The 144,179-nt window shown below is 41.9% G+C and overlaps 1 protein-coding gene across 1 annotated transcript; it reads left to right on the top strand.

Annotated features, from left to right (window-relative positions):
- The first annotated feature begins 29,448 nt into the window (after positions 1-29,448).
- On the top strand, positions 29,449-85,168 carry LOC147444991 (alpha/beta-Hydrolases superfamily protein). The gene is made up of 10 exons (XM_086527481.1): positions 29,449-29,748; positions 80,930-81,191; positions 81,297-81,379; positions 81,483-81,583; positions 83,307-83,402; positions 83,475-83,528; positions 84,021-84,169; positions 84,251-84,368; positions 84,452-84,521; positions 84,601-85,168. The coding sequence occupies exons 1-10, from the start codon at positions 29,640-29,642 to the stop codon at positions 84,747-84,749; spliced, it is 1,191 nt and encodes a 396-aa protein (XP_086383607.1). The 5' UTR covers positions 29,449-29,639; the 3' UTR covers positions 84,750-85,168.
- Positions 85,169-144,179: the final 59,011 nt, after the last annotated feature.

Below are 144,179 nucleotides of genomic sequence, written 5' to 3'. Positions count from 1 at the left end.
ACTTGAGTAAGCACATGTAAATGTATATAATGTACAAAGTTTTTATCTTATACGACTCTCTTTCTCCTATTGTGCACAAACTTTGTGGTATGCATGCTTACGATTATATTTGTGGTGACTACGTCTCCCAAGCACCAAGTAGAACTTGTCAATTTACTTTTGAGTATTGATATGGACTATAGAGTAGACATGCTTACGACATCTAAGTCTCTTAAGGACCAAATGGACTAGTCATACATTTTGGAAATATGTCACTGGGTAAAAAGGGATCCTCTACCCACTAGGAAACCATGGGCAAATGACTATGCTTTATCTTTCCTACCTCATAGTCGAGCACGACTATGATTTCAAGGGTGAGGTAATGTCATAAAATTAATATCTAGATTTCCTAAATTATTTTTCTCATATTTAACTCGCCATTTAGAATGGGAAGATAAAGAGAGCAAGAGTTAGAATATTAATATGTGCTACTGGACTTATCTCAGCAGGGGACAAAGAGGCCAGATAGTTTTATCTCAGTAGGGGACCAAGAGGACAGATTGTCTACCAAAGAGGAATGTGAACAATGAATCTCTAAATGACCTTAGGTTAAGTTTCATTAAGCCTCCAAAGGATAAGTGCTAAATTCCATTGAGCCTACGATTAATGGAAAGGATATGCCAACTCTAGGTATTTAAGACCATTCAATGTTTACACTAAGGTTACCAAGGACCCCAAGTGGGCCAAATTTCACCCCCTACTTACATTGGGCAAGCCCTAGATGTAGGGAGATGCGAGAGAACACGCACACACACACACACACACACACACACACACTAGGAAAGTCGCCTCTTTCATATATCGCATAAAGGACACGTGTCAGGCTCCTAGCTATGTTACCCACAACCAAGCCTAAATTTCATTGGATAGCCCACAAAGAGAACTAATAAGAATTGAGCCCCACATGAGTCAGCTTTGATCCCATTGGATAGCCTACTAGGGGAACCAATGAGAATTGAGAATCCCATGAGCTAGCTTAAATCTCATTGGATAGACTACCTCGAGAGCCAATAAGAATTGAGCTTCATTAAATTAAAGAATTTAGCTCTCTTTTCAAAGAGGGAATAAAGGACACTTGTCACAAGACTAAACCTCTTGCTTGATATGAAGAAAGCCATCCATTGGCTAACCCCTAGCATGGACCAATAGCCTTCAACCTAGTGTATTCTTGGGAACATGGATGAGAATACTCACTCTTGCACCACACACAAGCACATTCACAAGGTGAAAGTCCCCTTCTCAGGTGTGGGAAAAGTGCAGAATCTTACACCAACATCACTTGGCTATGAAATGAAAATTCAAGCAAGTGCAAAGCGTTCTCCATCTCCACTACTAATTTATACTATGCTCTATGAGTGAACTAATGTGGAAAGCATACTTCTTTGTATTAAGAATACTTCTTCTCCTCCTTTCCATCCTCACTCCCTACTAGCTCTCTCCACCGTTGAAGGTGTTTGAGGTCTTGGGATTGAGGCCAAACCAAATGTAGTTGTTGGTGCATGAATCTTTCCATCTTCATGGGTCCAAATGGGGCTTTGAAGAGCATAAAGATTTTATTGTAAACAAGTCTCTGTCAATGGGAGAAGCTATAATACAAAGTCCTTTTGGAGGGGGGACCCGCTCCAAGTAAATCCGATCCTCAACTATTGTCATTCTTAATTTCTCTCTCTTGGAAGTTATTGTTCATGCCAAGCTATCTAGTTATGTTGTTTCTTGTTGTAGACTCCAATCAAGCACACTCTCTTTCTCATAAGGAATCTCCTTAATGAAATACTCTCTCTCTTATCAATATAATTCTGCTACAATTGATGTTATTAGCTTAATTTTGTCAAAAATGGAAGAGATGCATACACATTTTCTAAATAAATTAAAGAAGCTACCAATTATGTCTCCAACTTTGAGGCCCCTTTGAGGAAAGTAAGCTATGAACGTGGAAGACATGTGGTTGTGACATTGGATACTAGCCCCAAAGGAATTGGATGGGTGATTGGGCAACATGATGAAGATCGTAAGCAATATGTGGTGAGATTTGGAGCAAAGGTACTAAGTGCTCGTCAATGCAATTATCCATAAGTAAAAACAAAATTATGGGGAGCGATCACAACACTAAAGTGTGATAAAGAGTGTTTCATAAGAGCAAATGTAATAGTGGATATTGATTTTTTGCCCCTTCTTGGAATGATTACAAGGTGTTCAACTCTTGACATTGCTATGTTGAGATAGATTTCCTACATAGCATCCTAGAATTTAAGCATATTGCGGGGAAAGATAATCAAGTTGTGAATGTGCTTTCTAGAGAAAGGTATGAAAATGAAGAAGAAATGGTTGTCAAGGGTGACAATGTAGGCATGAGATTTAATAGTATCTCTCATGTTAGGGGTGATCATGTTTGCCTATCAAATGCACATGAGTCATTTGTAGAGGACCTATATCAAGGTGATTCGTTGCTCATTGGACAATATTTGAGCACTTTGACACGGCAAGAAGGGTGATCTGATGAAGATTTCAAAAGAATACACAAAAATTACATGGATACATTTTGAAAAATGGGTACTTGTGGAAGCATCCAAAACAAAGAAACGGGATGCCCTTGAAAGTTGTGAGTGATACAGACACTCAAAAGGAGCATATCAAAATGCTTCATGAGCGTCTTTATGATTGACATAGAGGTGTATGGGCTACTAAAATCAAAGAGATATTGGCAAAAAGGTATGTATAATGTTGGGAGAAGAGGGGATCGACTGCTTAAGCTATTCAACACATGCTCCCAAACATCACCATCAACCTGTCCACCTCTTTTCCCAATTTTCAAGCGCACACGCATACACACACACACACACCTAGACACACACACACACACACACACACACACACACACACACACAGAGAGAGAACATAGAATTGACATAGACATGCTTGTAAAAGAGTGTAAGAGATGTGTAAGAGATGGAGACTAGATTAGAGAGTACACAAAAAATAGAACATAGCATAAGAGAGTAGAGAAGAGAATCTACAAGAGAAAGACATAAATCTAGCCCCAAACTCCACGGCACCTCTCTTGTGACGTTGGTACTTAATATAATATTTGTGAGTTTAAGGTGCCAAAAATTGAGGCTCCTCTTTTTACAACCGCTTCACTTTTGTAAATGAGTGAAGCTCATTAGTTCTTGCATGACCCATAAGCGGAGTTCCCACTACAATTATTTACAGAGCCATAGTGGCTTATTGAAATGAGATTCTAAAATACTCTGCAAATATAAAATGGCCAAGAGTAATTGCCGACGTCTCTTCATCAACTCCCCGCATTCCACTCTACAAAATCATCATCATCAACTCAATTAGAAAATAAATAGACAACACATAATTAACCATTATGCCAGCTATCCCAATTGTAGCTAACCACTACAACAAGAGGGTGCCTAGTCTTGTAACATCCCTCCCACCAAGGATAGAAACTGTCCTTAGTTGCTCAATAGAGAAATCAACTCGACCTTGAGTGAGGAAAGTTTGGAGAAGGTTAGGAAAGTTGCGAAAAACTTTTCAGGCATCCATTTGGCATCCTCTCTAGGGTGGCCCTTGAAAGTCAAAAGGTAACGGTTATAAACCATGTCAGTGCGTGTAGTGGCGGTCTCGTGATCAACTATTTTGTCAGGGATGAGTTGCTCTTCTTGGTCAATAAGTGAAGGTGGGTCTTCATAAATGTGGTGTGTAGGTAGGGGTCCTCTGAATGGGCGTAAAAGACTAATGTGAAAGGCATTGTGAATGTGCCAATGTGCAGGTAGGTCTAAACGGAAAGAAACATCATTAATGGCAGCTGAAATTTTAAAAGGTCCATAACAACGAGGAGCAAGCTTAACAAAGACATTGGTATCAACACTTTTGATCCTTCGTTTTCTAATGCGAAGTAAAACATGATCACCGTCTTTGAATTGGTGTGCCTTGCGGTGCTTGTTAGCATGCTTGGTGTAAAGTTCTTGTGAGTGTTTAATGGTAGAATGCATACTTGCATAAATATCATGAAAGTCAGTAGTGAAATCATCAGCGGCAGGCACAACATTAGAAAGACGTGAAGCAGGAGTAGGAAGAGAGTGACCATATACAACTTCAAATGGAGATTTACCTGTGGCAGTGTGAGTGGTGTTGTTGTATGCAAATTGGAGAATATGGAGGTAATCATCCCATTTCTTAGGTTGAGAAGAAACATAAGCCTTTAACAAGTCAATAATAGTGTGGTTGGTGACTTCGGTTTGACCATTAGATTCAGGATGAAATGCAGAAGTGAAGTCAAGTGTAGTGCCAAGATTTTCAAACACAGTAGTCCAAAAAGCACTACAAATTTTTAAATCTCGATCAGAAATAATCACTTTAGGCAAACCATGAAGTGGGAAAATAGTCTTAAGAAACAAAAGTGCAGCTTGATGTGCTGTGAGTGTTTTCTTACAAGGAATGAAATACGCTTGTTTAGAAAAACAGTCAATAATAGTCCAAATCATGTCATGTTTATGCACTGTGAGTGGGAAACCAGTAACAAAATCCATTGAAATGTGTTCCCAAGGTCTTTCAGGAATGGGGAGAGGATGTAAAAGTCCCAATTTCTTACCTGTAGCTGCTTTGATTTTTTGACAAATCAAACAAGTTGAAACATATTGTTTCACATCCATTCTCATAGTAGGCCAATAGAAATCACGACATAAATTTTGAAAAGTTGCAGCAAATCCTCTATGTCCAGCATAGGGTGGTTTGTGCAATTCTTCAATAATTAATGTACGAAAAGGTTTAGTCACACACAATTTTTGTTTGAAATAAAGGAAGTTTTTTTGAATAGTGTTTTCGAGATATGTGTGCACAAAATTATCAAGCATATGCAACCATGTTGTTCTGAAGTCATCATCATGTGCATAAGTGTCAGGCATAGTGTCAAATGAGGTTCCCGTAATGGTTGATAGATGATTAAGTGAGGGTCTTCTACTTAAAGCATCAGCTACAACGTTTTCTTTACCAGGTTGGTATTGAATGTTAAGCTGAAAACTTTGAATAAAAGCGGCCCACTTAATATGTCTATCATCTATTAAGGGATAAGAAAGTAAGTATTTGATACTTTGTTGATCACTTTTAATGATGATCAAGTCAGTACCCATTACATAGTGTTTCCAAATTTTCAATGCATGTACCACAGCAGTCAACTCTTTATCATAGTACTGAACTTTTTTTCAGAAGGTTTGAATTTACGGCTTTCAAAAGCAATTGGATGGTTATCTTGCATAAGGAGTGCACCGATACCTTTTCCACTAGCATCAGTGACTACCACAAAAAATGGTCTTTCAAAATCAGGCAATTTCAATACAGGTGCATTAGTCAAAGCATGTTTAAGTGCATTAAATGAGCTTTCTTGTAAATCAGTCCATTCATAAGGTGTGTTTTCTTCAACAGGAGAGTCAAATAATGTGACTTGTAAGAAAAAATTATGAACAAATTTCCTGTGATAGCTACAAAGACCAATAAAAGAACGTAGCTCATGAAAGTTTTTGGGTCTAAGCCATGACTGAATGGCTTCAATTTTCTTTGGATCGACATGTATTCCCTTACCCGATACAATGTGTCCCAAATATTCAATTTCAGATTGGAAAAATGAACTCTTTTCAGGATTCAAATACAAGTGATTTTGTGCAAACAGATCAAATACACGTGTTAAATGTTGTTTATGCTCTTCTTTGATTTACTAAATACCAGAATGTCATCAAAAAATACAATCACAAAATCTTGATGGTCAATGACAATTCTATTCATCATGTGTGTGAAGGTGGCTAGTGCATTTGTCAAACCCAAATGGCATGACAAGGAATTCATAGTGTCCAGTTTGTGTTCTAAAATCAGTTTTGTAGACATCATGTTCAGACATTTTGACTTGATGATATCCTGATTTAAGGTCAATTTTGCTAAAGATGTTTTTCCCTTTCAATTTGTCTTATAGATATACTCTAGGAATAGGAAACCTATTCTTAATGGTGATCTTGTTTAAAGCCCTGTAGTCGATACACATACGAAAGGTTCCATTTTTCTTCTTGACAAGAAGTACTGGAGCTCCGTATGGCAAACTACTAGGTCGGATTAGGCCTCGGTCAAGTAAATTAGTGATTTGAGTTTGTATTTCCCTCGGTGTGGTTGGATTGACATGATAAGGTGCTCTACAACGAGGTTCACTACCCGGTATAATGTCAATTTTGTGGTCTTCTGGGCGTGATGGTGGAATTCCAGGTGGGAGATCATGCATGAAACAATCTTTAAATTGTGAGAGAAATTCATCGTGTGTGGAGTTACGTGAAGTTTCATTTTCAGCAGACATTTGATTTACCAATAATAGATATGTTTTCCCCTGTTTTCGAATTGCTCTTTTGGCTTGAGTGTGAGAGAGGAGTGGAAATTTTTGATGTGCTAGTGTCGCTTGGATGGAGAAATTTTTATTATTATGAGTGAGAGACATTGTACATGTTTTATAATTAATCAACGAGTCAAATTCATGACGAAATGGCATTCCCAAAATCATATCAAGACCATGCAAGGGTGCTACCAAAAATGTTTGTGCTTGTGTAAATTCACCAATGCAAACTTCAACAATGACTTGGGTTTTACAATTAAAAGTTGATTATTAAAAACAGTTTTGACCTTGTGAGGTGATGAGATTTCAGAGAGAGATAGTTGTGGTGCCAAATGTGTGGAAATGAAATCATGACTACTACCATCATCTAACAGAATGGTGACACTTTCACCCTTAATAGTGCCTTGCACTTTAAACAAAGTGTGAGGAGATATAAGAGTACCTGAGGATGGGTTGTCATCGTTATCATAATCAGGATCATATCCATCACCGTAGTTAGCTTCCACTTCATTGTCTCAAGAGTAGCATCTTCGATGAGGTTGAGAGTAGCTCCATTCGGACAGTTGTTGTTGAAGGGTTTTTTACTTGAATTTCTGTTGACTCCATTTGAGTGGCCATTGGATTGACCATTGCACTTAGCAGGACCATTTGGGCACCTATCTGCATAGTCACCATACTGAAAGCATTTAAAACACTTCACCTTTTTGTTACCATTAGAATTTGGAGAAGGACGTTGGTTGAAAGAATTTTGGTTGCCTCATTGCTGCGTGTTGTTGTTGTTGCCTATATGAGGTTGAGCAATTATAGGAGAATTGTCAAATCTACGTCTCTTGAAAAAAGCACGGCTTTGGTGTTTGTTTCTATCAAAGTTAGTAGAGAAAGGAGGTTAGTGTTAGCAGGTTGATCAGAGTGAGAGGGTTGTCCACCTTTCTTCTTTTCTACATTAATAGACAAATTAATAGCCTTTGACAGAGAATCTGGTTCGAACATATCTACCTCAGCACCAATTTGTAGTGCCAAGCCTGATATGTACTTACCCTTCAATTTCCTGCGACTAACATGTTCAATAGCTTGCAATTGAATTAAACAATTCCAAAAATGATCAGTGTAACCCTGTACATCTTCATTTCGACCCTATCGAATTAAATCCCATTTACGTCGTGCTTTAGCTTTGTATTGTGTGGGCAAAAATTGGGGTAAAAATACTTTTTTAAATGCATGCCAGGTACGTGGTCTTTTCCATGTTGTTTGGTGGCGTTCCACCACAATGCAGCGCTGCTAGTGAGATAATTTGATGCACATTTTACCATTTCACGCTCGGGGAAGTCTTCATCATGAAAATAGTCATCAAGTTGACTAACCCATGCTAGAACCGTGCTAGCATTTTTAGTGCCATCAAAATCCTTGAAAGTGAGGGCTTTTCTGCTAATTTTGTTTTTCTTGGGTGCCAGTGCAGATTCGGTGCGTGCAGAATGCAATCATTTATCTTCAAGTTCTTGTCTTCACATGCGTTCATATGTGAGGGACTGTTGCAGATTTTGAAGTTGTTCCACAATCGTGGGTGCCTGAGGAAGGTGTGCCATGATTGTGTGCTTTTTATATTTTTCTCTCTTCTTTTTTTTTATTTTTTATTTTTTCGTTTTAATGATAATGCTTAAAAAGGATATTTTGTGATATTTACAGATACAATATGCGGAATAAAAGAGTAAAATAAATAACAAAAAGGTAATGTACTTAGCTGAGAAATTGTGGTGGCATCCAGTCCCGGAATGGCGATGCGCTAGTAAATTGCCAGAAAAGGGAGTGGTCCGACGGTGCGTCTACGAGTCGAGTCAAATTGTGTGGCATCTAATCTCCCTTATCCTCCCCAAAGAAGACAACAATATCAGTTGTAGAAGAGGAGTCTGTAGGTTATTCAAATGACTAATAAATTTTTTGATTAATTTGACGATGTTCGGATTCTCAGTAAATAAATTGGCAGCTCCATTGAGATAGTCGGTGTCAAGGAGGAAGTAAGTTGGAAGAGCTGACAATTTTCGTTGCAAAAGTATTTGGCAACTGTGGGAATCTCCCATGCCAATGCAGACCAGTGACTTGCAAGAAACAAAAAACCGAGCTTCTTGTAAAAACAATAGCTCCTTGTGGCCGAGGGGGGGGGGGGGGACGATCGAGTTGGGAGACTGGTCGAGTGGAGGCAGGGGGTGTAGCTCACTTGGTAGAGAACTTGATCATAAGGGGGTGAATCGAGGTTAAGCAAGGTTTTTTTTAAGTTGCAATTGGGCGGCCGGCCATTGTCTTTTTACTTGAGCCTCACCTTTTAACAAAAGGTGTGAAGGCATGCAATAACACTGCCGACCAGTGAACAGGCAGAGAGAGAACGACATAACGAGATGAAGATGGAGACGTAGCGCCTTGTGTGGGCAGTTTCGACCTCTGTAAAAGAAGAGTGTTATGCTCAGTAGCCCAGGGTGACCTCATACGGATGCAGTTGCGGCAGGTTTGGTGCAATACAAAGCATTCCTTTCTCTGCTCAGGAGGTCGTTCCCACTATGAGCTTTCTGAAAAACTCAATCTTGACTCCCTTGATTGGTTACAACCTTTTCTCCCAAGCTCCACTCCCAGAACTTATCAAGGTCTTCTTGGCCTCTTCAACCCCTACTCTCTTTTCTTCGACCTTCGAGTCTTCATGGCTACTCTTTTTTTCTTCGACCTTCGAGTCTTCGTGGCAAGATTTCAAAGCTTTGCCGGTTTTTGAATTTTGGTCGATATAGATTTCCTTGATCCTTGCTTGAATTCTACAATTCTTTAATGAGAATTTGCATCAAAATTTCTAAATGTACCTCGGCTTTTGCAACCATAGCTTCTTGATTGATGAGATCGAATCTTCTTGTTCGTATAATTACTCCGAGTGAACGCAACCTTCGCTCTAATACCACTATTGGGAGAAGAGGGGGGGATCGACTGCTTAAGCTATTCAACACATGCTCCCAAACATCACCATCAACCTGTCCACCTCTTTTCCCAATTTCCAAACACACACACACACACACACACCTAGACTATGACACACACACACACACACACCTAGACTATGACACACACACACACACACACACACACAGAGAACATAGAATTGACATAAACATGCTTGTAAGAGAGTGTAAGAGATGTGTAAGAGATGGAGACTAGATTAGAGAGTACACAACAAATAAAACATAGCATAAGAGAGTAGAGAAGAGAATCTGCAAGAGAAAGGCCTAAATCTAGCCCCAAACTCCACGGCACCTCTCTTGTGGAGTTGGTATTTAATATATTATTTGTGAGTTTAAGGTGCCAAAAATTGAGGCCCCTCTTTTTACAACCACTTCACTTTTGTAAATGAGTGAACCTCATTAGTTCCTGCATGACCCATAAGGGGAGTTCCCACTACAATTATTTATAGAGACATAGTAGCTTATTGAAATGAGATTCTGAAATACTGTGCAAATATAAAATGGCCAAGAGTAATTGCCGACGCCTCTTCATCAAGTCCCCGCATTCCACATTACAAAATCATTATCATCAACTCAAATAGAAAATAAATAGATAGCACATAATTAACCATTACACTAGCTATTCCAATTGCAGCTAACCACTACAAGAGGAGGGTGCCCAGTCTTGTAACATATAAAAATGTATCTCACCTTGTGGAGTCTTGTGAGACATCTCAAATTAATCAAATAAGCATCATTGTGATGGATTGCAGCCTACTTAGGGTAGTAGATCTGGTTACAATGTCATTGGGCTTATGGAAAATGAGATTCATAGTGCACCTTTCATGAGAAGGCTTAACTAACAAAGTTTAAGGTCATGTTCTAAGAACAAAAATCACGAACAGAATATGTAAGTTCCTCTTGAAAGATGTGATTAGCCATTATGGCTATGTTGGGAAAATATTAGCAAACAGGGGTGAGTTGGATGTCGATAAATCTAAGGAATTTTTCTCTAGATTGGGCATTAACTTGCTCTCACTACTACTTACAATCTTAAAGGGAATGGTAAATCAAACCATGGACATCCTCCTATCACTAAAGATTTGGCTAAGGCTTGCAAAGGTAAACTAGGAGAGTGGCCTAGGTTAATTTCGTTATGCTTTATGGGATGATCATATAGCTCATAGCTCAGCTACTGGTTATATGCCTTTTGAGTTTATGTATGGTTAAAAACCTATCATGCCAATTGAGGATGCAATGCCCACATTTAATGTATTACCTTGGAGGATGGAATGAGTAAGGAATACCTTCTTGGTTTACTCATACAACAACTAGAAAGAAGATCTCAAGTTATTGAGATTGCAATAGCACAATCAAAAGATGCAAGGTTAAAGAATAAGGACATATTTGATTGGAGGCACATGCTCAGACCTAAACCAATTGAGGAACGTGATTGGGTGTTGGCATATGATAGTAGTCTTGACAACCAACATTCAACAATAAGAAAGATTTCAAAGATGGTTTGGCCCTTATGTTGTTAAGCATTTGCATCGGAATGCAACTTACACTCACTACAAGAGGCTATTCATATTAGCGACGCTCACACAACGACGCTCAAAAAAAAAAAATCCCGGCGTTGCTATGAGCGTCGCAAATTTACAAGTAAATTTGCGACGCTCATAGCGACGTCGGCTAGGCAAAAAAAAATAACAGAGAGCGTCCAAAAACTCAGATCTCAGATCTGAGTTTTTCGGCGCCCTCAAGCAAGGAGCAGGTAACGCTCTCCCTCTCTCTCTCTCTCTCTCTCTCTCTCTCTCTCTCTCTCTCTTTCTTCTCCACACACACACACACACACGAGGAGAGGAAGGAGAGCCAGGTATGCTCCTTCCCTCTCCTCACTCTCATGTTCCCTTCCCCTCTTTCTCTCTCCCTCTCTCTCTCTCTCTCTCTCTCTCTCTCATACACACACACACACACACACATACATAGTGTTTTTGAGAGAGAGAGAGAAAGAGTACAAACATAAACAAAAACGCGCACACATACATAAACAAAGAATGCACACACACATTGAGAGAGGAAAAGAGAGAGAGAGCATGCATAAACAAAAATCGCACACATTGAGAGAGGAAAAGAGAGAGAGAACATGCATAAACAAAAAACGCACACATTGAGAGAGGAAAAGAGAGAGAAAACATGCATAAACAAAAAAACGCACACACATTGAGAGAGAAAGAGAGAGAAACTAATTTAACGTTGTAGGAAACTAATTAAAATTAAAAGACCTAAAGATCTAGCCGACGAGGAGTTGAACTCAAGACCTATTATTCAAGAGGGAAATGGCATAACCAATCTATCATACTTGGAATGGGTGATAGAAAGGTTATACCATTTATCTCTTTTTATTGGCACACACACGCGCACACACACAAGAAGAAGAGAGTTATAACGTCGTAGGAAACTATCCTAAAAGACGTTAAAGATTAGGTTAGATGTAGACTTACGTTAAATTAGATTTAGGTTTATTTAAGTTAAATTAGATTAGATTTAGGTTTATTTTTAGTTAGATTTACGTTTATTTATGCTAGATTTAGATTTACGTTATATTAGATTAGATTTAGGTCTCCATAGACCGCGATGCCTGCATGAAGCGGGTGAAGAAAGCCCTCAATGGAAAATAGGGTATTGCTGCCTTCACTCATGGTGGGCTCCGTCGATCCAAAAGTACTGGTGAAATGTCTTCAGAAGATTGGGAAGAAGGTGGATCTTCAGGGCGGCAAGAGTCACTACATCCCCGACAATGACCATCTAGACAACCTCTAGTCATTCAATAGCAACTTCAAAGTTAGTAACAAGAGCAAGAACGGTCCAAAGGGCCAATTGCTGTCGTCAGATGTGGATGGAGATGAGGCAGCGTCACCGCCGGAAGTTAACTCTCACATCTTTAGTGATGAGAATGCCAACTCTTGCCGAGTTATGTGAAAAATTATGTGTTAAATCAGTTTTAAGGTTCTTATAATCCCTGTTAGTTTAGTTCTTTGTTTTTAATATAACATAATTTACGTTAGATTTAGATTTATGTTATATTAGATTAGACTTAGATTTATTTAGGTTTACACACACACACACACACACACACACAAGAAGAAGAGAGTTTTAACGTCGTAGGAAACTATCCCAAAAGACGTTAAAGATTAGGTTAGATGTAGACTTACGTTAAATTAGATTTAGGTTTATTTTTAGTTAGATTTACGTTTATTTAGATTTACGCTTATTTACGTTAGATCGAGTCCACGCAAGAATTACTTACGGTTTAGGATTTAGAGTTAGACGAACAGTGAAAAGATCTACTGTGAAAAGATGTTAAGATGCTGTGAAGTGCTACAGCTAGAGAAGAGGCAAAGGGGTTTTGTCCACTACATGCAGTATCATGTAGATGTGGGTCTGTAGATTTCTTGTACCCACAAATATAGGTATTGACCAATAAAGACGAGATTATAACCCGGTGGTTCTGATCTCCGTGCACCTCTAGACCGAGGTGTACAGGGATTGGACATGACTAGAGAATGTGAGGTAGAGAGAGAGAGAGAGAGAGAGAGAGAGAGAGAGAGAGAGAGAGAGATAAGACGAAGAATGCCAATAGAATATTAAATTTGTTGTCCAGGTTATAAGATTTTTATCCTCATTATGAGTAGTGACGAGGATGTGGGACCGTCCAACCGAAACACCTATCTCTCAACGAGGGTCTTATGTCCTTGTAATCAATGCAAGCATGCTGTGCGACGGACAAGACGTGTTTCTTTGCAGCACGTTCGCGAATTTGGTGAGTTCGATCCATCTATTATAGATCGAGTTGTTGCCAATTATAACTCGTCGGACTCTGACGTTGGCCAACAAGCAGCAATCTTGCAACCCAATAGACGTGTTCGCAGGCGCTTTGGTCCAAGTGAAGTACCAAGTGATTTAAAAGACAGAGTCATCAGCATACTTCATGATGAGTTTCCCGTTCCAACACGGGATCAGCGCTTCAATGAAGACCTGATGAAGATTCGAATGCGCAAATACTGCAAACACAAGCGTTCCGAAGTGCAAAAAGCAATCAAGCATGGGTGGAACAGGCCAGATTGGCTGGCCAAAGAAGATTGGAAGAATGTGAAGAAAGCAGCGTGCGAGAATCCCGACAAGTGGAAGCAACAAAAGGATGCAGCCAGAGCGCGAGTAGAGGCAGAGAGCTCGCACCACTTGGGGAGCGGTGGATGGGCATCATTTGAGGTAGATTTTGTAAGTGTTTTCGCATTGCTCTTTATGTTCGATAGTTTAGGGTTTATGAGTTTTTTAATTCTAACATAATGAAATCTTTGTATGTTTTGACAGTGGTCGATGACAGGACGTGATCCCACACCGTACGAGCGCGAGTACGCAGGCAGGAAGGGCTTAAACACCCTGATGGACATTCTCAGTTCTCGCGGCAGCATGGTTAGTATTAGGGTTTACTCTTTTCTATTTTTTGTATTGTTTTATAAATGTCGTTATATGTTTATACTTACTGAAAGCTGTCTTATTGTCTTTTTTTGCAGAATCCGACAGATACGCCGCTTGGACGCGATGAGACGTCTGACTAGACGACGTCAGTTTAGCCGTAGCTAGATAGCATTAGTTTAGGGTTTCTCATAGCTTATGTATCATGAGACGGATTTTATACGTCTTTTTGAACCATGTATATTATTACATTTGTCACCGCAGTTCATTTTGCCAATCAATTCTTTATGCCTATGATGTTGTACAATTGTCATTATTACATTTTCCAATCAATTCATTTTGCCTATGATGTGTACAATTGTCAATTTTACGCTTGTCAATTTTGCAAACAATGCGTCTTGTGGGTGACTATTTTGGGTCTATTATCTACCCTTGCACTTTTTTTAAAAAGTGAATCAAGTACAATATGGTTGATGGGTGGCAGGGCATTCAATGCCCTGTCACCAAAAAAAAATTCTCTCGGGCGTCGCTATAACCGTCACTATTTATGGCTCTGTAGCGTCGCTATGAGCGTCGCTATAGACTTCTGTGTAAACGTCGCTATAACCGTGGCTATGACCGTTGCTATGAGCGTCTCTATATAGCGACGCTTATAGCGACGCTATTAGCGACGGTTTTAGCGACGCCGGGGGTTATAAAAACCCAGTGTATTTCCGTCGCTAACAGCGTCACAAGAGCACACAACCTCTTGTAGTGACTTTGCATGAGTAAAACTAGATAGAATGAAGATTCCCAATGCTGAAAAAAATGATCAGGTTATCCAAAAGAAGACGTGACGAGAGATCCATTTGACTCATAAGAAAGTCAAAATAAAGACCAAGATGAAAATGCTACAAATGAGGATGAAGGAATAGAGGATGGTGTGCTAGATTTTATTGAAGATGAAAATGAGATTGACATGTATGTCGATTTAAATGAAGATTGAAACTGCAAAGAGATATGTGTGGCACATGTTGGAGAATGTGCAGGTTTAGAGGGGTTGGATGTCATATTTTTGCACGTACATAATGTGAAAATAAACTATCTACCTCACTCTTAATGCTTTTTTATATGTGGGAGAAAGTGCTATAATGTAAATAGTGTGATATATGTGTAAACAGATGTTGCGGTTATTGTTATCGTGTACATATCTTACCATAGTGTTGCAACCCTAGATGTGGAATCATGGCATGATTTATCCTTTAAAAAATACTTAAATAGGGTTAGGAATGTACAAATGTTAAATGTTTCAAATTGGCACGATCGTCTTATCTAGAAAGCCCAATGTGGACAATCTCGTCCGGAAATAGTAGGTTTTATGCAGTCATAAAAGATGTATCCAAAGTGCTTTCCAGATGGAAAAATGCGGTTCATCATGAAAATTGATCTCAAGAAAATTTCTTCCACATTTCAAAGTTTTTTTCTAGCTCGTTTAGGCTTTTTACGACAAACACGGGTCATTTTTGGGCAAAAAATGGTTTAAAAATTACCCATTTTTGGCAAAATATGGCTCAAAAAGACACATCATACATGATGCAATGACTCTAAGAAAAGGAAGACCTTGTTTTATGTTGGGAACATCCAACATCAATAGCCATTTACCTCTTCTATATGAGCATATATTTCCATTTACCATGTATATGTTCACGGGTTCTCTACGAGTTTCAATTATCTATTATTTTACTTGATATGCCTTGGGCAGGCAGCCATTGTTTTTTAAACTCTAGGCATATGAGTGAATGGAAGTTCATATGAAAGGGGAGAGATCATTTTGTGAGAAGACCTGGTATGGGCAATAGGAGTATTTTCTTTGTTTGTGTGTGGCATATAGTGGACATCAATAACAAGTGCCCCACTTATAAGACACATGCAGTCTATGAGTTAAGCACTAATATATACTTGTCTCATAATGGATGCATGTATCATTTGTGGAGCTTTCTATCTTTTGCACAAAAATTCTCTTAGGGTACAGTGTTGTAATTGCCAACCTTAATGGAAGTATTTCTTGTTCTATGAGAAATTATCTCTTGTACTCTGTAATGATATGATGATGCATGCTCCCTCTATTGAAAGTTACCTACACACACTAATGGGATTGGTAGCTCATAAGTTGACCAAGATCCTTTGTCTTCAATGGTGAGCCTAAGATACTTTGACTTCTATGATGTAGGATATCATTGCTACTTGGCATGAAGATCTAATGCGGATGGGGTATTTTGATCGACTACCTGTTGTATCCTCCTTCATACAAGGCTTAGTGTTATGCATTAGGGACCCCCTCTTCCACAATACCATCATTGAGCATGACCTTGCATGTGTCAATGCAGGGGCATGATGTGATACTCTACTCCTAGCTATCATAGATATCCATGCTTGGCTATGTATTTATGCCCTGGCCTGAGAAAACCCCTCACAAGCCACTGAGAAGGTCCGGGGAATAATTTCCGTTTTTAATGAGGACTCTTGAGAAAGCAAGGAATGGTGGGAGAACTCTCCCTCGTCATGAGGAGATTCATAAAAATGCATGGCAAAAAGCTCCGGAATGACCCTCTCATCAGATAGAGGAAGAAAAGCATGCTACAAGGGGCCCCAATGTTTTCTTTTTCCCCACTATCAAACCCCACAACTAACCTCATACTAGATGAATTCGAGGATGATTAGCAAGAAGCACTCTAGAAGGAGTTTTTTGTTGTAGGTGCTCTCCTGGAAAAGATCTCTAAGCCTATGGAGGCTTACACTGACCCTTTACCCCGCATTAATGATCAAAACTTATGCTGCATGACACCCATTTTGGGGCTTTGGGAACTATGCTTTGTTAGACCCATTAATAAGAAGTTTCTTCTCACCTTGCTAAATGACAAGGATAAGGAAGTGGCCAAAATTGGTCTGTAGCAGATTCTCTTGACAAAATCTTCCAATATTATTGAACCCTATCTCATTGTGGGTGCCAGTTTACCATGGTGCATTTTGAGACACATAGGTGTTCTACCAACCTAGTCATATCCCTCATTGGGAGAGATCCTAGCTATGCTACACAACTATGGAATATTCATAGACCTTTTATAAAGTGTGACTGTGAGTTTAATGGTGAGGGTGATCAGTGTCATGATGACAATGTACTCTTGTTTGATCATGCCTTATGGCTTGTGATATTCAAGGTTACCTCCTTTTCCTAGCTGATTTTGAAGAAGAGCACTCTCAAGTTTCTGAAGTGGGTCTCAACCAAGGGTCAAGAAGGCATCAAAGCACTTCTCATTCAGTATATGAAAAGGGAGAAGCTTAAGGTATACATCAAGCAAGCTGCCTTATTTCAGCAATTACTCTTAGATGCTCAACCTAGTGAACGGGATTCATTCCTCCAAAAAGCTGTCTTACCCACCAAAGAATCTAGCTCAGACTCTAGACATGGAAAAAGAGGTCGAGTGGAAAAAGGATGATGCAATTGGTAGAAGATGAGTTGAGGTTTCGACGGATATTTTTCCAGATTTTGCTCAACTGACCACTATAAAAAGAAAGCTCGCTTCGCTGAAGTCAGTTTTTGGAGCGAGCTTTTCAGAGAGGGATTGAGGGATTAAAAATTAATAATCTCTCTCCAAAAAGCTCGCTCCAAAAACTGATTTTGGAGCGAAGCGAGCTTTTTTTTTTTGAATTGGTCAGTTGAACAAAAATCTAGAAAAAGCTCCCTCTATTCTCATCCCCGTAGAAGATTGCTTTCCCAAACTTAGCCACCCAAGAACCATGTTTTCTTTCATCTAACCTATCAAAATGCTTTCATGGCTTGAGGTCTATTCATGCCTTTTTTGGGGTATTTTTGGTGAGCACTAATGAGATATGGGACAACCTATGTTTTGCGTGGTCTTTCTTAGAAACCATCAAGATAATGATATGCAATGCTAAGGATGTTTTACCTACACTACAATACCTTTATGTCATTGTAATGAATCAATGCTCGGTTATCACCAACACTTTTAACATGTTTTGTTTTTTGATCTCATGCTCCTTGAGAATAATCTCATAAGAACCACACTTATGAAAGGACTCAATCATATCCCCACTCGACCCTTATGTAGACACATAGCCACCAATGTGCTATGGCTTTGTCTTCTAAAAATCATAAGGGAGGGCATTCTAGTTTTGCCAGCTCACGTGCATGAGAATCAAGTGAAAAGACTCTTTTGGAAGTATTGTGAAACTTCCCTCCCAACAAAAGTATAAAATGATAACCCCTATCGATCATCACATTGTCATTTTGAAAAGCAAGTATTTTATTACTTGTTTAGACAAAGCAGCTAACAACCCCGTATTCATTTGCCCATCCTTTATGATTCAAGAGGCATGGAAGCGGCCAAAGGGAACTGATTTCCTATCTAGAGAAAATTCTCCTTCCATCACTCTATAGGAGATTCACTCTTTCTTAATTAGATATCAAGCAAAAGTTGTTGTTTTACTAAAGCATCACTTTCTATTAGCATGCATACTTAAAACATGTATCCCTTGTCTAAAGCATAGAGCTCGTCTACTAAATCAAAAGCTCTCTTGTGTTTCAATATAAAGCTACAATCCTGGTGGGTGGTTGATTCTCTATACGAGGTTATCATCAACCTATTGGAACAAGTCCTCAGTCTCCTCAAATGATGTAAAGAAACACTATGAAAATATCATGCACCATAGAGACATAGGCCTAAGCACAATTATCAATTGTTTACTCAACTATGTCTCAAACAAGAAGGACCTTTCATATCCTTGAAAAACTTCCCTAGCAGATGTATTGTGGGACCTACTCTCATCAGTCATACAAGAACTCCCTCTCATTTAACAAATCTTAAGTGATGGAGCTTAACTCTTCGGTTGATAAATCACATGTGCATTCAATGCAATGGAAGGATATATTGGCAAGCCAATGGAATTCCTGTGGGACTGGCTTGTTCTCCAATTTGGTGTAATCCTTATCTACATGCATTGGAGTATAACTACATTAGCTCATGCCTCAATGATCTCCTACTCGGACTTCAGCTATAGAAACTCTCCATACAAAACTATTATCTTGACCTAGTGTGGGTTTGAAAGGAGGGTTACACACATCATTTTTTTTTCTTCACATACTTGAGAGTATGGAATGAAACCCTTACTTAGTTGTCTTTCGTTCACAAGATTTTTTGGTAGATCTATGTGTTTATTAAAGGATGTGGGGAACTCTCATAAAGGTGGGTGGCGGTATCAAGGTACCACCTTACACAAGTCCACTATCCCACTACCTTGGCTCAAGCCCTGCACGGCGGGTGCTATTAGGTTAACTTTTTGCAAAGCCACCTCCCACACTCCCTCACCACCCCCACTCTGAAAATTGACTGCCACAATCCCACCTACTCTCTCCCATGGAGCACCTTCAATTTTATATGAAGATGGTGGTCTTTGATCCAGAGGCCATTAACTTGCAAGACTTCCTTATTAGGCCATACTACACCAACCAACTCTACATGGACCTTCCCACTCAGGTTATGGGCAATAGGAGTATTTTTCTTTGTTTGTGTGTGTCATATAGTGGACATCGATAACAAGTGGCCCCCTTATAAGACACGTGCATTCTATGAGTTAAGTACTAACATGTCCTTGTCTCAATAGATGCAGGTATCATTTGTGGAGCTTTCTATATTCTGCACACAAATTCTCTTAGAGTATTGTGTTGTAATTGCCAACCTTAATGGAAGTATCTCTTCTTCTGTGACAAATCATCTCTTGTACTATGTAATGATATGATGATGCCTACTCCCTCTATTGAAAGTCACCCACACACACACACACACACACACACACACATTCACACATTTATTTTTCTCAATATTTGTGGCTGTCAAATGTCTTGTAAGCATCACCGCTTATTTGTTCACGAAGTGACATCAAAAATCTAGAGCAAAAGCTTTGTGTTATTTTCGATAGATTTGAAGGGAAGGATCTAGACGCAAAGGAAGTTTTGTGATGTTTTCACCATATGTGAAGGAATTCCAACTCAAAGGCCTCCTTTGCACTAGATGCAAAGGAGTTCTTGTGATGTTTTCATCCAATGCAAAGGAATTCCAACTCGAAGGCCTCCGGCCTTACCCAAGACATTGACATGGGTGAGAAAATTCACAAGGAGAGTGCCAGTCAGAGGCAAGGTGTGTTCAGAGGAGGGGAGGAAAGCATGGACTTTTTTTTTTTTTTTGGGGGGGGGGGGGGGGGGGTAGGTGATTGGGGAGGAAGGCAAGAAGAGGCAAAAGCAAGGGACGAAGACCGTAGGGAGGGGAGAGGGGAATCTGTTTAGTAATTGATTTCTAAAATAGGTATGCTAGTAGGGGTGTGCGCTTTGCCGCACGTGTTGGAGGTTGGGAACCAACCAAAACACCATGTGCAAGCCATGAATGACCGCAAGCAGACAACTAGACAGTCCTAGCAAGCTCAAAGTGGCAATGGTGTGTCACTCACCGTTCAATGCTTCCGTCGTGAAGGATCTTGTACTGCAAAGAAGAAGGAGCCACCGCCGCCGCCGCCGCTGCGCTCAACCGCCTCATTGCCGCTAATGCCGCCACAATGCTCAATATCTCTCTCTCTCTCTCTCTCTCTCTCTCTCTCTCTCTCTCTCTCTCTCTCTCTCTCTCTCTCTCTCTCTCTCTAGTATACGCACACACATACACACGTGAGCACACGAAGGAGGAGAAGACAGAGGTAGAGCAAGAGCACTTCTTAGCTTGCACCTCAAAGAATGAGGATTTTAGGTCAAAATAGACCTTTTATAAGAGTTTGACCCATTCACACATGAGCGTCCACAATTTGGCCGATCATTGCAAAAATACTATAAAATAAGATAAGTGGTGTGCCTTTCATCGACGATCACCTACACACCTATTGAACCGACGAGCCCGATCCGTGACTCAATCAAACAAATAATAAGACGTCCGTCGAAGGTAATAGGGTGTCCATGGGGGTTAACATGCCCCCTTTCCTTGATGTAGATTCCGTCCTCGGAAGTTATTGAGATGAAGCTCATTTGTAGAGGTGGAAGAGCATCTGAGGTTGAATGTCTTTAGCTTTCCTCAAACCCTACAAAATCAACCAAAATGGCATAGTAATTGCATTCTTATATACAATTAAAAAGCATATGCAATGAATAGGCACACAGATTGATTAGTAACAAAATACTAAATAATTTATTAGCAGTAAACATTAAATTGTAATATAATCAAACATATAAGCAATTGTAAAGGTCAAAAAATAAACAAATTTGGGGTCGCTAATTTAACGATCGAGAGGCACTAGAGGTCAACTGTTAATTCCATGGGCAAGCTTCTCAATTCTCTCTGGTCAATTAAGCTGTTTAATCGTGAGAGAAAAGTATTCCATGTCCGAGGGTTGACTAGAGGCTATACCTAAAAGACCTTGTAGTTCAGCTACGATAAAAGGAATTGCTTATGAAATCATTGCCTGAATTATTTCCTTTGGTTGACCCCCCAAAGTTTTTGACATTGATTCAATTTTTTATGTGTGCGCTTATTTTGTATGCCTTGGGCTTTTTGCTTTTCAAGGAAAAGCGCCCACAATGGGCTCTAGTATCATAAGCAATACATGTGAGTGAAGTACCATTCTAAGATTTTACATTGCTACACTTTTGTTTTTTGCTTATTTGTTTTTCATTGCCTTTTAATTTTGTAACTTTGAGGGGTCATATTGCACTGTTACCTTCCCCAGGCTCATCACCATAGTAAACTCCCTTTATAATAGTTAAACTAAAGGTCAATAGGGATTAAGCCCACTAGAAAGCATTAGTACATTGCACATAATGCTGCCTAAATTGGATTAAGAACGTAAAGTAACCTTTGGCAATTAGGAAGGCATTTCCCATGGTATTAAGAGAAGATCTCTAACGCCGCCTATCTTGGTCAAATTAGCTTAGTCAGACTGCTTGATTCTTAAACCTAGATAAGGGACTATGACAAAAAATTATATTGAATCTAATGTTTAATACTAAGCAAAGGTGCTGAATATTATGCTACCAATCACAGTTAAAGCAGACAAACATGGATGCTAAAAAAAACAAGAGGCAATGCTAATGGACAAGAAACACCTGTTCATGTTGATGATCGCGCTCGACTTGAAGAGTGAACGAGAGAAAGATTCCATGAGGTTCAAAATCCTAACAATGGCAACACATTCTTGTACACACTAGGAAACACAAGGAATACCTCTAGGAGGCACATTTATGGGAAGAGGCACCAACCTTTATTGAACACAAGCAAACAACATAAGGAACCCTAACCTAATTATTTGCACCTCCCTAGAGGGTCAAGGGAACAGGATATTGAATAGATGGGCAGATAGCCCTAGGTCTAAACCCCTATCCTTGTTATCATTGAGAAAAAAAATTCATCATCCGTGAGACCATATGTGTCATTTGTGTAATCATGTAACTCTTCCTCATCATTAGAGGCACAAATGTTCACTAAGAAGGTCATTGGACGTCTATAGTCATCTTGGTCAAAAGGGTAGGTTTGTGCAATCAGAGAGACGCTCTCTACTAAGTAGGGATCAGTCGTGGTCAAGAGACGTATCAACCATTCTAATTCCTCAAAATTATTCTCACACGCTAGCATATCTACCAAATCCCATTCACATGCAAGCACCGGGTAGACTATGTGAAACACTTGTGAAAAGTAAAGAGGGTACCTCTCATCCAAGGTAGGAGCGGATGACTCTAGCGTACTAGCCATATATGTACACACAGATAGATAATGGTTAGTGTGCCATTATTATAAGGTTCATATCAAAAGGTCATGTCCTTGTGCATAATGTGGTTTAATGATTTTGGGTCATGTACTAGAACTTATAGGTTTTCAGATTTTTGTTTGGTGGCTCTTGCTCTTTTACTTTTTTACTTTTGTTTTTGTGAGTATATATATATTCCCTAAGATAGAGAGATTGAGAGGTCAAGGAGGAAGGTTAACAGGTCAGCAAGTGAATGATGGATGTCAGCAAACACTCCCCCCTTCCTTGGGTAGATCATACCTTTTGGAATGATGTCGTCACCTTTTGAAAACAATTGTTCCAAGTTGTCGTGGGTGAAGAATTTGACCAATAGTTGTTGACCGTCCTAGGCATTTCATCTAGTTGCAAGGGTGGTAAGGTACTCTCCCATGATTTTACTTGCAACGTTGTTGTAGGTGGTGAACTTACAACGGGAGGTGCAATTTTTTTCTTCTTTGTATGGTTATTTACAATGGTAGGTGGAGGTTGTGTCGAAGCTTGTATTTCCGTATATGAACTACATGAAGAGCAAGAAGCTTCATTTGTTTTTTCTATAATTGAGCCGATTGAAACAAGTCGTTCTCGCTTGGGTACCCAAACTAGCTCCGGATGAGATGTGTAGTTTCTGTTATCTTTCCCTTTCCACGATCTTCAATCGGCTTTATCGTTACAGGATTTAAGTCACATGGATCTATAGATGATAGGTAAGAACACAATTTACGTTTAGACATCCATATTTGATCATTCCCTTCATAGTAGCCTTGGGCTTCCAATAGTTGTTTAGAAATCCACCGAGCGAGTGGGGCATCTCTTACAAGGCTCCTGTTTTTTGGCATCAGAAACGGTTGGTAAAGAAGCTTTAGGGATCCATTTGTATCTTTTCTTTATTATATTAAATTGAGTCTTGTGTGTCTCATGTTTTGGTTCAACAACAGAATTTGAAGCTCTAGAGGTTTGGGCTATAGTTACAGATGGTTCAACCTCTTGGACATGCACTATTTTGGGTTGTATTTTCTTGAGAGGTGATATCTCAGGGACTATCACTTGAGTGGTAAGGCTAAGAGGTGGTTTCTGTGTTGTGACACTCCCAGTCCCCCAATCAATAGTACATTTGGTCGCTATCATCCACGTGCATCCTAGGGTTTTATTACCTTCCGTAGTTCCAGCAGGCATGACCAAAAAGTCTTGAACCACAACCCCGTTGACATAACTGACAGAAGTGTGTCAGATTCCAAAAACCATAGTTTTTTTTTGTTGATACCCTTGACTTGGATAGTACTCTCAAATAGAGATGGCTTTCCTAACTAACACCACACTCCATATGATAGCAGATTATGATTAGCACCCATGTCTAATAAGGCGTTATATAGCACTTTCCCATAGGCGCTTCAATAGGGTATCGTTGAGGTGTGTCAGAGTCCAATCAATCATCCTCTTTTTCAACGTGAAATTCATGTGTAGCTCCAAGGTTGGCCTCTCGTTGGCGTCTTATACGTTGTTGTCGCTCTTTAGCCTTAGCTTGAGCTTGTATCTTCTTCAATTCTGCTTGTGCCTTGGCTGCCTTTTTTTATGGATTGCACGTAGCTCCTCTTGGCTTAAAGGATCATAGTATCTTTTAATTTACTCCCATTGAGAAATTCAATGGTTTCAACTCCATCAAGAGTTTCCACACAAATGGTACCTTGTGGGGTGATTTTGCATACTCTATATGGTCTTTTTCTCGCATATTTCAACTTTTTCTTCTTGTTTCGTACTCCATACATAAGGACTTTATCCCAACCTGGATATCTTTGTTCTTTAGATGACGATCAAACCATTTCTTTCTCCTATCTTTCTCCACAAGTGCATTTTGCACAGTCAATTGCCTTTCTTCATCTAACCTCTCAAGAATATATAAACTCTCAACTAAAGGGTTACCATCCCAACCTTCTTGTGAAGCTACCCATAGACTAGGAATTACTAACTCACATGGCATAACTACTTCTTGGCCATATACCATTTTGAATGGTGTATAATTAATAGCCACTTTGTAAGAAGTACGATAAGCCCATAGAGTTGATGTCATCTTCAAATCCCAATCTGTGCGATGAGCTTCCACTGTTTTGCTCAAGATAGAAATTAAGGTCTTGTTAGTGCTCTCAGCTTGGCCATTTGCTTGTGGATAATAAGGTGTAGACTTATGGTGGGCTATCATGAAGTTGGTAGTGAGTTCCTTTATCACTCCATTTATAAAATGAGTACCATTGTCACTCACAATTTCAAAGGGACAACCAAATATTGTAATAATGTTCTCAAAGAGAAACTTGGCGGTTGACTTTGCATCAGCCTTGCATGTCGCCCTGGCTTCGGCCCCCTTTGTCACATAGTTAGTGGCAATAATAATATATCGAGATTGAGTGTTACGAGCATTTGGACTAATTGGGCCTACAAAGTTTAAACCCCACTTTTCAAATGGTTAAGTCACTTTAATAGGATGTAAGGGAATCCTATCCTTTTGTTGTGTGATCTTGTAACGTTGGCATTCATCACACCCTTTTGCAAAAAGTGATGCATCCTTAAATAAGGTAGGCCACCAATAGCCTAATTGCAACACCTTTCTATTAATGAGTTCCCCTGAAAAATGTCCTCCGGCTATACCCATATGGGCTTCTTGCAGTATGTATAAATACTCATCCTCACAAGCACAACATCTAAGAATATCGTCCTTCCCTAGCTTGTAGAGAGTTCCTGCAATTAGAGAATAAGGTTCACATTCCTTTAATAGTTTTCGAGCTATATCTTTACGAAGCTCTTTGGGTGGAAAACCATTAACTAAATAGTTCACAATCTTCTCACTCCATTCAAGCATGGTCTCCACTAGGAATAGGGAAGTATCGGGCAATTCCTCATTGATTCCAGTAGGGGCTTCACCATTAGGTATGCGAGACAAGGTAGTAGCAAAATTTCTTCACTGCATGAATCATAGCTAAACCTTCCTGCTATGTAGTGGTGTAGTTTCTCTCAGCATCATTTAATTGACGACTTGCAAAGCTAATGGGGTAGTCCAATTTATGTTCTCATGGTTGAGCTAGAACACTCCCAATAGCAAAGTTCGATGCATCAATATGCACATGGAAAATTACATTCCAGTCGGGCACTTGTAGAATGGGAGCATTGGTTAAGGCTTTTTTAATAACTCATAAGCATGTTCACACTCCGCGGTCCAATGGAATTCAATAAGAAGTTTGTACAATGGACGAGCTATCTTGGCAAAGTTTAAAATAAACCACCGATAATAACCAACATGGCCCATGAATCTTTGAACTCCTTTGTAGTTTGTAGATGGTGGCAAATTGGAAATGGCTTTAATTTTGCTCTCATGGAAATCCCATTTTTGGGACACTATATGCCCTACAATGACTCCATGTTTAACCCAAAATTGACATTTGGAAGGGTTTAAGGAGATGCTATACGACCTGCACTTTTCAAACACTTTTTGTAAACATGATAGATGTTCTTTCCAAGAGCAATAAACACAAAGGTCATCTAAGAAAGCTTTGCAAAACTCCCTCAAATAGTCTCCAAAAGCAGTGTTTATTAACCTTTGGAAGGTAGCAGGTGCATTGGTTAAGCCAAAAGCCATAACACAAAATGCGAACACTCCAAATTTGGTTATATAAGACGTTTTAGCTTGGTCCTCTAATCACTGAGGTCCTAGTCTTTATATATATAGTAGTGTATATACTATATCATAAGACTGAGGAATGAGGCCTGGGCTGGGGCTCGGGCTTGCTGAGCTCATGCGCTCACATAGCTACCCCTGGTAGCTCTGTCTAACTTGCCTACAACTACAGAGCTAATTAACACTAATTATCTCTGCTAACACACTAACAGAACATTCAACCTTCACACTGTCTACACTAACTACTGCACACTGTGTACACTTCTTAACACAACAAACTTTACACCGTCTACTTCACATTGCCTACTACTGCACATTACAGATCTACACTAACTAACAAATCTGCTAACACCTACACATTACAAAACTTAGCAGATCTAACAAAAACCTGCACATTTCAACACTTAAAGATTCTAACAAATCCTGCTAAACCTGTACATTACAGCCACTAACAGATCTAACACAACTGAGACAAAAGCTGAAAACAAATGAAAAAATGGCTTCAAGAGGTAGCACGGAGTGCTCCTCAATTTTAGTGCAAGGTAGTCACTGGAAGTGGTGCCAAAAATGTGTGCTTTGCCACACATGTCGAAGACTGGAAACTTGCCAGAACACTGTGTGCGAGCCATAAATGGCCGCAAGCACACAACTAGACAGTCCTAGCAAGCTCAAAGGGGCAATCGTGTGTCACTCACTTCTCAATGCTTCTGTCTTGAAGGATCCTGTGCCACGAAGAAGAAGGAGCCGCCGCCACGCTCAACCGCCTCATCGCCATCGATGCCGTTGCAATGCTCGATCACTCTCTCTCTCTCAAGTATACACACAAATACATACACACGTGAGCACACGAAGGAGGAGAAGACAAAGGTATAGCAAGAGCATTTCTTAGCTTGCACCTCAAAGAATGAGGATTTTAGGTCAAAATAGACCTTTTATAAGAGTTTCACCCATTTACACATGGACGCCCACAGTGGCCGGTCATTATAAAAATGCTGTAAAATAAGATAAGTAGAGTGTCTCTCATCGGCGATCACCTACACAGTTATTGGACCGACAAGCGCGGTGCATGACTCAATCAAATAAATAATAAGGTGTTCGTCGAAGGTGATAGGGTGTCCGTGAGGGTTAACAAGGAGGTACCATTTTTTAATTAAGAGCCTATTATAGAGAATTTATGGAGATCCTTTCTTTAATCCTTCTTGGTAAGTTCTTGGGACTCCTGGCTGCCTTTTTGCATGCGCGCCTCACTCACTCACTCTCTCTCTCTCTCTCTCTCTCTCTCTCTCTCTCTTTCTCTCTCTCCCCTATAGACATCAGTTAGCGATCTGTCAGTTGCATCTTCTGGACGATGTTGGACAGGGCGCAAGAGAATGCACACACTTGCAACATGGTGAGCGGTGGGAATAGAGATCATTGTAACCAAGAAAAGAAGGCCTTCACTTCATGTTGCTGATAACATCACAAAGCCTCTAATTTGTGATGTTGCTGATAACATCACAAAGCCTCTAATTTGCAATCATCATATGTTGCAATCGATGCTTACAAACAAAAATTCAAGGGCTGCAGGGAAGCACAAGTAGGGCATCGCATTAAGAGTGTTTACTGTTGGGGGTCAAAAGATAGATGCAGAGGAGGCCACGATAGGTATAGCATATGTCTCTCTCTCTCTCTCTCTCTCTCTCTCTCTCTCTCTAGGGTATGTGCATGAGGTAAAGCCTGACAGAGGTAGATAGTGAGGGTAGCAGGTGAAGGAGGAGGAGTGAGGAGGGAGAACGAAATGTGGGCAATAGGCGAGCCGAGAGGTATCTGGGGCAAGGAAGGCCTTGGGGGAGGGGGGGACTGTTTATTTATTTGAGCGAGTAGGAGACCACGATTTGAGTGAGTAGTATCATGCATTCTCTGAATCTGACTTATCCTATACCTATCGCTGTACAATTAGTTGTTTCAATATTAGAATGTAGATTTTTATTTGGCCGTTCGAAGCTTCGCTTCGACTAGTTTTTACTGGATTGCACCCACTCACTCACACCCACATGTCTCAAGGGTTGAACCATAGTGGGTGCGCTTACAACCCCTCACCTTAACTCCCACTAGGGTAAAGGGGCCAACTTTAGGTCACCTAAGCGAGACAGCAAATTGCAAACGTCCTGCTGCACAGAAATGTGTGTTTAGGGGTGCATTTGGAAGCTCATGGAAGTGAGTATCTACATGAAAAGTTTAGACACGAACAGAGCTCGGCTCGCGATGCAGGATAGCGTTTCAATATTTTCAGTGTAACAAAAAAGGCCATGGAAAAGAAGCCTTTAAGGGGTGGAATTGAAACCATTATGCCACATCAACTCAAACTCACAATCTAACGGCCATGATGCAATTCTGGCTTGCGCTAACCAGCCCAACATTGGCTTCAGTGTGTCCCATTCCTGGAGATAATTTAGCTTATTAAAAGGGGTCGACAGTCTCAATGCAGGGCCTCGTCACTATATGGCACGACTTTGGCCAGCGGGGATCTAGGCCAAATCTGGGGACGCGAGGCGGCTTTGATCTCGACCGTCGGATCACGCGGTGAACTCGGGGTGAACTAGGGGGTGAACTCGGGGAAAAAATGGCGCCCTGAGTTCACTCCTACTTCACCCCCCTAGGTCACCCGCCTCGCGAGGTGTGGGTCAAACCTGAGACGTCTCGGTTGCCACATGAATGCCCTATCACCACGCTAGCACGTGTCACTGTCCATGTTAAAGCTACCTCGCACCGCCAAATTTGGGCCCTAGATCCCCTCTGACCTAGAGCCGTGCCATATAGTGACGAGGAGGCCTCGCGCCGCCAAATTTGGGCCCTAGATCCCCTCTGACCCAGAGCCGTGCCATATAGTGACGAGGAGGTTCGACCCACACCTCGCGAGGCGGGTGAATTAGGGGTGAACTAGGAGTGAACTCGGGGCGCCATTTTTTCCCTGAGTTCACTCCTAGTTCACCGCATGATCCGACGGCCGAGATCAAAGCCGCCTCGCGCCCGCAGACTGGCCAGAGCCGTGCCATATAGTGACGAGGCTTTTCCCTACCTAGAATGTAGATTATTTCTTAAGCATGGCGAATGGATCAATAAAAGAGAGAGAGAAAAGTTCGCTGGTTGGCTGGAAAGCGGGTCATGTAGTCCAATGCTCCAAGCTGCTTGCAACGCCCATCTCTCTCTCTCTCTCTCTCTCGCACGCGCACGCACGCACACAGACACATATCGAAAGGCTTAACTTGCCGCAAAGCACTTACTGCCTGGGGTACCGAAGACGGCCACAGGCGTTGCCATGCCTTATTGCCAAGTGCATCACTCGAAGGTAGGAGGCGATTCCCAGGATGTTCAAATCTACTACCAGACCTACGGCCGTGGAGACACTAAAGTGTTGCTCATAATGGGTATGCTCCCTTCTACCTTACCTTTCTATGCAGTTTGCCACTAGAAGATGACGTGCTGATGGCTTGCCAATGTGCACGCTCAGAATGGGAATTTTGGGTTGAAAAAAGCAACATTATGGGTTGGCATTATGCTGGGTCGTATTGCAGGCATCTTCCATTGTGCTGCCCATTGAGTTTTCAGTCATTTTGCTATGGACACCCCAGCAGCCTAGTATAAGTAGATTGAGCATGGTGGTGTTATTTTTTTGGTAGACTTGAGCCACATCAGAACTGGTTCAAGGCTCGATGAAAATCACAGTCAAGCGTGGCGTCAGCTCATAAGTAAGACTCTAAGGGGATACTAGATTAGCTGGAAAGTTTATAACTGTGCCAATAAATGTGAAGTGAGAAGGGGATTGACAACAGGGAATGACAAGAAGAATTAAGGTGAGGAGGGATGTCAGATGCATCGAATGACAAATATGATACAAGAAGGGGATTGACAACAGGGAATGACAAGAAGAATGAAGGTGAGGAGGGATGTCAGATGCATGATGACAAATATGATACAAGAATCAGTCGTTACACTATCATAAACACCACTTTTTGCTCGATTGCTCAGGTATTGGCGACTAGGTACCGTTATCACTAGAGTGTCTTGATTGAAAGTCAGAGAATGGACTTACCAATGGAGCGTCACTGAGAACACCTGCTAATTGTGTCTGAGGTTTCTGAGGAAAGACAGATGTTGCAACATTAAGGAACACCGCTTTGTTGTCGTGCTGCAAAGGTTTGTGAACATGCAAACAAGAGATTACATGTAAAGAAGACTGGTCAACTCCGCTGTGATGGATACTTATGAGCTGAGAGTGGTTCTTTGTGGTGATAATTGTGTTTGCAACTTAACATTGATGGGTTTAAATTTAAAGAACCTTGTAATGACACCAAAAGGAAATCAAGCTTGGACACAAGAAAATGTCTCCCAATTCAATGCCTCGAAGCTTCAAATGGACATTATGCTAAATGACATGGTAGACGATGTGTAATGATGATGAGGAAGGCTGATATGGCTTTGGTATGCTGAGATGCTGACTTTTAGACCCCATTCAGCTCTAGACTACTGAGCATATATCCTTCGTTGAAGTGTTCGATTTTAGATGCGATGATCCGGTGTCAGAAATTCGACACAAGACTTTTAAGAGAATTTGATTTTTAAAACTGACTCGATGTGGGCTGCTTTGTACAAACATTTCTAAGTTAAGATTGACTTTAGAAGCTTCTTTTTGTAGCAATCGTAAAAGAAAGAGGCTATCTTGGTAGTTGTACACACAAAACTTGGAGGCACCTTCGGGATAAGAGGGAGCCTCATTGATTGATTGACTACACTATGAAATACGGCTAGGGGTGCTTATTTAGGGGCCTGTCTGTCTCCAGGGAGAACTCTGTCCCTGTTGTCCATTTTGTGGATTTGTGCAACTGTTAGTGAGGTGATGCTGATTCAAGTTCTCTTTTTTACTTTGTTTGAAGAATGTTGTCAAGTTTCAGTGCCTCTTCTAGAATAACCAACCGATCATAGTGATATCAACGCACGGTTAATTGTCTTTTGTGGGCAAAAGCCGATTCAGATTGGACGGTAATTTCAAACACCATGGAAAATCCTGAAGACATCAACAATCACCAGGAAGAAGTTTAAAGCAGCCGAGGAAGAGGTCAACTTTGCGGTTTTTAGTGGTTATTTGGAAATCTAAGCTGTTCAATGAGAAGGAAGATGCTTCATATGAAGGTGATTGTACAAGTGCTAGTTTTGTTCTATAACTGTAGGAGGTGGTGCGATTAGACGATTGCACATACATAGAAGCAGATGAAGAAGACTGGGATTATGTATAATACATACAAGGTCAGAGAGATGATCTAAAAGACTCTTCACTACAAATTACAATCTGCCATTATAAGCAATCAACTACTCATCATCCAATCCTTATGAGGAGGCTGAAGATGAGGGAGTATAACATCTCCCTTGTCGTCATACTCTGGCTCTGCAATGGGTACAATAGCATGTGCCATTGTATCCAAATCGGCATCAATATCCTCTTGCACACGATCTCGTCCTTGTTTCCCTCTCGTGCATCGTCCACTTCTGTGGCTGCAGTTTGATAAATCATCACTTCTAGCAGGAGATGTGAGGGCAAGAGCACGAGATCACACTCTTGTAACCCTACGATCTTTGCTCTCAAGCTCTAGATGCAACATATGGTAAATCGGCTCGTGCTTATCTAGTAGGTGCGACCTGCATCCTCTTTTGAGGAATCCTTCTTTGTGCATTTCTCATAAAGGTTTCGATCATCCTGCATACAAGACAAGATTCAATGCTCGTATTGCACAATTTTGCTTCATCAACCACATAAAATCTCTCAATTACACTCACTTACTTAGGGACTCCCAGATTTTGTACATCTTGTAGAAGCCGTAAGTCTGGTCTACAAAAAACAAGGCGTTCTAGTTGTGCTATGCTTAGACGGTTCCTGATCTTTGTGTGAATCAGTGAATAGACACTACAGTTGTGCTCTCAAGCACCTGAAGATGCATCCTGTAGACTAGTTTCAATAAATTTCAATCTCAAGTTGTTGTATGTATAGCATCACACATGGATATACTTGTCATTAGTGTAATGTTCAAGATATACCTATGAAAGAACTCTTAGCTCTGTTGGGTTTATCATCACATGACCATATCCATAATACTGCCACCACTAAAGTGGAGAGGCTGTGCACTCCTTGATGCATCCTGTAGCCAAGTTTCAAAAAATTCAATCTCAACTTGTTGTCTGTATAACATCACACATGGATATACTTGTCATTAGTGTAATGTACAAGATATACCTATGAAAGAACTGTTAGCGCTATTGGATTTATCATCACATGACCATATCCATAGTACTGGCACCACTAAAGTGGAGAGGCGATGCACTCCTTTCGAGTGGCGGTGAGTCTCATATATGTTGGCCCCACACTAGACATGTATGCAATGAAAGGCCGCCTCTATCATGAGCCAAGCCATGTATTGATCATTTCTCAAAGGTTTCGAGTGGTAAACAAAGCAGGGCTATTGTGGAAAGTGTGTAAGAGGGCAGCCATCCCATGTATTGGCTGGCATGTGAATCTCCAAGGTCAATAATGTTGAGAATGTCCTCTCACTTGCAAAGCATAAGGTAATATCTTGTCACATGCACATTTAACCCAATGTGCATGTGGACAAGCTACTTCAGGTCTAGGGTTCAGGTCAGGTTAGGGACTGTTCTGGCAACTTTGTGAGCTTGTGCAAAGGCGGTGCATGTCTAGGCACTTAGAGTTGTTGCATATCCTCTGGCTGCACATAACATGATCATCAGCATGACATTTAGTACCCATCATGAGCATTTTACAGTGCACAAAACCCATTTTCCCAATTTATCCATTTTTCACTTATTATTTAAGTGACTTTTGTTGGAAAACTAGGTAGGGTGTAACAGACTTGGACACTTCAAGTCAAGAATCAACCGCGATAGCACCAAATAACCACTTCAAAACAAGTCACAAATCACAATAGATATACACTGGCCCGACGGAGTTCCGTGACTAGAGATATTGGCCCCAAAAACTGGCTCCCCTTTCGGTATTTCTTTTTATATTAATCAGATCAAAGTACAAGAGAGTGGCTAGGGTTTCACTCTCAGACTCTGCGTTCAGATGCTCTGAGAAGTGAGGCCCTCACCACTAATTTGAAGGTTACAAGGGATGCCCAAAAGCAGAGCCCCAAAAGCTTCAAATCAAAAGCAATTGCTCTCTCTCTCTCTCTCTCTCTCTCTCTCTCTCTCTCTCTCTCTCTCTCTCTCTCTCTCTCTCTCTCTCTCTCTCTCACAGAGAGTCAAAACTTGAAAGCAAAAGCATTCTCTCTCTCTCTTTCTCATATTGTAGAGAAAAAGCAAAATTTGCGTCGCTTATCATTTTCATTTTCTTTTTTTTAATATTTATTTATTTAATAGCCTCCGCGATTTCTGGAAATTAGGGTTTTTGGCAAAAATTAGGGTTTGCAAGAATTTTAGGGTTTTTGGCAAAAATTAGCGTTTCTGCTGTCCGTAGCCACGTCATCACTTTGTGACATACCCCCCTCTTGAAAGCATTGTAATCGACCGCGATTACGCCTACAAAACCGACAAAAGCCATAAACCGTCTTAGCAGACACTGACTGTTAGTACCTACGTACTAGGAACACACATTTAGCACATGTACAAAATCGACAGTCACATCACACGACATCACAGGACATCACCAGACATCACAGGACATCACATGACATTCAACATTCATTCGGATCTTAGACCATGATTTATCGGCAATGTAGCTAGCAATCACATCTAGGTCCAATCGGAACCTCATCGATGTCCGATTGACTAACCCCTATTGCAACCATGTCTATTCGAGATCAATCAGACCAAAATGCTGCAGTCATTTCGTCTATCAGTTCCTGCACTCAAAAGAAGTCAAGAACAAATCAGTATCATTATCAAGAATTCCATTTCATAAAGTCATCCAGCAGAATACTGTCAGCTCTCAGTATCCCTGAAGCTCAAAGAGACATCAGTGACTTTAGTATCAAAATCGAGGCATCTGTTGACAAGGGAGCGGAGTGACTCCCCTCTTGTGCATCCCACTGCACCAGATCTCCGGCCAAGCTGAATTCTGGGTTTTGTTTGGAGTAGACTATGCTAAACCAAACATCGAGGTAAAGTTTCACAATCCGAGGAGTATCTTCTAGGTCCTCCTCCTCCATCCACTTCGCATCAAATGCAGGAAAGTTCTTGAACTTAACCAAGAACCGCCTTCGGACTTTACCTTTCTTCGTATCGTTATGTGCCAAAATCTGTTCATGAACAAGGATCTCCTCGTTTTCTTCCACTTCGAGTTGCTCATCAGGCTCCCCATCATCAGGCACATCACCCTTAACAGGTTTCAAGAGACTCACATGCAATGCATTGTGAATCCTCCAAGTATCTGGCAGTTTCAATCAGAAGGAGACATCATTTATCTTGTCAGTGATCTGGAAAGGTGTGTAGTATCGCATACTAAGCTTTGGAAAAAGCCTCTCCTTTCCCTTTTTCTTTCGTAGGTGTGCCTTCTCAAAACGTAAGAGCACCCAATCATCCTCCTTCAATTTCAAGTCGCGACGATGGCGATCCGCTGCCTTTTTCTGTCGTTCTTGAGACTCCTGCAAAGTCTCGTGAACCTTGGCAAAAGCCGTATCCAAATCTTGCGAATATTCATCCGCTTCAAACATCTAATCTTCGTGCTCAGGAAGGATGGAACCTTCGCAGCACTTTCAACAATCTCACATGGCGTCTTCCCCGTCGAAGAGTGTATCGTGTTATTGTAGACAAATTCCACCAAAGGTAAGTTCTTTTTCCATTGAGTCTTTTGATCCGAGATACAAGACTTCAATAAATCTAAAATCACTGAATTGGCAATCTCAAATTGCCCGTCAGTCTGCAAGTGGAACGATGACGAGAACTGCAACTGCGTGCCAATGTTCTCCCAAATTGCCTTCCAAAACAAACTCATAAATCTGGGGTCTCTGTCGGAGACAATCGTCTCATACGCGCCATGTAATCGGAAAATCATCGTGATCATTCTGTGTTCTCGGGAGATCAAAAATGAAATCCATTTCAATACTTTTCCAGGGGCGGGTGGGTAAGGGTAAAGGCTTTAACAATCCCTGTGCCTTATGCCTGTCAAAATTGACCTTCTAGCATACTAAGCAATTGCGCACAAACTCTTCCACATCCTTTTTGAGTCTCGGCCCAAAGAAGTATCTCTCGACCCCCTTCATGGTGGTAGCAATGCCGGGGTGACTCGTAAAAGGTGGACAGTGGCATTCAGTCATAACCTTTTCCCTCAATGGTTGCGTAACGCACAACATAGTCTTTTTCATCAAGTAGCCTTCCCGAAGGGAGTATCCAGCTACTGTCTCCCCATCCCGTATTCGTGTGAAAATATCCGCAAAATCTGTATCTGTGGCATACTGATCGACCATATCCTCGAAGCTCCTATGATGTATCGCGGAAATAGCCAGATCCAACGGCTTCCGAGACAAAGCATTTGCCACCACATTCTTCTGTCCCTGCTCATGGACAATCTGGAAGTGAAACTGTGACAAGATGTTCGCCCACCACATCTGCTTTTTCGAAAGCTGCTTCTGTGACAAGAAGTAGCGCAAACTCTGATGGTCTGTAAAGATAGTAAAATCCGCTCCGAGTAGGTAGTGCTGCCACTGAGGAAGAGCATGGATCATTGCCAAAAGCTCTTTCTCATATATCTGTGCTGTCATCTCCGGCCTAGAGAACAATCGGCTCTCGTAAGCAATGACATGGCCTTCTTGCATCAAGACCGCACCCAGACTACGACCACAAGCATCACAAAATACTTCAAATGACTTCTGCAAGCCGGCAAAGTCAAATCTGGTCCTGTAGTCAATTTCTCTTTCAATGTCTGAAAGGCAGTCACCTCTGTGGGTCCCCACGAGAAATGTACTCCTTTTTGTGTCAAGATATGCAAAGGGGAAGCAACCTCTGCAAACTTTCGTATGAACCGCCTGTAGTACGAACACAATCCCAAGAAGCTTCTAACTTCATGGACATTCCTCAAATCAGGCCAATCACGGATAGTCTCTATCTTGGCCGGGTCCATTTGCACTCCTGTTGCTGACACACTGTGTCCCAAAAAGTGTATCTCTGGTAGGAAAAATTCACTTTTCTTTGCATTAATCACTAACTTGTGATCTCGTAATGCCTGAAAGACTTGAAGCAGATGATCTCTGTGTTCTGCCTCATTCTTGGAGAAAACAATGATGTCGTCAAAGAAAGTGCCAACAAATAGCCTGTACTCTCAAAAAATCCTGTCCATCATCCGGTTAAATGTCGTAGGAGCATTGGTTAAGCCAAAAGGCATCACCAAAAACTCAAATAACCCAAAAGTTGTCTGAAAAGCTGTCTTGTAGACATCTCCTGGCGCTATACTGATCTGATGCTATCCACTCTTCAAGTCAATCCTGCTAAAGCACGAGGATCCCTGTAACCTGTCGAGTATATCATCGATCCTAGGAGTCGGAAATCTGTTCTTGATGGTGATTTCGTTGAGAGTGCTATAATCGATGCACATTCTCCAAGATCCGTCTTTCTTCAAAACCAACAACACTGGAGAGCAATACGGTGAAGTACTAGGCTGGACAAGACCCTTTTCCAAGAGGTCTTTCACTGGGTTCATAATCTTTTCATTCTGTACTCGGCTCACACGGTAAGGTGGCCGATTCGGTGGCGTGCTTCCGAGTATCAGATCAATGGTTTGATCTTCAGGCCCTCTGAAAAGCAATCGGCCCGAGTGTGGAGAAAAATCTTGGCGTTCTTTTGATCAGGTCAAAACATATTCAACCTTTATCCATCGTTCAGTTCTCTCCCAAAAGAATGAGTAAAGAAACTGAAGTTCATCAAGTACAATCTCTGAGCCCTTCATTTGTCAAAGTCGCTTTCTTGGCTCGATAGTCAACCACGGCGTAGTTCTGGTGGTACCAAGGGATTCCAAGTTGAACGTCACTCGCGTGCCCTGAACACCCCTGTCATTGCAAGCGAAGTTTGCCAATGCTCGGTGTAATGGCAACATCCCATCCGGGTGCCAGTCGAACTACCTGCGCCTGTGGCGTCAGTCTGTCGGGCGTAATTCCAAATCGAGCCGCCAATTCCAAGTGAAAAGAAGTTGGCCTTGGCTCCTTCAAAAGAGCTTCCTGATCCTTCACTTTGCCCCAAAAAAGCGGCAAAGTTTGTACTTTCATTCATTTGATTCGGTGCAAGTCCCACGCCATGTGGTACCAGTTCTGCTTTTTTATCTGCTTTTTCTGGCCTGTCGTCGTTCTTATCATTCTGTTCTTTCTTTGCCTTTTTAGGGCACTTCGCGGAGATATGTCCATGTTCCCCGCATCCAAAGCACTTCCCCTCTCTAATGAAGCGAGCTTTCTCTTGAGGAGTAAGCTTGGGTCGTGCATCCTTCTTCTCTAGGTTGCTCTTTTTCCTTCTACTTTCATTCCCAGAAGTCTGTTCGGCTCGTTGTGTCATGGACTCATCCGTGGGGTAGGTCAGACTGCCAGAGTAAATGGCAAAGCCCCGCTTTGCATGACTCATCAACTCCTGAATAGAAGCTGACTTTTGTTCCAAGGAGTGATCTCGGATCTCTGTAGGTAGACCCAAGGTAAACGGCTCAATCTGTTCTCTGAACGAGATCTTCTTGAATGAAGAGGCGGCTAGAAAAGAGCTCTAGAATCTTTCACAGTAAGCATTGATTGTATCTTTCTTGGTCATCCGAAGATGGTTCCAAGCAACTCGTACATCTCGTTCATATTCTTGCGTCAACCAAGAAGAAATAAAAAGCTTTTTAAATTTCAGCCATTTAACTGGTGCAGTCTTGTTTAAAAGAAGAGTGGACCACCAAGTACGAGCATTCCCCTTAAAGTAAGAGGTGGCTCTCCGAATCTTGGAGTGCTCTGAATAGCGTCCTCCCGCGAAAGCGATGTCAAACTGCTGTATAAAAGACAAAGCCTTCGAAGCATCTGAGTATCTTGAGAAAGTATCAAACTTGATCGAGTGGCCACCTTCCTTAAACTCTCGGACTTTCTTGCTTTTATCTTTGAGAAAGTCATACTGGTTGGCTTTGTAAAAATTCTTCTTGTTCGCATAAAAGTTTCCGTCATCGAAATCTGAGTTGTCTGTAGACGAGTCCTCAGCAGAATTGTCAGTCTCTGGGCGAGGTTTAGCCTTCTTTGCCTTTCTCTTGCCCTTTCCGAAGCGTTGCTTCTTGCTTCGCTTTTTACCTTTTCTTGTTTCTTCGCTCGAATCCGAGGAGCTAGAAGAACTGTTAGAAGAAGAAGAAGAAGAAGAAGAAATGGGTACTCCTTCAAATCAAACACGCTTCTTCTGTTTCTTTGCCTTGTCAAAAGTCGACTGACGACCCAAATAACCTGGAAAGTCAGTGCTTTTCTTTTGCTTTTGGCCGTGCTTTTTGGCTTTCTTTTGTGCGTCAAAAAGCTGAGCAATCCGTGCATCAACCACGTTCTCCAGTTCCTTCTCCGTATATTTTCTTGGAGGCAGAAGGTTTCTTGAGAGCGGGTTTCGGGAGTGGTGTTGTGGTTCTCTGCCACTCCGTCTGTACCTCTTCCAAAGAGGTCTGGTTTATATATTTTGCCATCTTCGGGTCCTTGGCAAAATTGAGCATCATCTTTGTTGCATTGCCGATCAACTGGCAACGCTCCATCTCTCGCCGCTCCGCCTGAGTAGGCCAAGGCGGGCCATACTCTCTGCCGGAATCTTCGTTGTGATCCCTGCCCGCATCTCCAGATGCAGAGGGAGTCGACTGATCCTTGCGTGAAGCCATAGGTGCCGTAGAAAAAAAAATTGGGGATCGGATTTCCTGTAGAAGAGAAATCGGCCGTGCTCTGATATCACTGTAGCAGACTTGGACACTCCAAGTCAAGAATCAACCGCGACAACACCAAATAACCACTTCAAACAAGTCACAGATCACAATAGATGTACACTGGCCCGGCAGAGTTCCGTGCCTAGAGATATTGGCCCCAAAGACTAGCGTCCCTTTCGGTATTTCTTTTTATATTAATCAGATCAAAGTACAAGAGAGTGGCTAGGGTTTCACTCTCAGACTCTGCATCCAGATGCTCTGAGAAGTGAGGCCCTCACCACTAATTTAAAGGTTACAAGGGATGCCCAAAAGCAGAGCCCCAAAAGCTTCAAATCAAAAGCAATCTCTCTCTCTCTCTCACAGAGAGTCAAAACTTGAGAGCAAAAGCATTCTCTCTCTCTTTCTCATATTGTAGAGAAAAAGCAAAATTTGCGTCGCTCATCATTTTCAATTTATTTATTTATTTATTTTAATAGCCTCCGCGATTTTTGGAAATTAGGGTTTTTGGCAAAAATTAGGGTTTGCAGGAATTTTAGGGTTTTTGGCAGAAATTAGGGTTTCTGCTGTCCGTAGCCACGTCATCACTTTGTGACATAGGGCAAATTTGCTAAGCTACTATAAATGAAACCTAGGGCTAGCACTTTCTGGCAGAAGAGGCAAAAGAAGTTCCAGCAACTTGCAGTGCACCTTCTTAGCAAGACCGGCAGGAGGCCCTAGCGTTTCCAGCCAACAAATTCAGCATAGCATTTTCAAGTTGCAGATCAGCCTTGGCGTTTTTGCTATGGACCACCTGGCGTTTTTCAGTTGCAGACCTTGCCTAGCGTTTTGGGGTTTCCGGCGTCAGATCAGCCTCAGTGCATCAACGTTTTCAGTTTTCAGCACTTACACATAACAGAATAGCCCCTAGCCTCGCAGATCTCACCTACCGGCAACAAATCCTCGCCGTACCGTCGGATCAGCCAGTGTTTTCAGATTCAGCCCGCTGTCTGCAGATTGCAGCATCTGCGTTTTCAGCGCATCGTCGTCACGTCGTCACGTCGTCGCCGACACAGTGTCAGAATTCCGCAGAAGTCAGCGTTTTGCAGATTTTCAGCCCTAGCGTTTTCAGATTTCAGCATATCCTCGTCATTGTCATCATTGTCGTCGACATCGTCGGCAAGTCCATTGCATCTAGACCATTGTACCAGATTTGTGCAATCAATAGCATAGACCTCACTCGCCATAGAGAGGGGGGCCCTTGGAGGAGGGTTTGAGAACCGTCTGGTGTTGTATTCTTCTCTCTCTCTCTCTCTCTCTCTCTCTCAGTCTCAGCACCTTCATTCACAGTAGCATTCACTTTGTTTGTGATCATTGTACTCTCTCACTAAAGGAACGGAAGGCTCTCCCTTCCATAAGTAAAAGGAACTTTTGAGCAAGTTCGGAGCACTCATCTTGAGCAAAGTCAACATTCACTTCCGCTGCACCTTACATTGGTATCAGAGCTTTGGTAGTGTTCTGTATCACTCAAGGAAAGAACCACAAGAAATTTTTTTTCTTGTTGCGGTTGCACGTAACCCAAGTCACTTGGGCGTGTCGATTCCTAATCGTGTTTTTGAAGAGTGACAGGTAACCCAAGAAAGAAGGGCTTGTCCGGCCTCCCCTTGTTCCTCTTTTCACTCATTGAGAGCGGACCGTGCACTTAGCGGCCGGCCAATCGACGTGAGGTGGGAAAAAACAACCTTGGTGTGAGCGCAAGGTTGCCAAGGGGTGCGCCCGCAAGGAAGAGTCGAGCTTGGGTAAGAGAAAAGCCTTCTCAAACACGGATTGCAAGCTAAAGAACTCAAGAACCTTAAGAACTCAAGAACCTCAAGAACCCAAGAACCTCAAGAACCCAAGTTCCTCGTGAACTTAAGTACCCAAGATCTCAGTGTATGGTCATCACCCAAAGCGGAATGGATACTTTGCATGAAGGTGATGAGCATGGAGGTGGTGAAGAAGAATTTTCCCCACCAGGAGGTTTTTTCGACCCTCCTCCTTCCCCATCTACGCCACGGGTTGCACCGAATCCTACGAAGGCTTTGGTCAAGTCGTTGATGAAGATGATGCTACAGCGTTGTGCCACCTTGGATCGCGAGCGTGATTAAGCGCGCTTAGCGGCCGAAGAAAGAAAGGCAGTCTTGGTATAGTTACCCGGAACGGGAACGGGAAGGTCCGGAACGAGACGGGAATGGGGAGGAGGGGGGGTCGGAATGGGAACGGGGCCAGAACGGTCGACTAAAGTAAGGCTTGAATTACCTCCATTAAGCTTAGTCCCAAAGTCAACTCCTAAACAACCCCAAATTGGCCCAAATATGTCCCCCAAACAACCCCAAATCTGCCCCCAAATACCTACTTTGCCGTTCCACACTGTGTTCTACCTTGTTCCCGTTGTTTTGGAACACCTTCCGAAACGGCGTTCCGTTCCCGACTCTGTTTTTGGAATGGTCCGGAACGCCGTTTCGGAACGTTTGGGTTGTGTTCCGCCCGTTCCCTGTCACACTGAGTCTTGGATCGCGAGCGCGAAGAAAGAAAGGTAGACTTGGATGCGAGCGTGAAGAAAGAAGGGTAGCCTTGGAGCGTGAGTGTGAGCAAGCGTGCTTGGCGGCCGAAGCAAGAACGACAGCCTTGGAACGTGAGCGTGAGCAAGCACGCTTGGCGGCCGAAGAAAGAAGGGTAGCCTTGGAGCGCGAGTGTGAGCAAGGGCGCTTGGTGGCCGAAGAAAGACAAGCTGTCACGTGACACATCCAACCCTATGTGTCCGTGGACAAGCTACAACACGACCAGGGTTCAGTTCAGTCAAGTTAGTCTAGAATACGAAGTGATCTGGCACTTTTGTGAGTCTGTTCGCAGACCATGCATGTCTAGACACTTAGTGTAGATGCATATCCTTTGGTTGCACACAGCATGATCGTAAGCATTCCCATCAGAATCCTTCAGGGGAATTTTCCAGTGCATTTAGCTTATTTTCCCTATTTTTGACATTTTTCACTTACTATTTTTAAGTGACTTTTGTTGGAAAGTAGGTAGGGCAAATTGGGTAAGATAATATATAAGCAAACCAAGGTTAGCACTATTTGGCAGATGAGCAAGGAGAACATAGGCCTTCGGCGACAGGTTCCCCCTCTCTCTAGCAAGACTTCCTCACCTTGGACGATTCCCCTCAAGCAAGCCTAGCGTTTCGGTCCTCATCGCCTAGCCTTCCCCCACTTGGCGTTTCAGCAGATCTTCACTGCCAGGCCACCACAAGACATAGCGTTTTCAGCAGATCATCATCACCAAGCTTTCATCCAGCCTAGTGTTTTTCATCCAGGTAGCATCTGCTGCAGATTTCAGCAATTGGCGATTTTCAGCAGGTTGTTTTCAGCCGCTTACGATTTCAGCCCTAAAGACTAGCAAAAACAGCGTTTTTCGTAGCGTTTTCAGCCATAGCAGAATTCAGCCAGCAGCGTTTTTGGACAGCAGATAAATGGTAACTCTTCTAGTCAATCTTCCTCTAATCCTTTGAAAAAGAACTCTCAAAATGAATTAGGGTAGAGCTAAAACACTTGCTAAACCTAAGCTAGCCCCGGATGAAAAGCCGCACAAGGAATTATAGGAGGATACATAACGGCATAAGAACAAGTCATTTATGCTAAGGAAGGTCAATGTTATAAATGTCACGTCAAGGGTCACATTAAGAAGGCTTGTCGTAAGACAGCACCACCTAAAGAATCCAAAGCACCGACAACTACCACAAGCACTTCAATGAACCAGTGTGAGTCTCCACATGTTTCTGACACACATTGATGAGTGTCTCTTTAAATGCTATGGTTATGTGAAGGGTCAGCGTTTTGTCATACTGTTTGATTCAAGCAGATGTGATTGGCGACTCTCTTGTAGAGAGAGTCCGTCTAGAGGTTAGCCAAACAACTCCTCGAGGTGTCGGGCTTCGCTCCTGGTATGGACTCTCCCATTACGCAAGAGTGCCTTGATGTGTTTTTCACTGTTCAACAAGCTGCTTTCCGTAGAAGATTTGTCGTGTCTCCTCTCTCAGGATGTGATATGATTTTGGGCATTAGATGGTTTTGTAAGCATAACCCGCTCATTGATTTGGCGGACAATACTCTCACTCTAAATGCCAAAAGTGACTCTCCCATGATCATTCGGGTGAGGAGGGTTTGCATTTTTTACTTCTCATTTCACATGTGCAGGTGAAGCGTGAATTACGAAGAGGAGCACAAGCAACATTCATCTATGCCTCTCCAGGTACCCAAAGCATTCAGGCTCCAAACAAATATTCAACTTTGTCTACCAAGTATAAGCACCTTTGCAGGATGATCTTCCACCCCGTCTTCCTCTCAAGCGACCGGAGGACCATCGCATCGAACTCACGGAGGGGGCACAGCTAGTTAGTAAGGCTCCCTACCGTTTGAACAAGACTCATGAAGAAGAGTTAGAGCGGCAACTTACGGAGTTCGTGGCCAGAGGATTTACACGTCCTAGTGTAAGTCCTTTTGTTGCGCCTATTTATTTATCCGCAAGAAGGATAGTTTGTCTCTTTTGTGTTCTGGTTACAGGGCATTGAACAAGATGACAGTCAAGAACAAGTTTTCGATTCCTCGCATTGATTATATCCTCGATAGGCTCAATGGGGCAAAGATTTTTAGTAAGGTCGATCTCAAGAGTGGATACCATCAGGTAAGGGTTTTCAAAGACGACATCTACAAGACCACTTTTCGCACAGAGCGAGGGTAATGGGAGTATGTGGTCATACCTTTTGGATGCCTTTTGGATTGACAGGTGCCGTGGATACATTTAACCGTCTCATGGTAGGCCGTTTTGGCCATATGGTTGGCGTGTGTGTGTTCATCTTTCTTGATGATATTCTCATTTTTTCTGCATCGTGGGAACAACATCAAAAAGATGTAGATAGAAAGGGTTTTAACCCGTTTGGATAAGTGTTAGCTGTACATTGCAGCTAAGAAATCTGAGTTTTTTCTCACTGAAGCTACTTATCTGGGTTATATCATTTCTCCAGAAGACGTAAACCTAGATCCCGCGAAGGTGGAACAGGTACGTAATTGGGATTTGCCCAAAACTGCAGATGATGTGCGTTCTTTTCTTGGTTGATGTTAAGCATATAGTTCGCACATAGAGAATTCTGCACGCATTGCCGCACCCATGACAGATGTTTTGAAAGGGGTAAAGACTCGCAGACAGCGCGTGGATTTATCCGAAGCAGCCATTGAGGCTTTTGCAGCTCTCAAGGTTGCGTTGGCAGAAGCGCCGTGTCTTATCCTTGCCTCTTGGGATGACCCCTTTGAGGTATGGACGGATGCGAGCAATGTCGCCATAGACGCTGTGCTTCAAGAGTATGGCCGTCCAGTTGCATTCCTTAGTCCGAAGCTCAATAGTGCAGAAAAGAACTATTCAGTTTATGACAAAGAACTTCTGTCTGTCATTCACTCTCTTAAGCATTGGAAGCATTTTCTTTATGGTAGAGATTTCACTGTTCGCACAGATCACTAAGCCCTCAAGTGACTCCAATCTATGCCTAGTGCACATTGGAGTGATCGCCAAGCAAGATGGTCACAATTTTTTGAGCAATTTAGAGGTTTGATTGAGTATATGCCTGGTAAAGCTAACCCTGTTGCAGATGCGTTAGGTCGCAAAGGACAGATCTTGACTCTTGAGTCAAGATCCACAGTTTCTCTTCAGGGTGTGTCTTTCGACAGCATGAAGAACCAGTATGTAGATTCTGAGTTTGGTAAGCAATGGTTGCAGACTCTTACTTCCCAAAGGCATAGCAACTATCTCATTCGTGAAGGTTTGTTGTATTTTTGTCACCGTCTATGTATGTTGCCCTCTCTCAGGACAACCATATTGCACGATACTCATGACTCTCACACGGGTGGACACAAGGAAATGAGCACCACTCTGGAAAAAATAGAAAGATTCTTTTATTGGCCTAAAATGCAAAAGGATGTGTTTCGTTATGTCACACAGTGCACCACTTGTCAAAAGGTAAAAGCTCTTCGGGTTAAGCAACAAGGCCTCTTACTTCCGCTGCCTATTCCCGATGGATCTTTTTAGGATATTTCTATGGATTTTGTGACTAACCTTTCACCTAGTTTGCATTCAAGGAACACTGAATGTTTGACAAATGTTGACCGAATCTGGTTTGCCAAAGTCAATTGTTTCAGATAGGGATGTTAAGTTCACGTCCAATTTTTGGCGCGCACTCTTTGAAAATTTTGGCACTAAGTTGAATTTTTCATTGGCTTTTCATCCACAGTCAGATGGTCAAACAGAAATTTACAGTCAGTTGGCTTTTTGATGTTTTGAAGTCATATGTGCATGATCAGCAGTCTCATTGGGAGCTCTATCTCCCTTTGGTTCAAGCAATTTTGGATGACTCTTATTCCTCTGCCATTGGTAGAACTCCATATGAGACAGCTTTTGGACGTCCGTTCCAGTCACTTTTGACTCGCTCGGTCAGTCCAATGCTGAGAGTCAATCGTTGTATAAGATTTCTGAGTGTGAAGCTTCGGCTAAGCAAGGTTCAAAAGTCTTACTCACGACAGGCTAACAAGCATCGTCAAGATGTTTGTATCAAGGAAGGGGATTGAGTTTATTTAAGGATCATGAAGTAACGTCTTAAGCAAGTTGGAAAGAAGTGTCCTAAGTTGTCTTTCAGAATGTATGGTCCATTTTCTGTCATTAAAAAGATCAACGAGGTTTCCATGAAATTGTAGTTGCCTAACTTATGGTCAATGCACAATGTTTCCCATGTTTCTTGGTTGAAAGTGTTTCAGGAAACACCTCCAAATGACATTTCCGAAGAAGAAGAAATGGAGATCATCGATGAAGTTGAAGTCATGGAGCCGGAGCAAGTGTTGTTGCATCGGTTTCGTCATGGCTCAAAGAAGCAAGTCAGACAGTGTTTTTGAAGTTCAAGGATTGAGGAACCCACGAGGCAGTGTGTGGGTCGATGAAGAGTTTTTCAAAGATAACCCAGAGTTGTTGGCAGACTACAAGGAAGCCTTGCAGCTCGGTACCAGTACCTCACTTTGAAAAGGAGGGGATGTCACGTGCACATTTAACACTATGTGCATGTGGACAAGCTACTTCAGGTCTAGGGTTCTATTCAGCTTAGAAACTGTTCTGTCACCTTTGTGAGCCTGTGAGCAGGCCGTGCATGTTCAGGCACTTAGAGTAGTGCATATCCTCTGGTTGCACACAACATGATTATTAGCATGACATTCAATACCCATCAGAGCATTTTACAGTGCACAAAACCCATTTTTCCAATTTATCCATTTTTCACTTATTATTTAATAAGTGACTTTTGTTGGAAAACTGGGTAGGACAAATCTGCTAAGCTACTATAAATGAAACCTAGCGCTAGCACTTTCTGGCAAAAGAGGCAGAAGAAGTTCTAGCAACTTGCAGAGCACCTTCTCAGCAAGACCGGCAGGAGGCCCTAGCGTTTCTAGCCAACAGATTCAGCATAGCGTTTTCATGGCGTTTTTGCTATAGACCACCTGGCGATTTTCAATTGCAGACCTTGCCTAGCGTTTTGCACGTCAGATCAGCCCTAGTGTATCAGTGTTTTCAGTTTTCAGCACTTAAACATAACAAAATAGCCCCTAGCCTCGCAGATCTCACCTACCCGCAGCAGATCCTCACCGTACCGTCAGATTAGCCAGCATTTTGAGATTCAGCCCGCTGTCCGCAGATTTCAGCATCTGCGTTTTCAACGTATCGTCGTCGCGTCGTCGCCATGGCCGACACAGTGTCAAAATTTAGCAGAAGTCAGCGTTTTGCAGATTTTCAGCCCTAGCGTTTTCAGATATCAACCCGTTCTCATCGTTGTCATCATTGTCGTCGACATCGTCGGGAAGTCCATTGTATCTAGACCATTATACCAGATTTGTGCAATCAATAGCATAGACCTCTCTCGCCATAGAGAGGGGGGCCCTTGGAGGAGGGTTTGAGAACCGTCTGGTGTTGTATTCTTCTCTCTCTCTCTCTCTCTCTCTCTCTCTCTCTCTCTCTCTCAGTCTCAGCACCTTCATTCACAGTAGCATTCACTTTGTTTGTGATCATTGCACTCTCTCACTAAAGAAACGGAACGCTCTCCCTTCCGTAAGTAAAAGGAACCTTTGAGCACAGTTCGGAGCACTCATCTTGAGCAAATTCAACATTCACTTCCGATGCACCTTACATATCTTATTAAGCATCAAGACACCCTTGGGCCAGAAAAGCAATATACAAGCACATGATCATTACCTCTTTGGCAAGAGTGTTGAGTTTGCTGCCACTGCTGCTCTCATCTGCATGAAAGTATAATAGACCATGCCAAGAATAGAGCCCTCCATGTTGACGATGCGCAAAGCAACAAATATGGGTCTTAACATTCACTTCCGCTGTACCTTACATATCTTATTAAGCATCAAGACACCCTTGGGCCAGAAAAGCAATATACAAGCACATGATCATTACCTCTTTGGCAAGAGTGTTGAGTTTGCTGCTAGTGTTGCTCTCATCTGCATGAAAGTATAATAGACCATGCCAAGAATGGAGCCCTCCATGTCGACGATGCGCAAAGCAGCAAATATGGGTCTTAGGACCGGAATCAGCAACGCCACTTGGTCCCAATAGCCATCATCTAGCAAGTTCTGTTGAATATAGCGCACTCGTTGTCAGGTGCAGCGGAGCAGTTTAAGGATTTCAACTAATAATTAGTACTTCACACAAACACAAGGATCCTTTACTTCACTTGAGAGAAATTGAACCAAACACAATGAAAGAGAGAGAGAGAGAGAGAGAGAGAGAGAGAGAGAGAGAGAGATGACAAGTCCCAACCGCCTCAAGGGCGCCTTGCTCTGTTGCTTTAGATCACTTGCTCAAATGTTGATACAATGGCTAAATGCTGAATAGTGAATGCTTGATGCTGATGTTGATTCGATGCAAACACGCTAAGACTGATCTGGTGCAAAAACGCTGGTTGATCTGGCCCAAAAACGCTTGACTGATCTGATGCAATCTGCACATGCTAGTAATTGATGGCTCCCGATCATGCAGACCAATCTGTTACAAAATGGTGAATCTAATACCATGTTTGGGTACAAAATAACTAGAACAATGATACTACTACTAGAATCTATCCTCATTTGCACTCTGGATGTCGAGAGAGTATGGTTCGAATCCACTGTTGTAGTCTCCGTCGATTCTATGTAGCCCCTCTCCTCAATCGTGGTCGTCTACATCTCCGTAGCTACAATGCTCAGTCGATGAGAGTGTCGATAGTGGTCGAATGAGTGGGCTGAGCTCTGCAGTGATGGCTGCTCCTCTGGCTGTCCCATATCTAGTGAAAAGAAATCTGTAATCTGTCTCTGGGACTCTCTCTCTCTCTCTCTCTCTCTCTCTCCCCCCCCCCTCCCAATAAAGTGTCTCTATATTTGTGTAACTCAAGTAGATATAGCCCAAGACATCTCTGATCCTCATAATTCTTGACCCTAGAGAAAGGACCGAAATCCTTTGTAAATAAGTAGTGGAAACGGCCCCGTATCTCATAGTACACTGTGTAATGATATGTAATGTAGCGTTGTCTCTGGCTCTAGCTGGCATAAGCGGCATATCCTGCTTTCTGCTAGTATCCCTCTGAATCTACCAGTTTCAATCTCCAGCTGATGTGAGGATGTGCGTATCTGACCAATGGTACACCGCAAACCATGAGACATATGTGTGTCCATGTAGCTGGGTGGAATCACAAACTCATCTCCTATGAGGTTGAGAAGATGCTCTCTGGAATTGGAGGTGATCTCTTGAGATAGCTAATTCCAGTGTTAGAAGATTTCAGCTACTGGTGATGTATTAGTTCAGACAGTAGACTGGACAAAGGAACAGAAACTGAACTGGAATACATCTACTGGAATAAGAACCAGACTAAGTACTGAGAATGATATTCAGATTCAGATTCAGATTCAGAGTACTAAGTACAGAGTAAGTATAATTGGAATATACTGCTGTAATTGGAATTACAGATGAGGATTACAATGAGTATGACGTGGCTTATGAACAAAAGGATAGACAGAGTACACCCGATAACAACTGCCAATGATTGACAACTCGAGTACAATTGCCAACAAATGCCACCAAAACGCTAACCCGATAATGCTAACCCGATTACAATGTAATGGGCCCTATTTATATGCCTTGGGTTTACCATGGTAATTACCGTAGTAATTACTGATTGATTCATTGCCCGTCTTTCAGGAGAGCGTTCTCACCTAGTGAAACTGTCTCGGCCGTCTACATTCTTTCCTCCTTTCTTGAATTTTGACAAGATTCCAATTTTTTTGAAACATTCCCCTGTCCGATTCTGGTTTGAGGCTAAAAAATCCACCGTCTGATTCTGATTCTGGGGACCGGACTTGACCAATGATAGAGAGCCATCTGGAAAGGTCAGTGTAGAGCTCTCGTCATCTACACAGACTGATATCAACCTTCCAGCTGAGAAGGAAAAGCCTCCGACTGAATTCTGAGATGGAACTATCCAGTATCCTTCCACTGAACCAGCTTTCTTTTACCCTTTGGCCTGGATGGCGTCTGAGAAGTCCCAGTGCTAGCATTCTCCTTTTGAATGAGTCTGTAAATGGCCTCTTGCTCAAGCTGATCCCGCCTTTCCGTGGTCATCTCTCCTTCATAAGGCGTAAGAGAATGATAGGTTTTGGTGTCAAGATTATAGAGCGTGCGTCTGCCTTTGGTGATCCTGGTTCTGGCCAGCTTGTGACAATGCGAAGCAGAATGGATCCATCCTTCTGGGAGAGGCTGATTGGTTTTGACCCAAGCTTCAAAAAGAATCTCAGCCATCTCTCTATACTGTGGTGCGAGGCCTGACTTAGCTGCAATTACCTTTTTAGGCAGTTTAGAGGACTCAACATTAAGTTGCAGCAATTGATTGGTGATCTTGGTGAGGTCTCTGATGTGAATCTTCCACTAGCCCATACACAACGTGATCTTCTGGCATCTGCATCTCTTGTTTCAGCTCCTGAATATCATTGAGTTGGAGAGCATCATCGAACAGTGTTTGCCAAGTTTTCCATTTCACAGTCGATCGCTCATACCAATCGTGGAGTTCATCAATAATCTTGAAATATGTAAGGCGATCAATTGGTTCTGGATGTTGAGGGTAAAGTGTCGGAAAAAATCTTGGCAATTCTGTCTCTCTTGCTGGTAAGGCATACAAGAGAACTGGGGAATCAGGCACAAATGCAGTCGCTTCTCTGACGGCGGTTCCTGCAACTGCCTTGTCAGCTCCTTGATTTTCTCCATATAGCTTCGGACTGACAAATTCCGTTGCTTGATCTTATCCAGTTCACAAAGAATATCTTCATCACCTCTGTTGTTGGAATGCTCCAGTCTGAAGGCTTTAAGTAGTTTGTTATAGGATCGAAGCTGATAAGCGGGGTAATGGTAGTATCACTTTCTCGCTGCCTCCTTCAAGGTTTGCGGAAAGTATTCCCCCCAATCATCCTCATCAATATTCTTCAGCTCTGCATACTGCTCAAAAGCCTGGTTGTGAATATCCGGATCATCCTTCTTGCCCCCTTTGAATATTGGAAAAGAGATTTTCAGTGAGGATGTGTAATCATTCCGATTACCGTTGGTCCTGCCGCTTCTCTTCTTAGAGTTTGAACGGCGCTTTGGAGTCTTCTTACAATTGTCAGTATTTGCGTCCCAATCAATATCTATTTCTGTCTCTGTGTCAGTGTCCTCTCTGACCTGTCTACTAGAAGTGTGGCGACTGCCTTTACTACCTTTGGTACCCTCATCCCCCTGCTTGGACCGAGAACTTTTGGCCTTCCGTGCTTCTCTTTCTGCCCTTCTGCGTCGAGTGAGTGGAATGCTGTGAGTCCTGCGTCTCATCAACCCGACTATGCTCCTCATGAGCCTCAGTGTCAGTTACCCTCTCTTGCTTAGGGTCAGATTCTCTTCCCGACTCCTCAGGAATAGGATCAACACGGATGGTTGATTTCCAGCCACAACTGGTTTTGGGTGTCATTGCTGTAGCTGAGAACTTCCAACTGGGAGAAGAGTGTTTCAGTCAACGAGCTTTAGCTCTAGCCACCGTGATCGCCAAAATGGAATTGGAGGTGATCTCTTGAGATAGCTAATTCCAGTGTTAGAAGATTTCAGCTACTGGTGATGTATTAGTTCAGACAGTAGACTGGACAAAGGAATAGAAACTGAACTGGAATACATCTACTGAAATAAGAACCAGACTAAGTACTGAGAATGATATTCGGATTCAGATTCAGATTCAGAGTACTGAGTACAGAGTAAGTATAATTGGAATATATTGCTGTAATTGGAATTACAGATGAAAGAGACATCGAGGGTGCCTGAAGAGAGTACTGGAAAGGGGGCAGCCTGTCCATGTCTGAAACCATGATGTCATTTGTGCATACCAGCATGAAGTGTCCCTCTGACGAGCTCTATCCATGTCCTCCTGGTATCCAGCTGGATGAGGTCCCGACGAATGAGTCTAGTAATCTCCACCCGTGTAAGAGACATCGAGGGTGCCTGAAGAGAGTACTGGAAAGGGGGTAGTCTATCCATGGTGAAGCCATGTGTGTGAAACCATGATGTCATTTGTGCATACCAGCATGAAGTGTCCCCCTGAAGAGCTAACTGTCTAGAAGACTGAAGGGCCAGTCTAGCATATCTGTCTCTAGTAGTATCCCACAACTTGTGCACAAAGGAGATTGATCTGATAAGCGCCTCAATCTCCATAGGAGGGGCAGCTAGCTCTGCTCGAATGATAGCGTGGGGTACGGAGGCCTTGGCTGTCACGTGACACATCCAACCCTATGTGTCCGTGGACAAGCTACAACATGACCAGGGTTCAGTTCAATCAAGTCAGTCTAGAATAGGAAGTGATCTGGCACTTTTGTGAGTCTGTTCGCACACCGTGCATGTCCAGACACTTAGAATAGATGCATATCCTCCGGTTGCACACAACATGACCATCAGATTCCAGTCAGAAACCATCAGTAGCATTTTTATAGTGCATAGACCTATTTTCCCTATTTTTGACATTTTTCACTGATTATTTTTAAGTGACTTTTGTTGGAAAGTAGGTAGGGTGTCACAAAGTGATGACGTGGCGGACAGCAGAAACCCTAATTTCTGCCAGAAACCCTAAAATTCCTGCAAACCCTAATTTTTGCCAAAAACCCTAAATTCCGGAAATCGCGGAGGCGGATTATTATTATTATTATTATTATTATTATTATTATTATTATTTGGAAAATGATGAGCGACGCGAATTTTGCTTTTGCTTTTTAAAAAAAAAAAAAAAGAGAAAAGACTCTCTAAGAGAGAGAGAGAACTGATGCTTTTGATTTTAAAAGCTTTTGGGGCTCTGCTTTTGGGCATCCCTTGTAACCTTTAAATTAGTGGTGAGGGCCTCACTTCTCAGAGCATCTGGACGCAGAGTCTGAGAGTGAAACCCTAACCGCTCTCTTGTACTTTGATGATTGATTAATACAAAAAGAAATACCGAAAGGGGCGCCAGTCTTTGGGGCCAATATCTCTAGGCACGGAACTCCGCCGGGCCAGTGCAAATCTATTGTGATCTGTGAATTGTTTTGAAGTGGTTATTTGGTGCTGTCGCGGTTGATTCTTGACTTGGAGTGTCCAAGTTTGTTACAGTGTCCAAGTTTGTTACAGTGGTATCAGAGCACGGCCGATTTCTCTTCTACGGGAAATCCGATCTCCGAATTTTTTTTTCCGCGGCACCTATGGCTTCAGGCAATGATCAGTCGACTCCCTCTGCATCTGGAGATGCGGGCTGGGATCACAACGAAGATTCAGGCAGAGAGTATGGCCCGCCTTGGCCTACTTAGGCGGAGCGGCGAGAGATAGAGCGTCGCCAGTTGATCAGCGATGCAACAATGATGATGCTCAATTTTGCCAAGGATCCGAAGATGGCAAAATATATGAACCAGACCTCTTTGAAAGAGGTACAGACGGAGTGGCAGAGAACCACAACACCACTCCCGAAACCCGCTCTCAAGAAACCTTCTACCTCCAAGAAAATATACGGAGCAGGAACTGGAGAACGTGGTTGATGCACGGATTGCTCAGCTTTTTGACACGCAAAAGAAAGCCAAAAAGCACGGCAAAAAGCAGAAGAAAGGCACTGACTTCCCGGGATATTTAGGTCGTCGGTCGACATTTGACAAGGCAAAGAAATTAAAGAAGCGCGTCAAGTTTGAAGACCTACCCAGTTCTTCTTCTTCTTCTTCTGACAGTTCTTCTAGCTCCTCGGATTCGAGCGAAGAAGACAGAAAAGGTAAAAAGCGAAGCAAGAAGCAACGCTTTGGAAAGGGCAAGAGAAAGGCAAAGAAGGCTAAATCTCGCCCAGAGACTCACAGTTCTACTGAGGACTTGTCTACAGACAGCTCAGATTCCGATGACGGAAAGTTTTATGCGAACAAGAAGAATTTTTACAAAGCCAACCAGTATGACTCTCTCGAAGATAAAAGCAAGAAAGTCCGAGAGTTTAAGGAAGGTGGCCACTCGATCAAGTTTGATACTTTTCAGGATACTCAGATGCTTCGAAGGCTTTGTCTTTTATACAGCAGTTTGACATCGCTTTCGCGGGAGGACGCTATTCAGAGCACTCCAAGATTCGGAGAGCTGCCTCTTACTTTAAGGGGAATGCCCGTACTTGGTGGTCCACGCTTCTATTAAGCAAGATTGTGCCAGTTACATGGCTGAAATTCAAGAGGCTTTTTATTTCTTCTTGGTTGACTCAAGAGTTTGAGCGAGATATACGAGCTGCTTGGAACCATCTCCGGATGACCAACAGCGATACAGTGAATTCTTATTGTGAAAGATTCTGGAGCTCTTTTCTACCCGCCTCTTCATTCAAGAAGATCTCATTCAGAGAACAGATTGAGCGGTTTACCTTGGGTCTACCTACAGAGATCCGAGACCACTGCTTGGAACAGAAGTCAGCTTCTATTCAGGAGTTGATGAGTCATGCGAAGCGGGGCTTTGCAACTCACTCTGGCAGTCTGACCTACCCCACAGATGAGGCCATGACACAACGAGCCAAACAGACTTCTGGGAATGAAAGTAGAATGAAAAAGAGCAACCCAAAGAAAAAAAAAAAGGATGCACGACCCAAGCTTACTCCTGAGGAGAGAGCTCGCTTCATCAGAGAGGGGAAGTGCTTTGGATGCGGGGAACATGGACATATTTCCGCAAAGTGCCCTGATAAGGCACAGAAAGAACAGAATGATAAAGACGACGACAGGTCTGAGAGTTCGAGAGCAGCTGAGGAATGTGGCAGAAAAGGCAGATAGAAAGGCAGAACTGGTACCACATGGCGTGGGACCTGCACCGAATCTAATGAATGAAAGTACAAACTTTGCCGCTTTCGGGGCAAAGTGAAGGATCAGGAAGCTCTTTTGAAGGAGCCAAGGCCAACTTCTTTTCACTTGGAATTGGCGGCTCGATTTGGAACTACGCCCGGCAGACTGACGCCACAGGCGGAGGTAGTTCGACTGGCACCCGGATGGGATGTTGCCATTACACCGAGCATTGGCAAACTTTGTTTGCAATGACAGGGGTGTTCAGGGCACGTGAGTGACGTTCTACTCGGGATCCCTTGGTACCACAAGAACTACGCCGTGGTTGACTACCGGGCCGAGAAAGCGACTTTGATAAATGAAGGGCTTAGAGATTGTACTTGATGAACTTCAGTTTTCTTACTCATTCTTTTGGGAGAACTAAACGATGGATAAAGGTTGAATATGTTTTGACCTGAAGAAAAGAACGCCAAGATTTTTTTCTCCACGCTCATGCCGATTGCTTTTGGGAGGGCCTGAAGATCATACCATTGATCTGATATCTGGAAGCACGCCACCGACTCGGCCACCTTATCGTGTGAGCCGAGTACAGAATGAAAAGATTATGAACTCAGTGAAAGACCTCTTGGAAAAGGGTCTTGTCTAGCCTAGTACTTCACCGTATTGCTCTCCAGTGTTGTTGGTTTTGAAGAAAGACAGATCTTGGAGAATGTGCATCGATTATAGCACTCTCAACGAAATCACCATCAAGAACAGATTTCCGATTCCTAGGATCGATGATATACTCGACAGGTTACAGGGATCCTCGTGCTTTAGCAGGATTGACTTGAAGAGTGGTTATCATCAGATCAGGATAGCGCCAGGAGATGTCTACAAGACAGCTTTTCGGACGACTTTTGGGTTATTTGAGTTTTTGGTGATGCCTTTTGGCTTAACCAATGCTCCTGCGACATTTAACCGGATGATGGACAGGATTTTTCGAGAGTACAGGCTATTTGTTGGCACTTTCTTTGACGACATCATTGTTTTCTCCAAGAATGAGGCAGAACACACAGATCATCTGCTTCAAGTCTTTTAGGCATTACGAGATCACACGCTAGTGATTAATGCAAAGAAAAGTGAATTTTTTCCTACCATGGATACACTTTTTGGGACACATTGTGTCAGGAGCACAACAGGAGTGCAAATGGACCCGGCCAAGATAGAGACTATCCGTGATTGGCCCGATTTGAGGAATGTCCATGAAGTTAGAAACTTCTTGGGACTGTGTTCGTACTACAGGCGGTTCATACGAAAGTTTGCAGAGGTTGCTTCCCCTTTGCATACCTTGACACAAAAAGGAGTACCTTTTTCGTGGGGACCCACAGAGGTGACTGCCTTTCGGACATTGAAAGAGAAATTCACTACAGAACCAGATTTGACTTTGTCGGACTTGCAGAAGTCATTTGAAGTATTTTGTGATGCTTGTGGTCGTAGTCTGGGTGCGGTCTTGATGCAAGAAGGCCATGTCATAGCTTACGAGAGCCGTTTGTTCTCTAGGCCGGAGATGACAGCACAGATCTATGGGAAAGAGCTTTTGGCGGTTATCCACGCTCTTACTCAGTGGCGGCATTACCTACTCGAAGCGGATTTTACTGTCTTTACAGACCATCAGAGTTTGCGCTACTTCTTGTCACAGAAGCAGCTTTCGGAAAAACAGATGCGATGGGCGAACATCTTGTCACAGTTCCACTTCCAGATTGTCCATGTGCAGGGACAGAAGAATGTGGTGGCAGATGCTTTGTCTCGGAAACCGTTGGTTCTGGCTATTTCCGCGATACATCATAGAAGCTTCGAGGATATGGTCGATCAGTGTGCCACAGATACAGATTTTGCAGATATTTTCACACGGATACAGGATGGGGAGACAGTAGCTGGATACTCCCTTCGGGAAGGCTACTTGATGAAAAAGACTATGTTGTGCGTTACACAGCCGTTGAGGGAAAAGGTTATGATTGATTGCCACTGTCTACCTTTTACGGGTCACCGCGGCATTGCTACCACCATGAAAGGGGTAGAGAGAGATTTCTTTTGGCAGAGACTGAAGAAGGATGTGGAAGAGTTTGTGCGCAGTTGCTTGGTATGCCAGAAGGTCAAGTTTGACAGGCATAAGGCACAGGGATTGTTACAGCCTTTACCCATACCCACCTGCCCCTGGGAAAATATTGAAATGGATTTCATTTTTTTTTTGATCTCCCGAGAATACAGAATGATCACGATGATTTTCCGATTACATGGCACGCCTGAGACGGTTGTCTCCGACAGAGACCCCAGATTTATGAGTTTGTTTTGGAAGGCAATTTGGGCGAACATTGGCACGCGGTTGCAATTCTCGTCATCGTTCCACTTGCAGACTGACGGGCAATTTGAGATTGCCAATTCAGTGATTTTAGATTTATTGAAGTCTTGTATCTCGGATCAGAAGACTCAATGGGAAAAGAACTTACTTTTGGTGGAATTTGCCTACAATAACACGATACACTCTTCGACGGGGAAGATGCCATGTGAGATTGTTGAAACTGCTGCGAAGGTTCCATCCTTCCTGAGCACGAAAAATTAGAAATTTGAAGCGGATGAATATTCGCGAGATTTGGATACGGCTTTTGCCAAGGTTCGCGAGACTTTGCAGGAGTCTCAAGAACGACAGAAAAAGGCAGCGGATCGCCATCGTGGCGACTGGAAACTGAAGGAGGATGATTGGGTGCTCTTACTTTTGAGAAGGCACGCCTAAGAAAGAAAAAAGGAAAGGAGACGCTTTTTCCAAAGCTTAGTATGTGATACTACGGACCTTTCCACATTACTGACAAAATAAATGATGTCTCCTTCCGATTGAAACTGCCAGATACTTGGAGGATTCACAATGCATTGCATGTGAGTCTCTTGAACCCTGTTAAGGGTGATGTGCCTGATGATGGGGAGCCTGATGAGCAACCCGAAGTGGAAGAAAACGAGGAGATCCTTGTTCCTGAACAGATTTTGGCACATAACGATACGAAGAAAGGTAAAGTCCGAAGGCGGTTCGTGGTTTAGTTCAAGAACTTTCTTGCATTTGATGCGAAGTGGATGGAGGAGGAGGACCTAGCAGATACTCCTCGGATTGTGAAACTTTACCTCGATGTTTTGGTTTAGCATAGTCTACTCCAAACGGAACCCAGAAACTCAGCTTGGCCGAAGATCTGGTGCAGTGGGATGCACAAGAGGGGAGTGACTCCGCTCCTTTGTCAACAGATGCCTCGATTTTGATACTAAAGTCACTGATGTCTCTTTGAGCTTCAGGGATACTGAGAGCTGACAGTATTCTGCTGGATGACTTTATGAAATGGAATTCCTGATTATGATACTGATTTGTTCTTGACTTCTTGTGAGTGCAGGAACTGATAGCCGAAATGACTGCAGCATTTTGGTCTGATTGATCTCGAATAGACATGGTTGCAATAGGGGTTAGTCAATCGGACATCGATGAGGTCCAGATTGGACCTAGATGTGATTGCTAGCTACATTGCCGATAAATCATGGTCTAAGATCCGAATGAATGTTGAATGTCATGTGATGTCCTTTGATGTCTGGTGATGTCCTGTGATGTCGTGTGATGTGACTGTCGATTTTGTACATGTGCTAGATGTGCGTTCCTAGTACGTAGGTACTAACAGTCAGTGTCTGCTAAGACGCTTTATGGCTTTTGTCGGTTTTGCAGGCGTAATCGCGGTCGATTACAATGCTTTCAAGAGGGGGGTATGTCACAAAGTGATGACGTGGCGGACAATAGAAACCCTAATTTCTGCCAGAAACCCTAAAATTCCTGCAAACCCTAATTTTTGCCAAAAACCCTAAATTCCGGAAATCGCGGAGGCGGATTATTAAATTTTTTTTTTTTTTGGAAAATGATGAGCGACGCGAATTTTGCTTTTGCTTTTTAAAAAAAAAAAGAAGAGAAAAGACTCTCTAAGAGAGAGAGAGAACTGATGCTTTTGATTTTAAAAGCTTTTGGGGCTCTGCTTTTGGGCATCCCTTGTAACCTTTAAATTAGTGGTGAGGGCCTCACTTCTCAGAGCATCTGGACGCAGAGTCTGAGAGTGAAACCCTAACCGCTCTCTTGTACTTTGATGATTGATTAATACAAAAAGAAATACCGAAAGGGGCGCCAGTCTTTGGGGCCAATATCTCTAGGCACGGAACTCCGCCGGGCCAGTGCAAATCTATTGTGATCTGTGAATTGTTTTGAAGTGGTTATTTGGTGCTGTCGCGGTTGATTCTTGACTTGGAGTGTCCAAGTTTGTTACATAGGGAAATTTTGCCTAAGTTTGTATATAAACAAACCTAGCGCTAGCACTTTCTGGCAGAAGAGGCAACAGGAGCACCTTGCTCAACATGCAACTTCTCAACAAAACCCCACAGAGGCCTAGCGTTTTGCAAGAGACTGCAACACCTAGCGTTTTTGGACCAGATCAGCCAGCGTTTTTAATCTTGCAGCTTCCTGGCGACAACAAGAAGCAAAAGGCTCCTAGCGTTAGCAGATTTGCACAGCAACAGCAGATCAGCCCTAGCGTTAGCAGATTTCCACCGCAAGTCAGATTTTCAGCCCTAGCGTTTTTGCATCTGTCAGGCATTTCAGCGTTTTGCAGATCTACCACAACGGAACCAACACAAGCATCAGCGTTTTCAGTTTTCAGCACTTAGACATCGCAGAACAAGTTCGGAACCTCGCAGATCTCATCTCCCCGTAGCAGATTCTTGCCGCACGGTCAGATCCCGCGTAGTTTGCAGCTTCAGCCCGGAAAACGCAGATTTCAGCATCTGCGTCTTCAGCGCGTCGTCGTTGCATCGTCGTCATGGCCGTCGTCACTGACATAGAGTCAGAATTCAGCAGATAAAGATTTGCAGATTTCAGCCATTAGCATTTTCAGATTTCAGCCCGTCTCGTCGTCGTCCTCATCGTCGTCGACATCGTCGGCAAGTCCAAGCATTGTAGAGATTTGTGCAATCATAAGTAGACCGCTCTCGCCATAGAGAGTGGGACCCTTGGAGGAGGGTTTGACAACATCACTGGTGTCGTATTCTCTTCTCTCTCTATCTCTTAGTCTCATGCACCTTCATTCACAGTGTTCATCGCTTTGTTGTGTCCATTGCACTCTCTTACTAAAGGAACAGAAGGCTCTCGCTTTCGTAAGAAAAAGGAACCTTGAGCATAGTTCGGAGCACTCATCTTGAGCAAAGTTAAACATTCACTTCTGCTGCACCTAACATTGGCTCTAATCAGTCAAGAGGTCATAGATACCAAGGGCCTCTCCATACGTCTCCAACCATCCTGGCCTACAGAAGGTCCCCATATGTGAACCCCATACAACATAGCTGAGGCTACTAAAGTATCAAAGAGCCATAACTTTGTCTGAGGTTCTTGGAACTGAACCTACGAACACATCCTCTCCAAGCCTCCCAAGTCCGCAAAAGCTCTAGTCAGTCTAGTCTCTGCTGCTCTCCCCAAAGAAAACCTCGGCCCAGTGAAGACAACCCCAAGGTAAGTGTATGCATCTGTATACTCTACAATCTCCTGACCATATGTGAAAGTTGGTGTTGATCTCTTGATCCACTATGGTGTGGTGTTAAACACCATAACCTTGGTTTTACCAAGGTTTACAGACAATCCACTATCCTCTGCAAAACTGTGTAATGCATCCAACTGTCACTGCATACCCTCTGGTGAGTCAGAGATCAACACAATATCATCAGCATATAACAACAATGGGATCCACGTCCTTGCCAGCTGGGCACCTCTATCGCCCTCTCAGTCAATGTAATCAGTCACCTCATCAACATACATACCAAATAGAGTAGGAGACAATGGGCAACCTTGTTTCACCCCAATGGTGGAGTGAACTAAATCAGATATCCCCTTCGGAGTGCGTACATGTCCCATCACTGATCTGTATAGAACCATAATCCCCCAAATCAACACTATGGGCACCCCCATCTCGTGCAGTCTGCGCATCAATCGAGCTCTCGGTACCATGTCAAATGCTTTACGGAAATCCACAAAGCTACAATAAATCCGTCTCCCATGTGACCTACCCTCCTCAATGATGGCTCTGGCTGTCAAAATATGATCAAGAGGGGTTTCTAAGAGTGGAGAAACCCCTCTTGAAACTGGCCTGGCCCTTTGGGGAGAGAGAGAGAGAGAGAGAGAGAGAGAGAGAGAGAGAGAGAGAGAGAGAGAGAGAGAGAGAGAGAGAGAGAGAGAGAGAGAGAGAGAGAGAGAGAGAGAGAGAGAGAGAGAGAGAGAGAGAGAGAGAGGGTCGTGCCCTATCTCAGCTTTATTGGGACCTAGGAGAGTGGCATTGACCTCACTCTAACCCCATCAGTACACCTGTATCATTCTTTGAGTACACTGTCAGGATTGGAAGGTTAGCATTGATGAGACAGCAACTAGAGCAGCCCACTCGTATGCGTTTCTGGTTACATTCAGGTCTCTCCCATGCTTATCTACAACAGTTTTGGTCAGCCATCTGGGATTTACATGCGGCTCGTCGTATTTCTTTTTTCATGTGGATGATTGCACATGCAGGACTTCCAGTTGGGACTTGGCTAGCTACTATGGGTCATGATCCGCTATGTACCCGCTGTCCTTTGCGACTACTTGAGTCACCTGCACACTGTCTTTGGTCATGCTCAACTTCTCATGTAGTGTGGCTTGCAGTTTGCTTTTTACTTAGTAGAGCGGGTGTTCAACATGGATTTCTCACTTGGGGATCTGTCTCATGGTTGATGCCGATGCCCGGACCGCATCTTTTCTACGAGGGCTCAGACACAGATCCAGCCCTTATGCTTACCTCGATTGGTTACCGGCGAGGGACTTTGGCTATGCTACCACAGATTGCTTGGCAGGGGGATCGTCAGACACGTGATGAAGTTTTCTGAGTCATCACTAGCATTACACTCTGGAATGTTTGGCGAGCTCGTTGTCTTCACATTCTCAGTGCGGCTCCACAGCTCCTCTAGGATACCCTCACTGCCATTTGAGTGGACATCATTCACACACTGATTTGGCAGTGGGATTCTTCCTCAGGTACATCTAGAGCAGCCGAGGCTCGTCGATTTGCCTTCCTTCGGCGTTGGGCCCGATTCCCACTCTTCTTCACACTTACAGGTGGCCAGATTACATGGCATTATGCCCCTCCTCGGTGGTTTCTCCCCCACTCATCACACCGACCACCATGAGATTGTTCTAGTCGAGTTGTCACTATAGTGGCTCTCATTCTTACATTCAGCTTGTACACCCCACGTGATACGCTATTTTGGCATGCGTTGGGGATTATATTGTACTCAGTAATATACAGCCCTGACTTTTCAAAAAAAAAAAGAAAAAAGAGAGAGAGAGAGAGAGTTCTATTATCGTCCTCGAAGGTCAAATATGACCTATGGGACCAAATGAACATGTCACGTGGTGTGAGTGGAGGTCATAAGTGACTTTCGATGCTCAAAAATGGCTGAAACGGGCGTCGCAATAGAGAGTCCACATCGTGGTTGGGAGAGGAAGGTATGTAGGGAGAGCTCATGGCTGAATATATGGGGAAAAGAGGACCTAATGTGGTCAAAAGATGAGCACTCAAGTAGTGTGTGGTACTCACTCTCTCGCACTTGACGAGAGCACAAGGTGCAAAGTCGATGACACTCCTCGCCAGTGCCCCAACGTCCTGTCTCGCAGCGTAGAGAATGGGAGCTAAGACGAATGGAGGCAATGGTGCGGATGGCACTCAACGGGATGGGCTCAAGGATGTAGGGATGGGTTCTGTTACCTCGTTCGGAGAAGAAGAGAGATTTGTAGTTTGGGGCAACGTGTGTGGTGTAATGGCTGAAGCGAGAACCTCCGGATTTCTCCCAAGCCGTGATACATTGGCGTTGTAAGAAGGCCCATTAACTTGGGAGTCGATTGACGCATCCTTGACCAAGTGACATGCATCCCATCTTCCAAACCATTTCTTGATGTCAAGCATCCACCCCGAACTTAGTATTTTGCTCTTGCATGTCTTTTGAACCTTTTGACTTGCTTCATATGCGATTCTAGGAAGTCGATGCAAAGGACTACGTTGTGTCTTACGCATGTACTCCACAACCCTTTGCATGCCCAAGACCTCAATGGGAAGCGATCCGGACTCAAGAAGTAAGAGCATGTAGGGTGTTTGTGTCTTGACTTGGAGAAAGTTGGTGAGAAAATGCTTTTGGACATTCTCAAACTCTTTCCAAGTAGACTTCCCGATGCTTCCACCCCACACCTCCACTCCATAAAGAAGCACTGGTGTCACCAATGTGTCAAAGAGGTACTTTTTGAGAGCCCAACACTTGATCTCTCCAGCATTGCACATGTTCTCAAATGCATAATAAGCCCTCTTTCCGGCTTCCAAGCGACGCATTGCACAATCCTTTCATTTACGATTGGATGGAACCTCAAGGCCAAGGTACTTGAAGTGATCTACCACTTCAAGTTGCTCATTGTTGTATACAATGCATGGATTTTCGTAATTGGGGGTCTTTACTGGCATAACCTTGGTTTTGGATCCATTCACGATCAGCCCGCTATGTAGGCAAAAGCGTTCCAAGACACTCGTAAGCTTTTGTGCATCTTCTAAGGTATGTGCCAAGAGCACTACATCATCGGCATAAAGCAAAAGCATGATCATCGCATTTCCGATCTTAACCTCTTCTATGCCTTCTTGCTGCATAAAATCAAGAACCATGCATTCCAATTCATCAATGAGTAGCCCAAAGAGGGTTGGGGAAAGTGGGCATCCTTGTTTGACACCAATGGTGCTTGCAAAAAATTTCTGAAATTCCATCTCCCATACGTAGTCGACATATCACTTTTTGGTAGATGCGAAAGACTGCATGCATAAATTCTCTCTGCACTTGAAGGCTTTGCATACGTCTCCAAAGATTTGCTCGCGGTACCATGTCAAAAGCTTTCTTGAAATCCACAAAGCAACAATACAACTTTTTTCCTTTCAATCGAGACGCTTTCATAAGAACTCGAAGAGTGACAAGGTGATCAATAGTGCTATGATGCTTTCGAAAACCTGCTTGGCCAAGCGCACGTTTGCCATTCTTTTCAGCCCATTCACTTATCTTCATCTCCATGATACATCCAAATAACTTTGCCATCAAAGAACCAACCATTATAGTGTGATAGTTGTTCACATTGTTTACATCTCTTCCTTTGTGCAAAGGTTTGATCCAATTTGCACTCCAATCATGAGGCATGCCATACTGAAGTGCAAGGTTAAACATATCGCATATCCAATATCGTGTTTTCTTGCTCGTCCATTTAATCATTTCAGCCTTGACACCTTGAAGGTCCCCTGCCTTGCGAGTAGCAAGTTTCTCAAGCACGTGGCATACATCTTCAATGGTAAAGAAGGGAGACATAAACGGAAGGGAGCTACAACACTCCATCTTATCAACATTGGGTTGCTCGTAGAGGTTCTTGCAATGCATATACATATCCTCAAGAGTCAAGTCTCCAAATCTCTCAATGCGCTTGCCTTTAATATTTTGCCAAAACTTGCCACATGCATGTGCTTTCTCTTGCGCTAAAAGAAGTTGTTTTTTGACTTTCCATCTTCTCCTCTTCTTTTGAACAAGTGCTTTGTATGTGTGTGAACATTCCAAGTAAACTTCCTTGTCTTTGATTGCATCCAATCTTAGCAAGTGTTTTCGGGCTTGACTACATTCCATGTCAAACCATTTCTTCTTGGTGCTACCCTTCTTAGACCTTTTGCAAGACGTGTTTCACCGAAAAGCATTCCTTCGCACAAGAGCAAATTACTTTTTTGAAAACTTTCCACTTGCATTCTAATGTTGGGCTCTCTTGATGCTCTATCATGCTTAACATTTGGTCCACCATATCAGCATATGTAAATGCTCGTTTGAAGTCTAAATGTAGGTACAAATGATTCACATCATGATTGGAGGCTACATGCTCAGGCCGTTTACTACACTTGAGGTCAATACATAACATCCTATGATCCGATTCCGGATTCCATTCACCAAGTGTAAAGCTTTGTATGCATTTTAGAGTGACTTTCGAGAACAATATATAGTCAATTACGCTATCACCATTGTGCTTTCTACATGTAAAGTCATTGGTGCCTTGCCATAGAGATACACCATTTGCAATGAGCATTCCGGTACTATTGCACATATGTAGAATTGACTTTCCATAGTGATCCGGTTCTTTTGCATCATTAGAACTTCGATTATACATGTATGGGTCATCCATTCTTCTTGAGACATGAGGCATGTCAACTTGTAGTGTGTCGTGTTGTAACATATTTGTGCGAGCATTTATGTCTCCAAAAACAATGACTTCACCTTGATCCTTGTAATGAGCAATATCTTCCTCTAGTTCAACAAAGGGCTGATCTCTATCCATATTCAAGCGAGAATAAAAGTTGGAGTCATAGTGAGGAATGTAGCAACTAGCCACAAACATGACTTAACCATTTGGTGGGCTGATTTTCAACCATAAGTAGCGTTTATACTTATCTTCTTTGACAATGGAAACATCTTTCAAACCCTTTTTGGTCATACATGCTACGCCTCCTTGGCCTCTTCGTTGCTTTGCATTTTTGGCCCATATCAAAGAATGCACATCGTATTTGTCAAATCCAAGAATTCGTTGCGCATCATGCTCCCATGTTTCGACAAGAAGTATCACATCGGAGTCATTGGTAAGCTCATCAATGCCAATTCCCGCATTCCATGGATACCCGTTACAATTCCAAAAGCTTATTTGCAAGCGTGAGTTGGTCTCATAGATCATGTGTCCCTATTTGTTGGGTGGACTTGCATCCTCCTAAAGTGGCTTTTCTTCTTGAGATTATACCTTAATCTTCTTGCTTCTTTCCTCATATGCTTTGCGACGTACATTTTGTTGCATAAGAGTGCGATCCTCATATACATTACAACCCGTTCCTTTGAGGTAGATCCAACCATTGTCAAGGATGATCTTTCTCTTTACCTCATCAGCCATGGTACATACAATAGGTCTTTCTCCCGAGCGAGGGACTCCTTGTTTTCCAACTCGATGTGCACCATAAGCCATGATTCTTGACATGCCAAAGTGTACAACAAAAAACTCTTCAATAGCAACCGCAAGAGATTGGGGTGTTTCCATGCTTTTCTCCTTGATTCCACGAATGACGATGTTCTTTGAGCGTTTTTGTCGTTCTTGCAATTCTTGAGTGTCCACATTCTCTACATTCTTTGCTTGGACAATGGCTTGCGCGATAGGAGATGTAGACACCACATTATCCTTACATATATCAACCCATGATTTGGATGCATTTCTCATCTCACATACATCATGTCGTATTGTATCTATCGTTTCCTCTTTCAATACATGATCACTCTCAACTTTGCTGAAGCGCTCTTTCAATATATTCATGTCAACAAGAGAGCGTTTACATTCTTAAACCTCATTCTCAAGATGCATCAAGCGTGTTGTTTGCATTTCAAGAACCTTCTTGAGGTGCTCATTCTCCACAATGAGAACTCTTAAAGTGGCATTCTCCATTGCAAGTGCGCGTAACTCTTCACCTTGCTTGTTGACGGTTTCTTGCAATGAGATCAAGTAAGCCATGATCATTGCTTCCGTTGTTGTAGATGATTTGGATTAGCATCCAAATTCCTTGGAGATTTTGCATCATTCTCCACGGCGAGTGTGGATTTTCCACCCTTGCGAGTTTTGTCTGACATTGCCTTCAAGTCGGCAACAAAAACGAAAAGTTTTGACAGTTCTTTCAGTTCTGAGATGCTGTTACAGCAAAGCCTTCCATTACACAGAAAAATTCTGTCTTTACATCAATGCGTAGAGAGAGAGAGAGAGAGAGAGAGAGAGAGAGAGAGAGAGAGAGAGAGAGAGAGAGAGAGAGAGAGAGAGAGAGAGAGAGAGAGAGAGAGAGAGAGAGAGAGAGAGAGAGAGAGAGAGAGATTAATGGCTTCGAAAGACCAAAATGACCTATGAGACCAAAAAGTTACAATTGGTGAATCTGATATCATGTCTGAGTACGGAAAGTACAAAGAACTAACACTAGAAACATTACGAAAATGAATCTGAAGCGGCGGGGGAGGGGGGAGGGGGGGGGTTTTCCAAATGATATCTCTCGTCGGTTGCTGTTGAATCTCATCCACATCCTCCATGGTCAGTACTCTGGGTGGGCGTCTTGCATGTCGAGCTAGAGTGTATCTTATGCTGCAGCCTTTGTCGATGGTGGGAGACCCCTCGAGGTCGTGGGCGTTTGGATTTGCCTAGGTCCATGGCTCAGTCAATCAACGTATCTCTCGTGTGGGTGGACTCTGAGATCTGTTGTGGTGACTGCTCCTCTGCCTCTCCCCTGGCTTGTGTAAAGAAATCTGTGATTCGTCTCTGAGACTGTCTCTCCCCTGATGTCCTCAGCAAGCTCTCCCTGAGTTTGCCTATCTCTAGCAGGAACAATTCGAGACATCTCTGATCCTCATATCTCATGACTCTAGAAAATGGTCCGAATCCCTCTCTGGAGTCTGAACAGACAGTGGAAGCGGCCGCGTATCTCATAGTACGCCGGGCAATGCCATGTGTAGTGCAGCTCTGTCTCTGGTTCTAAGTGACATTGTAAGGTGCAACGGAAGTGAATGTTGAACTTTGCTCAAGATGAGTGCTCCGAACTGTGCTCAAGGGTTCCTTTTACTTACGGAAGGAAGAGCCTTGCGTTCCTTTAGTGAGAGAGTGCAATGGGCACAAACAAAGTGATGAACACTGTGAATGAAGTGCATGGACTGAGAGATAGAGAGAGAAGAATACGACACCAAAATGTTGTGAAAACCCTCCTCCAAAGGCCCGATTCTCCTTGTGAAACCGGCCCGTAGGGCGGTAGGCGTTGGCTTTCACCCGAAATTCTTTACTTTAAACACACACACAGAGCACTTTGCAAAGAGAAGCTGCGACGGGAGTTAACACTTGAATACACACACGGCTCGGAAGCTAGAATGCTCCGAGCAGACGCCGACAACCTGTAGGCCCCAAAATTGGCGCCCCTTTCGGTATTTCTTTATTTTTTAGGAGGGTAAATTACAAGGTAAGGTCCTAGGAATCCTTCACGTGTATCCACCTAGATACCATTTGATTTGGCCAAATTTCGGCAGCATAACAGCCCCAAAACTTGCGCGAAACCAATTCCCCTGCTGGAACTCGCTTGCACTGTCGTATACCCTCTGATTCCTGTCCAAAAACAGTAAATTCAGCACGCTGTATTTACTGGTTTTTGCCCTGGTTTTCAGCCCCAAACAGTCCCCTAACTGTCCTTTGCCAGTGGGGCACGATTCCCAATGATCCTGGCGTCCGTATGGCTGAAAAACAGTCAAATTACAGCGCATACACAGCGCTGATTTTGCACCTGTACGGTGAGGTTATGACCCTCACCAGTGCCTGCTTTGGAGCAGCAGTTAGCTACCCCTGTTCCTGCTCAAGGAGGCTCTTGCCTTAGCACAAAAGCATGAACCCACACAACTGTACATCAGTCAAATGAGTAGCCCTCTTGTGGGGCATCACATAACTGCACGTAGGGGAGAAAGAGACCAGTATGTAGCGTGCGGGGCATCACTCCCGTCACCATACTGTGCATAGAGGGCAAGGTAAGCATTCCATAGCTTCTGTACCTGTTGCAATCCGCCTGTGTCTGAAAATGGCGCCCCCTTTGATGATATGCAGCTCGTTTTTGCCTCCCAGAGTGGCAGAATCGCTCACAAGCTGACACGTCGCCCAGTTTCCGAGTTTGGGCTTTCCCTGCTAAAAATATCTCAACTGGTGCGTCAGTTGACTTCGCGGCAGAGTTGTAAAGTGTTCCCCTAGTCATACCGAAGGTAATGACGTGAACACATTTCGTGGCCCAAAATAGCAGTTCCCTAAATTTTAGGAGATGCTTCCGTTGGGCTCCCACTGGTCTTCTGACCATCTATCCTCATTGGGACCGCATCCAAAAATGCAATGTGGCCCAACTGTCGGATACTTTTTGTTGGTAGTCCCACCTTGACTTTACGCCTTAACTGAGTTCACTTCCTAGTATCCACCAACTTGCTAAGTGCGACGGGGGGACCTATATGATCTTGCTCTGAGCCTAGACATCCTCTTACCATACGAATTCCAGTGCCGACCCCTTCCCGTCTGCGGGTGAATCTACCGTTCACATTGGCCATACAATGTCCGACCGTTTGCTACTTCAAAAAGAGGGTCTTAAACAAATAAAATAAACCCCATTGGAAAGAAACCAACAACCAAGGTTAGCAGTTGCCACATCTCTGTGACATGGTTAATAACTGCCACGTCCTCGTGACACCTTGCTTCTGATGCAAAAACTTTGGGGGTCTTGCTGAGAAGGTACCCGTTGAACCGAGTTCTCGCTGCCTCTTTTTCCCATAAGTGCTAGCGCTAGGTTTCTATATATACAAGCTTAGTGGATATGCCCTACCTAGTTTCCAACAAAAGTCACTTAAAAATAGTAAGTGAAAATTGGCTAAAATAGGAAAAATAGGTCTATGCACTGTAAAAATGCTCTTGATGGGTTCTGATAAAAATTTGATGGTCATGTTGTGTGCAACTAGAGGATATGCATCTACTCTAAGTGTCTGGACATGCACGGTCTGCGAACAGACTCACAAAAGTGCCAGATCACTTCCTAATCTAACTGAACTGAACCCACTTCATGAAGTAGCTTGTCCATGTACACATAGGGTTAGATGTGCACGTGACATCCCCTCTTTTTCAAAGTGAGGTATTGGTACCGAACTGTATGGCGTCGATGGAGATGGCCAACAGTGTCTGGAATCTTGGGAAGGACTCTTCGCCGGCCCACTTTGATGCGTGGGTGATGCGATACTTGAACTTCATAAAGGTCTGCAACGCTTGCTTCTTTGGGCCGCGCCGAAAGCGACACAAAGTCATATGTGGCTCCTTCAATGCTTCAACTTCATCTATAGTCATGTGTCTACCTTCTTTACGAATCTCCAAGGATGAAAATATCTAAAACCACTTTCAACACAAAAACATGAACATATCCATTCCATGTAAAGTGAGTGGAAAAATACTATTCCTTCGAAAAAACTGTGCATGCAATACAGATGAACAAAGTGACGGAGTACCAAACCGTTTATCAAACACACGCAAACAATGGGGTCGAATCTTGACTTTCTGATCCAATTCAATCAATTGTGGCAAATCACAATGGAAATGCCTATGCTTGATGCTCAATCCTTCTTGTGCTCTTTCGGAGACTGTGCCATGCCAAGGAAGAGACATGGAACGTGAACTTTTTGAATGCAAACATTTCATCTTTTCATGAATCATCCGCATACATCCGTGCTCATTCATAAGTGAATCGTGTTTATCGTGCAATATGTCATGCTTGTGAAAAGGGATCACATAAGGATGGTGATTAAAATATAGGAAAGCATCACAAATGAAACACTCGAACAATGCGTACTGACTAATCATTCGAACACATAATACTTCCTGTGGGAGTTTTGTGGACCGAGGCTCGAGAGCCAAGGTCGGTTCTTTCTGAGGGGGTTCTTTGGACCTAGGCTCGAGAGCCAAGATCGGTTCTTCCTGAGGGGGTTCTTTGGACCTAGGCTCGAGAGCCAAGATCGATGCTTCGTGATTGATCGTCTTTGCAATGAGGTTAGCTTCACTAGAGAAAGTATCAACTAATACATCATCCTTGTGAACAATCACATCATCTTCATGCAAATCATCATGCTTGTGATTATCATGCAATTCATCATGCTTGTCATTATCATTCAAATCATCATGCTTATCATTGTCATTCAAATCATCATGCTTATCATAATCATGCAAATCATGTGTGTCATGCTTGGGAGAAGAAGAGACGGAGAGAGTCTCCTTTTCCCGAATCTCTTGCATCTTTGCTTGCACTTGAGAAAAGAATCTCTTTCATGTGTCGGTCGTTCATTGCTTTTCATGCTTTGTTCTCGCGATCAAATGCTACTTCTCTTACTTCGCGCTCACAATCCAATTAGGCTTTTCTTACTTTGGCTTCCAAGCGTGCTTGCTCGCTCTCACGTGCTATGGCTGCCATTCTTTCTTGGTACTTACGATCAATTTCTGCCATTCTTTCTGCTGTTCGTGCTTCGTGTTCTAACTTCCTTGCTTCGCGTTCTAACTTCCTGTCCATCATCATCTTGTCGAAAGCCTCCATAGAAGTTCGTGCAATCCTTGGCATAGATGGGGAAGGGGGAGAGTCGGAAAAACCTCTTGGCGGGGAAAACTCTTCTTCGCCACTCCCATGCTCACCACCTTCATGCGAAGTATCCATTCCGCTGTCATGCGGCTCCGCTTCCATGATGGGAAAAAGAGCAAAGGAAAGCAGAAAAAGTCTATTTGAAGCTTATACATTTATTGAGCAGTGACCGAGGCTCGAGAACAAATAAGGAGATCCAGAAAGTGTATACTTTATGTGGTTATGAGGGCCTAAGCGTAGAGATTTCATGCTTGAAGAAAAGGTTTTTATGTGTGAAAAGGCTCTTAGGACATACAAGGCAACTTGGGTAGAGGAAGACTTGTGGTCAGTGATAAAAAGGAAAGTGTGTGAGAGACTTCATACCTCTGGATGAGGGAGGTTGAAAAAGTCTTAGTCTGTAAATTTTTTGTAAAACAGGTCTTTGGTAAAAACGAGCGGCAGTGGTAGAAGGAAAACGGCGTTTTGAACAATTTTGCGTCTCACGCACAGAGGCTAGTTCTGCACCGATTAGGAGATATTCAAGTTTTCATTCTCTGCTGTATCAGGGGAGGAAGCCATAAGCTTTGAGCACTCTTAACTCTTTTTCCAAGCTCCCATAGCCCACTCTAATTCAAGCTTCCATAGCCACTCTAATCAAACAAGCCATAACCCAAGCCGTAATCTCTTTCTCAAGCCATAATTAATCATTTTCCTGGGATCTCTCTCTCTCTCTCTCTCTGTCGATCTTAAAGCAGCAGAGGAAGAACGAAGGAGACAACTATTATCAAGGCAAACTCGGCAAGCCAATGAAGGCAAATTAACATGATGTAAGGAGTTTAAATAATTTAAGCAGCGGTACTGTTAATTGTCCGCTTTGGGTAATCAAGCTTTAGAATCGTATTCAAGTTGTCAGTTTTAAGCTTTGTCTACATTAATTGTGTTTGCTGCAACTCTCTTCCACACACCTCTCACAGCCAGAGGCCCCACGTCTTCCCGGCTCACCTTTCGAACACAAATCCCCCCACACGGCTTCGGGTGATGACCATCCAATGAGATCTTTGGTTCTTAAGTTCACGAGGAACTTGGGTTCTTGTGGGTCTTGGGTTCTTGAGTCTTGAGGTTCTTGAGGGTCTTGAGTTCTTTGAGGTTCTTGAGTTCTTGAGGTTCTTCTTTCGCTTGCAATCTGTGTTAGAGAAGGATCTTCTCTTCACCCGAGCTCCTCTCTTTCCCACGGGTGCACCCCTTGGCGGCCTTGCGCTCACACCAAGGTTGCTTTTTCCCACCTCACGTCGATTGGCCGCCCGCTAAGTGCACGGTCCGCTCTCAATGAGTGAAAAGAGGCACAAGGGGAGGCTAGACAAGCCCTTCTTTCTTGGGTTTCCTGTCACTCTTCAAAAACACGATTAGGAATCGACACGCCCAAGAGGAATTGGGTTACGTGCGACCTCAACAATCAAAAAAATCCTTGTGGTTCTTTCCTTGAGTGATACAGAACATTGCCAAAGCTTTGATACCAATGTAAGGTGCAGTGGAAGTGAATGTTGAACTTTGCTCAAGATGAGTGCTCTGAACTATGCTCAAGGGTTCCTTTTAGTTACGGAAAGGAGAGCCTTCCGTTCCTTTAGTGAGAGAGTGCAATGGACACGAAGTGATGAACACTGTGAATGAAGGTGCATGAGACTGAGAGATAGAGAGAGAAGAATATGACACCAGAATGTTGTGAAAACCCTCCTCCGAAGGCCCCACTCTCTATGGCGAGAGCGGTCTACTATCGATTGCACAAATCTCTACAATGCTTTGGACTTGCCGACGATGTTGACGACGACGAGACGGGCTGAAATGCGAAAATGCTAAGGGCTGAAATCTGCAAACCTTTATCTGCTGAATTTTGACTCTATGTCGGTGACGATGTCGATGGCGACGATGCGACGACGATGCGCTGAAAACGCAGATGCGAGGTTTGGGACTTGTTCTGCTGTGAGTCTATGCTGAAAACTGAAAACGCTGGTGTTCTTGTTGGTTTTGTCACAAAGATCTGCAAAAACGCTGGTTGGTCTTACTGATCCAAAAACGCTAGGGCTGAAAATCGTCTGCTGCGGTGGGAATTTGCTAACGCTAGGGAATCTGTTATGCTGCTGTTACTAGGGCTGATTTGCTGTGCAAAAACGCCAAGGCTGGTCTGTGTGATGAAAACGCTAGGTCCTTGCTTCTGATGCAAAAACGCTAGGCCTGCTGGGGGTCCTGCTGAGAAGGTGCCTGTTGAACCGAGTTCCCGCTGCCTCTTTTGCCCATAATTGCTAGCGCTAGGTGTCTATATATACAAGCTTAGTGGATATGCCCTACCTAGTTTCCAACAAAAGTCACTTAAAAATAATAAGTGAAAATTGGCTAAAATAAGGAAAATAGGTCTATGCACTGTAAAAATGCTCCTGATGGGTTCTGATAAAAATCTGATGGTCTTGCTGTGTGCAACCAGAGGATATGCATCTACTCTAAGTGTCTGGACATGCACGGTCTTCGAACAGACTCACAAAAGTGCCAGATCACTTCCTAATTTAATTGATCTGAACCCACTTCATGAAGTAGCTTGTCCACGTACACATAGGGTTAGATGTGCACGTGACAGACATAGGTGACATATCCTGGCCTCTGCTGGCACCCCTCAAAATCAGCCAATCCTGATCTGGAGCTGATGTGAGGATGTGCGTATCTGCCCAATAGCGCATCGTATCCCATGAGATAAGTGCGTATCCATGTATGCAGGCCTAGTCACAAAACCGTCCTCCGTGAGTTCGAGAAGATGCTCTCTGTAAAAGGCCATCTTTGTTCCCAACTCTTGTGTCGGCTGCATCCATGTGCTCTTGGTAACTAGCTGAATCAGATCCTGGCGTATGAGTCTAGTGATCTCTGTCCGTGTGAGAGACAGGGAGGGTGCATCTAGGGAGTATTGAAACGGAGGCAATCTATCCATGTTGAAACCATGTGATTGAAACCATGCTGTCATCTGTCCATACCAACATGCTGTATCTCCTTGTAGTGCTAGTTGTCGAGATGACTCCAGGGCAAGCCGAGCATAAATGTCCCTGGGGAGATCCCATAAACTGTTGAAAAAGGATACTGATCTAGTCAATGCCTCAACCACAAGAGGGGGGGGCGTCTAGCTCGGCTCGGATAATCTCATGCGGCACTGAGGCCTTAGCGCGAATCATTCGAGCGATCATAGAGACCAAAGGCCTCTCCATACATCTCCATCCATCTGTGTTTCCAGATCTCCCATGATGGTCTACTGAGGGTCCCCATTCCTGAACTCCGTAGAGCATAGCTGAGGTCACTAGAGTGTCAAAAAGCCATAGCTTTGTTCGCGGTTCGTGAAACTGAACGTGCGAACACATCCTCTCTGGTCCCCCCAAGGCTGCATATGCGCTCGTCAGTCTAGTCTCTGATGCTCTCCTCAGTGAAAACACCGGTCCACCGAAAACTACCCCAAGATAGGTACATGCATTTGTGTACTCCACAGTCTCCCGGCCATACGTAAATGTGGGTGTTGACCTCCTGACCGACTGAAAGAGAGAGAGAGAGACGACGCTACTCTTCGTCACCTGCCCCAACCTCCTCGCTTCACACGCCACTGCATCACTGCCGCTTAGGAGGACCTTTCTCCTCTTTCTCCTCAGGATTTTTAAAGGATCCTTTATGGATTCCCATCTTTATGATTTCTAAATTTAGAAATTGTTCAGAGAAGCCATACTGATGCCATTTAAAAAATACTTTTTCCAGCATTGAACAGACATACTCTAGACAACATTTGTGATTTCATTGCGATTTTTGATTTTCATCACAAACACTCATAGCTAGAGGTTTTACGCCTTTCTGGCTAAACCGCAGTTTTACTGAGAGCGGGTACCTTGCTTCACACAAATGGTGTTTGTGTTAGCAATGGGCTCTCAGATGCCACCCCACATCGTACTAGGCCAGCCACTTGCTCGTATAGCATATATACCCCAAATCATCTCTCATTGCCCACCAAGAGTTTGAAGGCGTTGGAAGGGTCTGTCCTATGGTATTGCTGCACGTGCTGGCGCCATTTGAGGTCGATGGGTATGCTGTCCATGCAGGACGATCCCAGCCCACCTGTCTGGGGTTACAGCTCCCCTGGCACACCCACCTAGCTGCTCTCTTCTAGTTTGACAGTGTGGTTGTGGGGGAGTAGGAGAGAGAGCACACTTGCTATCCTATGCAATGAGAGTGAAGGAGAAGAGGAGAGTGGCGCAGAAGAAGCTCACGCAGAGAGAAATCGTGAGAGAGAGAGAGAACGCTCGTAGCAATCTGGGAGAAGTCACACATTTCATTTGGGCTTGACCTTTGAGTATATGAGTAAGTGACTAGGGGGCCATTCACACTCGGGCCCCCTCACTTATAAGTCTTTTAACTTATAAGTTAATAAGTACAAGGCACTTAGGCCTTTATTCCCTAACAACCTCCCACCTAAAGGCAATGTACCTTGGGAGATCAAAGAATCAACTAACTATAATACATCAGCTGATCATGCACTTACTCCTCCAACACCCATCATCTGTCGGCAATATGCAAACCGCTCTGCTGGAAGACTCTTGGTCAAAAGATCTGCAGGATTGTCATCTGTGTGCACCTTGACAAGTATAATGCTCTTGTCATCAAGCACACTTCTGATAAAATGATACTTCACCTCTATGTGCTTTGTCTTGGCATGAAAAACAGGATTCCTTGCAAGCATAATAGCACTCTGACTATCACAGTGTAGCATAGGAACCGGTGACTTAATGCCAAGCTCTTCTACCAAACGCATGAGCCACAAAGCTTCTTTGCATGCCTCAGTGGCAGCCACATACTCAGCCTCAGTGGTAGACAAAGCAACATATTTTTGCAGTCTAGAAATCCAAGAAACTGCACCTCCTGTGAATGTAAACACATATCCAGAGGTTGACTTCCTGCAATGTGGATGTCCAGCAAAATCTGCATCTGTAAAGCCATGCACAGATGTCTCACTCTTCCCAAAACAAATGCACAAGTCTTTAGTGCCTTTCAAGTATCTCAAGATACACTTCACTGCTTCCCAATGCTTTTTGCCATGATTGCTCATGTACCTGCTTACCACTCCCACTGCAAATGCAATGTCCGGACGTGTAGCAACCATAGCATACATCAAACTGCCAACGGCTGATGCATAAGGAATCTTGGCCATTTCAGCCTGCATATCATCTGTGTTTGGGCAGTCATGTGCAATCAGTTTTACATATGGAGGCAGCGGAGTACCAAGTGCCTTTCCCCCATCCATATGAAAACGATGTAGCACCTTATTAACATAATCTCGTTGAGATAGATACAGACGCCTGTTAGGTCTATCTCGAGAGATACGCATGCCCAAAATATGATTAGCATCACCAAGATCCTTCATGTCAAAGCGATTCTTTAAGCTTTGCTGTAATGCATCTAACTCCGTGACATTTTTACCCGCAATAAGCATGTCATCAACATACAAAATCAGCAATAGAAGAGATCCATCACTTGCCGTTTTGATATACAAACAGTGATCAGAATGACTTCTTTTGTATCCTTGAGACCTCATGAATGTATCAAACTTGTGATACCATGCACGGGGAGACTGTTTCAAACCATACAAGCTCTTCAAGAGTCTACATACTTTCTTCTCTTGCCCCTTTGACACAAAACCTTCTGGCTGCATCATATAGATAATCTCAAGCAAATCGCCATGCAAAAACGCTGTTTTGACATCCATTTGCTTTAACTCCATATCTTCAGAAGCAACCAGGCCTAAAACAAGACGTAATGTGGCAAACTTTACAACAGGAGAAAAAATCTCATCAAAATCAACACCATGCTTTTGCTTGTACCCTTTAGCAACCAAACGTGCCTTGTACTTAGAAGAAGCATCAGATGTGACCTTGGTCTTGTAAACCCATTTACATGGCAGAGCCTTATGCCCTTTAGGCAAATCAACCAAGTCCCATGTATGGTTTTTCTCCAAAGACTGCATTTCCGAAACCATTGCTTTGAACCATTTCTTACTGTCTTCCCGTTGCATAGCCTCTTTATAGCAAGACGGCTCACCACAATCAGTAAGCATGACATAGTCCAAAGACGGTTCATATCTATCGGGGGGCCTTGTCACCCGAGTAGACCTACGTACTCAATGATCCATAACAGGTGGATTTTCAGCCTGTAAACCATCAAAAACAGCAGGCTGTTCAGCCGGTTGCATCGCAACAACGGGCGGTCTAGGAGCATCAACCTGTTCCCCTACTTGTGGTGCATCAATGGCAACTTGTTGGGGCTGATTTTCAGCAGCTAATGGCTGATTTTCAGCACCATTTTCAGCATGTAAAGGCTGCTGAACATTGGGCCTTCTTGGCTGTCCATATGTAACATCTTCACGAAAAACAACTTGGCGCACTTCCTCGACCTTTGTGGGCTGTTTGTGCATGCAATTCTCATTGAAGATGACATCATTGCTGCGTATGATTTTCCGTAATGCGGGATCCCATAATCTATACCCCACTTCACCATCCTCACCATATCCTAGGAAAATGCATTTATGAGACTTTGGTTCTAGTTTGGTGCGCAGTTCACTCCGGATGTGAACATAGGCCTCACAACCAAACACTCTTAAATGTGCATATGAGGGTGGCTTGCCAGACCACACCTCCTCAGGCACCTTTCCACCCAAAGCCTTACTAGGTGAGCGATTAATCAAGTGAATAGCTGTTTGCACAGCTTCTGCCCAAAAACCATGAGGTAATGCAGCATGTGACAGCATACTCCGAACTTTCTCTTGGATAGTCCGGTTCAACCTCTCTGCAACTCCATTCTGAGAGGGATTAAAAGGAGCCGTGAGCTCTCTTTTAATACCTTTAGTAGCACAAAAGTCAATAAATGCTTTTGATACATACTCCCCCCCATTGTCTGAGCGCAAAGACCTAAGCTTCTTGTCAGTTTGATTCTCAACAAACGCAAGAAACTTTTTGAAAGTATCCAAAACATCGCTTTTAGCACGTATTGGATACACCCACACCTTACGTGTAGCATCATCGATAAACGAGACAAAATATTTCTTTCCCCCTAAGGACAACTGTGGCATTTCACATACATCGGAATGCACTAAGTCTAACCTGTCAGACTTCAAAGAAAGAGACCTTTTGTGCGGTGTTTGACTGTGCTTACCATAAATACAGTGCTCACAATGAGAAAAATCAGCATACCTCAAACACGGCAAATAACCACAACGAGACAGAGTTTCCATTCCTCTTTTACTCATGTGTCCCAACCGGCCATGCCACAAAGAAACACTTGGATACTCGGTTACGGCGACAACATAGTCACGCACACTAGATACATGCAAAGGATACAAAGTGTCCGATTTACAACCCTTGGCTACAATCCGGGCCCCTTTACAAATTTTCCACTTGCTATCACCAAAAGTGGTGTGATAGCCTGCATCATCTAGCTGCCCTGTACTAATCAAACTCTTCTTGAGTTGTGGCACATGGCGCACTTTGTGCAAAACAAAAGTCATACCATCAGCAAAGGAAAACTGGACACTGCCAATACCTGCAATGTCACATGCATAGTTATCTCCCAAATAAACAGTGCCCTGCACCTCACCTGAGTACTGTGTAAACCAATCCCTATGAGGTGTTACATGAAAGGAGGCACCTGAATCAAGAATCCAAGTATGCATGTCCACATCAGAACCCATAGCAAGGGTATGTGCATCCACAGAAGAGGCATTGAGTACATCAGTGCTGCTGTCACTGTCACAACTACTAGCAACATTGATTTCCTCAATCAGCACAGTGCTCTTCTTGGCATTTCCCTTGTCCTTTGCATCAGTTTCAGCACCCTTGTTCTTCTCTTTCTTCCACTCATAGCATTCCCGTTTATAATGCCCTTTCTTTCCACAATGATGACACACAACATCTTTCCTACGAGATTTGCTGCGTGCCCTGTCCTTATTGTCAGATTTCTCCCCCTGTTGAGACCTGCCTCTCAAGTGCAAAGCATTAGAAGACCCACCTGTGGTGTTCTTCCTGTTCATCTCTTCCATCAAGAGAGAACTCTCTACATCTGCATACTTAAGTGACGCACTTGAGTTACTAAGAGCTGTCCGGAATACATCCCAACTCTCGGGTAATGTGCATAGCAGAAAAGTAGCTTTGAACTCCTCATCAATCGTGAATTTCAGCTCTGTCAGTTGGCTGAAAATAGAATTGAATTCATTGAGGTGCACTGACATGTGCGTGCCCTCCTTCATGCGGAGATCCATAAGCTTCTTAAGCCAATACACTTTACTGGCAGCACTCTGCTGTGCATACAACTCGTCTAAACGCTTCCACATGCCCCATGCTGTCTGCTCATTCTCTACATTGAAGAGTAAATTGTCAGACACCGAAAGCATGATCGTGGAGCGAGCCAACTCGTCCACTTCTTCCCATTCTTCAACCTCCATATCAACCGGTTTCACACCTTGTAACTTAATAGGTTTCGCCTGTTTCTTCTGCAACATCACATTATAACATTGCTTCTTCCATATAGCAAAGTTATGGGTCCCTTCAAGCTTGCGAATGTGCAACAAATTGCCACTTTCACTGCTAGAAGCCATTCTGAGTGATTGCAAACACTGAAACCCTGTTTTGCCGACCTAAATACGCCCAAATGTGCGCAATCGGGCAAAAAACAGCTTGCTGTTACAGAAAAACAGCAAGCAAATTTCACGCGAAATCACCCCAAAACAGCGTACATTCACTGCCAAACCCTTACCAAAGGTTTCCACAAGGTGTATACATCATTTGCTTGCTGAAATTCCCTGTTTTAGGGCAAAAATCAGACCTGTAAACACCTGTTTTGCTGAATTTTCAGAACCTCGTTGGTGGAAACACCTGTAAGATTGACCTGTGAGACTTGCCCTAATGAGATTGCATCAAATTGACCCCGAAATTGGTCAATTTCAGCAGAAATAGGCTGCTGTTTGCCAGTTTTTGAAACCCTAATTTTGGGGAAACTGTCACCGGAGGTCGATTCTACACGGTGAGAGGATCCCTTCGCGACAGAGTTGATCGAAAACGGTTGAATATCCTTCCCGCAGCGAGCAAGAACAGAATTCTGATCTGTGTTGCGAAAATGGCTCTCTTGGAAACCCTAAAGCTCTGATACCACGTGTGGGGGAGCAGGAGAGAGAGCCCACTTGCTATCCTATGCAATGAGAGAGAAGGAGAAGGGGAGAGTGGCGCAGAAGAAGCTCACGCAGAGAGAAATCGTGAGAGAGAGAGAGAACGCTCGTAGCAATCTGGGAGAAGTCACACATTTCATTTGGGCTTGACCTTTGAGTATATGAGTAAGTGACTAGGGGGCCATTCACACTTGGGCCCCCTCACTTATAAGTCTTTTAACTTATAAGTTAATAAGTACAAGGCACTTAGGCCTTTATTCCCTAACAGTGGTCTCCTTGGCGGCCTGGTGCAGATGTAAGCTCCCAACCACTTTTGAAGAGACCAGTCAGATGGCACTGCCCATTTTACTGAATCATCACATATTCACTGGTTTTAGTTTCCCTCCAGTAGCCTTTTTCATCTCTCGTCTTTTCAAAATTTTTCTCGCTTTTCGCATTCACCTCTTTTTGCTTTTGTGTACTAATTTCATTAAGTACACCCTGTGCATATGATGATCTCCAACAGTCTTGATTATTTTAGGGCTGTGTATAATCAATTTTTAAAATCATTCTAGCTGTGTTTTGCTCTTTTCCTTTTGAGTTGCAAAAATATGGAACTACTCAGGGATGTATTTAGAAATGGAGAATTATGTACACTCAATCTCTGTTTGCTAACAGACACTTGCCTTATATTGCATCTCATTTGATGGTTTTTCACTTGCTTCCGTGCTTTTATGACTAGCGCTGGCGTGATGTCTTTTTCCTTCTGCCTGGTTGGAGAAGGCTGCTGAAATGAAATTACAAGTAGTTTACTTTGTTTTGCAGGGCTAGCAGCAACCCATGAGGCATGGAATTCTCAAATTTTAGGTCTAGTTGGCTCTGACACTCCAAATGAAGAGGATGCCTCTATGAAAAAGCTTAGCATGCCCTTGGCAGACTGCCAGAGCTTGCATGACTTTGCAAGCCTGGAAGATTCACAAGACAAGGAAGATATAAGGAGGGCATCTCCAAATGATATTCATGTATGTGCTTTTGACAATCGTGGGGTTGGAAGGAGCTCAACACCGGAAAAGAAATCTGAGTACACGTAATGTCCCTTCATTGTGAAATTCAGTTGCATTCAATACTTACATGTTGGGTAAACTGCATGCATTAACGATCTAGTGTTTTTATCTTAAGTGGCATAATACAGGACAAAAATCATGGCGTTGGATGCATTAGATTTGATGGATCACTTGGGATGGAGAAAGGCACATGTTTTTGGTCATTCTCTAGGTGAGTTTCTTGAGATTGCAGCCAGGGAAGGTCATTTTGTGTGTGTGTTGTGGTATATGTATCTACTTGGTATTCTGTTTTTAACAGTGGTGCTTTGCAATAGGGGCCATGATAGCCTGCAAGCTTGCAGCAATGTTTCCTGATCGCATAGCTTCCTTGGCATTATTGAGTGCAACTGGGGGTGGTTACGAGTGCATACCCAAGGTATTGAAAAGAGTATTCCATATTGCATCGCAACAGCTTTCTTGTGTCCTAGCTGAGCATATTTTATGTAGATTTTTCAAGAGCCTAGCTAATTGTAAAGAGATGAAAACTGAAAGCAATAAACCATTGGAAAAAACATCCAATTACAATTCAGGAACATATAAAACTCCTCATCATAAGTCAGGTAATGAAGACTTGATTTTGTGTTCTTAGTCAACGGGAGGTCATTATGAGTGCTTATCCAAAGGTATTGAAAAGAAAATTTCAAACTACTCTTGTGCTTTAGTTAGACATAGTTTGTAAAGATTTTCGCAGAGCGTAACCAATTATAAAGAGATGGAAGCTTAAAACACTAGACCATGAGTTCAAACACTGATACATCAAAAGAAGATTCAAATAACAAATTAGGAGGACATGAAACTCCTCACCATAAATCAGGGTATGTGGGTAAGGCTTTTTTTCTTAGTGGATCTGTGAGGCAGGGCTTTCTGATCAGTGCTTTCTATTTCTATCTTATGCCAAAGCTAGGCTTTGGTATTTAAAGGGCTAGGTACCTCAGGGCAGAGGTTTGGCACTTAGGTGAAAATATAGAGATCCTTCAAACTCAATCACATTGAATTCTTTTGAAGTCTCAGAGTTGACTTCTCCCTTTATCCCAACGTCCTTATGTATCTCCTTCACAGTATATGCAATTGGTCCCAAGGTATTGGCATTATCACCATGAAGACTCGGAAAACTATCAGGTTTTAATCTTCCCACTACTTCTCCCCTATCAAGAGGGGCCAAATGCATGAATAGGCACCTGTGGAGAAGAGAGATCTCTGAGGGAGAAAGAGACAGGACATCTGGGAAATGCTGATAACAATCTGCTCATACAAGTGACCAAGAGTGGTCCGGCATAGAGCTGACATGCCCAATGGATAGACCCGAGGTACACACAACTACGACTGCTACTGACACTGCCAACTGCTTGTGCACACGAGACCACTGACACGGCCTCAACATGGGTATGATCTCCAAACATGCTCTGAGAGTGTAGATTTGGTGCACCCTCTCCTAGCTAGATTTGACATGGATCTGTATCTCAGATGAGAAACTGCACCATTGCATGATCGCAATGCCTGTGTAAGGCTGCCCTGAGGATGTACTGCACCGTGGAGATGGTCTCCAAGCAATGCAACTGCTGCCCATGAAAAACTCGGGCTGATTACTGGGCAAAAGCGCTGGGCTGATCACGCTGGCTGTCTATGCATAGCTCATGTGCCACAAGCCTCCTCTGGGGAACCCAAGGGAGCCCCCCCCCCCCCCCCCCCCCCCCCCCCCGGCGCTCAACTGCACTGCTGTAAAATGTGACCCCCCATGCACATATATATGCGTACCTGCTTACAATCAATTTTCAATTTTGACCCTACATCACAATGAACTTTGAAGTTCGAATAAGACAAGACAAAAAGTTTTGTTCTAGTGGTGTGATTTGAAGTTACAATGTATTTTTCTTCTCTTATGGAATAAGTTACTGTGGAAGAGGATGTTTATGCCCTCCAGAAATACTCTATCTTCGCACATCAACCTGTTTACATTTGAACTGAGAACTGATGAAATACATGCACTACTTTTCAATCTTTGTGGTTGAGGGTGTCTGAGTAAGTTTGTGGATCAGAATGTTCATTTGGCTCATTTTGCTAAGAACTAAGAAAATGGAAGAACGTTTCTGCTTGGACAGCTTAATTGGGTTCTAGTTTCATTAGCATATCGTTTCTGGAAGGCCAAGTCCTCTGAAGAACGAGCTTTGGTGGATCTTGACACTCATTATACGAAGGTAATTTCTAAGCCATCCCTTGGAGCAGTAGTTCTTCTGCTTGGGCTTGACGATATAGGCTAAGGAACGCAGGAGTATCTCGATGAAATGGCTGGAGAAGTTTCAAGGAGACAGCTGCTATACAAGGTATGAGCTAGCTTAGTAAGTTGAGCTGTTGAAATATTTATGTGCTTCATTATCACTGCGTTGCTAAGCTCATTGTATCCTCCTTAAAATTGGTGCTCTGTATGTGATTCCACCAATTGTATAATACAGTAAGGTTCACGTTTTGTGATGTGCTAAGAGTGGCTTGCAAGTTGTTTCAATCTTTTGAGTATATAAGTGTGCAAAAGCATTGCACGTTTCTGGGTTAATTATATTTGTTTCAAAGCACAAATGTTTATAAAAACAGGATATCAATGAAAGCAGTCATATATAGTCTAAACACGGAACTAACGGACATTCTCAGGCTTCCCGGCAGTCATTTAAACTGAATGACATGCATACATACATATATATGTATAGTCCTGTAGGGGATTCAGCAGAAAAAACCAGCAGTTTTTATTTTTGTGTGCTTTCTAACTAAGACACTAACACAACTTGAACCTCATAAGTCTGAAGCCATTTTTTTTGCAACAGGAGTATGTTAGAAATATTTCAGTCTCCGGCATGCAGAATATTCGTGGACAAAATGGCCAGATGAATGCATGCTGGACACATCGAGTTTCTTCTGAAGACTATGAAAGATTACGCACCTCATCTATTCTTATCTCTGTTATCCATGGCAGGTATATCATGTTTTACAAGTGCATGGAGTGATTTCAGCATCCATGGAAAACTTAAGCAGCTCTTTTGTCTTATCTGTGTAGGGGTGATGTAATCGCACAGGTTCGGCATGCAAGAACCATAGCCAGAAATTTGTATCCAGCTGCTCGACTTCTTGAGCTTCCAAGTGGACATCTCATCACACATCAACACACAAAAGAGGTGAGGAAAGATGTCAAAATCGCAGGTCTTATTCTTGCATCACGATTTCACCATGTAAGATCAGCTTTATTGTGAGCGAATAGGTGAATCAAGAACTAATGGAATTGATCCAAGCAGCTTGTACAAACTTGCCGCATTCTGAGTGGCAGAAAGGTACAGCTCTTTCTCAAAGGTTACGTGCTCTCTCTACTAGCCGCTGTGTCAATTGATCTATTTTTTGCATATTTGATAGATTTCATAATTCACGAGGATGATAAAAAAGATGAGGAGTACCGTGGTTGCTCTGCTTTTATGAAAGGGATTTGCAGATTGCTGAGCTGTAAAGGTGGTTCCTTGTTATGGGAAAAGTTACGTCATTACCTTACAGAGAAGCAACAATGACTATTGAGACTTCAATCTGAATGGCATATGCTTCCAATCATAATTTTCACCCAGGATGACATTCAGGTGCATGCATCTGAACACTGAAAATATTTGCAAGTCTGCATGTGTAACATAGATCATACTTCAGGGAAGTCGTGCTAATGGCACCTCATGCTCATCTTTTTGTACTAAAAGATCACAAAGCAATGTCCTCTGACTGCCTTGAACTCACTAATTCTTTGATGACCAGGAAATAAGTAGACTTTGTGAGCCACAGTAGAAAAACCTTGTGACAAGAAATCATCAATCTGTGGATTGCTTTCAGTGGGGGGGTGTTTGTTTTCTCTGGGTTCTCTATGCTAATTGGCTTAGATATATGAATCTTATGACACTGAAGGGCCTTGTGACAAGAAACAATCATTCCGTGGATTGCTTTTGGTGGGGGACTGTTTGTTTTCTCTCTATGCTCATTCTCTTGTGACATGGTGTCTCAACAGGGCTCTCAATGGGCTTTCTTTGTCGCTTTGTTAAAATGGGTGCATAGGTGACTTAACAACAGCGGAGAGAAGATGGTCGAGTGTTGAGACCTTGGGATTATTATTTAAAATTCTGAAGTGTTTTAAGCTTGTGTCAAAAAGACTACACCCTTTTTCTGCACCACTGTTGATGCAGAAACCTGGCAACTTCTAATTTAATAATTCATTATGTTGCTGGGAAAGGACCTTGCATTTGGATAGCAATGGTGTACTAGGTGCATCCAATCAGATTGAAAGAGTCCCTATTTGCATATTAGGTCATTTTTCTTGTCAGCTATCCAGCACAAAAATAATGCCTGCATACTGATAGTAGAGCGGCGCAGAGCAGTCTGTGGAAAGAAAGTGAAGCTGCTCATGTAAAGTTTGCAGTGTGCAGTAGAGGAGAAAGCGTTTGTATGCTGTTTTGCATTGCTATCTTCAGCGGACAGATAGACGCCATTTTCAGAGGGGCTGTAACCCAAGCTCCATTTTCATGTTGAGTTCTTTGGATTGGGCTTGAGCAAGTTCTGAAAATGGGGCTTGGTAATTAGAAACACCCTTGGCATTAGAGTGTGGAGATCACGAACCGGTGCTGGCTCTCAAACAGCCTATACTTGAAGATGCTGTGTGGAATGCCTTTACTGTTGTATTACTGGCAAAATGGGGATGCACCTTTATGATTGGGTGGCTTTCAATCTGGGAGAGAGAAAAGTTTGTGCATCAGTAAATTATCTATGGCAATGCATAATGAAATTGTCAATACTGAGGCAGACTTGGATCTTTCCATTGTGACAACTCACCACATGTGTGGACGCTGCATGTTACAACAAACAATCCTTCACATTTCAGAAATACTCTGGTTGATTTGTAACCTAAGCTCATGAGACCAGAACCATCACACGGACTACGACTCAGAGTTGCATGGAATGTTATCAATAAACAGCAAGTGAAGAGTGATCATGCGTTTGACATGATTGACATAATGAGTGAGCATGGTTAACAGAGCATTAAGCTTCCTGGAATGCACTTGTACAGTGAGGGCAGAGCCTTCTTTGGTTTCAAGCAACGAGGAGATATTAACCTGTTTGCTTCCATTTACATGACGACAATCGACAGAGAAGACCAAGAGTGGGAGCGTGTGTAGTGAGGAACCTTGGATGCAGTTGCTATGATAACCCTCTCTGTCTCTTCTCATGGGTGTGAATGTGTGTGTGAATAAGAAGAGGAAACTAGAATAACCTTTCTATCACCGAAGTGTGGTAGATTGGTTATTCCTGTTCCCTCTCGAGTATCAGCTCTTGATTTCAAGACTTGTCGGATATATCTTTAGATCTCTTGAGATTATTCCTATGACATTAAAATGTCTCTTTTCATGGTTGTGTGCGTGTGAGAATGAGAAGAAGAAACCGGAGTAACTTTTCTATCATCCAAGTGTGGTAGATTGGTTATCTCAGTTCCCTCTAGAGTATTAGTTCTTGAGTTCAAGACTCGTCGGATACATCTTTGAGGTCTCTTGGGATTGTTCCTACTGATGTTAAGATATCTCTATTCATATTGTGTGTGTGTGTGTGTGTGTGTGTGTGATTAAAAAGAGGAAACAGGAATATCGTTTCTATCATCCAAGTGTGGTAGATTGGTTATCCTAGTTCCCGTTGGAGTGTTAGTTCTAGAGTTCAAGACTCATTGGATATATCTTTTAGGTCTTTTTCGACATTTTTCCTACGATGTTAAAATCTCCGTGTGCGCGCGCGTGAGTTTTAGATGTTGCTTTTGTCTTCATATCTTATCATTATTTCTAGCACTAATAGTTGCTAGCTTTAACAATTACATTAAGTTTTTTTTGGTTGCACGTCAATTTGATGTAAGAGACATCCTTCTCAGTTTGCTACTAGCAAGGTCAAAACCTACAATCGTGTAGTTTTTATAGCAACAAAACTTTTCATCTAGTATATCAATACATGACCCATGAATCTACATGTTACATGTAGACCATTGTTTTGATAATCAAATTGGCTAGGTTCTTCAAATAGTCGTCTATTTGTCTGTGAATGTTCATATTTATATTTCTTTCAAACAACATATTTTATTTACCAGAGGCATTGTTTTGGTAAGATAGAACTTGCTTGCTTGTACTTTTGGACCTATGATGTTTGTGTACTTATACCTTTGGACCTATGACACGTTTGCTCCCAATGTCTAGCGCAATTATTGGCGTGAGGCCACATCCCCACCCCCTCTACTTTAGAAGCCAACATGTATATCATCGCTTATGTCACTAGATGCTCTCTCCCTACTATAAAAGCACTTTTTGTATCCAAGCATAACCCCAATAACTACTCGATCATTTGAGTCAAGTTCGGAGCCATCATTTTCATTTAGTTTGCTATCAACCTACTTTATGATTCGTTACTTTTGTTAGTGTTTATCTTTCTCCTTAATCTCTTGTGATTAACATATCAACTACACCATGAATGGTTCATTATTCTTTTCACCATAATTGATTCCTTTCATGTGGTATCAGAGCTTAGCCTCGCTTTTGGGATCCTTATTAGGGCATTTGAATTTTATTTTTATTAGCATTTTATTGATTCTATCTCGCTTGCATATTTAAGTAGGTTGATTATCTTTATCTCAAGGCCATTAATGGGATATGCACATTGCTAGTACCCATGATCTTGGAATAGAGATCCTCATTATCATCCTTGACACAAGATAGGTGTGGAGCTTTGAAGGTTTGAGCAAACTGTAGCTCTTGGCAATCCATCTTCGCCCTGCACTCATCCTCAATAGCCAATTCAACCCTTCTTGCTTGCCTGTAGCGTTTTTTTTTTTTTTTGTTGGAGGACGGATGCTCATGTTGACCCAACTCTTGGCCATCACAAGTTGTTGAGTTGCATTGTTCGCCCTATGATTCACCCATAGCGAGCTCAGTCATCATTTGTTGTTATCGTGGGCTTTATTTCAGACCTCCTACCCGCCTCACACTCGCCATCAAGCCTTATTGCAGCACTAGTCAACGATTCGCCACCAAGCTTCGCCAAACACCCCTACCACACCGTTGTGCTGGCGCCTATCTAACCAACGGCCTGATGCAGTCCAAGCCTCTCAACACCAACCAATTGTGCCCTCGAGTTCCATTGGCAGTCGCTCGTAGCCCATGTGCCCATCTCGTATGATAGCCTTCCAACCTTAGCAATATTTATCATTTTTAGAGTGTAAAATTTCATTTCAGGATTAGAGTTTGCTCCCACAATAAAAGGCTCGAGCTCCAAGCTCCTTAAAGTCCTAAACTAGCCTTGTTTCACAAAGCTACAAAGCTTCAATCGGCGCAGCACACACAAAGGTTTTGACTTGGCCTTTTCTTTTGAAAGGTTTACATTAAGCTCAAGTTATACTTCGAATTTGTGTGGAATGTACTCATTTATTGCTACATCTTCTAGAAGTACACAATTTGTCTAAATGTGCACAATGAATACAAAGCATATACCTTTTGTAAAAGGATAAGGCATTGCGCTACCACGGGTACAACTATCTTTATTGGCACATTTCATTTGCACGGATTTTGATATGTATGCCATGCCGCCATCGGCATCCATGATCACTTTAATGACAACTTTGAGGGGAGGAGAAGCATTGACCACAACAACTTTAACAACACTAACACTTTGAAGTTGACATCCACAATAATGACAAAATACTTGAATATTTGAATTAGGCATTACCACCATTTGGTACTCCAACATTGGAGGAAATTTTGTTCTTTGAAAGCATTATTTTTAACTTAGACCTACCATCCAATTGATTACTCTTTAGCGGAAGTGTTTTTGAGCTTACACACCTTGATTGCAATACTTTTTTCAAGGGGAGGTAACATTTTGGTCTATTCATATTGTTAAATTCTCTAAGAGACACATTTGATCTTATACTCTTTTGTTAAATGTTTTAGGAGAGGATACTTTGTACTTTTGAGTGCTACATTGACACACAAGGGGAGGGTTGTTGGAGTGTGTGCCAGATTCACATCTTTAACAAGTGGAGACCCTCTCTGCTTTAGAAACCTACATCTGACATCATCGTTTATGTCACTAGATGCTCTCTCCCTACTCCTATAAAAGAAGGTCTTTTGTATCCAAGAATAACCCCAATCACTACTCTATTTGAGCCAAATTTGTAACCATAATTAGCATTTAGTTTGTTATCAATCTACGTTATGATTTGCTACTTTCTTTATGTTAATTTTTTTTCCTGATCTCTTGTGATTAACATACTAAGTACACCAAGAATGGTTCACTATCGTTTCTACCATAACCAATTCCTTTTAATTATGTTGACAAGTTCAAGGAGGTCGCAATAGGTCCTTGATTGGGGCATGACTCATGGCCATTGCACACTAGATGCAAGCTTGTTAGAGGAAGTCATCACTACCAATGCCAACTCATATAATCACTTTTCCCTGTGATTGGATTGATTTGCCATTATTTGAAGGCCTACTTTATTTTCTTAAGGTGCACTTGTTCAAACTACTTAACTACAAAAAGCATGAAAATGTACTATAGCACACATATTGTACTTGTCTTAATTACCTAATAGACTTTTTTAGTGGCCCCAACTGCGAGTGTATATCAACAATGTCTAGCAACACATTTTGACTTCTCCCAACTATATGTTTTTACTCTACTTTCATGACATAATAGCTTTGGAATACCAATCAGTAGTAGGCTATGTAGATAAGTGCTAGCTAGCCCTTTGTACCATTTGTGTGTCAATACTTACTTTAGTTGGGGGTGGGTGCACGTTGAATTTTAATTTATTTATGACAATGTTTTTGTTTTCATATCATATCAACTTTTCGCACTTGGCTAGATCTCTATTGGATCTCTTTTCTATAATCAATTGATGAAGCTGTTTTTTTTTTCCATAACTTGTTGATTGCTTCCAATTGATGCCAAATCTGCAAGGCTTATTTGTGAAATATGGTTTTGAGCTACCCATCCCATGCATAATCGGCTATGCCCAAAGACTAGGGAGCATCTGCCGATAGAAACTTGGGGCCATTGATATCTTGTATATCTAAACTCAACTTTGGGTGTTGATGACGTGGTCAAGAAGGTTGTGAAAAAATATTCCTTGCCACATGCATATGATGAGAAATAGTAGTTGATTTGAACTCCCCTCTGTGTATTTCTCACTTGGTTTCCTTGACTTGTGATATTTGCACAGGGTTGTCTTTGTCTCCATCCACATCTGGATCAATACTTACTTTGAGCCATTTTTGATTGCTCGTAACCTTGACATAAGAGGCCTCCTTCTCAACTTGCTACTAGGAAGACCAAAAAGCTATAGGTCTATAGTGTTATAATGATGAACATTTCCATTTGTTGTGATACGTAACTAGATCTTACAATGAATGAGACTTTCCTGCTACGCTAATGTATCATGACATGAAAAAATCAAGAGGCTCGTGCTTTCTGCATTACACACACACACACACACACACACATGCTTGGAAAAAGTCCCTTTTAGTATGCAAACTATGTCCCTTGTGTGTTTGAAAGTCAAAGCATAATACCTACTTGAGTGCTCAACTTTTGGTAACATTCGAGCTTGCTTTTGTCACATTTTAAACTTCGACCACTCCCTACATACCTTTCTCTAATAGTCACTCTATAGATTCTCAATTGCAACCTCATATCCACATTCCTCAAAGCATCAAGTCATTGATTTCCTCAACTCAAAGCATGCAACATGTTTCATTTGGTCTTAAAAGTTATATGTGACCTTTGGGGATGATATTTCAAGTATGATGTACCTCCCAAGATATGTGCGTGCGACAGGCACACGCACACGCACATGCACACGTGCGCACGCACATGCATGCGCGTGCACACGCGCGCACTATGCTACTTTAGTACTCTTTGTTTTTTAAAAAAAGGGGGAGACCTCACTTAAACCTAACCCTTGGTTTGGGACTTTTTGGGATTAGTTTTTTACACACACACACACACACGCACACACGCACACACACACACACACACACACACACTGGATGCTTTGCTGGTTCTTGATATTTTTTCTCTTACGAAAAGAAAGCTTCAAAATACTTTTTATCTCCTCTATGATTTTTTATAAAAAAAACCCCTTTTAAAAAAAAGCTTGATAAGGCTATGGCTAGAAAGGTTCACACACTACACCTCACTTGAGGGAGTGCCCAAGCTCACTTACCTCCTAGGTCTTCTTTACCACCTCCTACAGGTAACACTACGGAGCCTAGCCTGTCGCAATACTTGAGTGGTTTTTTTCATTGGCGCTTGGATATCTACGCGATTTGGAGTTATGGCAACCTCCCTACCTACTCTATTTAAAGGTGAGGGTGCATCTTTGCCCCTCACTTAGTTTTGGTTGTGCTCTACGTGACTGCTTGAAGCTTGCTACTTCGTTTCTGTTGCAAAGTATGGAGTTCTCTACTCAAGTTACTCAGGTCGGTCACTGCTATTCTTTGCTTCACTTATTGCATACGTAGGTCTCTTTTCCGCATGGGTTAACACTTTGAGAAGAGGATGTTTTGTTGATTGTATTAGTGATCTCCTCTTGATATTTTTGTAAAAACTGGCATGGGGCTTTTTTCAGCTCTGTTTGATTACCAAATATGACATTGAAATCACTGCTTATGGTTTTTTCCCACCCTATGGATGGTAGTCATTGCATATGGTTGGTTTAAAGATGCGGTTGTCTGCCCTGATAGCCAATACAATTTGGGTTATTTCCTTGTCTTGCTTACTAATCTCTATTGCAGGATGGTGGGTTTGGTGCCTTGATTAACTAAACTATTACTCTATGTCGGGACTGTGTATATTTTTGGAAATAGAGGGGGTGTGTGGTGCTCTACCCTCCACACAAAAACTTACTACTGGTTATGCGAATTGTTTACTGTCATGATGATGGAACCTGGCTCATATCATATGGCCATAATGGCGCATTTGAGAAGTAGCATGAGGCTCTTGCTCTAATACTTGGTTATGTTCTCATTGATGAAAATCACATATGGCCTATCATGCCATGACATGGTGGCTATGATAAATGCCGCTAGCATTATTACTGGTTAATGTTTTTTAGTTGCATAGTACATAAGATTTCTGTGGTCCTCTTTTTGAAACAGCTTTACTGTCTACTAATTGCTCTTGAAAAACTTTTTGGTTCCCTACCTTATCAATGGATGCATCGCTTGTTTGGGCTAAGGCCTTTTTCTAAAAAACTTGTATTGACAGGTTGTTTTGGTATACATACTAATCTATTTGCAGGCCGGCCGGATAACAGGTGTTGCCTTGACTACATGGGCTGTGGTTTTTTTTGATTGGTTGAATCATAGTTGGAATTGGATGAAGGGGGTTTGGTATTCCACCCTCTATACACCGATTGTGTGTTTTGCATTATGCCAGGATATACGTTAAGGCTGTTTTTGAGCATACCTTGCTATACATTTTAGCCTGCCCACTAGTAGTTGATATTTTGGTATTATGGGTAATTACTGTTGGCATTTTTTAGACTGATGATTTTTTGAAAAAAAGGGGGATATACTACTTTGACATCACTTTGGTAAGGAATGCTACTTGAAATGCATTCGGTTACATCTTTTGTAAAGATCCCTAATTTTTGGCCGATATACTGTTTTGGTGCTTTAAACATGGTATATCTTTTGTTCATGGTTCGGAGTAAGGCCTGGTTTTTTAAACAGTTCTTGTTACTTGGAATGCTTAAGAGAAGCATATGGTAAATGATGCACAAGGTAAAGGATGATTTGAAGTCCATGATGAGTTTGTAACTTAAAAAACTAGCTTGATATTTTATACACAAACTGTAATTAAAACTTCATTTGGTGGTGCTTTCATAAACTGATAAAAACTGATGAAAATATATGGATAAGGGGATTCTGCCACTTGGATTAGAAGGGGTGATGGTTTTCTAATCAAAATGATACTCTTTGACTAAAAAAAACTTTGGGATTCTTGTAGGTAATTACAAAAAAATTTATTATTCCTAACTTTGGACTTAGCTTGTAAAGTTTTAAAAAGTTTGTAAGATGGACATGGATAACAACTGATATACCATTGATACCTGTAAAACACATCCAAGGCTAATTGAATTGTTGTCTTGTTTGGATGGATCCAGGTAAGGACTCTATATTATCTTGGAAGGTTTTTTTGACTTTGGCAAGCTGTCCTACACTGGATGGAACACTCACTTATGATTTGGGAAGTTCTTTTACTATCTGCATACTGAAAGAGGATCTCTTTCCTACAAACATTGTACTTAAATGATTCTAATACTGAATTGTTTTTGTATATATCTTATCTTTGTTCCATTGCCATCTGTCTTTTGAATGTTGAAGTTCAATTATGTCTTATTATCTAAGATTTAACAACTACACACACATTCTATACATAAGGTTTTTCTTTCTAGAGAAACCGGGATGCTGGATTTGAAAATTTTCCTTAAAATTGAGTTCTATGTTGGACCCACAGTCTATAATCCCCTGATCGGTTGACTGGTGTTAGGTGGTCCTTCATGAGATTGAGTTCTATGTTGGACCCATAGTCTATAATCCCCTGATCGGTTGACTGGTGTTAGGTGGTCCTTCATAGACTCTATTTCTGGTTCCCTGCTCATGGCTATTATAGTCCTTGACTTTGCTGATTTTAGGTTTGCAGGCCCAAAAGATTACTGTTACTAATTTCACTTTCATTTATGTTTATACTGTTCCTTTTTTCAGGACCATTTACCCTATAGAAAGATAGCCTGCATGAGCACTAATCACAACCCTGAGAACCATGCAAAGATTCTCGAACAGATTAAGCTATACCTTAAGGACCATAAACCAAGGAATGCTTTGGCAGTTAGAACTAGACCCTTCCTCTCTAGGAAGGCCAAAGATTGTATTACTTACTATAGTAAGTATAAGTGAACCTCACCTCACTTTTTTGAAAAATTCCAGACTCTTGCTTTCTCACAGGGTTTGGAATTGTCCTCAGAGCCTCTCTCAGTGCCACATCTCTTGTACTCAGATGTATTAGCAGCTTGGATGCTTCTCAGCTAATTTATGATTCGGCTCTTACCTCTGACAAGAAATTAAATGTCTTACATATGCTGTCTTTTAATGATTGGGTCAAAATTGTAGCTACATTGGATAAAGACTCCTTGGAAGGAGTGAATTTAATCACCCATTACATAGCCCAGCTTCCCCTACTCTCCTCACAATACCAGCAAGAGCTTGCCCTCTCTTCCTCCTCTGGTACTGATCTGTCTAACTTTCTAAGGAAGTTATGTGGTCTCAATCCCTCTTTTGTCTGTACACTGGCTACTCCAACTATTGCACAAACTGGTGGAATCTTTTGTCGGGATAGTGCTACTCTTGAAGCAGTTAAGGAATTTCAGAGTAATCTTTGCTCCCTCAATGACTCTAACCTCCTGGAGATGGTGCCTAAAATATCCAAAGTTTTCCCTGTCTTACGTGCTAGACAAATTGAAATTGAATCCCTTGGGTTTGACCATCAACTTTGGGTCCTACCCAACAAAGCTTTTTTAGCACCCATTTTGAGTGAAACTTGGGTCTACCTTGCCAACCTCCCTGCCTCTACTATAGAAGACCGCAGACTCAAGATTCTAAAAGGAGGACAATTTTTGGACAAAGGGGAGCTTATCAAAGCACCCTTCAATCTCAATCTCATTGACTACTCCAAATGCCCTTCCAATATTGGCCTCTACATCCGTACCAAAGGAAACATGGAATTTGCCAAGAGTAATCCTGACTTTTACACTGAATCCATCTGGAATGTCTTTCGACCTTATGTAAAATGTGCCTGCAGTTTTCTTGATCCTAAAGCCCCTTGTGAATCCAACATCATGTGGTTCGATCACACCATTTGGTTTCTTCTCAACCATCTGGACTTACTCTTCCCAGAAAAACCTGTGGACTTTCTCCTCTCCCTCATTTGCTCTTGGTTAGGCGGCCAAGCTAAACAAATTGTGATTGTGCAGATTGCCTTTAACATCTTCCGTGGTTTAATGCTGGACATCTTGAAGGAGTTAAAATATGATGAACCCGGAATTTACTTAACTACTTATGCTAACTTTAAAGGTGTTAAGATCATCACTAGCTTTTTTAAACCTTGTATTGATGAGGAGGACTCCCCTACTCTCAAAAGATCCAACTCTTTGATTACCCCCAACTCCCTCACTTCCTTTCTAACACCTAGTTCATCCTCCAACCGGGGAAGAGTTCGTAGCTATACAAGAGGAAGAGGCAGGTCTCCTCCCATCAGAAATTTCTATGAGTTTTAAACTTTGGTAATACTGCAGGTTACTACAAGCACTTGTGGAAGAAGAACTCTCAACAAAGAAGTTCCGGACAAGGGATTCATCTACATACACTGTCTCTTTTACAATGTACTCCTCGATTAGATTCAACCAAAAAAATATTTTTGTGAGTGCTTTGATCTATTTTTTGGCAATCACAATTTACTTGACAATATTCTCATAGGATGGAAATATCAACATCCCATTAAGAATCTAATTTATAGTAACGAATTTCTTTGGCAAGAATCTGTTCCCCTTTGTACGTGCTTTCAGTTTACCACCTTTTGCAGGAATTTTGAGGATTATGGTAACCATGTGTGCACTTGTGATCTTAGCATTATTGAAATACCAAAGTACGTAGAATTTTAGCCAAAGGGCTCAATCATATACCTAACTTTCCCAAAACCCCCTACCTTGCTCTATTAGCTATACTAAGCTGCCTCATTGACCTTGTCAGTACTCTCCAACTGGAGATGAGAGTCCTACCGGACTTAAATAAAGTTGTGAAGGGATGCTTCCTTCAAAAAGTATCACAACTCCCTAAAAATTGGTTATATTCTGATGATTCCTGGCTTACTGCTCAGCTAACTTTTGATTTTCAAAAAATCTCTGATAAATGGTTTGTTGTCGGGCTTGACAAAATCTCTAAATGTCCCACTATCATTTGCAAATACCTTGCCTAGATGGCCGCTCGTAATCGAGTATCTGGTAAGGAATTTTGTAATATTAAATATCCACTACAAACTATTACCAATAAAATTGCTAAACACTTAGGGAATCTAGGGTACTCTGTTTTGAACACTAAGTTACCGGTCTTATTTTTCACTTATAAATTTCATAAGCATAAGTTCAGATGGATATCTGATGCTTCCAATAGTAGTTTCATCGATATCACCAAGGATATTACTTTATGCCTTGACCTTATATTAGCCGAATTTGAGCTTATTTGTGCCACTAAACAGAAAATCTGCCAAGAGTTCTTACATATTCAATATAATCCCTTTTGGCTTACAAAAAACTCTACGAAAGTCTCGCTTAATCTTCCTCAACAAATCTTCCACATTTTTACTGCTGACATTACACAATGTTACGAAAACATTCCCTTGGAAGGGGACCTTGGCCTTAAGACTATTCTTGCCAAGGTAATCAAAATGGCCTTCTTCAGTGCTAGAAATAAGAAACTTTTCTACATCACTCTTTCCAATAAACCCAGGTGGATTAAATTATCTCACTCCTTACACTCCTTACATTTTAATGAAGCTAAGCTTTGCTGTTACATCTCCTGGCTTCTGAATAATTGCACTATTGTTTTAGGTGGTCTTTGCTTTAACCAATGCCTAAGCCTCCTCATGGGATTCTCTTGCTCTCCACTTATGTGTAATATTTACCTTGCTTTTTTTGAATACAAGTGGTGTCTCAAAACCATGGAGTCGTACAAAAATAAACTATCACAGTTCAGACATACCTTTAGATATATGGATGACTTACTTAGTGTCAACAATAGAAATTACTTCAAAGACATTTGTCTAATTTATCCTCACTACCTTAAAATTGAACCCCCTTACCTCCATGAGATCATCACTCCTAATGGGACTGTTTGCACATCGGTCCAATTCCTTAACCTTTCTATTTTCCTTCATATCCCATCTGTTGGTGGGTATGACCTTAGGTTCATCTGGAAAAGGGATCTCTTGAAACTACCACTTGTAGAATTCATAAAAAAGAATAGCAATAGGCCTCACAAGGCTGCTATTAACTCTTGCATCAGCCTGCTACACTTAATCTGCTATTCTTTCTCTAACTCCTTTCTTGCCTGGGAGGAGGTTTATCAACTAATCAATAAGTATTGCCTTAACGGGTTTAATAGAAACCAGATCTATAACACTATTACACTGGCTCTCACCCAGCATAGTTGGCCTGGGTTACACTTTTATCTGGAGAATCTCATTTCTCTAATTAGGTAGTAGGCCCATACACAATGGGCCTACTACCAACCCATTGTGTATGGCGCCTGGGATAGGGTGGGTACACACACACACACACACACACACACACACACACACACACACACACACACACACACACACACACACACACACACACACACACACACACACACACACACACACACACACACACACACACACACACACAAAATGCTACTTTAGTACTCTTTGTTTTTTTTTAAAAGGGGGAGATCTCACTTAAACCTAACCCTTGGTTTGGGACTTGTTGGGGCAAGTTTTTTATATACACACACAGTGGGCTGCTTTACTGGTTCTTGATATATTTTCTCTTATGAAAAGAAAGCTTCAAAATACTTTTTACCTCCTCTATAATTTAAAAAAAAAACCCCTTTTAAAAAAGAGCCTGATAAGGCTATGGCTAGAAAGGGCTACACACTCCACCTCACTTGAGGGAGTGACCAACCTCCTAGGTCTTGTTCACCACCTCCTACGGGTAACACTACCGAGCCTAGCCGGTCACAATACTTGAGTGGTTTTTTTTTCATTGGGTAAAACCTTGCCGTGATTACTCTGGCTACCTCCTCATGGCACCGCACATGCAGCTTCATTTGCTCTGTTGGAGATCTCCCTAAGCGCATGGATATCTACACGATTTGGAGTTATGGCAACCTCCCTACCTGCTCTATTTAAAGGTGAGGGTGCATCTTTGCCCCTCACTTAGTTTTGGTTGTGCTCTGCGTGACTGCTTGAAACTTGCTTCTTCGTTTCTATTGCAAAGTATGGAGCTCTCTACTCAAGTTACTCAGGTCGGTCACTGCTATTCTTTGCTTCACTTATTGCATACTTAGGTCTCTTTTCCGCATGGGTTAACACTTTGAGAAGAGGATGTTTTGTTGATTGTATTAGTGATATCCTCTTGATATTTTTGTAAAAATTGGCGTGGGGCTTTTTTCAGCTCTGTTTGATTACCAAATATGACATTGAAATCACTGCTTATGGTTTTTTCCCACCCTATGGCTGGTAGTCATTGCATATGGTTGGTTTAAAGATGTCGTTGTCTGCCCTGATAACTAGTACAATTTGGGTTATTTCCTTCTCTTGCTTACTAATCTCTATTGCAAGATGGTGGATTTGGTGCCCTGATTAACTAAACTATTACTCTATGCCGGGACTTTGTATATTTTTGGAAATAGAGGGGGTGTGTGGTGCTCTACCCTCCACACAAAAACTTATTGCTGGTTCTGCCGAATTATTTATTGTCATGATGACGGAACCTGGCTTATATTATATGGCCATAATGGTGCATTTGAGAAGTAGCATGAGGCTCTTGCTCTAATACTGGGTTATGTTTCTCATTGATGAAAATCACATATGGCCTATCATGCAATGACATAGTGGCTATGATAAATGTCGCTGGCATTATTACTGGTTAATGTTTTTTAGTTGCATAGTACATAAGATTTCTGTGGTCTATGGGTTAGGAATGATGAGGGCTATCCTTTGCAATTGATAGTTCATCAATCTGAAATCTAAATCTCAAGATATGACATCAAATAGATTGTAGGTACTTGTCGACAAACTTATAAAATAACGCAAGAAACTTACATCAACTTGAAGATCCTTCACCTGGCAACATGTAAAAGCAATTGGAATTGAATTGCAAAAGCATACATGGGAGTAAAGAGAAAATAAAGTTCACAGAGTCACACACAAGGTCGTACAATCAATTTTCTCATTGAATCCAAAAAGGTTACAAAAGTGACCTTCATACTTGGGTCAAATTTTAGGATTTTGGTCCTCGGCCAAAAGTGACTCTAGACTTGGCAAATAGTTAATATCAAAAGTGGCGATTACAATCTAGAAGCCGATGAATATCTACATTTGCAATAATAAAAAATAAATGCGTGTGGGAAAAGTAACATTGACCGGTATCATGATTTATTGGAAAAATCAAAAGGGGAAATGCTACAAATTTGCCTAATGATCTTCTATTGGGCTAGATATATTAGCCTTGTAGCTAACTTTACCTCCTTTGTTAGTCATCCCATGGCATGTAGTCAAGATGCAAGCCAATGGTACGAGCTTTGGCTTTTTCTTTTGCGAGTGGAAAATCACCTGTTCCTAATGCTTCTGCCAGCAACAATTCTTCTGGAAATTCTGGTGATAAGGGCAAAAAGAAGATGCATTGCCATTATTGTGAAGCTAATGATCACTTGATCAAGTAGTGCCCTAAGTTGAAGGCCAAAGAGGCTAAGAAGAAAGAGGGTGGTTCCACTACAAATGCTGGATCTACTACAAATGCAGCTATTGTTGAGTCTTCTGTGAAAGGAGACTGTGATGTTAATGTTGATGCAAAATGGGCTTTTAGTGCAGAGTGTACCTATAATCCTGCTGTTCATGATGCATGCATGTCAGCTGCTGCAGATTCGAATACATGTGTGGTATTTTGACAGTGGTGCTACAAAGCACATTACCTCACATCGTGATTTGTTCACCTCTCTTGAGTCTGTCCCTCACAGAATTCAGTTACTTGTGCCAACAATGCCTCTTATCGAGTTCAGAGAGTTGGAAAGATTGTGCTTATTGCTGCAAATGGTAGTTCTTTCACACTTGTTGATGCACTATATGTACTTGGGATCAAGAAGAATCTTTTTTGTTGTATCTGGACTTGCTAGACTTGGTCTTTAGTCAAATTTGTGGATGCCAGATGTATAGTACATGATCTCAGTTTCAATGAGGAAATTGTTGCATCTGGCATTTTATGTCGTGGGCTGTATAAGCTCACTTTGTAAGACAAGTGTGGTAGAATTTTGCAAATGCAGTTTTGGATTCAAAGGCTATTTCAGATGCAAAACTTTAGCATGCACGTTCTGGTCATCTGAATTTTTCCAATTTGCTATGTTTACGGGTGCTTCTTTGCCGCCTCTTGAAGCACTTGTCAAACACGTTTGTGAAGGCTGTATTTTGGGTAAGATGCAGCGTTCTAGGTTTCCAAAGGATGGTTCAGTTAGAACCACATGCAGGTTGCCGCTTGTGCATAGTGATGTTTGTGGGCCCATGCAAACTCCATCCTTGGGCAATTACCTTTACTTCGTGACTTTCATTGATGATTACTCCAGGTATGCATGGGTATTTTTGCTTAAAGAGAAGTTCAAAGTATTTATGTGCTTCAAACAATTTTTGGCTATGGCTGAAAATGTCTCAAAATTTACTATGGGCACCCTCCGTTCTGATCGAGGGGGGGAGTATATGTTTCATAAATTTAATGAATTTCTGGCTAGTCGTGGGATAAAACACCAATCTAGAGTTCCTTATACACCTCATCAAAATGGTGTTGCTGAGAGGAAAAATAGGTCATTTACGGAAATGGCATGATGTATGGTCAAAAGTCAAGCTTTTTACCGCATTGTTTCTTGGCTTGATGCCATCATGTGTTCCACTTATGTACTAAACATGTGTCCTACAAAAGCTTTGTAGTCTATTACTCCATATGAAGCATGGAATTATAGAAAGCCTTCTATTGAGCACATGCGTGTTTTGGTTGTTTGGCATATGCTTTGGTGCCACAAACATAGCACAGAAAATTGGATGATAAGGCTATCAAATGTATTTTTGTTGGTTATAGTGCTGGAAGAAAAGGTTACAGGTTGTATCCTCCACAAACAAAGCGTATTTTGGTTTCTCGGGATGTTGTGTTTGTGGAAGATTTTGTTTAGTCCTTGCTGTCATGTACTAGAGACAATAATGTAAGCTCACAAGACATTTATGACACTTTGTTGCCTTTTTTCAGTGGTGGAAGTACGAATGTAAATTCCAATGAGGCAAATGTACACCCTCTGGGGGTTTTTGAAAATGTTGCAGATCAGCCTATTACTGATGCATATGTACATGATGTACTTGATGAGGAAAGGGCTGAGAATGAGCAAGCTAGAGGTATGCCTAAATGGCTGGTGTGTACTTTGCGTGATAGTAAATTGGTTGCACCTTTGTCTATTTGTACTCGTTCAGGTTCTTGCCATGCATATTATGCATCAGATTGTTATGCTTTGGCTGTGTCTAGCTTACACGATGTTGAGAAACCTCTATCTTTTGATGAATAATTCAAAAAATTGGATGGATGCCATGCAATCAGAATATGATGCACTTATAGAAAATGACACATGGACTTTATGTGATTTGCCTCCTGGCAAAAAGGCCATTGGTATGAAGTGGGTTTACAAGTTGAAACGCAAGCCGGATGGTGAGATTGATCTTTATAAGGCTTGACTTGTTGCAAAGGGTTATGCACAACAAGAAGGTATAGATTATGAAGAGACTTTTGCTCCCACTTGTTGTATGACTACTATGCATTTTCTCTGTGCATTGGTAGCTCATTTTTGTTGTTGGGATGTACATCAGCTACACATTGTTATTGCTTTCTTGAATGGTGACATATTTGAGGAAGTTTATGTAACGCAGCCTTGCGGTTTTGTCAAGAAAGGACAAGAGGATAAAGTGTGCAAATGTAACAAAGCTTTGTATGGGTTGACGCAATCTCCTCATGCTTGGTATGAGAAGGCTGACACTCATTTGGTCAAACGAGACTTTCGTAATAGTCCAACAGAAAGCACATTGTATGTAAGGCCCATGAGGGTGATGTACTTCTCATTGTGGTTCTTTATGTAGATGATTTGCTGATTACTAGACCAAATGAGAGACATATTGTTGAATTTAAGACTGATTCTAATGCTATTTTCAAGATGAAAGATTTGGGGCTGTTGCATCATTAATTGGGTATATGGTTTAAGCAGTGTGATGGTGGTATTGCCTTGTGTCAAAAAAGTTACATAGAGACATGGACTTGAGGATTGCAAATCTATTGCCACTCCCATGGAAACAAGTTTGAAATTGAGTCCTAATGATGGTAGTGATCCTGCAGATGTCACTCTTTATTAACTGCTGTTGGATGCCTCATTTATGTATGCAACACGAGGCCGGATATTCAGTTTGCACTCTCACAGGTCAGTAGATTTATGCAGAGCCAAGGGTCTAAGCATTGGTAGACTGTCAATAGGATTTTTTTCTACTTGAGTGGAACTTTATACCTTGGCTATTTTTGAATCCCAAGGGGGCATCATTTCTGCCAGACTTACATGGTTTTTTGGATTCAGATTGGGCTGGTTGTTTTGACATGCGAGTGTCCACAAGTGGTTTTTGTTTCATGCTTGGCAATTCATGTTTATCATGGTTGAACAAGAAGCAACCTACTGTGGCCACTTCTAGTTGTGAGGCTGAGTACAAGGCAGTCTTCACAGCTACGATTGAGTGTGTATGTCTTAGACGCCTTATGGCTGATTTGGGTGTTTGGACAGGACACTGCCAACACTATCTACATTGACAGTCAGAGCGCATTGACAGCTGCAAGGAACCCAGTTTTTCATGCTTGCACGAAGCACATTGAGGTGCATTACCACTATGTCAGGGAGAGACTCTCAGCAGGAGAGATCACCTTGGCTTTTGTGCCAACAAAGGACAACCTTGCAGATCTTTTCACAAAGGCATTGTCTTGTGAGAAGTTTGAAGCTTTTCGCAAAGCTTTGGGCTTACTCCCCTTTGTGGACTAATCATGTCCTCAGGGCATGGCACTTACTTCTACTCATGTGCCAACCCTCGTTCACTACATCACTCCAGGGGGGATTTGTTACCATATACATGTGGTAGTGATGTGTGTGAACACACTTAGGACTATCGGGGCATTCTTTCCCTCACTAGGAGTTTTTTCCCCCCGTGCATTGTATATATGCCCATTCATTCTAGGGATATCAATATTTCCATTGCGCACTAAGTAATACACTCTCTGTTGTGTGCCTTGAGTTTCCTTTGTCTTCTCCAAGCTGTGTGTGTTTTCCTGCAACCCTAACTCCAACAAATCTTATATCTGTTATATCACTAAGTCTGGAGTCTAAATTTGAATCAGTTTGTATCCACTTGTAAGCTAAATCAATTTTGATTGGTGTCTTATTTAGTGACTCTATAATCTAAACTATCCATTCATTTAGCTTATTCGGATATTCTATGTTTTGATCACGAGTTTCACTTTTTTGAAGTCTGGTGCTTGACTCATCTAAATCTGTTTATCAAATAAATAAGTCTATGCCTTGTCTAATTTTATGTCATCTGGTCATTTGATAAAACTGAAGTTTTGAACCATTATCAAACCTTACTAATTCACTTGGTACTCAGATTTCGTATCCAATAACTTTAAATATAACTCTAGAAGAGCTATCAAGCATTAACTCTTTCCATTTTGGCAATCATGGTGGTGAGCTTAAGCTCTTGACAGATCGAGTATCCCAATTTTGGACACAGAGTTAGCCATCCACTCATGATGCCTATACACTATCCATAAAGAGGTCGGAGAACCACTAGAGCATTTGCTAAAGAGAGGGATCATATCCGTATTGCTATTGAAGACTCAGAGTAGGAATCTGATGATATTTAGCCATGCTATGAGGGTGAGGGCGAGGATACAAAAATGGAACTATACAACAAAGAAATTGAAGTACATTGATCTTGAGGACATTGTGAGAAAGTAAGAAGACCAAATTTAGTACGGACTGAACAACACTCTCAATCACATAGTGCTAGACATACTACCAACAAAGGCAATACTTAGTGAGGCATAACACAAACATTCTAGATCAATGATGAAGCCTCGCAGAGGAAAGGAATCTAAAATATCTTCAAAGATAGATGCTGCTTATTGTGTCAAACCTGAAGATGGTAGAAGACCAATGATCTGAAGACTATTTTCCCAAATTGTAAGACGCAATAGTGAAAATGATCTTGATGTCCACATCCAAGCCTTCAAACAATATGTTGAACTCAAGTCCATCGAAGAAGCAGATTGGGTAGAGTTTTTCCTCAGACTCTAAAGGATGCAATTAGGAAATGGTATTAGCATTATCTGAGGAGTAAACTAAAAACTTACTCTAAGCTGAAGAAGGCTTTCATTCTCAAATATAGTGCGAATATAAGAGATAAAGACATCCTTTGTGAACTAACAAAATAAAACATGGGATGCTATCTGTAAGAAGTTATGTGGAAAAGATCAAGGAGTTAAATACGTAGATACACAGTCTACCCTCAGAAAAGAGAATGCAAGAGTGATCTCTACTCAAGGGGTGCACCTACAAATATCCTATGTATCACATGTGATCTGAGGGTAATAAAAAACCTCCTCTACACATTTTCTAACTTTGAATAAAACGACCCCTCTTTCTGAAGAAACTTAGATTTTTTTTTCAAACTATTGAATTAAAAAATCCATTTTGTAAGTGTAAATTTGTAACTTTTAGAACTAATATATACCCTCCTTTCAAGCGCACGTGATACACCTACAAATCAACAAGGTGCACCCACCAGGGGTCTCTAATTAGATTTAAAAGTAATAAGCTGAGGGAGGAGGAGGTAGAAGCTTCAAAAAAAGTTCAACGAGTTGGTTCAGAGAGGTTTGAAACTCAAACACCATGCAAATAAGGAAAAGAGACAAAGAGCTAGATCCAGTTCTAGTTCCAATGAAAGTTCTTAAGAAGAGACATCATCAGACTCTACTTCATCTAAAACAAAGAGCTCTATAGATGAAGGGTAAATGAAGTCAAATAGACAAGGAGCTTGGGACAAAAAGATTGAATATTTGTCCAAATAGACCTTTGAGATTTCAAAAGTCACACCATCTTTGGAGAAGGTGGACACCGAATGCGTCAAATACAAGTCTAACCAATGCTGCATTGATGAGTGTGTTCAATACACTTATTATGCAACTTATGATCATATCTGAACTAATTACAAGATAAAAATAAATCATTTTAAAACAAAAAAATAATGTGCCAATGATTGCCTTGCAAAATCCAAAACCTATTAAGGCAGAGGAGCTGGTGGAGAATCAAGACAGTGGAGCATCCACCAAGGGAGGCGGTGGAAGGGACGCATATTAGAATTTCTTTGGTAGAGATAGAGGAAGAAGAGTTTTAATTTGTTGCACTTGTGAAAAGTATGAAAACTTTTTAACAAAATCTCCAGTGAAGATTGAGGTGCCTGAAGTGAAGATGGACAAACCAGTACTAGTGTGCATGATCACTAGGAGCTCTGGAATCATCATCTAGGGAATACCAAAGGAAGCAATCAATCAACCAAAGTAGAGTGAAGATGGTTAGAATTGGGAGAAGCAAAGGGCTATGTGGAAAGCCAAAGAAATGGATGAATGGCAAGAGCAGAGGGTTTTGGTGCTCAGATCACTTAGGATCTATAGTGAAGGAAGCCAAAAAAATCATAAAGCTCAGAGGCCAAAATCGATCAGAAAATTTTCCAATAGCTTCAACAACCCAAAAAACAAGACTCCTAAAAATGGGGTCTGTTATTTAGAACACTAAGAAGGAGGTATTGCAAGTCAGAGTTGACTGGTTGTTGCTGATAAATAGGATTTGGAAACATAACTGGTTTGAAAATTACTACTAGAGATGGTTTTTGAGAGATGTAGATAAGAGAATATGTCTAAATCCTTTCAAGTTTGCATTTATGGTATAGAAGGGACATGCATTAGGCCACACAGTTTTCAAAAACAGCATTGAAATGATTGACGAAAAAATTAAAAGTGTCCAATTAGAGGACCTTTCAATGTGTCTAAATTAAGATCTTTGTGGGATATGCTAACTTCTACAAAAGATTTGTTCATATGTTTGTAGCAAAAGCATTACCGCTTTATGACATAACCTAAAAGGTATTATGTTTTGTCCCTTGAATGTGAAGTAGCCTTCTAGTCATTGAAAGCAGCTATTAACACAAAACTAGTACTTCACTAACCAAACTTGGAAGTCATTTTTCATGTATATGTTGACGCACCTGGGATGGCGATGGGTGCTATATTAGCACAACTTTGAAGGCAATATGGACTATCTAGTGTATTTTGAAAGTTAAAGGTTAAAAAATGCCGAGTAGGGATATTTGACCCCATAGAGGGAAGCATTGGAAATGGTCCTTGGTGCTATTAAATCCAAATATTATTTGCCAGGAAAGTATTATACTTTTATGTAGATAATCAAGATTTGCTATAACTAATCAACAAAGTAGTCATCTAGAGAAGACTAATCAGATGGATAATATTGATTCTTAATTTTTTCTTTCATGTTTTGGGTGCTTTTATTTGATTCTTAATTTTTTCTTTCATGTTTTGGGTGCTTTTATTTGATTCTTAATTTTTTTTGGATTATTTTTCTATTTTTTGTGAATTTTCTAAAATTTTTAATTTGGACTTTTTATCTCTTTTTTGTGATTTTTATTTGTTTTTGTTTTGTTTTTTTATATTTATTTGGTTTTTTATTGAATTTTCAAATAATATAAATAAATGTAAAATGGAACATTGAGATGGAATCATCATTGAAATGGAATCATCAAAGCAACAACCAAGAGGCTATGAGTGTTCCATTGCATTACAAGAGATATACTTTGCAGGATCAAAGAATTATTTTTTAGCAGCCCATGAGATAGCCTAGGGAACGAGAAGGACAACGGACCAAAATATGCCTAGAATATTGACCTAGCAAAACTTGGGGAGGAACCAAAACATGCATACATAACAACTGACTAGTCTCAAAAAGAAGAAAAGATCCTCATTAAAATCTTAAGCAAATATAGGGATGTCTTTGCATGGTCTTATAAAGATCTCAAAGGAGTGGATCTTGATATCTATGAGTATACTATACCCACGCGAGATGATGATAAGCCAAGTAGACAGAGACTCTATACTTATAATGAGAGCTTTCCAAAAAAATCGAGGAATAGATTGCAATTCATCTATGAAACTAAACACATTGACTGTGTGTATTTTCCATCTCATATGCTAGCAGGCAATTGAACTTGACAGAAAATAATTACACAATGTTTTTGGGATTGGTGTTCATTGCAGCGTGGCACTACTGTCTTTTTGGTTTTCCATTGTCTCCCATAAGGATTGTGGCCAAGACTCATCCATTTTGGGAATTGGCGGTATCTCTTGAGATTTGGCCTCATACATTGTGTTTGCAAGCACCCTCATATCCAATGGCTTTTAATTCCCTGGTTTGGTTGGTTTGCCCATTTTGTTTTCTTTTAGTGTGCCTTTGTCCTCTTTTTAAGGTACAAGTACTACTTGATCAGGAATGTTCAATATTTTTGGCCGCATTAGAGCTTGGATTGTCTCTATGAGATGTGTGCACATTTCCAAGTATTTAGTTTCAATTTTTGGATATGGATATGTCAAAAATCTTTGTTCTAGTGTTTGATTGCTCGTCAATCTCACCTCATAGGCTTGGATCATGGCATGTAAGTGTTCATTTACATTCTCAACACCATCCAATGTGGTTTTTGACTCTTATGCTCCCTTGACTAGATGTTCCATCGTTTGGTGTAGTTCTGTCTCTAAAGCTATTTTCTCTCTTAGTCTTTTTGCTTTCATTTTGACTCTTTTTTCTTTCCACAATTTTCATTGAGTCCTTACTAATAAGATTTCAAACTCAGTTTGTTCAGGAGGTTTTGGCTCCTCTGCTTCTGGCATGTTTTTGGGATGCTTCCCGAGCATGAGCTCTAGTCACCACCTTGGCCAAAATTGTTGGCTCTAACTCAAATATGCTAGAATAAGGTAAAACCCCAATGACATTCATAGTCACCTTTTTAGTGTTTTCTGGGTTCTTTGCACAATGTTGAATTAGGTGTTCTTTCCCACAACCTCACAAAACCCAATTATCTTCGTTCTTTTTCTCTTGTGTGGACAAAATCATGCCCAATGGTCACCTCCACATTTCATAGCATTGAACTTTTAGATAAGAAAATGGTGGTGCTCAATGGTTACCTACACATTCATAGCACAGATCTTCCAGATGGGTAGCTGGTGGGGCCTCCAATGGTTGTTCCGTCATAGCAGGATACCCTCTAGCTTTATAGTTTTGGTCTGCTATGAACATGAGCATGTTTTTGTCCATCATGTATTGACTTTTAGTTGTTTGTGACACATATGAAGGTTTTGTAGCCTCATCTGTGCTTGCCCCAAAAGAACAGTCCTCAGTGGTATATGCTAACCCCTTAGGCTCTCTTATATAAGTTTCTACGTGCTCTTCATAATAAACAGTTGGTGGTATTATTTGCCAACTCAGGAGTGGCTATACCAGTTGTGTGTATCGAACAATGACTCTATTGTCTTGAGGTAAAGGTGGATGTTGGCCCAACACAGGTTGTGGTTTGTTCCCCCCTTGTGCTATGTTTTTGGGTTGTATCTTGTATCTCAGAGGTGGTGGAAATTATTGTACTTTTGGAGGTCCATACAACCTTTCTCTCACCTTGATTCCAATTGTAAAACAATCATTCATGTCATGGTTTGTATATCTTTGCTTGATTGACCATCACTTTAATGCTCTTGGCACATTTGCTGCATGTGCCTGATGTGGTCGCAAATTGGGAGTTGATAAGCTTGGTTCATCCTTTGAATCACTTCTTCTACCACTTGATCAACATTTTGTGTGATTAAAGTCAGAGTGCTACATTTCATAGTTGACTCACTAATGGTTGAAGAGGCACTAATAGTGGTTGTGTCCATATTCTATAACTCTCTGTAGGTCTTGTAATTGTTAACTAGATACAACGCTTCTCTAGTGACCTATTCAAATGTGGTGCACGTCTTTAAGTGCAAATCATTTTTGCGAGTTTTATTTCTTAAGCCCTCTATGAATAGCATTGATAGCTGTTTATCTTGTGGTAAGTCTTTCATCAAACATGTCTCAATATATTGTTTGAAGCAAAGCAAAGCTTCCTTCACTTTTTCGTTCTCTTTTTGCTTAAAGGCATAGATTTGGGGGAGATCATATTATGTTTGATTTCTCTTTTGGAGAACTCCTCGGAAAATACTTGCAAGAGTTGATTGATGTTTAGGAAATCTCTGTTTTTCAATGGATGGAATCAATTCATTGTTGTTCCTTCCAAGGTCAAACCAAATCCTTTGTAGTGAGTGTGAAAATCCGCGACTTGTTCAGCTCTTAAGACTTGTATTAAGAGTGAAACATGTGCGCATGATTCCCTTGACCCGCTGTTCATTTTGCCACTTGAGATGGTTGCATTCTTTGTACCATTCCCATCATTCTAGTCTCTCCAAATACAATATCTCTGGCTTCATATCCACTAGTAGGTACTCTAGTGGGAGTTTGATCAATCGCTCTCTCATCTGGTCTTACGTCTCTAGCTTTGGTCTGAGTTTCTGGAATCCTTGTAGTGTAAATTGTGTTTGGAGCCTCACTTCCCCAAATTTGCATGGTCATTGGAACCCTTTAACCTAAGGATCCCATTGGGAGAGGTACACAAAAATATGGTCGATTGAATGTATCTTCCACTCTAGTCCTTATAGGACTTGTTCTCACGGTTTTTGGCCTCGTTTTAAAATCAGCTAGTCTATGTGTGTTAGGGGTGACATAGTATTGATGAAAAGGTCCTCCAAAATATGTATATCTCTCCAACTCCTTGCAGTCTATGGCAAAGTACCAATGCCCATATTTAAGAAATATCACTTGGGTATCTTTACCTTCCTTGTACGTAAAACATATGAGCATTATTGCTCCGTTAATTCCCCAATATTGGGTTTGTCACACTTATAGTAGAGAATTTTCTCTCTATTGTTGTACTTGTACAAACTCACATGTGTATTGTTAGTGCTGATTTGAGTTTCCATGTTATTTCGCCTAAGCTTCATGTTAAGCATGTCCAACTTTGACATCTTTTTTTCAGGCTCGACATCAACCTTCTCCTTGGTGTCTATCAATTCCCACTTGTCAACAATATAGGTATTTTGCAAAACTAAAACATGGTTCCCTCATCCATCAAAGTATTGATCGCTGCTATAGTCCACATGAATTATGTCCTTGAACTCGGTAGGTCTCTCTTTTGATTTCACACAATAGTGATCCATACCATCTTTGTAAATTGTAGCACCCTGTCCATTCTCAAGTTGAAATTTCAAGTGCAAAAGTTTCATGTTTTGTGCTGGTATGGTCCCGCTCCCATGGTTGTGTCCTCTTTGAAGCTTACACTCTTGAATCCATCAACCATCTAGGTATATGATCTCTTTGAAGAAGTATCAAAAAGACTTTCTTCTAAGATTGTCTCTAAGGTCATCAATGGTCCTTGAATGACACTCTCTTTTGTTGAGATATGACTAACTTGGTCTCTAGCAATAGAGTTTCTACTTTGATATAGTCTACTTGATTGCAAATACATCAAGAAATCACTCTTGCAAAACCATGACCTGTTACCTTTTATGATGCATCCAAATCCTCCAATAGATAGCACTTTGAGCTCTTTCAATATATGCAAAAAACACTTGGTGGCTATGAGTTTACAACCGCTCTGTTAGTCAAAATTTGAACTTAGCAAATTTTTATTGCACTTTTGGTAGAAATTGTTGTTTTGCTTGTAAAACCCACAAATCAACTCCAAATTCAAATTTGAAAAAACCACTATGCTCCTAGGGACTAGTGCTAGCTATGATATGAGTCTGGGCTCAATTAGTGACAAAGGAACATGGATTAAGATCCATGTACCTTTGCCTTAGATCTTACTAAAACTTGGTTAACTGCTTGTCTTTAGTCCATTGAACCTAGCTATATGGTTGTTATGTGATTTGGATCAATTTAGGTCACCCAAACTTCAAACCCTAGGTCTACTTGGCGGTTTTTGGACTTGAAGCACTTTTGCCCTCTTTTGACCCACCTTTTGAAGTTTTTTAGCTATCTTGCTTTTGAAAGTTTTGTTTGCAATGGTCTTTTCTAGAAGTCTATACGGTCTCTATCCAAAAAAATCAGAAAAGATACATGGATCGCAATCCATGCATGTTTCATTAGGTCTAAATCCCAAATTTGACTTGATGATTACTTAGTCTATTCCACCACTTAGTTTTGGATTTGATAAACTTTTTGTCAATCAAAAGTAAATTTTTGTGTCTGTCTTACAATTTTTGACTAGCTATTGGTTTTTTGATGATTTGATCAACTTTTTGGGATTTTTTTTCTATGGTTCCCTTTGTAAAAATTTCTCTAAATGTTGTCAGCTAACTACTGCTCAAATCTAAGTCTCAAATGGTCAAAAGGTACATGAATCACGATTCATGTTTGACAACATTTTGGCATGAAACTTGGTCATCAGAATGTTTATGTCCTATAGAGGTCAATCTTCACCCCTTCTTGGATTTAGATCTCTAAAAGTTAGAAAGCCCCAAATTTTGGTCAAATCCCAAGGTTTTTGTGCTTTTTGCCCAATTTTTTGATTTTGAGTGTGTTTTCAGTGTCAATTTTACTCCAAAATTGTATATTCAGTGATTAAGAACCACCTTGGACCCAATGGTATCAATTTTGTTCAAACAGTCATAGAGGTACTTGGATCGTGATCCATGTTCCTCCACCAAATTGGATGAAACTCCTACCAAGTTTAGTCGCAATCTAAAAAGGTACCAAAATCACAATCTATCATGGATCAAGGTCTTGAAAACTGTAATAGATTTATCCAGAAAGGCCGCCCTATGGTCTAAGAACACTCTCCTATGGTCAAAACATAAAAAACCAACCACTTATGCTCTCAAACAACAAATTTAGCTCGTAGAGAGGTCGTCGCACAAACCACAATAAAATCGAGAATGATTATACTTAACTTAAAAAACACAAGACAAGGAGCACAATACAATTGTCAAAAACGAATTTGGATTACCAGAGCTTGAGAAAGATCTATTACAAGCTGCTTGAGAGTAGCCGCTCTCAATCATCCGCTCAAAAGCTCCTAAAACTTTACATAATGATACAACGGTTGTGTTCAAACTTAAAAATTTCAATTTTATACTTAGGGCTCTTACGATCAGTGGCCGACTTACAAGGATCAAAACTCCAAATAGAGATTACGACTTAGATTTTACAAAGGTTTTGCTCTGTAATCACTTGGCTCAATAATCAGAGTTTTTCTCATTCACAAAGCTTTTCTAAAAAATAATAGGAGTACAAAACTGATGGCTTTGTGAAGACGTAGCTGACTAGGAGGGTGCCCGTTTTGGTCCATTTGCTAATACTATACATCCTAAAGATCAACACAAAATAGCTGTTCTATTGAGTGGGTCACTTTTGCTTGTCATGCCATTTGGGTTGACTAATTAATGCTCCAACCAATTAACAAAAAGATTATTTTAACTATTTAAAATAAGGTTTTGACAAATGCAGCTTATATAGGATTTTTTGAATCCCAATAAGTGTGTATTTATGGTACAAACATGTAAAAATTTGGGACATATAGTTTCAAAGCCATCATAGAATTGGAAAGACGTAAAACAATTTGAATAGTACATGCGTTCATGTGACATTGTGGGTACTATAGAAGATAAATAGATACATGTATGCCATCATAAAAAAGCCTCTCTATGATTTGATTAATAAAATTAATTGGACTGTTGAATATGAAGAGTCATTTAAAAATTTTAAAGGATGCATTGAAAAATTGCATCGACCCATAGAGGCACTTGATTGGAACAAGATTTCCCATGTGCATGTAGATGCCTCAATTTTTTTTAATTTCTTGTGTTTTAGCTCAACCTGAGAACACAATGGATTTTTCAATCTACTATGCTAATAGGCAATTTAATATTCTAGAGAAAAATTACACTACCATTAAACTAGAAGGATTGAAGATGATATATGATTCGAAGAAATTTTCACACTATCATTGGCCAATAAGTTTACATTCTTCATAGAACACCAATCCTTACTCTATTTAGTGAACAAACCATGTAACACAAGTAGAATTGTGAGATAGTTCATATTATTGTTGGAGATTTACTTCACCATAGTGGTAAAGAAAGGTACCAAACATATTAGGGCTGATCAACATTCTAGAGTTACATCAAAAGAAGCACTTAAAGAAGTAGATGATAATCTACCAAACTTTGCTTATCTTAGAGAAAGTGCATATAGGATTATATGGGGGATTTTTTAAACTGAAATCTTTTCTAGATCCATTATGATGTTTTCGATTTTATGGCAGACCCTATTTTTTGATGCCAAATGGTACATCAAAGGATGCAATGCTTACCAAAGAGAAAACCTATTGCAAAAATGAGATCATATGTTATTGAGACCTATGACAGGGGCAATATTTTTTGCCAAATGGGACATAAATTTTGAGGGACCAATTCAACTACCGACACATAAGAGCCAAGCCCAATATACCATTGTAGCCAGGAACTATTTCAGAAAGTGGGCTAAAGCAAAGGGCATGAGAAAAAATTGATGCAAGGACAACATCTATATTCTTGCATGAATATGTCTTTACAAGATATGTCTTGCCAATCATGATTGTAGGTGACAAGAGAGAAACCTTTTGCATAAAGTAATTAAATATATGCTCAATGAGTTTATTGATCATATACAACAAGTTTCTACCTTATCACGCACACAAGCCAACTGACACGATCGGGGAGGGGGGTTCAATATATGCATGAGGCCTCCTAAGCTCTCTCTCCTCATGGAGAGGAAGGGAAATTCCATAAGCATGAAGTTGTTGAGTAAATTCGGCTTGCAAAGTAGGGTTGCTCATAGCTTGCTGCAGCCTAGTGATAAGATAATTCACAAACATGGGGGCATCATTGTTAGCACCTTCATGTGCAAAATCAAAGCTATCAATATTCATTCTACTCTCTTGATTATTGTCATCCATGTTAACAAAATTTATGTATGTACTTAGTGTATGCTTTGGCAATTCAAATCTTTACTTGCCACTTTTCTTAGCCTTTGAAAATTGGCTCTTAAGTATGTACACCCACGGATCAAAGCGGTTAATTATAGAGAGTAGTGGAGTAAGTCTAACATAGCAGAGTTGCCAAGGGCTAGCTCCTTTTGGACTTCTTATGGCTCAAAAATGGTTAAGCCATAGTCAAGTCTAAAAAGACTCCATTATTAAGTCCAAAGCTCCCGAGGTGTGCACCATATTCCACATAGTGGACTCAACAAAACCAATAATAGATCCTAGTTCCACTTACCCTAATATAATTAAAAACATCAACCATTAATAGGCTACTTAAAGACCTCTCTTTTAAGAAAGAAAAGAGAAACCAAATGCTCTGATACCAACGTAATGGAATTAGATTTTTAACTTGAGTTGGAGCGGAAAGTGTAACATATTGAGCATTTCCTTGAGCATTCCTTTGTGTGTAGATGTAGAGCGAGAAAAAAAGTGCTTGGATGGAGAGAGAGCAACACTAACTCATTACTTCATTAACATGGCATGAACAATACTTGTAAAAGAGAGTGAGAGTTTAGAGAAATTGACACCAACAGAGGACTAGATTGGTTGGAGCCGGTCCCCCCTCCAATAGGCATTTGTATTGTAGATTCTTCCATGACGGAAGACTTGTTTACGATACAACTCATTATGTTCCTTGAGACCTTAATGATGAGGTGAAGATGACAAGCTTCACTCACCAAGCATTAGCATAACAACAACAATAAACATGATTAGCATGAACTTGAAAAATGCCCAGCCTCAATCCCAAGACCTCAAACACCATTAAAGGTGAGGAGAGCTGGTAGGGAGTGAGGAAGAAGAGAGAAGTAGAAGTATCTCAACGAGAAAGCAATACCCCCTTGCACATAATCACTCATAGCTCTTGTAGCATAGATTAGCATAGTGATAATGGAGATTAGAGAGTGATAAGCAAGCATAAGCATTCTCTTGTGTGGATTTGCATTCATAGCCAAGAGCTTATTGTAGCAGGCACTCAACTTCTCAAGATTGGAGAATGAGATAAAGTTCTTGCTTCACAAGAGTGTGTGAAGAGAAGAATGAGAGAGAGAGAGAGAGAGAGAGAGAGAGAGAGAGAGAGAGAGAGAGAGAGAGAGAGAGAGAGAGAGAGAGCTCATGGGATGCTTAAATGAGAGAGAGAGAGAGAAAGAGGTAGCTTGGTCGACCCCCTTTCCTAGGCTTCCCTTGAAGCTCATTGGGCCATGTAGCCCTCTAGACAATGAGACCTTGGCTCCCTTAGGGGCAAGTTGTGTAGTCTCTTGACAAGTGTCCTTATTTCCCTCTTGTGAGGTTAAGCTAGCACCCCCCTTGCTTAAGCACAGCCGTTGCCTGCTTGAGTAGTGTGCCTCTACACCTGACATGTGGCCCCTTTCCTCTCATGAGAGTATGAGCCCTTGGTGAGGTGCATACATACTACTATCATCCCTCCTTTGTAGGTATCACCCTTTTCTTTGTAGCAAGTTCTTTGAACTTGGTAAGCAAGCAAGCCCCCTGCTTAAGCACTGCCCTTGCTTAAGCAAGCCGCCCCTTGCCTGCTTGGACCTTAATTAACTAAAGTTTAAAAATTAAAGACTATGTCTTAAGGCTTTTAACACTAACCTTTGGAGGCTTTAATGAAGCCAACCCTAAGGTCTTTTGCTCCATTGGTCAGCCTTGCTCTTTGATAGACCATTTCTCATTTGGGTCCCTTTACCATTGGCCCGTGTTGAAATAGATCTATAAGCACATCTATATCTTAACCCTTGTTCTCTTTTATTCTCCCACATTAAGTGATCAGTTTGATATGAGAAAATCATTTGGGTTGGTTAGATATTAGATTTTATGACACAAAGCCTATCTGCAGTATGAACTGAAAGTGCTAAAATTGGCTGCCCTGCTCATGATTACTCCAGATGAGGTGGTAAAGAACCTCGGGCATGAGATGATTGTCCTGCCCCCCATTGATGCGGCAAGAGGCTAGATTATGGCATCAAAAAATGCTACCCGAACTTGAACCAAAGAGTAGAGGGGATTACAGGGAGGTTCCCGTACACGACAATTCAGATTCAGACAATCATTGATAATCAACCCCTCTGGCAAAAGAAATGATTCAAACAATCATTGATAATCAACCCCTCTGGCAAAAGAAATGGTTTGAGCAAAGACCAACAGATGAAATTTATTAGAGGAACGCTCCCCAACATCTCAAGACCGACCCAACTCACTATCCCATCAATAGACGACGATCCTGGGACAACTTTTACTCTTGGCAAAGCAAAAGGCCGGCGGTGCTGAACTACCCGGTTATCACAAAGACACTCAATAATAACCCACCGTCCGAGTAGTTAATGGTTCAAACTCTCAAAGGGGTGATTAACATGATGAAGGAGATCCCGGATCTTGCATGCCAGATGCTTGTGAAGATTGCCAAGATGCTCATCACCTGCATTACGCAATGAAATAGAAGCAGCAGAGCATCCCTATCAAATCTTTGTGGAAGGCACGAGAGGCATTTGTTGGAATATGGAGACATAAATCCCAAGCAGGAATGCCATCATGGGATTGTATGCAAGAGTCATGTTCCTGCTCTCTCATTACATGCAGACCTTTGAGGAGGCGTTCATGACCGGCTTCTTCGAAGTGGACTCCTCCATATTCAATCCCATGACAAAAGATATGCTAGCACGTCATATGACATATTAAAGTACTCTCAGCAACAATCCTTTCAGAGAGCTGGCAAGCAAAGTAGAGATTGAAGCAAGAGCGCAGAAGTTCAGAAACCTCACTGCAACGCTCAAGAGAAGACAATAGACTACAATCAGAGATGGATTGCACGAGGACGTGCAATGAATAGGAAGGGGGGAATGTTTGATGGATACAGACGGATGCACACCAAATCCAGTAAACACTCACTCAATTTTTCAAAAGAAGCCGTGTAATTCAGATTATGATGATTTGTAATTGTAATGTAATTTGACATATCCTCTCAGCCTCTCCGAGTCTACACCCTTGTAAGTGACAGAATGGCCGTGGGAAATCTCCCTTAACCTTTAAGTCAAAACCCTTAGTTTTGGACAAAAGAGATATCATTAGCTGGAAGGATTTTGAAAAACGTTCACTGTGAGAGCTTCTTACTGCTACAAATTGTAAAACTCTTTTCTCTTGGACTGGTAATCAGAATTCATTTTCGAATAGCACTTGTGTTCCTTGTCTCTTGCTCTACAATCTAAGTATAACCATTTTTGATTCTATTGTGGTTCACGACCGTTTGCTTGTGAGCTAAATGAATTGATTTGAAGGTCAAAATGATTATTTTTTGATGTTTTGACCATGGATAAGTGTTTCTATGCTTAAGGGGGACCTTTCCGAGTAGTTCTGTTTCAATTTTTTGCACATTTTTGGTGATGGATTGTGATTTATGTACCTTCCTAGATGGTGACAGAACTTGGTAGGATTGTGCCCCTAGATGTTGTGATACATCTCCTTAAGTTTCGTTGCATTCCGAATTCGTTTGGATGCCGAAAAGGCGTGATGACCTAGAGCAATGAGATTGGACGCATATTGATTTTCTGACTGGGAAGTGGTTGATTTGCTTTTGTCGTAGTATGAGTAGCCCTTTGGGTTCACTTTGGTGAGATCGACACTCTCATTAATTCTCCATGCCCCATCCCGAGTTGCTTCCTTGCATATGGACATTATGTTAGTACAAAAGAGCTATGCTGCAGACGTCTGTCTTGTGGCGACCCGCTACAACAGCCATAATGGCTAATTACATCATCCATGAGGAACTTACATACCCCTTCTGTGCTTTTTGTTCTTAGAGCACGACCTTCAACTTGGTTGGTTAAGCTTCTCGTGCAAGCACTATGTATCGCATTTGCCATAAGCCCAATGGCATTTTAACCAGATCTATTACCCACTTATAATGCATGGCCGATCGGTAAGTAGGGTGCAACCCATCACGATGACGTACATTTGAATACGTTTGACAGGTTTCACAAGACTCCACAAAGTGAGATACATCTTTATACATACCTTTCCACCAATACCTCTCTTTCATTTTAGTAAAGGTGGCCCATACGCCTCTATGTCCAGCATAAATACTCTCATGAAACTTTTTCATAAGCTCATTTTGAGTGTCCTTTTCATTCACAACTCTCAACGGCATTCCATTCCTTTATTTTGGATGATTCCATAAGTATCCATCTTTCAAAAAGTATCCATAGGCCTTTCTTCATATTCTTTTGAATTCTTGATTAGTCCACCCTTCTTGCCTTGTCAAAGTGCTCAGATAGAATCTAGTGAGCAACCCGTCACCTTGATATAGGTCCTCTATAAATGAATCAATTGCATTTGACAAGAAAACATGATCACCCTTTGCATGAGAGATACTATAGAAACTTGTGCCTACATCATTGCCCTCGACAACCATGTCTTCTTCATTTTCATACCTTGCTTTTGAAAGCATATCGGCAATTGGATTATCTTTCCCTACAATATGCTTAAATTCTGGATCTAAGGACTTTTTGTAGGCAGTCTATCTCAGCATAACAATGTTGAGAGTTGAGCAACTTGTGATCATTCCAAGAAGGGGTAGACAATCAGTCTCCACTATTACATTTGCTCGTATCAAATACTCTTTGTCACATTTCAAAGTTGTGACTACTCTCATAACTATCTTTTTACATGTGGATAGTTGCATTGACAAGCACTTAAGACTTTTGCTCCAAATCTCACCACATATCACCGCTACCATCTTCATCATCTTGGCCAATCGTCCATCCAATTCCTGTGGGGCTAGTATCCACTATCACAATCACATGTCTTCCACATTAATAGTTTACTTTCCTCAAAGTTGGTGACATAAGAAAAAACTCCTTTAATTTCCTCATGGCATGTGTGTGCATTTCTTCCCATTGGAATTTTTGGTTCTTTCTCAAGAGTTGATACAAAGGCTATGCTACATGTGCATTATTTTAATTAAATCAATATTTACAAGACAAAGACTTCTACCATACGGTCCGCACATATGTCCTACAATAAGAACTTCATTCACACCAAACATTGACTTTTGGCCAGACAAGGTAAGGTTCACCTCTTCCAACCTTGACAATATATTATCACAATCATTGATATGGTTTGCCACATACTTTTGGCACCTCCTTAAGTCTAGAGCCATGTCTATATCACTTACATCACATCCTTTGATTGGCACATCATCAAGGAAAGGCATTGTAGTTTGAGGTATGAAGTCACGTAGGACTTTGTTCATACCGTGAATCATCATATGTGTATTTATCCCTGAGGTAAGGTGCACATTCTTACTAAACCCAAAGGTGTCCTCATGGTAGTCAGGTCCCTGCTTTCCATTGCTAGTTGGAGCTGACCATACCGTGAGTATAAATCTCCCATAGAATATATTTCCCTTCTTGCAAATGCCTCTGCAAACTCATTTACTATTGGCCCTGTACCCACATTTCTAATTGTAACCTTGTTGACAGGTTGCATATCCTGGATAAAGCGTAAAGAATATTTTTCTTTGGGACTGTGAACCATTTGTTTGAATATGGAGCACAAGAAGGATCCAAAATACCTATCTTTAAATTTTCATTTAGCAACTCAATGAGTTTTGGCAAATGAGCCTTTGGAACTGGAATAGGCCTCAAGTTCCAAGGTACATGAGGGATAGTGAAGATCACTATAGGAGCAACAATGAATGGATCAACACACCCTATCTCATGCGGCTTGAATGCAAATTTAGCCTTTCCATGTTTGGCAAGCATTTCTTCAAAGCATATTCTTTCAGCCTCTGTCAAACTGTCCTTGCAACCAATCTTTAACTCCCTGAAAGAATCCTGTGTAAATTTTTTCCCAATTCTGCTTGGGTCACGAAGGCTAGGCTGAAAAGAAGCTTGCTTCAACCATTAACACCTTGAGCATTTTTTAAATCCTCAATGACTTTATACATTTCTATTGAGAAAACTTTCACAGCCTCACTTCCCATACGCAAATTGCAATCCCTAAAGAGTCTAAGTATTGCATAATATCCACAAATGAACACTCATCAAACACACCTGCAATGCATTCATCAACTTCTATCAAACCATTGGTCATCAAACTCTTTTCTACACTATCTACATGTTTTTGTTCACCCCACTTTAAGTCCTCACACTTTGTAAAATCAATAGAACCATAGTCCGTTAATCCTACAAAACCTTTAGAAATGTTTCCTTTGCATATACATCTTGCGAGAACTTTTCTGTTCTTGTACCATTGCAATCCCTCTCTACAATGGTACATGGCCAAAACCCCTCATATCCCTGTAGTCCTTGAATTATTTGTTTGTCTTTGGCAAGGGTTGCTCTCTAAGACTTTCACGGTTCCTTTCATGATCCACACAAATAGTAAGAAACTCAACAAAACGCTTCCCATCCTTGCTCCTTATCCTAGCATAAGCTGACCTGTCGTCCATCACCTTGGTTTCCATGAAAGTAGCAGTGATGTATCACTGCCCAAGGATAAGAGGATATGGAGACATCTCCTGTTGATCTCTCAACGCAACGTGTGGTTCTTTTAAGTCTCCCACTTTTATGAGGGTCTCAGTAGTTGCTCTTGCCTAGTGACTCTTCAAGTAGTAACTCTTGTGAGTGGTCTCGACTTCATCTTCAACATCCAAGAAGTGAATTTTTTTACTCCTCCCCTAGACTTGTAGCATCCAAGAACAATTTATTCACCTTTCCCACCATAGACCTGTACACCCTCTGCATTTAAAGTCTCTCCTTCACCATGTACATGGATAGATTCAGTAAGAGACTTTTTCTTTCTCTTTATAATATTAACTATTTCTTTGTGGAACTCCCACTTTGCTATACCAAGGACCTCACCCAAGGTAAATTCCACCTTACAAAACCACCAGATTGACATGTTGTTGCCTCTCTATAGGATTGGAGTTTGTAGTCTGGACCCTTTGCTTTGGATTTTATTGCTTCCATCTTCTTCTTGTTAGAGGCTTCTTGCATAGGTACTTCAATGACAGGCATCTATTGCGGGGAAGCTGATCTAGGAGGGAATGTGTCATCTCTGCCTCCACTCCTTATCGCCTGTTTTGAAGGCCCTTCATCCCCATTCTCTCACCTATGTTTCTCTTCAACAACAACCTCATTGGCTTTACATTTATCAATGTATGTGTGCATTGACAAAGAGTCCACATGGTCATTCCAACCTATTTCTAGCCGAATGCCATCTCTAGCTTCATGGAAAACCTCTTTAGTCATCTTACCCTTCATAGCGAATTCTATCGCCCATGGCCATAATTCTCCAATCTCATTAGATGCTTCTTCTCCAACCTTGACTCCTCTTTGCTTAATAAGATCCACCTTCAACCCATAGGTGGCTGCCTCAACCATTGAGATGGCATGGCTAGTAGCTAGTTGAGGACATGGCTAGTAGCCATGTCCTCAACTAGCTTCTTCATCCCACCTTTGCCAAAGTTTGTCCCGAAGAGCTTACCTGTTTCACTTAAGTGAATTTTTCCATCTTTAAAGAAAACAAGCTCCTTTGTCAAAGCGTCTTCAAAACTTTCACAATCCCTCCTTGCATGGTTAGTACTATCACACCATATGCATCTATTTACGAAACCTTCTTTGCTTTGAGGTTGTTGCCCTGTAGTTTGACCTGATGGTTGCCCCTTCTCTTCTAGCCTTGTAAGCTTTAACTTTAGCTCTTGCATTCCTTTACCAATCTCATCAAGGATGGATTTGTCACTCTTTGGAACCATAATCACAGGCTTTATGGATCTCTTGGGAACACTTGGGTCTTGAGTAGTGCTGACTATCATCTTGTCTCTTCATAGTTGTCGCTTAGCTAGCAATGAAATGGCGTCTTTTACCTCATTCCAATCGATCTTTAAACCTTGTTCAGCATCTTTGTCCTCAAGTAGTAACTCTAGCTTATCTTGAATCTCTTTACCTGCTACCTACATAAATAGCTCTGTCTTCTTTGAGTTTAGGGTAGCCTTTTAAGTCCTTGAAAGTAATCATAGTGGCATTCAAATTCCCTTAGCAGTTTGGTAGGCGAAGTCCCTCTTTAGGCCGAACTACCCACTCTAAAAAAGTCGTCTTTGTCACCCTTTCAAATGCTTCCATGAAATACTCTTCTTTCAAAGCTAATTTTAATGCTTCCCAAGCTGTCCCATGCTCATTTCTAATTCCCCTTACATGCTCTTTGATCCAAAGACCCACCGCTAGTTCAAAACTTTACACCATCTCTGCTTTGGGCACTCGATGTAGCTCCATCTCCTTTAGATACCCACAAAGATACTTTGTTACATATTTACCATAATATTGGTTCAATTTCTTTACTTTAGATTGAAGCGCTTTAATTGAGGAAATCTCCCTCCTTTCAGCAGCTTGCTATTGTTGCATAAACACCGCAAAGGCTTGAAACATTCGCATTGTGACTGGATAAAACCGAACCCCCTGTTTCTTCTGTTGCTCCATAGATTTAAATCTTTAATTTGAAACTTTAAATGAAGTTTTTCAATCCTCACCTTCATCCAAATGTGTCAAGAAGTGCACAGTACGGCTAGGAAAACGTCGGGCCTCTGACTGTGAGGATTCATAGCAAAATCAAGCAAGGTGTAGATCATTTGATACTAAAAACACACTAAAAAAGAACAAAACTCCAACCATGAAAGCCTTACTTTGAAAAAGAACCAAGATTAACTAAAAAGTCTTGTGTCTGTGAAGATTAGGTGTAGTCTCGCTCCCAATTGCATAGATGTAGTGCTCTTTCGACCTTTTAAAAACCCTAAGTTGACACTTTGATTCTTCGTTGTGGCCATTTCATAGAAGCTTTAGTTTTTCATTGGAGAAGTCCCAAGTAGTTATTTGAGGAGGGGAAACCCTAATTGGAGGCGTGACAGCCTCAAACATGTAGTGGAAGCAGCACAGGACTACTCTAGCAACCTGGATTGTAATGGATGCATCTCGTTGCTTATATGCCTAAATGAGCTCATTCTTGGCTCTAGAATTTTTTTTTCTACTTGGGCAATGATAGCACCATCATTGATGTGGAATGTTAAGCCATTTTTAGCTATTCATAAGCTATTTTTGATCATTTTATTTTCACATTATGCACGTGCCACGGCATGGCAACACCCAAAATGGAAGACAACCCTCATGGTTGAGCACAAAAATGAAATTACATTAAACTTGTTCATGCTAGTGTACCTGTAGGTCAACCCCACATACTGTTGGACGGATACCCCGCGATGGACGTCAGCACAGCAAGAACTCACCTAACATGTAATATCAGCTAAGGACAAAGCTCGACCCGCAGGCGCGTGGAAACAAGCATAAGGTTTCAACCTACACTTGACCGACTCCTAACTAATTCCTACCGAGGTCTCTACCATTTGTCTAAGTCACAGCCTTCAAGAGTGCAAAAGAGGAAACTTCCTACAACGCTTTCTAGAGCCGAACACCCATCAAACAATCTCGAAACACCATAGAACTTGAAGGAGACCCTACTAATACCAATAGGCCGCTCTCCCTAAGGTCTATGAACCAAAAAATCCTACAACGCTTTCTAGAGCCGAACACCCATCAAACAATCTCGAAACACCATAGAACTTGAAGGAGACCCTACTAATACCAATAGGCCGCTCTCCCTAAGGTCTAGAAACACGTAGGATGTCTGGCCGAAATCTGCAGGTCTTTGTTTCTGAAATCTAAAGTGCCTAATGTGTAGTTCTACTCAATGTGAACGCGTGGATATGCTGCAATGCAAAATCGGACAACATATGCTCACCCAAACAACCGATGAAGCTTGTAGAAGGAGCTTGCAAAGCCAGACCGTACGTGCGCAATGTTGGTATCGACGCGTAGCTCTAGTCGGGGGCGACACGCTGCACTTCTCCGCACTCAATTCCGACCCCCGTAGCACACGTAGCGTCAAGATGAAGCTCACACTCTCTCTCTCGTACACAGTACGCTCACTCACAGACTTCAAACTTGTTTTAAAAATGACAAAAGGTCTTTCATTAAGGTCAAAAAGTGGTATATATAACTTACAATGTCTCAAACCCTAAATTTCCAAAATCAACCATCCACTCAATCTAACTATCAAAACTGGGATACAATCTGGAAACTTCTGTAAGTCCCAATATTTACAAGGTGAAAAATCGGGTTTTCCTCAATGAATGAATAATTACAAAAATAATAGTCCTCCGAGTAGTTAGATGCTATGGGGTGTGTCCAGCTTCTAACATCCCCCCCCTCCTTGTTCATGTCGTCCCCGACATGGCCTTGATCAACTGCTTCATCTTATCGTTTCCCGCATCTTTAGCAGTGATTCGTACCTAGCATGTAGGTTCAGCATTGTTGGGCCAAAGATATTTGTATTCATGGTGAAGAACCCCGTTTAGAATGCCTCTTCAAAATCCTGGAGGTGATAGGATGGTAGAAACATGATTCTTTGATACAGCGCATGTATCACCTCCTTGGAAGGCTGACCTGACAGATCATAAGCACATCTGTATGTATCTTGGAAGAAGAATATGCTATTGGTCACCGGGCCTGGCTTGAAGGTCTCGAGCAGTACTAGGATGGTTCTGCAGATTTTCCTTATCATAATGCATGTAAGGTCAGGTGAGCCAGTGAACAACTTTATGGCACCCGTTAGGGTTTTCACCATGTATTGGACACTTATTCTCTCACCTGCCTTCACGCCCAGCAGCTTTGGGTAATTCAGCCAAGTGGATTGGCTTCTTTGCAAAATTTCTTGTGACTTCCACGTCCTAACCCTTGGTAGAGGACAGAAACTGAGGTTGTCCCTGATATGTTTAGGTGCCTCTACCAAGTGGATTAGGTATTGTGGGTACTTGGTAAGCCAAGCCTTCCTCCACTTTGGCTGAGAATCTACTATAAGCTTAACTCCTTCTAGCTTCGAGGTGTCTGCATTGTAGAGAGGTACCGTTGGCTCTTCTCTGATCCGCTTGTTGATTGTTGCTGCCTCATATTTCAACAATGGATATGGGAGAGAGGGTTGAAGCCACTCGCGCCTGAGATTGCTGGCGTCGATCTTCTGAATTGTCATAGATTTGAAGACCCTCTGCTCCCATTCCAAGGCCTCCTTCATGCTTTCTCTTAGCTCTTCCTCTATTGCCTTACGCAATTTTTCCTCCTCTTCTTGTGTTAGATCTTGCGGCTCTTGAGAGGATCCTGCTATGCTTTCCTCTTGCATGGGTGTGTCCACAGGGTCTGCCACATTTTTGAGGTCGATGCCCTCATTGGCGGCTGGCCCTGAGCTTTCTGCCTCTGCCTGTTGCTGGCCTTTTAACTCCTCAATTTTCCTAAGGAGTGTTTGCTTTTCCGCTTCAGCTTCTCCGCCCATATTCACGAGGACGTCATTAAGTTCAGCGTTTACTCTTTCCGCCTCCTCGAGATTTTTCTTTTGACCTAGGGCTTTTTGGCTGTCCTCCATTCTTGTTTGCTTTACGATAGAACCTTCAGCCATCATTAACCTCTGCTTTTTCTCGAGAGTCCGCTCCTTCTGAAGTTCATACATTTGCTCTTCATATAGTTGGCTCTCGAAAATGATTTGAGTCGAGCTCGTAGCTCTGACTCTAGCAGGTGATGCTCGCAGCCTCTGGATGGTTTGATCTTTGACTTTCAATTGGTCCTTGAGCTCAAGGACTTCATCCAGGCTTGCTTCTTGTTCTATCTCTGCTTTTTCCTTGGCATTTATCATGGCCTCTACTTCTTTCGATTCTTCGGCCAGCTGTAGTGTCAGATTATCCCTTTCTCTTTCGGCATCTCGCAATGACTTACTGAGCTGCAGACACTCTTCTTCAGCTGCTTGTATTCTTTTTTCTGCTGCCTCATTTGCTTCTTCCATTGCTTGGCAGTTTTGTAGAGCCGTTGCCAAGCTGGCTTGCAGGTCATCTTCTCTCTCTTTTTGCCTTTGGCTTTGTGCCTACAGAGAATCCACTTCCTTTTTGATCTGTTCTTCAGTGGCTTTGAGAGTTGTCATCTCTTTCTCTGAAGCCATGGATTGTGCTCACAATCCGGCTAGCTTTGTCATTACCATGTCGCAGTCATTAGAGGGCGGGTGCAGGTCTACAGTGTCTGTAGCAATTTCTTTAAGTTTCACTAGCCGGATGCCTTGCATTTGTTCTTTATGCTCTATCCTCACCAAGTTGAATGCGACTATGGCGGCTTCTTCCTTTGTATAGCCTGCAGCTAGCAGGTCCAAAAATGCATAATAGGCCTCATCTAGTCCTTTTTGCTCAGACTCAGTCTTGGCCTCTTCCTTTGGCTCAGGTTCCTGCCTTTGCTCGTGCTTCTTAGCTTGCCTTTCATCTTGTTTGTCCTTAGCCTCTTTATCTTCTGGTGGAGGGCTGGTAGGAGGTGGTGATGGCGGTGGTGATGGCTCAGCCTCTTTATCTTCTGGTGGAGGGCTGGTAGGAGGTGGTGATGGCTGTGGGCTGGGTTTAGGGCTATCTGGTAAAGCTGCCGGTTTGCCCTTGAGGTCCCTGTCTGCTTTTGTTTTCCTTTCCCTTTCTTGGCTTTCTTGTTCATCTAGCAGTGTCTGCCTTACCTGCTCCAATTCCTCCTTGGTGAAAGGGACATGGGGAATGTTTTCCGCTGCAGCATCAAGAATCTCGAAATTCTTGATATAATCTTCAAAACGGTCCCTTTGCACTCTTCTGGATGATCCGGACATAGACTCGAGAGATGGTTTCCATAGTTTGTTTAAATCACCCTTGAGGGCTCTTTCTGCTCGGAAACTCTCCATCAGCCTCTCGAGTCTTGCCGCTTTCTGGGACCTGGTCTCTTTGGCCGGCACTTGAGCAAACTCTTTCTTTCCTTTTTTCTGCTCGGGTTGCTCCTCTTCAACTGGATCCAGCCGTCTCTTCAATCTCGTAGCCACCCTTGGTGCCCTTTGCGGCTCATCTTCCTTGTCTTTTTTTACTCTCAGCCAATCATTCTGAGATGGGGGGTCAGGCCACCTTCCTTTAGCGTGTAGTGCCCCATATACCACCTTGGTGATCAGTTCTCCTGGCACTATGTAGGTTGTCTTTTTGTTGCCCATCTTTACCAAGCTGTCATGTATGTATGCCGCATAGTTGATTATTTTTAGGGTGCCTTTTGTCATTGCCCACGTAAACGTTGTGGCAATTGCACCTGGTGGCATCCTGTACTTCTGTGGCCTCTTAGTGCACATGTGGAAGTACTGGTTGTACAATTGGCTCATAATTGCCACCTTTGGGCTGGCAATGTCTTCAAAGGTGTAATTTTCCTTTTTCTCTTTGTACACTTTGACTTCATCCCTTCTTTTTGTTACGCTGTCCCCCTCATTGGAGAGGTCTAGTGCATGGGCTACAACCCGCTCCGTGATTATGATCTCTGTATCTGGTCTACTTTGTAAATCTGTCACCTTGGCCACTCCAGCCTCTTTGATGCTTGTTACAAACTCCCATACTCTTTTGATGTCCACCCCTGCTGGTATTGCTTCGAAGTAGTTATGGAGGTCAATTTTCTCCAAGTAGCCGGCCATTTTGCTTCGTACAAATTCATTGAGCTCTCTTGGCTGCATCGATAGCTCTATTACATTGCCTTCATTGTCTTTGGGCACTCCCTAGTAGATCTTTAGGTCATTGGACTCTAACAGATCCTCTTGTATCCAGGTGCTGGTGGGCTTTAATGTTCCTTCTGGAATGACAAAGGGTTCCACCTCGTCCAGATAATCTTTGATTGTCATTCTTTTCTTCTTTGCCGGTGACTTCGAGGCTGCCATAGATCCTGTTGCACTCAATAGTCCAAAGTTAGCGTTTGTTCCATATTAGCTGCGAAACTGAGTTTTACTTATCCAAATGACTTGAAAATTGAAATTAAAGCTTAAAAGGAACTTGTGAAGCTGTGCATGTGCTCACAGTGCAAATCTGGCCAAAAATTTCCATTTAGACATCCTACGCATAGGATGTCTTTTTCATCAGAATTGGTTCATACTTGACATGCAGGTAGGGTAAGGCTCATGGAACATGGCTATATGCTTGGATTTGAATTTGGATATCAAAAAGTGGATTTTTGGGCTGATTCAGGCTTTAGGTCACAATTTGGGTAGAATGTCCATCATAGGTAGCAATTGATGTCCAAATGGGTTGAAAATTGGTATATGGGCTCAATGCACCATGGTATTGGCTCCCATGATGTCATTTTTCGCACAAAAGGCTAAATTTATGTTGGAGACATCCTACGCGTAGGATGCCTTTTTCATCAAAATGACATGAAACTTGTTGTGTGGGTTGTCCTTGGCCTATGGAACATGGCCATGTTCTTGGATTTGAATTTGGACAAGATTTGATGCTTGTAGGGCTCTGTGAGGTGTTTTAGGGCTTAAAAAGTGTATCTTGAAGGGGTTGGGGGTCAAAAGTGATTAGAATGGCTTCAAACTTGACATATGGGCTCTTGATGATGAGGTAATTGGATCTCGAATGATAAAACATCCCTTGCATGCCAAAAAGGCCAATTAGACATCCTACGCGTAGGATGTCTATTTCATCTTTTTTTCCTCCCTGACCACACAGATTGTTTGCTGATGTGTTGGTGAATGTGTTGTGCAAGTTTCATGGGATTTGGACAAGATTTGGTAGGTATTTGGCCCATTATTGCCTCTATGCCCTAACTTTGCATTTTTCCATGCATATGAGGTCAAATCTGGTCCAAATGTGATGAAACTTGGTGTATGGCTTGTAAATGCCATTCTGAACATGTGCATGACAAAAAATGTTGAGGTTTGTGCCAAAAAGTTCCCTTGAGACATCCTACATGTAGGATGTCTATTGGTGATTTTTTCAGTGCTAGTGCTCCCAGTGCTTGCCCTTTGCTCCCCTAAGTCCCTTTTGAGCCTAATTTCAACAAAAAAATCATATGGATAGAGTATAACTCCCTGTGTGGACTTCAGAGCCTCCGAGCCGTTTTCTGACTTTTGGAGTGCTTTTCGGCGATGAAATTTCTCACTGTTGGTCTCCATAGCTTCCCAATCCCTTGGGGAACCTTGCCGTATGGTTTTTGTCGACTTTGGCTTCACCGGAGCTCCATTTGGAAATTTGTCGCTCTAGAAGAACCCTTGGTTGCGTTTACATACCTTTGATGATTTGTGGTGGTCTACCACCATAGGACTTGGTTGTTGATGGTCTAGGAAAGCCGCTCGTGAAGTTTGGTGGCAAACGGACGTGCGGTTTGGTCGCAAGTGCATTTTGACGCTTTGTGTGTCTGATGCCGTTGAGGCATGCTTTTCCATGCATGGGAACCCCCCCATATTTTTTCTCTTTTACCAAAAATATTTCCTATTATATAAGTTACTTTTGATTTTTTCTTCCCTTTTTCATTAACGTTTTAGCCTTTATTAAATAAATAATACTTATGCTAATCAATCACGATGTAGCATAATAAGTAAGCTTTCTTTGTTGATCTCTCTTTTGACCTTAAATATTAAATATATATATATATATTCTAGTATTTTCTAATATATTTTTCATGTATATATATTATTACACTCTACCAAATATTTTATTCACTAGTTTTCATTTTCAAACCTCAACCCCACTTTCAAATTTCAATAATACCTCCATTTAGATGATTGCCAATCTTTTCAACACTCTAGGTCATGTTTTCATACACATGAAGGAGCTTGCACTTGAAGGCAAGAGATAAGTCCACTCAAAGGGGACCACCAAAGACCTTTGCAGCCACAAATAATACATTATTTGGCTGAATTTTTTAAGTAAAAAAGAACCCCGAATCTGAAGGAGCGTTCAACATGAAAGATGTAGCTCGTGATCTCAACTTTTAGCTCAATTTTTTTCAGAATTTTTCGAGTTATGAACGCGGAGCTATGATTTTTGTGGTGGACCCCAGTTTTCTCGTGTAATGGTGACACAGGCCATCTCCACTTTTCTTCCTTCTAGAATGGCTATGGTTCTACAAGTCTTCAAGCATGATTACAAGAGACAAGGCTCTTTTAATGAGGTCTTGGCTAGTCTAGAGTAATTCTATCACCATTTTTGGAGGATCCATCCTCATCAACAACTATCCACCTTTGACAACCTCTCTTGTAATTTCTTACCTCTCTCTTCTCTCCCTAATAAGCTTATGTCTCTAGTCAAAACTAGACTATTTTAAATATCTCCTATCCTCTACATCCTACCCACATTCTCTCTTATTCTCTCTCTATTGACTCTGGTATTTTAAATAATGAGGAGACAAGATGGGAGCCACAGTCACATGCACTCCATTTTCCTAGTCACCAAAGTGGGACACTCACCTCAAATAGAAATATTGCTAAATCTTTCCCTCCTTCCATATATAAGGAGGCCATGAGAGCTCACTTGGGGAGATACACACACACACACACACCTATCCATACACACTCTTGTTCTACATGCTTGTAGCATGAACCCTAATCACATAATCACAACACCATCATCATCACCATCACCATGCATAAAAGATGAGCACCACACCACTTGTAATTAAGGGTTGAAGGCACAATTTCAAGAAGAAGAAGGGTGGACACACTCATGATATTCCTCGCCATCAACTCCCATCTCTCCATTATGCCTCCTACGATCTTGCTCCCTTCTCATTTTCCTGCCATACGCTACCTATTGTATTCATCTTTTGCAAGCAACCAACACACTCCATTTTGGTGCCATACTTTGTGTCGCTTTGGATACATCTCATTGTGAGTATGGTATATGCTTGTTCCTTGCCATTTTTTTTTCTGCTTATGTTAAGGTGTGCGGATTCGCCACCATACACACACACTCTCTCTCCCTCTCATATTCCTATCATCTTGCTACTTCCATCTTGAGGTGTGCGGATTCGCCACCTCTTTTATGAGAAGTGAGCATACTTGCATGTATCCCTGACCTCGTTATCTTCCTTACTACATGCATGAGTAGCGAGCCCATTCTCACTCACTCACCACTCCTCTCACCTTATTCTCTGACCACCCCATTCCACATTTGGGTGTGGATCTTGAAATTGTTTTCCATGGCATGTTTCATTGTGTATATGTATGCGTCCTAGCCGCATATCTTGCTAGGTGGTGCCCCTATTGCGTATTTCCCATGATGAGGCCATTGTGCATAGTCTTGATGTAGAGGCCACCGGGTCTATTTTTCACTTACGCCTCTCATTTGGTGCCGCCACTGAGGAGGGCTCTTGAAACCCTTCAGTTTACAAGACTGAAAACCCTAAACTATTGTGAATGGATGAATGAGTATGAAGGATTTTCTAACTGGACGATAGAAGAAGAAGAGCTCCTAGCACAACTAGACGAACTCCGCATCTCCATCGAAGCTCGAGTGCCAGGCGTAACGGTAATCGATTTGAAGTGGGAGAGTCAACCAACACGCCAAACCCAGTGGATATACATAGGCCAAGTGCCAAGAAGAAGAAGGAGAAAGTCGAAACCATGTCCGCAATCTACAACCAACCAACAACAACAAAATGGAAGGAGCTCTGCACAATAGAGAATCAACACTATTCTACTTTGAGAATCGGGTAACTCAAGTCACCGAGGTAATTATCATAGTCAGTTTTCAAGTCGCACCTGATGTTGCAGCACAGATAACAGAAGCATTGGCTCACACTCTCACTAGAGAAACTAGGGATCTACTGAGTTTGTTTCAGGAAAGAACACCACCCTCTCCCACAAGCTTGGACAGTGACTAAGCACCTCTAAGCTTCACATGAATCAGTACAACCTACCTTAAAACAGATCACACATACCAACACGTGTACGCTCAATCAAGGTAATACTGGACTTGAAGGTTCACTACCAGCACGTCATTGACACCATGCCGGGTGGGGAGCGATTTTTTGAGGTTCTGGCATCAGATCAGCCATTTGTTTTACCTTTGGTACAAGGCAATGTACCGTTTGAAGTTTTAATATATGTCCTAGTATAAGAGGGTATACACGTCTCCTTGTAAAGAAGAAAAAATTTTGCAAGTTAAGAAGTGTGTCTTTCTAGCTCTCTCTCAGTAATCATGGCAAGTGTAGCATTTCCAACCTTTACTGGTAAGGTGGGCGAGGATGCTGCAGACTTTCTAGACAACTTGGAAATAACATGTGTCATCTCTGCGAGAGATGATGATGCTTCGCGCTTGCGCATCTTCCCACTTCTAATGAAGGTGGAGGCAAGATCATGGTACAATGCCTTGGCACAAGAAACCAAGGAACGGTGGGACTTATTAAGAGCAGCCTTTGTCAAGCGTTTTGGAGAGGGCACAACATCAGAGAAGCTATGGCAATTGTTGACAGAGTTGAAGCAGGGCAGTATGCTGGAATACGCATCATATGAGTCAAAGTTTGTAGATTTATGGGGGCGATGGGTTGCATCGCTAAGAGAGGATGAGGGGGCACCTGATTTCCTAAAGAAGGATCGGTTTGTGGCTGGGTTATGGCCAACTCTTAAAGAGGAGGTGAAGGGAAGGTTTCCTGCTACGTATGAGCTAGCAGTTGAAGTGGCCTGCCTCAAAGACAAGAATTTGCTCCTACAAGCCAGGAATATTGATGAAGAGGAAGCCGTTAGGACCCGACCACCTCTAGCACCACCTACAACAGCCGCCCAGAGGATTCAACCACAAGAACCAATTGAAGATCAGCAAGACCTGCTCAACCGAATCACCAATCAACTTGAGAATCTCTCAGTCCATTTGATACAACAAGGGCATGCACACAATCGCAACCAAGAGAAAGGGAGAGGACAACGAAGGCAAAACCAAGAATACCACTGCTACAATTGTGGGGAGGATGGTCATGGCATGTACTACTGTCCACACCCAAGGAGGCATAATTTCAATAGAGGAGCCAAGCAAAACCAGGTTTCACCACCGAGAGCAAGACCACCACCACCGAGGGCACCACAACAAGCACCACCCGTGCAAATCCTACAACCACCCATTCAACCACCACCACAACCTCTCATTCCACCCTTACCCCACCACCAGTTGGCAATCAAACAGTAAGCGTCATCAGTCTTGAAGGTAAGGGAGAGGAGAAAGTGGAGGAGGATAGGACCAAGGTTAAAGGAGTAGATGCCATTGGGGTAAAACGCACTAGGCATGGTGAATCTTCCCAAAAGGAAGAAAAGATGAAGACTAAAGGGGAATCTAGCAAAAAGCCGTCCAAGTCACGACGTAAAATTGACATTGTAGATTTCTCTTTGGGTGAATGTTCTAAACCATATGATTTGGTTCAAGATGTTTCTGTGCAGGGCCCAAAAATCACCTGGCCCCAGTTACTCCACCTAGCACCTAGGGTGAGGAGACAATGGACAAAGATGGTTAGCACGAGACCACCAAAGCCAAAGATAGCTGGGGCTATCTTTGGGAGGAATCTAGATGACATACTACCAGTGATGGATGCTTACATCAAAGGGCAACACATCTCCAATATCTACATCGATGGTGGTGCACAAATATGCGTCATGAGTGAAAAAATGATGCACCGTTTGGGTTTAGAGGTGAGTCGGCCGGCACCATGCCGAGCCAAAATGGCAAATAATTTAAAAGTTCAATGTGTTGGTGTCATAAATGTAGTTAGGATAAAGGCATTCAACACCGAGGTAGATGTGGACATCTTTGTCATGCCACACAAAGGGGAGGGCTATCCTATCATTCTAGGGAGGCCTTGTCTTATGGCTATGAGAGCTAAGCAGGACTGGGACACCGGCATAATCCAGATGAAGGATGCAAAAGGGAGGCCAATACTTTACGACATGAAGATAGGTCAACAACGCGACATGGATCTAGAAACCTCCGAGGATGAGTTTTCTAGTGGTGACTCTTCAACCACTTTAGAGGAGGAGTCAACAGTGAGTGAAGAAAGTGAGAGTAGCATTGAGGTGATGGGGATCATTCTCAAGGATCCTAAGAAGATGGAGCAACTTGGTGCCTCATCATCAAATCAAGGGGAGACACCAGGTATACAACCTTTGGTAGAAGCAAGTAAGCTACATCAAATGCTCTCTAGTGAGTTGTGTGGGAAGGAGCGTGAAGATTATATTTTGATGCTAAGTAATTTTACCACATTGTTCATTGATGAATATGATAAAATCATTGGAATTACAGTAGTTCAACATCACATTAAGCTCAAGGAGGGAAGTAAACCTGTAGTGCAGAAGCTCAGGCGGCTAGGAGTAATTCAACAAGACGCCCTACTCAAAGAGGTGAGGAAACTCGATTGCTGCCCACTTTGACTGTAATTATTGGCTCCACTGTTTCCTCCTCCAACTTCGTCAGTCGAATGGCATTGATTCTCAATGGTGGTTCACTTTGTTGTTGTTGTCGTAGAAGCCGTCTTTTTGCAATGCGTTCTTGTGCTTCGGCTTGAGCTTCCTCCCATACTCTCTATTTTTCCTTCATTCTTTGTTTTCCTTGATGAATTTGTTGGAGCATCTCTTGTGTGAGTGGTAGATGATACCTCTTCAGTCGACATCCACTAATCTAGTTTGGCATTTCTTCACCTGCTAATGTAGCAAGCTTTGACAGCTCCACTTTGTGATATATCACTAATCACAAATGGTCCCATCCCTCGCTTTTTAAGTTTCTTGGCATGTTGTTTCAAGGTATAAACAAGTACGTAATCACCTGTTTTGAACTCTTTGGTACGCACATGTTTGTCAAAAAATTCCTTTTGTCTTCTCTTTTTAGCATAGATTGACGCGACAGCCCGTAAGCGGAGTTCATCTAGCTTTTCAAGATCATCAATCCTTGAAGAGAGCTCATGCCCTGTCCATTCCAAGATTTTTGCTACTCGTAGAGTTGCGATTAAAAACTCTATGGGTAGTATAACATGTAGCCCAAATACCATGTTGTATGGTGTTGTTCCTATTGATGTTTTGTAAGCTACCCTGTATGCCCATAGTGTTGAGTGTAGCTATTGATCCCAATCCATTCGTGATTCGAACACTATTTTAGTGAGAACCGTGCATAGTGTTTTATTTGTGGCTTCAGCTTTCCCATTGGCCTGTGGATGGTATGGTGCGGATTTCCTATGTATGACCATGAATTCCTCTAGCAGATATTCAATGACTTCATTGAGAAAATGTGTTCCACGGTCACTGACAATTTTTATGGGTAACCCGTAACGTACAAAAACATTCTCATACAAAAATTGTGCCGTGGTGCGTGCATCAACTTTTTGTGTTGCTTTGGCTTCGACCCATTTTGTGAGATAGTCTGTAGCCACAATGATATATTGGGTATGGGTGCGATATGCAGGGAGTGAGATAGGTCCCACAAAGTCAATTCCCCACTTTGCAAATGCTCTTGCTCCCATCATTGGCCGTAGTGGCATCTCATCTCTTTTTATTGGCATCTTGGTACGTTGACATTCATCACAACGCTTTACAAATTCTTCGGCATCCATGTGCAATGTAGGCCACCAAATTCCTGCGGTTAAGACAATTTTTGCTGTCTTATCGCCCGAAAAATGGCCTCCACTTATTCTGCTATGTGCATGTTCTAGAATCAATAGGTATTCGCTTTCACTTGCACAAATTCTAAGTTGATTGTCCTTTCCCCGCTTATAGAGTTGATTCCCAATTAACTGAAAGTCACGAGATTCCAACTCTATAGCTTTTTCCCATGCTCTCGTGATGTTCTCAAGGTACGTCATGGTGGTTAAGAAGTCAATGATATATTGACTCCATGCAGGTGCTATGTTTACCTGAAACATAGTTGCGTGATCCACTGGTCATTTAGCACTACATATAGTACAATTGGTAACATAGGAATGTATGTCCGCATACATAGTTGGCCAATAAACCCCTAACTGTTTCAGTCTCTGGTGCGTTTTCACTGTTGAACAATGAAATGCACAACCCTATACATGTGCCTCTTCAAGATAGCACTCAAATTCTTCTCGATTTATACATAATCGTAGGATTAGGTCCGATCCAAGATGATACAGCCGTCCTGCTATTAACTGGAAATTTTTTGTTTGTCGAATTGTTTGCTTTTTGGATCTGCATTCCATATTATCAAACTCACTTCCGAAGGAAAGAATGCTAACAATTTCGTGAGACCATTTGGGTACCATTTCAATGTTGAAAAGGTAAGCATCTGGTATGTCATCATCTACTCCTTTAGGAGCTTCCCCGTTGTGTATCCTCGAAAGATGATCTGCTCGTAGATGGGTTTTACCCTTTTTGACCACCACCGTGAAGTCAAATTCTGGCAATATAATAAACCAACGTACGATTCTCCCTGTATTTCAAGGTTTATTTACTAGGTACAAAAGAGCTTGATGATCTGTGAAGAACACAAATTTGTTCACAAGCAAATAATGCCGAAATTTCTTTACAACATAAATCATTCCTAACCCTTCCCTCTCGGTGGTTGTGTAGTTCTTTTCTGCACTGTTTAACTGTCGGCTCGCATAGCAAACAAGAAAATCCATTGTTCCGTCTCCAGGTTGAGCTAGAATACTTCCAATGGCATATGCTGAAGCATCAATGTTCACATGGAATATCTTTTCCCAATCTGGTGCCTTTAGTACAGGTGCTGATATAAGGTTTTCCTTCAGCTTTTGGAATGAAGTTTCACACTCCTCGGTCCACTCGAAATTGACTAGCAGAGGTTGTGCGATAACCGCATACATGTATATGAATCTTTGATAATATCCGCAGCGTCCCATGAAGGATTGCACTTGTTTCGCATTAGTAGGCATGGGCAGGTCTACAATGACTTTGACTTTTTCTAGGTCTGTGGTTATGCCATTTCTTGAGACAAGATGTCCTAAGATTCGTCCTTGCTTAACCATAAATACACACTTTTCCGGGTTAAGGCAGATTCGATATGTCCTGCACTTTTCAAAGACCTTTTGCAAATGGTCTATATGTTCCTCTCGCAGAAGAGAGTGTATACACAGGTCATCCATGTAAATTTCTAAGAATATTCTTAGGTATTCCTTGAATGCGTAAGTCATTAACCTTTGGAAAGTGGCTGGTGCATTAGTTAAGCCAAATGGAATAACTCGATACGCATAAATCCCCCATTCTGTGGCAAACGCTATTTTGTGTTGATCTTCCCTTGCTATTGCCAATTGGTTGTATCTTGAAAACCCATCCAGAAAGGAATAAGCTCGTTTCCCGGCCACTCGCTCAAGGACATGTTCTGTGATTGGCAAGGGATAATTATCCCTTATGGTTGCTGCATTCACCTTTTTAAGGTTTACACACACTCGCAGTTTTCCATTCTTTTTGGGAACTACTACAATGGGTGACACCCAATCTGTATGTTCGATTTCATAGATGAATTCAACTTCCATCAGTTTATCAATCTCCTCTTTGATTCGTTTAGCAAATGTGTCATTATATGTATAAGGACGTTGTCTGCTAGGTTTTGCATCGGATTTCAAAGGAATTATATGTTGGCATATCAATGGATCAACTCCTTTGAGGTCTTTATAGGACCAAGTGAACACATCTTTATACTTCTTGAGAAGTTGTGTTAGTTGCACTTCCTCCTCAGGCTCTAAATCGTTAGCTATATAGAACGACTGAGGCTTTTCACCTGGTTCTGCGAGGTCTATCTTTTTTGCATTTTCAGGCCCATCGTAAGATTCTTGGTTAGTTCTCTCCCTGATTGGTGATGTCATGATGATTTTTCTGTCCTGGATAGTAAACTTCCGATAGTGTGATGGTACGTTCATGTTTCCCTTTTCTGACTCCCCTTTACCATCACTATCTTCTTCAGTAGTCCATATCTCTCTTAGAGACCGTTTCAGTTCTTAGTATTTCCGTTTATGCTCCAGTTTGGTCCATTCTTGGTCTTTTGTTGTTTCTCTTTTTGATTTTTTAGATTCTTGTGATTTTGTTTCGGTTTTAGCTTTTCGTACCTGTTTTGTTTCCTCTCGCGTTCTTTCTTTTCGCTTTTTTGAGAATTTTCCTGATATTTGATCTTTCACACAATCCTCTGCTTTTACAAGCATCAAATAATGAGTTTTACCTTTTATCATGGGCATCCGGTTCTCTCTTGCTTTGTTTTTAGCTCGTTTCCTCCTATAGCGTTCTTGGCGTCTAGGGTGTTGGTTAGCAAAATCATAAAACTTGATATTCTCGGCTTCATTTCCACGCTCACTTGAGGTGTCTGAACACTCATTATCTGCATCATCAATTACTTCCAAATGTTCAGAGAAGTTGTAAAACTCTTCTTGTTCTGGAGGTTCTAGTGTTTCTTTTGCTGGTACAACGCTTACCATGTAATAGGGTAGCACATCATAGCCATCCTTATCGCAAAATTTTGTTGTTGGACTGTCGGTAATGGTACAGACATCCAATGTTTCTAGTATGTGTTCCCATTCTAGAGGTTCCAAGGCATCTTCAGGGAAAGGTTCTGGAATGTACTCCTTGTCCTCAATTGCTCTTTCTAAGACACAGTCCTCTCTTCTTAAGCTTCCACAATGTGAAGCTCCGCACATCCATAGTTCTTTTGGTTGCCCTAACCATGCTGGTAGTTTTGATCCTGCTACTATAGCCGAATCAAACTCTTCCACAGGTGTTTGGTTCACATCTTTGTAACTATGGTCTTTCAGGTGTATTTTAGTTGTTGTCTCACCATGTCTGAGGTATATGTGGTCATAACCCCAATCTTGGACCATCTTTAGTTGTCGCATGAATGGTCGTCCCAAGATGATCTCATAATTGTTCTTTTTGTCAAAATCAACTATTGCAAATGTATGCTCATACTCGATTCTGCACGAAGTGACAATTACTTTTTCTAAGAGTCCTAGAGGCTTTTCCATGAACCCATTTGCCAATTGCAGTTTCATTCTGGTAGCCCTCAAAGCTAGTTTTTCCCATTTTTCTAGATTTCCTTGGTGGCGATAGCAACTCCCGCTCCACTGTCAAGAATAGCCTTGGAAACTACTCCTTGGAATTCTACCGGTAGCGTGGTGTTTCCGTCTTCTCCCTCGCAATATTCTCCAACCTTATTCAATGGTACTGGGCTAGTGTTTAGATTAGGCCCGTTCAACTCCCTGATCCCTTCTTGTAGCTTCAAGGTGGGGTCTTTCACTCCAAACGTTTCTAGGAATTTTCCTACTGTGGTCCACATGTTTGGCCTTAACCTTAGGAGTTCTACTAACGTGATTGTGCATGCCACCGGGGTGGATAACAACTCAATCAATCCTTGTGAATCCATCACCTTGTTATAAGAAAGTCTTTGAGATGGGATTGCTCTCACTTCCGACTTAGCTTCGTACTCTCCCAGGTAAGAGGGTAAAGTTCTCAAAGAGTCTTATTGGCTGTGCCCCGAACTAATAGATCCTTGGTCTCCCCCTTGTGAATGTATCTCAAAGTCCATCTGTGATCTTGCCTCAAATTCTTCAATAGGAGGTAAGATCACATTCTTTTCTTTTCTCGTGCTATTCATGTGGTTACTCATCCTATCAGCCTCGTTGGCCTCATGGATTTGCTTCCATAGATCATCTAGACCATTATCGTCCTTACCCATTTCTATCAATATTTTAGGCTGGAACCCGTCACTTGCCCCATCAGTGGTATTTGGCACTATGATAGGCTCTCCTCTGGACTCATAGTCATTAGTGAGTCTTTCCTTTGTTTCCTCATGTTTCTCTAATGTTGGTTGGATAGGGGTTGGAGCTGGTGCTTCATGACAATTTGCAGGTTTACCCAACGGTTCTTCCATCAATGATTGAGCCGTCTCGATCATCTTTCTATACATATCCAACGTGTGTTTTTCTATTTATACATATGGATAATTCATCCACCTTTGCTCCTGGGTTTGGTTCTTTTTACGTCGAGCTTCATAAGCTTTTAGCAATGCATCCAACTGCTCGTTTACCTTGTCTGCCAGTACCGTTCCTATTGATCCTGCACTTTTGGGCTCTGCTATTTCCTTGGGTGCTATGGCTACTGTGGTGTGTGAGCTTAAACTAGCTAGATCCTCTAACCGCTCCAATCTGTTCTTTGTATGTTTCAACTCCTCAGATAGGGCCGTTTGCTCTCGTTCTTTCTTGGCTTTCCTACGTGCCTTTCTAGCTTTCCAAGTGCTTCTCTGATTTTTCGTTTCTGAACTTTGGGCATCGGTTTTTGGTTCTTCAGTTATGGGTTCGTTCGTCCTTCTTTGGGCTTGGGCCCGTGTTACCGTCTGGATAGGTATGATTTTTCATTTTCCGATCTTCCACTGGAAGGTACTGTTTCTAGCATGTTCAAGGTGGTTTTTGCTCCTTTGCTCGGGTTTTTAGGGCAATCGGGAATCAAATGAGTAATTACACATTCTGGGCAATACGCATTGACTCTAATGATTTCATCATGAGGGCAGTCTCTCAGCCAATGGTCTCCTCCACACTTGTAACATGGTCCCTTGGGTTGTTGATGTGCTCCTTGAGCTCCCCTTTGCTGGTAAGCATGTCTCTGTCCACCCATGCCTCCATTGGCTATGAACATCAGTGTTCATTCATCTAAGCTATATCTTTCTTCTCGTGCAGCATGTGCAGCAGTTGGTGGTCCTTGATTCCCTATCATGCCCCATGGTTCTGGTGTTGAGGGTTCTTCCTGTGGATAATAGACAGGGTTTGCCGCATATCCATTTGGATCTTCATAATATGCATGCATAGGCACCAAAGCCTTTTCTTCTGATTCAGTTATTGTTGGTGTGTATCTTATACCAACTGGTCGTACTCCTGGTAGGGGTGGTTGTTGCCCCAACACCGGTTGTGGTCTTTCTACACCTACAGGTCCTGGTAAGTTGCCTGCTTGATATCTGGGCATCGGTGGAACTTGAGGGGAAGCTACTAGAGCTTGGGGAGCGTAAGGTCTCTCTCTCTCACATATCCCTTGTTATAATAACATTCCTCGGTCCCATGGTTTGTCCATTTTTGTTCAATAGCACACCACTTGGGCTGTTTAGCCTGGGGTTTGGCGTACAAGTTGATCTTTTTTAGCACTTCATCTATGGGTTGCTCCTGGTTTACCGCTATTTCTCCTTTCGGTGTTGTCTTAGAAGACCTGCTTCCACTTTGCTGTGAAGACGAATCGTCATTAAGGTCCTTGAACTCCCCTTCTTTGTAGACCGCACAATTGTCCACAAGGTACAGAGCCTCCTTGGTCAACTCATTCAACGTCATGCTCCTTTTCATATGTAAGTCTTTCTGGAGATCTGCGTTCCTTAGTCCTTGGATGAATATCATCATAAGTCTGGACTGAGTTGGCAGTTCTTCAACAAGACAGAACTTAACATATCTTTTTAGTCTTAGGACTGCCTTTTGTACAGATTCTCCATCTTTCTGTTTGAACTTGTGGATCTGTGAGACGGTATTATGAGCTATTCCCCTCTGAGAGAATTCCTCAATAAACTCGTCAAACACTTCCTCCATCGACTCAAAGTCTCTACGCTCTACAGAGTCAAGCCAAGTGGCAGCATCATCCTCTAGGGTTAGTCCAAACCCTGCAAATTGGGTGGGAAAATCTAACACCTCTTCGGCTCTAATTACAGGCACAAAGGCTGCTACATGATCTCTTGGGTCTCTGTTTCCTGTGTATTTCTTGTTTACCCATTTTTGCACTTGAGAAGGTCTAATTTTGCGATGGTCTACAAACCTCATCATTGGATCACCCCGTCCAAGTCGATACACCTCCTCAGGCCTTCTGTAATAGGCTGGTTTCTCTCCCAATGGTTCTCTTAAGCCATAATTTCTAACGGTTCTTGCTGGAGGTGGTTCTTCTCTTCGAACTCGTTCTATGGGTGGTCCTCCAGGCTCTGTCGACCCTTGTGTCTTTGGATTACTCTCTGCTTGATACCTTGAATAGTGTGGTGGTTCTTGCAAATCCTTGAGTCCTCGTGCGGCTTGATAACCATCCCGGTTTTGTTTTGGTTCCATTGTTGCACTCTGTCGAAGCCATGCCTGCAATGATGGATGGTTTGCTGGTTGGTCTTGGTTGTTGAATGCTTGCGGTCGGGTGGAATGTGAGGTAGTGTCATACTCATCTGAAAAAGGATTCGTTGACTTTCTTGGGGTGTGGGAGGCTCTAGGCACTTTCTCAGGGGCATATGCTTATGCTCCTGGACCTGTTGCTCTTTGTACTTCCTCTGGGAGAATACGTTGGTATTCTCGCCCGTATCTATCAACAAAAACTATGCCCTTCCCCGTAGCAGTTTCGTAAGAGAATAAGTAAAGAACCTTGTCTTTGCTTAATTCGTTTACGTATGGTTCTTTGCTGCGAAAGTAAGAGACTATACCCTCACTCGTTATAAGTTGGAATCCTGGTTGTTTTCTTATCATACATAAAAATAGCTCCGGGCCGATCAATGTTTGGTGGCGGTTCTTGAGTTTTTGAAACCATTTTCCCTTTCGCCACGTTATCTCCATATCTGTTGTAATCTTCAGGGTTACTAACTATTAAATAGTGGCTCCCCTTTTCGTCTCGGAATCTATCTCCATCATCATAGACTCGGATTATCTCCAATCTTTGAGCTGGCCTCTCTTCGATACAAATGCACTTGAGGCCTCGATAGTCAGAATAGACTAGGGCTCCTCTTGAGTTTGTTCCCTCCAAGAATATCACCGTGAGCCTGGAATCATTCAAAGGATTTTGGGAGGTGCTTCCTCCTCGCATAGGTCCATCATAGGTGAAACCTCTTGGCTGTTGACTACCCATCATGAAGAAAGATTTTTCTGATGAAGTGTCAGTATCACTACCTTCCTCAATAATCGGTGCTAGCGGATCTAGCCTTGCCTGAGTTACACTCTCTTCGGTGGACACTAAGCTACCTTGGTCACCTGCCACTTTCTGGTCTCTAACAATGTATCTTCCTGATCTTAAATTCATCAAACTTATCAATGCAATTTATCACAAATTCAACCACTCACCTGGCAATGGGTCAGTTTCTGCACAACTTCTTTCTTTGTTGCTGAATATACCTGTACATAAGCGTTTTAATTTCGACAATTGAATCAAAGCATTTATCTGCTAGAGGTTATCTTAGTAATGATTGGTATAACTGGAGAGTTAATCTCAACCACTACTGTATTTTATACACTGCTGATGTTTTGGATTAGGTTTGCTAATCTGAAACAGTACTTCCCTCAATTGCTGGTCGATTTACGTGAAAAAGTCTGAATTCAGTCTTTGTTTCGTCAAATGAGCAAACAAGGTCCAAATTCACTTCTGAAAGAAGTTCTGGAACCCTTAAGCCAAATGGAATCTCACTGTCTACGCCATGTCAAATTTTCTTTGCAGTATGCCCCAATAGACATCCTACGCGTAGGATGTCTCATGCTGTGTTTTGCATGGATTTTTGCACTATTGTTTCCCCTTGTTGTGCTGAGATTACAACTGCTTTTTCTTTTTGATTTGGACACCTATTATCTGGTCAATGAGTCAGAAATCTGTTCCGACGGCCTGTTGATGGTATTGATCAGTCTAATCAACTCCAAATTGGACCAAAATTGACTAGGAGGCTTTCCTTAGGCTATATAACACCTTACTATGCTCAAAGTCAAAGTCTAGCTTCATTTTCTTGTATTAGACATCCTACACGTAGGATGTCTTTTTCATCAGAATAGCTTAAAACTCAAAGCCCAGGCTCCCCTTGAGTTGCTGATCACTTTGGTATACTCAGAATTCACTTTGGAGTCCACAATCACTCAGAAGACATCCTACGTGTAGGATGTCTTTTTGGCCTGTTTGACCCTAGATTTGTCCCATAGCTTCCTCTTGACGTCAGTAACCCAGTGGTATGCTTAGATTTTGGTTTGGATGTCAAA

Source organism: Adiantum capillus-veneris, chromosome 13, assembly GCF_014529385.1.
Source record: "Adiantum capillus-veneris isolate H3 chromosome 13, ASM1452938v2, whole genome shotgun sequence".
Lineage (NCBI taxonomy): Eukaryota > Viridiplantae > Streptophyta > Polypodiopsida > Polypodiales > Pteridaceae > Adiantum > Adiantum capillus-veneris.
Note: the sequence above shows the minus strand (reverse complement) of the source record. Positions and strands in the feature narration are given on the sequence as shown.

Excerpts from the sequence above, each read along its gene's own strand:
- LOC147444991 (XM_086527481.1), top strand. The coding sequence starts at position 29,640 with ATGCCTTATTGCCAAGTGCATCACTCGAAGGTAGGAGGCGATTCCCAG. Across the intron at positions 83,403-83,474 it reads TTGACACTCATTATACGAAG|GAGTATCTCGATGAAATGGC; the intron begins GTAATTTCTAAG and ends TAAGGAACGCAG. Across the intron at positions 84,369-84,451 it reads CACATCAACACACAAAAGAG|GTGAATCAAGAACTAATGGA; the intron begins GTGAGGAAAGAT and ends GTGAGCGAATAG.